The sequence below is a fragment of the Haemorhous mexicanus genome, chromosome 4 (genome assembly GCF_027477595.1).
Source record: "Haemorhous mexicanus isolate bHaeMex1 chromosome 4, bHaeMex1.pri, whole genome shotgun sequence".
Taxonomy (NCBI): Eukaryota; Metazoa; Chordata; class Aves; order Passeriformes; family Fringillidae; genus Haemorhous; species Haemorhous mexicanus.
The window spans coordinates 63401529-63545707 of record NC_082344.1 but is presented as its reverse complement, the minus strand read 5'-3'; the positions used below and the strand labels follow the sequence as shown (position 1 = coordinate 63545707).

Genomic DNA, 144179 nt, shown 5'->3' with positions numbered 1-144179 from the left:
GACACCCTGTGGATCAGTGTGTTGGTAGCAGTCCCATTAAATGGTGGCTGCAGTCCTCCTGGAGTCACAAGATGAGGCTCTGTTAAAACAGTGATCCTGTAGAAGGGTGTAGTCTTCCTCTGAAGGTCCAGGGGCGGTGTAGATGGGCCTGCTTTCCTCTGGGAATGCAGTGGGAAAAGGCTGCCTGTGGTGTTCCAAGGCTCAGATGATATCCAGGTAGGAATGTTTGGCTCCTCCCCCTGGGCGGAGCATCTCCCAATGGGGTGCTGTACTTTTACCAGTCATGCAGTGACACTCAGTGGCCCATTAACAGAAGATATCTCCCTGGAGGGAGGATGGGTCCTGGAAGAGATAAAGAAAACTGCCCCACCTGGTTTTAACAGCTGACCCATTAACAGAAGATAATGTCCCACCTGGTTCTAACAGATGGCAATAGAATACACACCCCTAGCCACATCTTGCATTGCAATCTAAGATAGATATTTAGTCCCATTATGTCCATCCTGTTCCCTTTTAAAAGCAACTTAAAAAGGAACAAAATGGTCCAAGTAGAAGAAATAGGTACAGGCATTTTTGTGACCATGTTTCTAATGTGTTTTTTTTTTTTAATTAAATTTTGAAACTGAATCATTCACACTCTAATTTCTTTTGGCAACTGGGAAAGAAAAGCTAAAGAAGATGAAAACCTGTGGTTTATACGCTGATACCAAATCTCATTCACAGATTTTCATACATATTTTTATTAGAAACAGCATACACCTTAAATGAAAGGAGCTGCCCCTGCCCATCAGCCACAGAACGGTATGGTTCAGCTCACAGCAGGGCTGACCTTTTGCCTTCACATGTGCTTCGTGTGGATCTCTATAACAACCCCATAGACACTGCAGAAGCAAAGCCTTTACTGATCATGAAGGAAATCTATAAACACACAAACAGGCTCTAATTATTAGATATGACCATTAAAACCTGGAATCACTTATCTGCTACTTCACATGAAATACACTATTGCCACACACATTTTCTTTATTTTTGTATTTTATTTTCTCCTTTCACCAACTCAACTGGATAAACAGAAACAACCCTAATGTCCCCAAAACAGAACTAAAAATAAAACTAAAAATTTAGGTGTGAACTAAAAGGTCAATCTGTATTTGCTACTTCTCCTTAAATATTTCAGTAATCAGGTATATGGATCTTTTATCTATAATCTGTAGGGGAAATGAAGTATTAAGTCCAGTTTCTGCACTAGTTTACACGGTTTTCAGCCCTGGAAGTACTCACCGTCCCTGTTTTTTAACTACACCATTACTTAATCAAAATATTTTAAACACAGTCATAGGAATAAACAGAGCTAAACTGAAATGTTATGGTGTCTAACTTTTCTGTAGCTCTCTTTGTCTTTTATTTTAAGAAAAGCTGCTATGGTACAATGCAGATAACAAAAATATGATGTCATTGGGGAAATATATGCTTATTTTTAAAGATTCTGCTGGGAGTCTCTGTATATGTAGAACTGCTCAAACTGAAACTCAGGTTCTGTCCAGTCGATTTCTTGCAAACCATAAACCAGATTTCACTCCTCTCTGGTGTTATTTGTAGAAATATGTATCAGTGAGATCAGAAAAATATTCTACATTCTGTTTTTTAAACATGTCCCAATAAGAAGTCTGTTATATTTCTAGTAGTGGAGCATATTAAGTTACCTTTTAAGTCCCTGCCATTTGGGAGCTCCTTCATTCAAAGTAGAACCCCAGTCTAGCTTCAGGCTAGAACTTAGCAATAATCATGTTATTTTAAGGATATAATTTAGACTTTCTATAAATTCAAAGTGTTCAGTTAACCGTGTTCTGTTTATTTGTGGAATATTTTCTGACACCTTGTTACACAATTAATCTACACCCTCAGCTTTGACCCTGGTCCTAAGAATAGAGGCCTGACATACATAACCCATGCCACCTGTAACATAATGTATCCTTTCACTCTTATCCCACTCATAGATAACAGCTTTCTGAAATGAAAATGGTCACACTGGAAATCAGCTGCTCAGCACTGCCAGTAGAAACAAAAATGTACAGAAGTGTAAACAAGAGAAAAGAACAGATGAAAGAAACCATTAACATCTAAAGCCACCGACTCCATTTAAGCAGGTAAGGATTTTGTCTTGGGCTTCATGTGGGCAGGAATTCATCAACATCCAAAGGCAAATCAGAATTTGCATCTCAACCTGACTGAATGATGCTATCAGTAGCTCCTGCAGTCAGGAGTTATGGACTCCTGCCATGTGCATGACCTCCACCGTTTTCTTTGACTCAAACATGAAACAAAATCAACCAATTGAAAATCCAGGTTATCCTCTCAATAACATAACAGCCACTTAATCAAATATTACAATGAATAAATGCAAAAAACAAAGTGAATAGTTGTGGAAATAGTTGGATAATTAATAAAAATATTGACGAGCTATTTTTTCTGAGTTATTGTCACTATAGCATCACACTTGTGCTTCTCTTTTTTTCTAATAGTATACCCCAGTCAAAACAGCATAGATTAATGGTCCTGTCTATCAAGTAAAATCCAGTCTCAGCTGGTGTTGTTGCAGTAAATGACAATACTAACAGATACAGAAACAGTACTTAGAGTCTGCCTTCCTTTGGCAGTCTTACCATTTTCACAAAACCATTTAGTACGCAGCATCCTGGTTGCTCTTTGTGATGGTATCAAAAAGGTACAAATAAGTTTCAAAAAAGGGTTTATTTTAATTTAAATAGTAGCTAAAAGTTAATGCTTAAAATACAGAAGTAATTTTCATACAATAGGTTAATGAGTAATTTAGATACTTAATCTGGGATCCTTTAAGATCATTCAGACAAATTAAGGAAACTCTCCAGTCAGTAGTAAATTAAACTCTTCATTCCTTTTAGCTATTTTGCTAAACACTTTTACTTTGTAGTAAACTTTCTAATATTTCATTTTTATTTCAGCTAGAGCTACTGAGAGATCTGTATGAATAAGAAAACTATTCAAACTAAGTAGCAATTCAATATTTGTCTGTCAGAAAAAGGAACTAATCAAAGTCATCCCCACTTAGGGCACTCTAGTGCAGAACAGCATGGGCATAATAATGTATAGCAGCTTTTGTACATACATGACAAATGAAGCAAGATCTGATTAATTGTCTAGCAGTTCTAAAATGGTCTGTAATTTCCTTCACATGTCACTCCATTAGTTCTTAGCTCCTGAACTTGCCACTTAGAAAAACTACTTGTGATTTGCTGAGTAATAAATGCGCATTTCTATTCAACAGAAAAGTTTTCATCTCCCAAATCTTGAAATATCTGCAGAGTTTCAGATCCTATTATTGCTTTTAGATTGGGATTCTGTTTACAAACATTAACATCAACTCAGAAATGCACAGAGAATACTCAGAGAAATTTCCCTGGAAGAAGAGTGAAGTAATAACTTGATCTCATTAAGGGCTCCTAGCTTCAAGTTCAGAGAAAGCCAAACAGAGAAAGCCCACTGTTCTGGGATTAAAGTCTCAGAGGTTCAGCCAAAATGAACCTTGGGCATCTTGAGAGGTATGTATTTCCAAATCTTAATGACCCAATTCAGCTGTCCCATCTGTGCTGTCTCTACACAGACAGCTCAAAAACTCACAGGTGCCCAGGCTCCTAACTTAGGTTCCTTGTTTAGGTGTTTAGAGCTGGAGTAGATAAACATGGGTCTTGGAGCTCAAGTGAGTTGCTTAGGGTGGTACAGGTTGGTCTGAACAAGATGAGAAATGGAAACAAGTTGGGAAATCCCAGCTGTCTTGTAGCACATCCCAGAATCACCGAATCATTAAGGTCAGAAGGGACGCAGTCCTGACACCTCAGCACCAAACTGGGCAGATGTTCTGAGAAATCTGCTGAACCTCTGAGAAATCTGCTGAAGAGGCTTTGCTTCTAATGGCTTTGTATTTTATATTGTGGCACCCAAAACACCAACCAGCACATCGGTATCTTCAACTGAAAATACAGCTCTCCTAAAAGAATAATGAATAAAATCTGCAATATAAAGAAAAACAAATAAATGAAAGTAAAATTCATACCTTTAACACAAAGTTTTCTTAAAAAAAAAAAAAAAAAAGGCAGCAAGGACTCCATGAAGTTCAATTCAGGTTTATTGATTACTGTTTATTTTACACAAAAGATGTTTAAGTGCAATTATGGTCAATAGCAACCTAAAACAGAAATGCTATAAGCTGTGCCCAAGAAGGGCAGTCCCACTCAGCCTCTTGAATGCTGGAGCCCAAGCAAGAGTATTTATTTGTGAAATGTTTTACGTGACCTGGGCAATCTGACATTTTAAAGATCTAGCAGGTAGATTTTTGCTTGACCTGTGAAAATAGGCTTTCTGGGGAGTGGTTGTAGGAGCCCAGGAACAGCTGCTCCTCAGGCCTATAGAAAGCTTTTATTCCACAGGCTGGCCTCCTTTCAGTGAGGCCCTCTCTTTAACCTGCAGGGATCATGCAGGAAACATAAAAGTTACTGAGGCCTCACTGACCTTGTCAAGGCCACGTGTGGGAATTTTTAATGTTTGAGTTGCTTCAAAATTATAGCAATTACTAGAAATATTCCAGGAAAAAAGGACTTTTATTTTCTTCTGCCAGTTCAGATTTCCCAACTGAAATTGTCATTTTCATCTGCTAGTCCTTTAAAAAAAAAAAAGAATTATAGACACTGTTTAGTCACTGGATAACAGATGTTATCAAACTTTGTGGCACTCAGTCATAATTAAGTCAGGCTTAATATGCATCTGTCAGAAACCATTGACCTTTTCTGATGATGGCAGGGAAAAGGCTTTGATACTCTAGCACACATTTAAAGTTTTTTGAAGGAAAAATGTCAAAGGTTTGGGTGTTCTGGCAGGAAATTACCTCTTGTGCTCTTAATGACAAATGTTTTTAGCTTAATCTAAGTAAACAATTAAATGGTGTTGCTTCAGTTGGGATTTCTAATCCAAAATAACATCTTTCCTATGCTTCCCTACCAAAGAATCAAGGAATTGTAGAATTTATGTAATTTTCAAGGTGACCATCTATCAGAACAAAGGACTAAAATGCAACTGATAGCTTTCACATACCAAATGTGGAGATAAAGGAAAATTTGGAAAAGAAATTAAAATAAAATTTGTTTTAGGTAGAGTTTAACCATCTGATTTACCTTTAATACTGTGGACAGCACAAGGACAAGATACTCACAAAGCTGTTTGAAAAAAGGACACGTAGCTCATCAACAACCAGCATTTGAAACTTTTCCCATAACTAATGCTCCATGTTGCTCTTGGTTGTCCTACCATAAATTTTGCCAAAAATTCGATGTCAGGTACCTGCTAGAGATCCTTGTTTGCAAAGTCAAGACACTGACTAGAACTACCCTGAATGTACAGGTAGCTAAAATGCCTCATCCTGCTGATACAAGCTCGCCAAGCAGGCATTCCATGAGCCGGTGAGGGCTGTGACATGGGCTGATGGAGAGAAGGCAGAGCACAGAAATGCTGACCAGTGGCTGCAGCACCAATCTGACATCTCTGCAATCCCAGCTGCAATCTCCTCCTTGGCCAGGTTAATGGTGTTTTCTGGGCCAAAAGAATTTCAGTGCAGGTTTCCAGGCATATAGTCATCCAAAGCTCCCTGGTATCAGCATTATTGGAGGATTTATGCCATGAAATTCCCTTAATATATGCCTGTGTCATAACTCTATATATAAAATATCAGTAATATTTCTTTCCTTCAGAGAAGTGTCACAAACACTAATGAGTTAAAGATGAAGAAGATATAAGGGAGAACATTAACTGCTTCCAACAGAGAAAGGTAACACTATTTTTCAAGCGCTATGGCTTTCAGAAAGCCAGATGTGTGTGCATTCATTACTGAATTTATTTAACAAAATTTCTAAAACCTGCATTGAGGAGTTGCAAAGAACATTTTAAAGGTCTTATTTCAGTATTTTACACTCATTTAATCTTTTATCAAGTTATTTTTATTATCTTTCAAAGGTGTGTGTCTATCCATTTAGATACCATGCTCCTAAATATCTCATGGATTTACCAGTGCACAAGGAAAAGGAGGTGTTTTTATAGCTTGATTCTTTTAAGCAGGTTACTGTATTCTTTAGCTTCAAGGAGAACAGAAATTTACCTAAGCCCACACAGAAATTCAGGCTTGAAAGCTGTACAAAAGCCATGGCAAACAAACAAAAAGTTTATTTGGGAGATGAAGGAACATAATCTTTTCCCAGTGCATCTGCAGTGTAGACTGCAAGACAAATGGCAGCGAGTAAAAGATCAAATAACATTCCTCATTGGCCAAAACAAATAAATAATCTAATACCAAGGATTATAGATCAGGTTGTTTAATATATATTTCTCCTTGGCCATTGGAAGAAATGTACATGGGTAGTGTTTTATGTTTAGCCTCATGAAAATTTGCCCCAAATACAGAGTACTCTGCATAATCGGATTTCAGCTTTGAAATAGCTTTTGCTTTTGTATTCCACAAAGGAAGCCAGTGCTGCCCAATGCTGCCCTGGGAATGCCATTACTGCACCTACCTAAACAACAAAAACAGAATGGAAAATAAACTCACATGGATGAGAGAGGAAGGGAGAGGCAGCAGCCCCAAGATAGGAAAATAAAAACACCCCTCACATTCAGATGGCAGGGCTTGAGTTAAAGGGACAGTGCCAGGTGTTTCAGCTATCCTTCACATTCTGTGATTTGATGGCACATAATATTGCTTGGTTTTTTTGTATTAGCAGGGCTTCAATAGGGTTTAAACATCACATTGTCACTCCGGCAACTTAAAACTTTGGAGCCTGTTTCTAGTTTTTAGGAAAGACAGTGAAATTCACTTCAATTGAGGAAGTGGTGTTCAGAAGGAAAGTGATGACTCTGCTTTTGATTTGGCTTTTATGCAATGACATGTAGATTTCTATTAATTTTGTGTATTTTATGACTATTAAGTCTTACTGTAAAATTTACACTATCTTTATTATGAAATACCAGGCCTTTCTTCTGAAAGCTGTTTTCCAACTGAAATAATTAGTATAGTAATTTCATCTGAAAGCAATTTCCTACAATGAGTTTTGAAAGGGTAACAGATAATATTTTATCCAATTAAACATTATTATATTGCATTTCTTGCTATTCTCCAATTTCTAATCTTAATTAACCATGACAATAATAATTATCAATATTTTACATTTGTATAACCAGTCCCATCACTGAAATATCATTTTCTTCCTATTAAACTTATTCTGATTTTCTGCAACCAGGCACACAAAAGGGCTCAAACTGGAAATTATGGGAGCAGTTCCAGAGCAGAGATTTGAGCTGTGCACATTGTCTTGGTTCAAGACCAGAGTCTTGGAACTACCACACTCCCATTTCCTATCTCTGTCTCTAGAACCTGCAGACAGAAGTTGCCAAAGAAGACATCAGTCATAACTTTTAACTCCAGGTGAGTAATCAAGACTTGGTCACTTTCACCTTCATTATTCCACTGAAAACTGACTTCATTTTACCCTTAGTATAGCAGTCCATTGTCCCATACCTGTCCTTTTTCTCTGTTTAGTGCTACTCCCTTCCTAATTTATGATGCCCAAGAACATGGATGGACACTTTTTGGGTTCATTCCATATTTTCCTTCTTTTAATTCCCCTTATTAAACATTACTTTCTTCTCCCTCTACTTTTATGGGAGGCTCAAACCTCCACACTGATCTACAAACACAGCAGATGGTGTGGAAATTTGGACCCAAGCCTCGTGAACAGTTTCTACTTCTCTTATGATCCAAACTAAATGCCCTGATCTGGCAGGAATTCAGAAATCCAAACAAGAGTGCTGATCCCGCCAGACTTCAGCACGTATCACACTGCAGGGAGGCAAAAGGGCCGTTTTGCTTCCATGTCCTGGCTTCCACCTTCAAAGTCAAGCATGTACCTTAGCTGCCAAAGGGAAATTGCAGTCAGAGCTCTCTTTCACTCATGCTAATCCCTTACTGCTGGAACAGCATCTCAGTTTCTGCCCAGAGATCAGGTCCACATGCAGGTGACACCTTCCCCCCGCCCATCCTCTGCCCAGGCTGGACCCTGAGCTATCCAGCTGCAGGGAGAAGGATGAGGACCTACATGTGCACAGTCAGGACAGAACTGTCACAGCTAACAAGGAAGCATTGGATGGAGTTGACCTTACCTCCAGAGGTTGTTTGGATTTTTTTCTCCATCTGGAGGGCAATGCTGGGGTCTAATATTTATCTGAACATTCAGTGAACACTCAATGCTTTGTCAGGGCTTGGTATGAATACTGAATTCTGAAAAACTTTGAGTGTACCATGAAACTGGAAAAATTCAGTTGCATGCTGAGAGGGGTGCCTGGGATGGAGGGTAAGGTTATAACCAGGAGCGATAGAAACTATAAATCTTGAAAATTTGTTGTTTGACCAACAAATATTCTTCCCTTGATGTCTATTAAATTCTGCAGTGCAGGCAGTGCTCAAAAACTCAGAGGTAAATGTGCTACATGCAGACCAGTCTTGATGGTAAGCACTTGAGGGAAAAGAAACCCTTCAAAGAAGATGATGAAAGGCTTAAATCTAAACTGAGATGTTTCTTACTCAAAATTAGGCAGATTCAGAAAGAACCAGCCACTGTTGAAGGGAAGGAAAATTTCTCTAGGGGAAAAATGCCAAAGCTTCTTTGTCTGAGTCTGGCTAACACTGGGAACACAAAACTGTCTGGAAGATTTCACTGGCCACACTGTGGTTTCTACCCCACTCTGATAGTGAAGAGGTAAAGAGGTATTTTAAAAGCTTTAAAATACCTCATTGAGGGAAGGAAGGCTTTTGATTTCCCATAAAGGCCCTATGCTTAAGAAATAATCACTCCACTCAGACAATCCAAACGTCCACTGTCCACAGAAGGAGCTGTGATGAGAACTCTCACAGGGCCTGATTGACCACATGGTATTGACCTGAATAGGGTAGGAGATTGATATGATATGTGATGATATGATGATATGACCTGTTGACATCTATCCTCTTTCATCTCTCCATGGCTGTGAGTGAAAGTCTAGTCCTGCATCAGGAATTTCTCCTGAGAGCTGCACTGCTGTTAGGCAGGTTACAAACACAGGGAAAATTGTGAAGGTCTGTTCCTTTTCCAAAGCCAGCCATAGGCAATTGTTGTGCTTACTGTTGAGGACCTCATGTCAGACAGGTTTTGTCTCAGGCTTCCCATCCACAGGTCCTCTGAAAGGGTCAGGGAGCAACTCTGCTTTGACACAACATCTCAGTGAGCAGATGGTACCACTTAATGTCCCTTCCTCCTTCCACTCTGCACTGACTGTGCTAGCAACACGGGTGGGAGATAACAAATTAGACTCAGTATTGTTTAGCCTGAGCCAGTTTTGGCTGGAGAGAAGAAAGCAGCTAGAACACAATTCAATTTAGTAATCTTTGACTACTAGCGTCTATGACAACAGTTAGCAACCTGTGGGGGTTTATATCCCCACCTGCTGCTCAAATCTATGTAGCACCAGCTACCTTTTCTGTTACTGTGCCTTAGCTGTGGTCCTTTCTTTCATAAATAAATGTAGACCCTTGACCAATTTATAGCCTACAAACATAACTGAGGGAAAGCAGGGGTTAAGTCACATTGAATAGATAAAGATGAACTTCAGTCTGACAACAGGAAGTCATTAATCAGCTAAAGAACGTAAGTTAATATGTAGCTTGTCAAAAGCATATGAGATTTCCATTTGTCTCTAAACAATAAAAGGCTCCACATGCTTCCCTATGCCATCTAGGTAAGTAGATTTCTACAAAGGTTTTCCTAAACCTTTCATAAACCTTTTCATAAACTCACCTACTCAATTATGTCAAGAAGCATACAGCAGATATAGGAAGCCCACTGTACTTGGAATACTACAGAAACACAGGGATAGAGCTGTCACTGAGATCCACCCAGAAACTGAGTAAGATGTGTTAGTTCTTAGAAACAGCACTTGAGCAGCAGTCCAGGAATTGTGCTGACTTCTTACCTGTTTGCAGAGGGAGCCAAGGTGTAAATGTTGAAGAGTGAAGCCCCGTGAGACTCGTATTTTGCCCTTTGTCATGTTACTGGAGATGTTGATGGCAGCAATAACTCAAAATGAAGTCTTGCTACATATAAAGAAAAGTTTATCTAGTCAGAGGGACATCCTTAATTTGCTTCTTGCCCTTGGACCAATATATCAGTCCATTCACTGGGAAGAGACTGTGATCTTACAGTGACTTTGTAACCACGTATAGCAGAGAAAGGTGCAGAAAAACTAGGACTCATGTCTCTTTCTTAGTGATATTCTGTCACAATTTTCCAAGTAGGACTCAGATTTCTAGGCTTCCCTAGGACTACATGTCCCTGAAAAAAAATCTCAGAAGCAAGAACAACCAGAAAATTGGCTGCAGTCTGAGAAGTAAAGGAGGGAGGAACTTTTATAGCCCTCTTCAGTTAAGGTGCAGACAGCAGTTAACCCTAAGTTTCTCTCCCCTTGCACATAAGGGGTCATGGGTAATCACTTATGACTAATTGCACACTTGTGTCAGAGAGATGCCTTTTCACATCTGGTTCAGATAATCCCTCAGTCCTGAAATGTTCCACCAAATGTTGCAAAAAAATACAACCTGTGCAGCGTAACAGCTGGCGGATGACCCGAGCCTGCAGACTGACACCTAATAACACATTTGTACCCTGCAAGAAGATCTTGTTACAGCATGGTCATTTTACATGATGAAGGATTATCATCTTCAGGATGAGAATTCCACCTTTAAAATGGAGGCATAAACATTGGAGGAAATGCTGACTACAAACTGACCAATGTGCTATAAAGCCAAATGCCAAACTTGGTGAGAGAGGTCAGGACAAGGAAAAAGATCCTCGTTATGAAGTTTGACTAGCAGCTTCCCAGTCAGGGGTCTGAACTTTCTGACACATCCTCAGCTTCAACCTGCCCCATGATTATTTTTTGTAAAGCACCCCTTACCCACCTCAAATGCCTCCTTTCTAATCTCTCTACAAAAAGGTTAAGAACAGTTCGATGTGACATTCCAGATACATGAAAATGGTGAAAATGGTTTTTTACTCCCAAGGAACTTGTGTTGCAGATTTTCAAATGGCTTCACCAAGATATCCCATACTTCATTCACAAGCACTATCCACACTTTACCAGTACACACTCTGTGTTTTTAATTATTCATTAATAGTTAACTAATTAGCTCTCTCTAAAGTTTATGAATTTAGTGTTTCAGAAGTTTGATCCATATATGACGTCTGTAGGTATAATACCAGCAGTATACAACAGGTTTGGTGCCCAATCACAGACTGCTGAGTGTCAGTTCATAGCACAGTCTTGCATGCATGACATTTAGGAAATGTGTCTCTCTGCACTGCAAGCACTCGTCCAGGACACTGGATTACTAATGCAGATGCACCTTCTGAGAAAAAGTAAAAAGATTTCCCTAATCTCCAAAGACATAAGTAAATAGCCTTCTCAGTTTTAGAATACCTGTCTTCCAAGATAAAATTGTGTTTCTACAAATAGTATATTCAAACCTATATAAAGATTTTGTGGTGTATCAGAAAGAAAAGTGACAAAACTTATGGAAGGTACGACTATTGTGGGTTTTTTAGCTCAAGGTCTCAAATGCTTGGTTTAATGATGCAGGATTTGCATAGTCAGTGAACAATAATCACAGCATATGTCTAGAGCTCCAGAAATTTTGGTGTATATCGTTCTGTATTGCAGACACATAGTGAGCCACACAGTTCAAAGCTGGTTCCCCTTTGTTTGTGGGTTCTAAGAGTAAATTCAAGCTGACTTACACAATTAATTGTTGACAATTCTGCAGCCAGGACTCCCCTCCTAGGCCTCAGTGTTTCAAATACTTTAAAAAGATAATATAACAGCAGATGTATAAAATTCTGTACTGGTCAATCAAGGATTTTGTGAAAGTGAGAGGAAATAATGTGCTAAGACTCTTGCACAGTAATAAGTTTATAATAAGGTAATAATAATAATAGCAATGAGTTTTAATAATGTTGAAAATAGGGAAATACAAAAACTACATCAAATTCCAGAGAAAATGTATAGCAAAACGAAAAGAAAAATTAAATAAATCACCAAAGAGCAGGTGTGAGAAGATGTAATACTGTAGCCTTCAGCTCCCTCTGCTCTTCCTTTCACAATACAGTCCTGCTGGTTATACAGAATTTGCTTGTGTTGCAGATTGGGAAGGCACTTATATAAAACTATACTAAATTCTGAAAGACAACCTTGTCTGACTTTAAGTACCCAAATTGTCCACCTGTTCTTCAGAGCACTGCATCCTCTATGCTATGAGGTCAGCCTTGACACATTAGCTAAATAACAAATTTACATCCCTGGTGCTCTTGTAGAAGCACCCCACACTGAATTTATCTGCCTGACATAGGAGAGTACCACACAGGAGAGCTCTGACTGCAGTGCACCTGGCAGGTCCTCCCTCCAGAGAGGGACAAACTCAGGTCTGCACTGACACCTGTCATAGTCCCAGGATGCCTCATCTGGCATGCATTGAGTCTGACTTCAGGCCACCCCAAGTCATGGGCTTACATTCACACAGTTTGGAAAAAAGGCATATTTGGGTTTGAGCCCAAAATAAAAAATAAATACAGTCAGCAAGAGTGAAGTGAGCACTGGAATAAGGTAAGATGTTCTACTCAAAGTTGGTTTAATTTCTTAAAGAAAAAGTTTTAAAAAAAACCCACACATAAAAAACCCACACACACCAAACAGAGGCAAGATTCAGTCTTTTCTATTAAAAGTATGGAATAAAGGCACAAATTTTTGGTGCAATTTTCTGTTTTCATGAGAGGCCAATTACATTTAAATGCAAAACGTTTCTGTTTGCTGTGCCAGATACTGTTTCATGGAAGTGGAAGGCCAGTCCTTCTAACCAGAGAAGAGGGATCAATATCTGGTGAATGATGCTTCTTTACAAGACCAATAATATGACTCTTGGAAAAAAAAAAAGTGCTTTTCTTTTATTAGTATAATCAAGAATAAATTCCACCATTTAAAAGACTTAATGCTAGAAAAGCCAAAAACCATTGCAAAAACATTGTACAACATGGACAAAAGTAGATCTCCAACACACAAATGGAAACCTACATTAATGAAACCAGCTGGGAGTTCCATACATCCTCCAGCACATGGGCTGTATGTTCCACAAATCGTGAACTGCAGATGTAGGATAAGTCCTAAAAAGTTTATGTTAGGTGAGAGTCCACTTTATGGGTAGCACTGGCAAGACTCCACAAACCAAGTCAGTTTTGCATAGTGAAATACACTCCTAGAAACAAAACCCAGCCCTAAAGCATAAACCATTTTGTCAGAACTACACACTGTAGACTAAGCTGGAGACCGACAACTCGTGCATTTAACTAAGTTAAAAATATAACGAAAAATAACTTTCAGAAAACAGCAAGGAAAATTAGGAAAAAACCCCTATGTAGTAGTTATATAATGTAACAAAAATTCCTGCAGTTGAGACCCTGTTCATAATCCCATCCCTTCAGCAGCTCTGCTAAGGCAGAACATGCTGGCAGCTCCAAAGAGCACATGTGTTTATTCACATCATATTGTGCACTCTACCTCTTATTAATGCTAGAATATTTTATGTCTCTGGAAAATAGAACCTAAAAGGCCATGAAGGGGGCAGCTCTTAAAGCTTTGTATAGCAAAAGGCTGCATGCAAACACATGAGACACATTATCAGCACCTAGCTAATTCAAAGAGCCCCTTCAGAAATTTCATATTGAAATATGTCAGAAGTGTAGATACATCTTTTGCTTACAAAGTCTAAAAACACAACATATCACAAGACATACTAAGATTTAAAACACTGTTTCTTTGGCTGTTGTAAAATAGGATTTTCCTTCTTTTTCTGATCCTGGGAAGGTAACGCGAGGGGGAAAAATTAGCATAAAATCACAGAAAGGTTTGTGTGGTGAAGGGACCTTAAAAATCACCCAGTTCCAACTTTCTGTTATATGCAGGAACATCTTTCACTAGATCAGGCTGATCAAAGCTCCATCCAGCCTGGCCTTGAACACTTCCAGGGATGCGGCATCCACAACGTTTATGCGTATCTTGTTCCAATATCTCAGCATCACAGTAAATAATTTCCTCCTAATATCCAATCTAAGTGTGTCCTCTACCAGTTTAAAGTCATTACTTCTTGTCCAATCACTATGTGCCCTTGTGAACAGCCCCTCTCCAGCCTTCTTACAAGCTCCCCTTAGATATTAGAAGGCGCTCTAAGGTCTTCCTTGGAGCCTTCTCTTCTCTAGGCTGATCAGCCTCAACTCTCTCAGCCTGTCATAGGAGAGGTGCTGCAGCCCTCTGATCATCAGCACTGCCTCCTCTACACTTACCTCAGCAGGTGCCTGTCCTTCCTGTGCTGAGGACTGCAGACCTCAGTGCAGCACTGAAGATGAGGTCTCACCAGAGCAGAGGGGAAAATCACTCCCCTTGCCCTGCTAGCTGCACATCTTTTAATGCAGCCTGGGATATGGTTGGCTTTGTGGCCTGAGTGCACATAGCTGGGTCATGTTGAGCTTCTCATCAGCCAGCACCCATGAATCAGTCTCCTCAGGGCTGCTTTCTATCTGTTCTCCACCCAGCCTGTATTTGTGCTTGGGATTGCCCTGACTCAGGCGCAGGACCTCACACTTGGCCTTATTGAATTTCATGAGGTTCACATGTGCCCAACTCTCAAGCCTGTCAAGCTCCCTCTGGATGGCATCCCTACAGTCCAGTGTGTCAATTCCACCACAAAGATTGGTGTCATTGGCAAACCTGCTAAGGGTGCACTCAATCCCACTGTTGACAGCAACAACAACAACAACAAAAAAATTAATGAAAAAGATAATGATGGCTTAATTCAAAATTGTTACAAAACTGGGTGTCATTTTATGGAACTATACAAGTTAATAATTACACCATACATCATTATGGTATTTTTATACTGTGCTAATTAAGCAAAGGCAGCAGAAATTTGCCTTGAGAAATTCCTAGATATCAGGCAGAGAAGCAGCACAGGCAGAGCCACAGTGCCCTGTTGCACTGGCAAGCTGGGAAGATGCTGGTGTAAGTTGTCATTTCCTCAAACTGCTCTAATTTATGCCCTGGACTGGTCCTGACTCCAGTTTTTTTTGGGTTTTTTTTTACCCAAGGTTTTTTTCCTTTTTTGACATGCTTGTCTCCCTAGAAGTGGAGATCTTGAACCCTCAACCAACATTACGGCATTTTTAGTTGGAACTAGGAACAACTTTTTGATCTCACCCATGTTTTTCCAATTTGGATTCACAAAAGAAATTTTAAAAACCTTTATGAAAATCAGAGACAGGCTGGAAAACTTTAAAAAATGTGTGTTAGTCCCAGGGTGTGTTCTCTTGTTTTGCCTACAACCACAATATATAACTACATAAATAGTAAACTCCAGATTGACAAACCTCTCATCCATAGGCTTCCTTGCTGAGGTAATCAGGTAAAATATGGATCCGGGTTCATGCTCATCCTTCAAGTTTTGTTTAGAGGTATTATTAAATAGGTTTAACATTGTTTCCCCACCCTTTGCCCTAAATTTTGGGTACTCTTGGCAGGTAGATTGGGTTTCTGTGGGAATACTTGCAGTGGAAGACAGAATTTTTTCCTATATATTCCTGTTGAGACCTTCAATAAATTAAATTGGTGGTTTTGAAGTTTTTCTGCCTACTTGCTACCATAAGTCTCTAAATAGAGCCTCTATAGTTTTTTCTGCATAACCCATCTTAGTGTTTATAAGGTGGTAGAAGTTGTGGAACTTACCTTCAGGCTTGCCAAGGTCAGTGTATGAGCATAGCTCTGCTTTATTAGACTTTGGAAACATTCCCATTTGGAGGTTCATTTTCAAATGTATAAATCTCAGTTGGTAAAATAGCCTGACCTTCTAGCAGCTTCTAAGCAAAAACCTACACTCACCTCATACATCAGCATAAATTTAACTCATATCACCTTTTATTCCTCCTCCTTCCACAGCTGGTCCAGGGCTCAGTGGGAAACTGCTGAGTTTCACATCCCGAGGGAGCACTTTGCTTTGCAGTGGTTGCCACTGTACCAGTGTGGCAAGAGCCATTTTTATCTCTGTGGGTTCTTGCCAGAAAATAAAAAATATCCTAAAATTACTCTGAACTCCCAAAAATAATTGCTCTAGCAAATAATTCCATGCTATGGAAAATGTGGAAAAGAATTGCTCTGCTTCTTCCCCTTACAACCAAAGGCAATGAGATTAATTTTTCTTATGTGATTTCTGCAGAGCTGCTACCCATCCATTCAAAGAATCTTTGGGTGAAAAAAATCTAAGACCAGTTTTATTCCAGGAGGTGAAGAAGAAACAATTTGCACCTTCATACATGATCAAGGACTACTGCCCTCTGTGATGGCTCTTCTCTCTACCCCAAGAAAATCACACCACACTGCCCTTCTCCCCAGACTTTAAAACTAGCTTGAACTCAGAATCATCTCCAGAGAAGCTCCAGAGCTACCCATAAATCTTCCTGGAGGATGTACAATACAAGCCTTGTCTAGTGGTACCAGCCAGCTTGGCTTAGGTGATCCTTATCTGAGCCAATTCCACTACCTCCTTGGATGGTGGCAGTCTCCAGAGGAGGAAAGACTGCAGGCATCTGCATACTTACTCAGAAATTCACATTATGTAGAGGTTGGTGGGTGTTCTTGTCAGGGTCATGCTAAGCCAATTCATATCAAGTGTGACTGAAAATGTGAAAATTCTACCATGTTGCTTCTTGGGCTTCGAATTCTTCCTCCTAAATCTTGCCTCCAATGATGAATAATTTTTTTTTCACTTCCAGAAACAAACCAAAATAGAAAGAAAGAACAAAAGAAAGGCTCAGAAAAATGGTATCTAAGAAATACAACTAAAATGTTGCATTTACAACCTCTTTATTGACACCTATAACCCAACATGTCCTCCAGTCCTTGGGACTGAACCTGTTCATGATATATCCAGGGCTATGTCCACTCATAGTATTGTTCAGTGCAAAATATATGCTTTTATGATCAATACAACTGTGAAAAAAGGGACAAAGGACAAATGCATCTATTAACTCACCAATGGAGAAACTATTTTATTAATTTTTCGACAGCATTCTTGTGGAATATCTGTTTATAGTAGAAATTTTAAAATGTTGGGAAATAAAAGAGAGAGACAGGAGTAGAAAAAAACTTTTAAAAGGAGGTAAAGTAAGACAAAATAAAAGTTGGAAGTGCAGAAACCAACAAAACACAGGAAACCAAGGAAAGCAAAGCAAAAGAGAAAGAATGCAAGCATTGCACAGGAACACTCACTGCCAGTGTAAAGACTGGTCAGTAAAAGTGTATGCAAAGATACTTCTAAACCTTTGCATGTGCAGGGAGAGTAGCACTAAAAGTGGTGATCAGCTGAGAGAAGGTGACTCCATCGGCAAGAGCTCCTGCTCCTCAGCCCACGAAGTTTGGAGCAGGGGCTCCTCCATCTCCTCACTGCAGCCTGGAGCCCACCACCAGCTCCCCCTGCCCGCCAGCCCCATGCAGCAGAGTCACTGCTGGGGACCAGAGGAGACCTGTGCACAGTCACTCACACACGAGCAGAGAGGGAAACTTGTAGTCAAGGCTGTTCAAAGCATTATTTTCTGAAAAGCTTTTCTTTTTTAAAAAGTCACAGAAATACAAGCCCCTTGCACTATTCTATTTCTTCTGCCTCCTATAAACACTAGCATACCCTCAGTGTTGGGGTGAGAAGTGCGCTCCTACTATCTTGAATGAAAAGATTAATTTAAAGCCTTCCAGAATTCCCTAAAATCAAAATACTCTCTGACTATTACCCTGTCGGAAACATTACAGTCAACTGCTCAACAGCAGTATTACAGATATAAAGTAAACAATAGCATACTTTATTAATTAGTTTACAAAATGCCATGTACATTTTAGATGTTCAAAAAAGATCGTTTCCTACCCAAAGAAACTACTTCATGGCATAATGACAGCACACTGGGTAGAAATGAAAGTAAACTGAGAAAGCAAACAGCAAGAGAGGCACCATTAAAACACAAGCGAGACATTCTGCTTTGGCTGGGGATAAAGTGGGAGACAGAATAATAGCCCTTCTAGCACTGAATCTACACAGCTATTAAAAGAGAGTTTTTAATTTAAAGCCAGTTCAATCCACCACAGTTAAATCTCACTGAATTACGGATTCCTACAAGCCAGATATTTGTGCGTGTGCTGCCGCTGGTGCCATTCACACTCCAGCCCTAAGTGATTACTGGATCGGCCAGCTGACACATGGGAAATATTTGTACAGAGCTGTGACACGGGGAAGTTTGTGGTTAAAAAAAAAAAAAAGGAGGGGGACACACACACACACACAAAAAAAAAAAAAAAAAAAAAGGTGCTGTTAGTACAGAGCCTGTGCCACTCCAGCTGAGAGAAGCCAAAGTTTCACTTGGAAGTTTTCCCACCAGAACTTCCATCCTCTCAACAGTGTTAGTTAGAAAAGTCGTTTGCATTCATAATGCTTTGCTTTCACAGGAAGAGAGACCTATTGCAGTAGAGTAGCAACTGCATCTCTCTCTAAAAACCTACCTATTCAAAGAAGTATTACCAACTGAAATATTACTTAAATGAAAATAAGAGCTGTCAGGAAAACTCAGATGTTGAGCTCTACTTATGTTTCGAGGTCTATCTAAGAGGAGAAATTTTAGCTGCTCTCGCTAGCAGCCCTGGCGACATATTCAAGTTTCTTTTCCCTTTCTGCTAACAGTGCTACTCTGCCACTCTGCAGCGCCAGGGAGTGCCAAAGAATAGCAATGCTGCCTCCTTAGCCAGGCTCAGGTTCCAGCTCATCCCAATCACTGATCTCTAACCATCCCAAGCAAGTTTTGGCACAAGTCACCTCGAGCTGCAGGTCATCTCTGAGTACGCGTTGTGCAATTTCATTTCTCCCTCCTGCTGCTCTCTGGGCATCTTCAGATGGAGATGTTAGCTGTGCTCAGTGCCTGCCATGCTGCAGTTTGCTGCCACATACTGTTGAGCTGATGCCACGTTTCAGGCCAAAGGTGGCTGGCTTCAGTGGTGGTAGAATTAACACATTGTATAAGCAAGCGAGGCTGTAAAGCCCTTTTAAATCCACCTGATGATAACTGCTCATGTAGCAAAGGAGAGACAGTTCACATTCAGGTTGTCTTTTCTGGTGCTGGGTTATGTTGCAGAAAAGGCACAATTTTGTACCATGGAATACCAGCTCATTTACATGCTTTGTTCCTCATCCTGTCTCATTTTTTTAGCTTACCTCAGGAGGACAGGCACAAAGAGAGGGGCTATGAGCTCTTCAGGCTACATCTTTGCCAAATAGGTTTTTGCCATTACTGAATTGCTTCTACTCATATAGCTAGCTTTTGGTAGGGAGAAAACTGCTCAAAATTCTTTCAATGTTCTTCATGCTTTAAAAAAAAAAAAAATTTGACACTTCATGCATGAGATGAACCAAACCAATTCATGGAAATGTACATCCCATAACTAGGGAAAGTATTTTGTTACCATTGGTGTTAGTAGCTTATGAGAACTGACAAGATCACAGCCCACAGTGGTGTGGCTAAATGCCTGCAGAAAGAAAAAGGCTTTTGTAAGTTTGCTGGAAAGAACCTACTTGCAGCCCTGACTTCAGACTGAAATGGAAGAAATATTCTACTTTCAAATGTGAATCAAAAAAATATTGCTAGCATATTTCTCTTCATCAGCCAAATGATTTGTCTTATAAATACGTTTTTTTGCTAATTCCTCAGAGGATGACAGCTGGGTGGTAGATTTATACAGCTAAGAAAAAAATTTGAGAGGAATCCAGGCATTTTGAGGCATCTGAACTTTTCCAAACTTCCAGACCTTTAGAGCTTCATTCCTCACTGTTAAACACACAGTAGATCCTCTAACCGTGTCATTACAACTTAGCATGAATAAAACCACCCAAACCCTACATATTTAGGAATGTAAATCAATGATATCTCGCCATTTTATCTGAGGTAAGAGTCTACAATGAATTACTTCTGAATATTCAATGGTTATTATCAAGGATATTCTTTCAAGATTCAGGGAAAATATGGGAGAGGGGGAAAAAGATGGCATAGTCTTTGGCACTCTCATCCCCTTAATTTTTTAAAAAATAAAAACATGGTAATTTTTTTTAACATTTTCCATTGGTTTCCTATGAGTAAGGGAGGAATAAATGGAGCATGCTGGTGTGAGACAAAGCTCAGTACTAGAAATCATGAAATACTCAAATTAAAATTTTTCATGCTGGATTCAGAACCTAGGAAAAGCTGTAAGTTAGTATTGGCAAGAGAGTTTTCAAAAAACAAACCAGGACATTTTCCTATAAACTGAACAATTGGGATAGAGAAGCCCATATTTACACACAAAAAAGAGAAATAAAAACTAAGGAAAATATCACCACACCTCTGGCATTACTGAAAGAAACATTAGAGATGTGGAAGAACCAACAGAGATCAGGATTTTCAAGAACCACTGGAGTTTAATGTGAACAAATGCAAGCAAATAAATTTGGATCACAGGCAGAGTGAATCAAGCCTTTTAACTTGTAGCTCCAAGTTTCTTGAGAAGGCCTGACAGCTTGCAGAAACATCTGTAGAGGAGTTCCAAACCACCTCAGGAGGGCTGTGTTGAACAGTGTGCTCGCAAGCACGATCACGTCAGAGAGGGGTGCTCAGGTGATTCCTTCCTTAGGTACCTAGAGCAGCTGAGCTCTGGAAGCACAGACTCCAGTGCAGGCTGTTCAAGCACAGCTGAAGATCAGGTTGTTCTCTGGGGTGTTTGATGTTCACTCTTTGTTGGCTACTGGTATCCAAACAGATTGACAAAATGAACGGATTTCACCAACAGTGCTACAATTGCTTCTTCGGTTTGCTCAAGTTCAACTGCTGGTATGGATTACAATGCAGGTATGCACAATGAAAGTAGTTCAGCATCAAAAATGAAAAATAAAAAAAAGAATAAGTCAACCAGGAAAAAGCAAGAGAAGTCTCTTGGCTAAGTGACTAAGGATTGATAACAGAACCATTTACTGCAAAATATTTTCCTGGCTCTGAAGTCAAACAGCAAGGACAGACACACATCGAAAAAGACATAACCCACATTCCAGAACGCTTATGTTTTGCATCCTTAAAAATATCCTGTCGTTTTCAGTGCAAATATTAATTCCTGTCCTAAACACTCTGTAATCTTGCTCTGAGCTTATAAACAGCAGCCATGTTTTGACACAGGATCGCTGTATTCCAAGGGTGAGAAAAATCAATGCACTACTGTTTGAGTGGTCTGTAGGCTGCTTTGAGAACCAACCAGCACAAGTGCCCTGCATTTATTTCATTATTTATTGTTATTGTGCAGAGGTGGCTATAAAGTCTGCTGGAATTCAGTCCCCATGTGTATTTGATTGCTGGGCTCTGTGCATGGACAGAGGGCACCTCTGTCCAATTAGGGGCTTTCCAAGGGAACATGGCAGAGGTATCCACTGCAGGGATTGTGTTTTATTTACTTTGCTTCTTAAACAGAAGTATCAACTGGTTTTCCACTGCAGGACCAGACCTGGCAATCCTCATTCATGTTGGAAGGCAAAAGAAGCCTTTTTTAAAAAAAATCTGACACACAAATAAGTAAAATACACAAAAGTTCTTCTTTGCCAATATCATTAATGCACATACTAAGAACTACATAAAGCATGTACATTTCATAAGAACAACTAATACTTGGTTTCCTTAACAAATACATCTCTTTCAAATAAATCTGGCCAGGGATACATGATGCTGAGAACATCTTGGATCTCATGGATTTATTCATAAATTATATATTCCAACTACTACATTCTACACAATGAGTTTTGAGTAATTGTTGAAAATTCCACTTACATCTGTACTAGAGCTAAAGCATTAGCTTGTTTGCCCAAATTAAAGACCCAGGATCTTGTTAACCTGATCAGCTCTCCATTACAGTGATAAGCATTTGGAAAATAGACTGGATTCCATGTCATTCCATTCAATTTCATTTCAGAAATCAAATCTGTAAATCTTTATTTTTCTATTTGCAAAGTGCAGCTGACAAAGAGCATTTCATACAACCACGTTTTTCATGGTCTAATACTCCAGAGAGTAGTGACAACTCTAGTGACAAACTGCTGTCATCTGACTGTCACCACCATCCTCTAGTATCTAAATATTAGCAAACTGCCTAGGAACTTGCCAAGAGATAGGCCACAAGTCACCAGTAAAACTACTTGAATGAAGGATTCTAAGATTGCCTACTTGCTATGTAGGGACTCTTTTAAAACACAGGATTTCTGGAAAGAACTCCTGGACTCCTGCCTTTAGGCTGGATAAACTTGTAAACCCTCTGACAGAAAGGGAGAAGCATCAAGAGATAAAAAAGGTGTATGAAATTTCAAGGCATTTTAAATTATTCCCTGTTATTTTTTCCTCAAGAAAGACTCTTATGTTCATGGATAGAGATCTTAAAAATATCTGAGTGACTTCCTGGCTGAGGCAAACAGGAAGATACAATTCAGGGTTATTGGCTGCCTAACAGAATTTACATTCTGGTTTTCTCTGTGCATTCGCTCAAGTAGTTGCCTGTATGGACACAGTCATAGAATCAGAGAATATGCTGGGTTGGAAGGGACCCATCAGGATTGTACAACTCCTGGCCCTGCACAGGATACCACCAAGAATCACACCATGTACTCAAGAGTATTGTCCAAACAGTTCTTGAATTCTGCCAGGCTTGGTGTTGTGGAACTTCCCTGAGGAGCCTGTTCCAGTGCTAAAGCACCCTCCATGTGAAAAGCTTTTTTCCTACCTACACCTCCCCCAACTCACCTTCATGCTGTTTCCAATAATCCTGTCATTGCTCATGAGCATGAAGAGATCAGTGTCTTCCCCTCTGCTTCAGTCTAAGTCCTGAAAGTTTTCTTCAAATTAAGACAGGCTTACTTCAGTTAATAATGACAGTTGTTTTTGTGCCCAGCCGTTTAAGGAAGCCACTGCTTATTTCATCAAATCCTGCCCAGCTCTTCTGACAAATCACTACTTTAAATATTCAGGTACTTTGCCACTCACAAGAGCAGAGGCTGAATCCACTGATTATTTCATCAAATCCTGCCCAGCTCTTCAGACAAATCACTACTTTAAATATTCAGGTACTTTGCCACTCACAAGAGCAGAGGCTGAATCCACTGATTTCTGTTTTGCTAGTATCCGTTTGTTGCTGCAGCATATACTACAGTTGTGACAAAAATAGTGGCTTTTCTTGTGTTTGGGGTTTTTTTTCTTTTTATTTCAGAATACCATTACCAGAGGACTTGGGAAACTGCTGAGTTCAATCCCATGCAATACTATGCAAAAGAAATTATTGTACCTTCCATGGGCATTGGAAGAACACAACTGTAGAAAAACCAGAAGAACAGACTGTTTTAAAAAGGCTGAAAAGGACAAACCTACCTGTCTTCATGTTGTGTTTAATGCTACATTTGCATGTCAAGATTGCTCTACTAGAAGTGGCCACTGCTGATATTTGAGACACGCTGCAGAATCCATGCAAAAACCCCCTGGGAAAGGGGACCAAATAGTTGTTTTCTCTTTTCTGTGCTGCTTAGGCATATTCACTTGCTTGAAATAATCAAGTAAATTAAACAGATTCTTCATCTCTGCCTCTGCCTTAGCTCTTCACTCCCAAAGCTAGTCCCAAAGCCAATTACATAGAATCCTATAAGGTAAATATCCCTCGTTGTACAAAAACAAACTCACTACATGTTGCTTATTTTTATGAACTGCTAAGAATCACAAGAAAAGTCATCTCAAAACACACTCAAGAACAAAAAATGGTCATATGAAGGTATTGGCAAAAAGCTGATACAAAAGAGTAGAATTTAAACCAGTCACAGTATTCATAAAGAAACAGATTTGACTAAAACATTACTTAGTCAATGCTTCCCAGACTTACATTCTCAAAGTAGCACTGTAATTAGTAGAATGTAATGCTAACAAGGAACATTCATCAAAAAAACCCACGGGAAACTGAAGTTCTTTTGGTCACTCACAGTTAAATATCCTATTTGAGCTCCTAATTCCTCAATTAGGACAAAAGCAAGGATATGCCTCACTCTCTGAACCAGTTCTGTCAGGGATTATTCAATAAATGTTTATGCAATGGACATTAATGGTTTTGAGGGAACTTTCACAACCTTTGTTTCCTTCTTTTACCTCTGGAGGGAGGCACCTCAAGTCAGGTCCCGTAGGCAGGGAATACCAGAACCTGGGTTACAAAGACTTCACTTTGCTGTAGTAAAGCTGTTATGTGAATTTCCTCAGAGCAGGGCTCACAGAGAAAGCATGTGTGGGGTCTCCCACTACCAAGGAAAAAAAAGAGAAAATCTCCACTTGGAAGGCTCTTGTGGGCTGCAGGATCTCACATCCCAGTGAACGTGTCCAAGTGACCAAACTCACAGCTAGAAACAGTAACTTAATCCCCTCTTCCAAACACATTTTAGCAACATATGGAAGCCACTAAGTGAGTTGCAACAGATAAGTGACCACACATAACAAAATGAGACTCCTCAAAATAGTTGTAACAGACTGAGAAAAACAACAAAAACTGGAGCAAATAAAAGAAATTAACATAATGAAAAGAAGGCATATTAGACCAGGCCTGGAAGTTCTGAGTGGAATCTAGTTCACCTTATTTATACAAAATTTTGTTTGAAAAAGGATGTCTGATTTCAGCAGACCCATCAGCTTTTACATGAGCATGAAAAGGGTTGATAGGAAACAAGAAGTATCACTGTCCAGAGGTGGTATCAGAAAGCCCAGTATCAGAGCAGAAAGCTTTCAGCTGGCAGGGAGACTGAAGGAAGTGAGTTCTTGAATGAGTAAATTCCTCAATGAGTAATCTACCTACTTAGTACTAATAGGAGTTAGTGCAAGAAAGGAGAGAATCAAATCCATGCCTTTCTGAATTCAAATGATTTTCAACAGAAGCACACTGCACAAACATTTATAGAAGTGAAAGGGTGACTCACTGCTTGTATGTAAGTTTGTTTTAATGAAATTATTGTCTTAATTGCAGAGTTATATTTTAAGTAGGTGGTCTCCCATTTTTTAATTAATATTTGCTTCTTTTTTTTAATGGCAGCTACACAGCCCATAAAACGTTAAGGCTAGTTTCAAAGTCTTGCCATTCTGTGCTGTTTAAATAGCACAGCTCTAGAAACCAGCACATTTTGAACACATTACCCACCCACATTACTAGTCATTAAAGGAGCAGCTGTGTCCCAAAGCCTCATGCAGACTGGAGGAGTTTGGAGATTCTGAAGTCAGTGTGGGACCAACTGACCCACATTGCTCCTCATCTGGTGGAGCTATACAGGAGATGGGGCCACTGTTCCAAACACACCTCATCACCTCCCTTTGCTTCATTCTTTGTGATTTTCACAGGGTGACCTTTTCAGTCACCTGCACATTTTAGTTTAGAGGTCTTTGTTTGTTTTCTGAATAGCTCATATTTGTGGCTCTCAAGCATGTGCCCTTTGACTCCATCTTCCCAAAGGACAGTCATTTTGGTCATACCTACTTGCTTTTCCTAAACTACAAAACAACACTCTGAGTCTTATCATAAGATGGCTCCTTCTGCTGCTAATCTCCAGACACACAGCTCTACACCTGTTGCCATTGTATCAGATATCTTTGGAGGTGTTTTATTTATCAATGCTCATTTTCTTTGATCATAATCAAGATAGATTTCTTCCAGATTTGATCAAATCAAAATTTTTGTTTTTTCCTCTCCTTAAAAATTGTTTTAACTGTTAGAAACTGCATAATTAATAAATGTCTGCTTGTATGATTTTGAAGTAAGAGGTGAGTGTCACCAGAGATACCTTTGGGTATCCTCTGGTCTACAATAGGAGGGCCATGTCTTCCCAGGGACACATGAGACCTTCAAAACTTCTGTATGGTGCCTGACAGCCCCACAGAGCTGTCACACCCACACCCTAGGGAATCCTTATAACATGGGTGCATGGGGCTGGGCAGCAGAACTGACCCCTATCACTTATATCAAGTTTTGAATATGCCCTGCAAACAAAACAGGCTCAGGAGCTCTCATCCCAAAGACTGTACAGCACAAGAATTTATAGCTGCAAGACTAAGGTGCAATATAATGTCTATTTATACCTTGAAGATTACTGAAGGTGTAAACTGGCCAGGAAACAGCAGCCAGTACAAACATTCAGAGAATAGGGACAGCAGGCTCTGAACCAGAGAGGAAGACAGCTCTTGACAGTGAGTGTGAATCTAAGGGAAATATAAAGGAAACTTCCAGAGGGGTTGGATGGACAGACTTTTTAATAATTTAGAGAAAATAGAACAATCCTCTCTGGTTAAATAAGAGTTTGCCACAACAACCTCCAGGTTTAGAAATCTCCCTGCAATTTGTGGATACTTCAGGCTGAAAGATTGATTAACAAAGATGAGGGGTCTCCATGGTTTTATGTTTTATGTGTTATGTGTAAACACACATATACAGAATGTCTTTTTTTCCTTTCCCTTCAGGTTCTTAAAATCTCAAGAGACAGAGAAATATAAACAAATAGCTGTTACAAGTCGGTTTTACATTGAATAAACCTCTAGTAGAACACAAAACCGAACCCACAAGCCTGAGTACAGGGTCAGTAGAATTCTTAAGCCCTAAGCTAGAATAACCCATCTCCCCAATACTGTTTTGTGCATAAGCACACACACATATGCCTAAGACACAGGATTGAAATATCAGGACTGTTCTTAGCTATGCCTAAGCTTTTCCACCTGACACTAAACATTAGTTCCAGATAGCTTAAATCATCACAGCTACATTGAAATCATTAATCCTTGTTAGCAATTATGTGTACAATCTTCAGACACCAAATTTATAGTAAGCATACTAAGCTGAACTAAAAATAATTAAAATTCATATTCTGTGTCCATGTTTGACATAAAAAGATGCAATATTTTTTTGCCTTAAAGAACACTCATAGGAAATTTTAAATTATTAAGTTAAAGACTGTTGCCTTGGTTTTTCAAACAAGCTGACCATCTTTTGCTTGCACTGATTTCAGACAGAGCTGCACTTCCTTAGTTTGTATGAAAACTTCACAGTTTTTATACTGTGTAAACACAGGAGTAACAGAGAAAATAAGGACAAAGCAAAACACCTAAAAGGACAGAGCTGGAATATTTATATATTACAGTAATCTAAATTCTGTCCTCTCCGTATTCAAATGGACATTGAGAGGGAAACCTTGTCATGTTTTTGAAAACATCTCTATTGGTAGCTGTAGAAAAGCTGTCAGAGGTACCTGGCCTTCTGCTGCTGGGTCACTCTTGCAGAAGATTTTTGAGCCAGTTCAGCCTCCCTCTAATAACAAACAGATGTACTTAATGCTACTGAATGTAAATATTATTCTAACGCACTTTTGCCTAGTTTTCCATGAGGCCTTGTTTTGAACTGCACATGCTTGTGAATCCCCCTGCCCAAGGCTTCTGCAGGTGGCCTATCTCACAGTGCCATTAGAAAGTTAATTACCTACAAGGGAAGTTTAAACAAGTTGTTCCAAAAGCAGTGGAACTAATAAAGCCTGGTTTCCTAGAGATTTGTGGTTTGCATCATTCCCTGCTCTGTAATGCTACAGTCCAAGCCCCTTTTCCATACTCCTTTGATAAATTCCCCTCTCTGTGATCCACAATGCTCTCCTCCACCCCTCCTGTATCCATCAGCTTCAGGTCAAGCAAGAGGCAGTGTGCTTGTTTCTGAACTCTGTGCGTGCCAGTGGCTTGATCAGGGTATGTCTGCTGAAAATTTTCCATCCAACCATGTATAAATGTCTTTCCAAGCTCTAGTTTTCTCATAATAAAGAGGAACTTCACAATTTTGAGAAAACATCAGCACCTAAATTCAGTAAAAATGGCCAACAAGTTCAAAAATTTCTTTAGAATAAAAATATCTCATCGTACTCAGTGAATACTTTTATTAGATATATTCCTTTAGAAATTTGAAACTGTTCCTTCCTCTCCTATCACCTGTGTATATTTTCACATTGGTTAAAAGGACATTTTATCTCTTAATCTTTTAAATAGTATCAAATATTTAAGACCATTCCAATCACCATCTTGTTCATCACAAAGATAATTAGGCCTACAGAAAGATAACTGCACACATTCCAAAACTTATCAAGTAACACGTACTATTAAAATTAAAATGAGAATTTTAATTTTTTACTGCTGCAGGGAATGAGATTACTGTCTGAACCACTCTCAGATACCTGAACTCTTCAAGGACCAAAGTGTTTTATTTCCTTTTGATAAGCCTGTCCCACAGCTCTCATAGCATCTTTTCTTCACTAAGCAATGGTCTAAAAGTTTAATTTTCTTGGACTTTCTACTCAGTCCTCCTTATGACTGTTGTGAATACCATGGGTCTGTAATCTATACAGTGCAGGTTTCCTAGCCCCTCACTCACAGAGAGATTAGACTTTTACAAGAGAGACCTTTCTTAATAGCAAAAATAATAAATGTACCTCCTAAAATAACATCTGTGAATCTGGCCCAACTCACCCAAAGATATTTTTCTATCGCCCAGTAACTCTGACATGCATGCATATTATTATCCCTCAGCTCTGTGGGCCCATTTTGATTAATCTTTCCCCAGGACACGGAGCCTTCCAAGCTATGAATCACTTCTGCTTGATTTTGTCTGCACTTTTCCATGTCAGCAGTTTTCCTGCCCCACCACAGGATGACAAGAGCAGCATGCAGTGTTTGTTGACTGCCAAGTGTTACACTCACTGTCACCCAAGTAGAAAAGGCAGAGGAAACAGATCAGCTTTGTTTAAGGATGTGCAATGACTTTGTAGGCATCTCTAGCTTCATCTGTCAAAATACCAAACACCTCTTCCCAAAACAATCCCCAAGATTCCCCACAGACTGTGTGAACATTTGAGGCAAAATTCCTTTCTCACAGGTTGGTATGACAGCCCTCAGGAGCTCAAGCAGTCACTACACACTCCCAACACCCTAGGTAACACCCGCTTCAGTAGGCTGATTCCATCTGGAGAGCCTGACCAGTAACACCAGAAATTCCCTGTGACACACCTGAGCTCCCAGCACACTTAACTCGCCCTCTTTAATGAGCACACAGCTGCCCAGCTTCTTTCTAATGCCCACCAGTTTCACATCAGCCTTCCCCTCTGAATCTTTCCTTGCCCCTGTTTTGATGTGTTGCTGACTCTGCAGCAAAGCTACACCCTTCTTTTGGTGGAGAATATGTTAAATACTTTTTCATGACAATAGTCATTAAAGATCTATCATGAGTCAAGCCTTTGGTCAGGACTTTGTTTATTCTGCATGAGAGTTTCAATGGAACGTGTTCCAACTGTGTGCATTCATCTTACAGCTGATGAGAGACATAGGGAGAATTTTGTTTTGACCTACCCAAAATAAACATTTTCAAGAAAAGAGATACAAAATAAATAGCTAAAAGACTGTGAAATATTGAGGAAACTTGGAATGTCTTCGAAGATTACATAGTGTCTTCCCATGTAAATAGATTAATTTCTTTTCAAAATCCTCTTTAAACTGTAAATTATCAAATAAACATCTATTTCAGTCATTATTTAAAACTTTAAAAACAGAAGGATAAAATTACTACAGAGAACTATTAAAGGAAGAGGAGGTTAAGGTTTAATTCATTTTAAAATTGGTCCAAGCTGAAATCTCTGTTGGGATATTGCACACAAGCACATGGGCAGCAGTGAAAGAATCTAACCCTCTGCTTGGGGTCTGGGAGCAGAAGAGTCCTGGGGTGGGCTGCCAGCCCCAGCCACAGACACATTCACCCTACATAGCACAGTGTCCTACTCCTCCCCGTGCTCAGGCAGCTCATCTGGATCTGCCCAGTGCCCTGTGATCCCACAAGGACAGGGAGTGAAGGTGTTTTCCCTTGCAGTTTTTCCCACTTCTTCAAGGAAAAAAGAGATGCGGAGGCGAGGAGGAGGTGGGAAGAGAAATGAACGCCTAGTTGTTCTCTGCAAGGGCGGCTATGAAGAAATAAACAACTCACATTACTCACAGGGGGGGGTGAAAGGAAACTGGAGCCAGTCTGCAGGAGCTGGATTTTCCTGGCTCCAGCAAACCCCTCCTGGAGCAATATATTGAGCCACCTCACACCCCTCACTCCCTTATCTGAAATAAACTGTCCGCTTGGAAGAAGTGCTTTGCCTTCCCTCACAGACCTGTCCCCAGCTGCTTCACACAGGTAAGGGAACAGAGGAACCAAGAAGTCCAAGGCACAGCCAGAGACTCCTGGGAAGAAGAAAACAGCCACAGGAGCCACAAGGAGTTGGAAATTCCAGTATCATCCAGGAAAGAGATGGGAATAGGCTACACTGTTTGCAGAGAGGTGTCCTAGCTGTAAAGTTGCCAACTTTCCTTTTGACCTGCAACAGAGTTAGTGGTGTGGCTAACACACAGCAGGGAAGCTGCACAGGGACTGAGGAAAGTAAAAACATCACTGCTGTTTACTGCACCAGGTTTGAGATTTGAAGGGCAGCATGGCAAACTGGAACACACAGAGCATCTGCTGTAGTTTCTGCAGACACAAATTGTTTGAAAGTGCTTAATCCAAAACATTTTACCAATTTTGAGAGGAAACTAAGAGAGGCAAAATACACATCTTCTTAGAGGCTTACATTTTAAATATACAATTTCAAGCACACGGAATGTTCAGAACTCTACATACTTGCTTTGAAACTCATAGGTTGGATGATGCTCATGCTAGGGCTCTTGTCTTTCAAAAAAAAAAAAAACTTCCAACTTATTTTACATTCCTCTGCACTCAGTACAATTTAAAATTTCCTTTTCGACGCTCCCATTTTTTTTCAGAAAGATTGCCTTCTACCATCCATTTCTTTATGCTTGCAGTAACTAACAAAATGGGATTGCAACCAAACTCACAAATTGACATAACCCCCCAAAATTATGAAACATACTGTGAGCAGTAGAAACTTCTAAGAAACAGTGCTCTAATATGCAACAACCAGATGACTGCACAATGCATTTATAACTGTATTAGGAGAGTAACTTAAAATCTGAATAAGATCATTTTAATGAATGATGGTATTTGAATTGTCTTAGAATACAGATCTCTCTTCCACTGAAGATACATGTAGGGGAAGTATTTATGGAATTCACTTTTCATTCAACCCCACTTTTCTTAACGCAACACAGAGGAACACACAAACTCCAGGTCAGCCCTGAAAAGACTGCAGCCCAATGGAAAGCTGTGGCAATGCAGACTGAACAGAGGACCTGCTGGGAGCAATGTTGGGAGCATTTTGCAAGGGCAGGACTCTGTGTGACCCACCTGCTCTCAGGTCCCCTTGGCCTCGCGAATACCTCTAACACCAGCCTCCCACCCATAACTCCTTGCAGACTGCCAAACTAGGAATCCCACATCCAGCTCTCTGGCAGGAACCAAATTACAGCCTGGTAGGCAAATGGACAAACTCATCTCTCAGTCACTTTCTTCAAACCCATTGTTTGGCACCGTTATTCAGTGTCTGGGGTGGCTTCTGGCCCCTACCTTGAATTTGAGAATTTCTCTTCCAAAGAGTAGAGTCCAGAAGTCAGGCACAGAAATGCACAGGTGTGGCATTCACATTCTGTGAAAAAATCCCTTCGGCCAAGATTTTTCTCCTGGGAAGCTGAGAAGCCTCAGAGAAAAAGGAAAACAATGATTATCTCATTTGCTTCTCCTCTGTTTTGCTCACGTGGAATGGGTTTGGAGATTGTTTACCCACAGGTAATTGTGTCATTGGTTTCTGGTGTGGGTTGTTTTCACTCATTGGCCAATCAGTGCCAAGCTGTGTCGAGACTCTGGAGAGAGTCACAAGTTTTCATTATTATCTTATTAGCATCCTGTAAGTATCTTTTCTGTATTCTTTAATTAGTTTTGTATAGCATTCTTTAATACAATATAGTATCATAAAACAATAAATTAGACTTCTGAGAACATGGAGTCAGATTCATCATTCCTCCCTGCCATGAGGGTCCCCACAAATACAATACCCAGGAACACTGAATCACCTCTTTACATTTGCTTATCAGTAGATAGATGACTTTGGTGTCCAACTCTATTTTTTCAGACATAAATTAAGCATCAAGAACCTCAAGATTCACTGGTCTGCAATAAAGTCAGGTCTAACTACCACTGAGACTTTGAAAAATGTGTCAAGTTCCTTATCTCTGAGTTGACTTTTGTAATTTTTTTCCTTCAAGCCATTTTGGAGACAGGCAAATGTCAGAGGACCAAGCTGACTGAATTTGCATCAGCTGTGTATCTGTCTGCAGGGCAGCATAAAGCAAACTCTCATTCTATTAGAGATCCAGAGATTCCAGGTCTCCTCTCCTGCATGATCCATTCTCTCTGCTAGTTACATTACAGCATTGTCAGATATCCCAGTTCTGACCAAGGCTCTTTGTCTAACATTAGGATCCCATGCAGGAGCTTCCCACTTGTTGGCCAAAATTTGCAAGAGCGGGCTTTGACCCAACTCAGTCTAACATCATCCAGTGCCTAGCAAAAGTACAGACTTTATTAGTGGGCTCCCAGTCTTTAATTACAATATTGTTGTGCTTCAGCTAACCAGAGTCCATGCTATGATCATCAACACTGTGCTTTCCAGAAATAAAATTTCCTGGGAGTCATTTTGCAGTCTAGGGCCAGGAATGAGGCAACTTGCAGTAGTAAAAAAGAAAAAGCTGAAATGTAGCTTCACTGGAGCTGGCCAGTGACTGAAAACCTGAACATTCAGATACAAAATCCTGGCCCTGTTAAGGGCAATGAGCAATTCTCACTGATTTCAGCAAGATCTGGATTTCTCACAGATGCACTCAGAAAAAAGTTTAAAAAAATCAGCCTCGACGCTGAGTCAAATATTCACATTCCTGCTTCTGTAAAGAACAAAAATTCTCTCAACCCCCAGAGCATGAAAGCCACCCCCATACCTTATGTAATTGTTTTTATCTTCAAAAGCATGGGACTAGTCCAGAAAATGGATCAAGAGGCTTGTTAAATGTTAAACAAGTTACACTCTACTGTCTCTCCCCTATGTTTCCTCCTGTTTATTTTAAAAGGGAACTTTATAATCCAAGAACTTAATTCCCATCCTGCAATGTTTCCAGCAAATGAGTTATGGGCATTACTAGGCCGATAAAATACTTACAGGATTTCAGAATTAGTTCTACCTTTTCTAAAATCATCAATTCTTAAAATAAAGTAAGAGGATTATCCGGTGGAAATGTGTTTTATCAAAAGGAAAAAGACTGCACCTATATTTAGTCCCATTCAATACAGACAGTTTCAAAGGTGTACTGTAAGTAAAACTCTTAGACAACACTATATAAACACATTATTTAAGCTACATTCTGGATCTGATTAATTATAACAGGAGATCAAATGTTAACAACTTAAGAATCTTCACTCCCATTGACACATATGGACTACTTTAAAAAGTACTATAATTTCAGAGTAATAAATAAGAGCTCTCACCTAAATTATATGGGCATTATCTTTTGATTGCTTTAAGGTGAATGCACAATACAGAGTTTTTATTGCAGGCTCATTTGGTAAAAGTTGCCCATATATGGCTGCTGAGAGAACCAAAGAGGAAAATTATGTCCTTTGTAAGAACATTTAATTCACAATCCTGTTCTGTTTTCTGTACAACTGTTATGCTTATGACAGGTATGCATTCCTGCAGCGCTTACAATGTGTTTTTATATGAAAAAGACATTCATATTCATCCTTAGCTGAGAACATGTCTTGCATTGCTCTGAGTGTTACAGTAATCCTGTTTCTTAAGAGACTAAACCAGGCCAACTTTCTCAGTATTTAAAGTCCAAATTCAATTTGTATTCTTACCATTTTGCTTCCAGCTATTTTCTCAAATACTGGAAAACTTCCACTAAGCTCCACTTCTTACAAAAATATATTGAAAGTTTATTGCCTGATAACAATTATAGCAATTTTCAGTATGATTAGAACTGCCACATCCTGTAGTCACCAATTTAAGTGAAAGGGAAAAACCATCTCCAATCCAAACCATAACACAGATAGTCCACTCTCACTCCAGATGAGAGAGAGCAGAAACACAAGCATGTGATCCCAAGCTCCCAATACAGGCTTTTATATGCCACATATCACCTTATAAAATTCGGTAATGGAAGTGAATCCTTTACTTGAGGTTTCAGCTATTTTCTTTTTTCTTTCCCTTTTTCAGAAGCAGACACACTGGCCCAGAGTTTCATTTTGAATTAACAGTCAAAGTAGTCAGCCTTAAGATGGAAGACTTACAAGGAAAGCAAGGCCAGTATCTTGGAAAAATTGCAGCTATAAACCACGGCTGAAATCTACTTCCCTGAGTTTTCATGGTGCACAATCAGACTTATTAGGAGAAACACCTTTTGCTTAACATATATGAGTCTGGCATCAACCAGCAACCTAACCCTGTTGCAGGAGTTCAGCAGTTCCCAGACCCTGAATTTGGGTGACTTCAGCCTATGAAATATGGAAGGAGCAGAGGAACAGACACACAGCATTGCTTTGCTTCTTTAAAATTGCACTATTCAAAGTAGTGCAATTCTTAGATATTCTTTAGATAAGCTCATTTGTTTTCCTTTATATGCTGTTGTTTCCCAACAATAAATGGATGCACAGCATATATCTAAAGAGATGTAATTGTTATTTCCAGAACTGACAAGGGAAGAACTTAGATATTTGATTGGTGTCTGAGCTCAAATGAGCTGTGACTCAACCAACTTCTACCTCCTGAAATGAGCCTCAAGACATCAGCCCTCCTCTGCTGTCCCACCCTCTCCTCTGCCCTCCCCAAAACCATGCCATTGCACAGTGGCATCACCAGGAAATCTCCTCTGAGACATGACCTTTCATTTCAGCCCCTCCGTTACCTTCTTTGCTTCCTGAAGTTTCCATTCCTCACCATTTCCCTTTTGGTCCATGGGCATGCACCATGTTTTCTTTAGACATTAACCTCATGTTTCCTCATAAAAATGCAATTAAGAGAAGCCTTTAGAAAGAGAGGCAGATGATATGATAAAACTCAGAATTTGGAGTATTTTGTATTCTTTGTCTTACTGCTGGGGAAGGCAATTTGCTGTAGGTCTGAAGAGGCACTGTATTAGTCATTGGTCTTGACCAGCTAGGTGCACATAAATATTTCTGCATAGTACCATTTCAGTCTAGATTGTGCTTAATATTTAAAATGTATATAACACAGTTAGGATGGTTTGTGTTGAAAACACATATGAAATGCTACAATGATGATGGCAGCATTAGCTTCATGGAAAAACTACCAGTTAATTTTTCTTCATTAATTTCAATATTTTTCAGTGCTGTGTCAGAATTGTTTACCACTTTTGTATTTACCAGCAGTGGTAAATACAAAAACATAACTCCTGTGAATAAGCCCTTTTTAGATTTCAACTGCATGAACTTCAAAAGAAAAAGGCAGTAAACCTTCCAAAATGTTAGGTGATGTTTTTAAAAACGTCTTTGTTGTTAAGGAGCTTAAGCATATATTTTTTGAACTTGCACTTAAACAATTATGAAAAATATCATAAAGCAAATATGAAGAAATGTAAAGTGCTGGAGTCTAACACCTGAAGTAAGTTCAAGCCCTGTGGAATATGTTCATTCTTTTAAACTTAGCTCAGGATTAACAAGTAACACAAGTCAGAGCCAGGGTGAAATATGGAAACTGTCATATTGAGAGATGAATGCATAGTACAAGCTTGCAGAAACAGGTCTGGACTTTTTGCTTATATAATGGGTCAACCAGACAAAAGCTGTAGCTCCAGGTTAAAGGTACATATTTATGAAACAGGTGCCACCTTCCTCCTTTTCTTCTACTCCCAGAGCATTTCTAGCATGGTGAAGTTTTGTCTGCTGCTGGTTTTCACCGCTGTGATGCTGTAGTGACTTGAAGGATGGAGCTCTAATTCTTTAGCCTCTGGGAGAGAACCAGCCCTCCAACATTTTTACTTATTTACTCCACATGTGACTCATAGCTAATAGCAGTCCCCTATTTTATTCTCCCTCTTCAATACTCCTCAGGAAACAAGAGAGCATCTTTCCTGTCCAGCTAAGCCCCAAAATAATTATGATCTCTTTGACCTTCTTGAAACTCGGACAAGGCAAGAAGTCTTTTGACTTTGAGGGTTTGTGAGACCTGTCACAAAGCCAACAAATCAGCTCAGAAGGCGTGAGCAGTGCTGCTCTGTGTGCTGTGCAGTTTATCCAGGTCTGGCATGCCTGGCCCTGAGACACTGGAACACGTGGCTGGCCCGTGGTCCAGGACAGCCTCAGATTGCTGGGCTCACAGGCTGGAAGCTCTTTTTCTGTCAGCTGCTGCACAGCCTCACCCCAGGAGGCAGGATCCCAGGAAAAGCAGGATCCCAGCCATGGTGAGCAGAAACAGGCTCACCCTGCTCATTTCAGCTACAGCACATGGTCACAAATCCCACTCACTGTGTGCAGGTGGCCAAGTGCCTCTGAATGCAGGACCTGCTGCAGCAAAAGGCAGAGCCCTGTCTGTAACTGGAAATGGTTCTCCACGTGTCACAGCTCAGCAACACTCAGTACCAGAATGCTTGGATTAGGGGAGACAACGAGTGTCCACCTTGGAGCACTTGCTGCTGTCAGTGTCCAAGAAGTGGTTGGGTGATGCTCTTAGACAAATAGTTTCAGGTCAAGATTGCTCTGTGTGAAGACTGGATTTGGACTCACTCATCCTAAGGGGTCCCTTCAAACTCAGGTTATTATTAATCCAAGGAGCTGGATCTGGCATGATTTTGTGGTGGTGGAAGATATCTTATTCAGTGCTCTACTCCAGAAAATGAGCTTCATATGATCCTTTCATGACAGAGATGATTGACATAAACACTGCAAGGGCTATAATTTTTAAAGGCTGCTTTTAAAGGGAACAAACTGCTGAGAAGTAGAATCAGCTGGGACAGTTGTGTCCCAGTATAAATATTTTGCTGTTATATGTGGACTGTCATTAACTTCTATATGAATGAAAGTTTCACAAACAGAGGTTCCACCTCCTTCAAAAAAAAAAAAAAATAAACAACTCTGGGTGAGCCAGGGTAAAATTCATATTGTAAGCAACAGAGTTCAATGTGCTAAAAACCATTAATCATGCTGAGGTCAGCCAGTGCTTTACATATTTCCTCCCCAAACTCTGTCTTGTGGGTGTCTGTCTCCTAACAGATTTTGTATTGCTGAGTTGTAAAGCATTCCTGATGAATTGTTTTTGGCACTCAGTCCAAAGTCTTGAAAGCCCAAGTCCTTGAAAATAAAAAGCAGAACCTTACTTTAACATCCCTGTTGGACACAGCACTGGAACACACTCTACATTGTGTGCATAACAGGAGGGGAGTCTATTGCCTGTGCATTGGTTTGTCTGTGATGTCAGGGAGGCACGAGGCTATCAGCAGTGTTATAATGCAAAGCCACTAGAGAAATGAGAGCACATTTGAAGTAAAGGCTATTGGTATTAAATTTATTCCTCCTTTACCCTAGTAACTCTGGAACTTGTTACTGCCTCTCTAACTCCCACCATCAGACAGTGATCCAGTACATTCTTCCTGCTGCCCTGTTACTCTCCCTGCCTTTCCTTAACCTCTCTCTCTCATTAGTTTCCTCCACTTCTGACAGAAATGTGCCTTACTCTCCTTCACTGTTTGAAGAAGAAATGCACAAAACCCATTCTGGCTTCCATCCTTTTACCCTGCCTTTTCAAAAGTTGCCATGAACAGTCATTCTGAATTCTTCCCCACTGACCTCATTCTTTACCCAGTTCAGTCTGACTTCTCCCTTGAAATTTCATCCTTTCAGATACAGTGAAGCACACCTCCTGTCTGAATCCATATGTTCTTATTCCACCTTTAGAGTCCCTCAATTTTCACTTCTATCTCATGCTTCTCCTTACATCCAGCCTTCCTTTGTTATTTGTGTTTTTATTTGGCATTCAACACATCTTCCTTTTCCTTCCAACTTTCAACAAAGAATCCCAACACTCCATCTTCTGCTTATGCCCTTTCTCTTTCAGTATCCATACCTTCCACACCACCTTAAAATTGCAACCCACACAAATTTTTTTGAGTAGAATAATTTTATCAGCTGTGTATTCAAGAGTCAAATTCATTACATTCAAAATAATTAGTACTGAATTCTGTTATTCTGTAGACAGCAACGTTCCTAGACTGCAAGGAAAGCAGAGTCCCTCTTTTTCCTTTTTTTCTCTCTCTATCATATAAAATTATTGTCTGAGAACTGCTATGGTATTTTTAAGCAGTAAGTATCAAAGCAATATATAATTCACTGTTATATGGCACTGTTATGATATGTTATACAGTTATACCTCAAAAGGAAGGACAAAATTTATTTGAAATTTATTTTGTCCTTCAGAAGACCACTCAGAACTTCATAAGTTATCCAAAATCAATAACATAAAAGGACAACTCTTCAAAAGGAAGGACAAAATTTATTTGAAATTTATTTTGTCCTTCAGAAGACCACTCAGAACTTCCTAAGTTATCCAAAATCAATTACATAAAAGGACAACTCTTCTATTCTCAGAAAAATGAAACTTCAATTTACATTCCCTTTCAGGTGTAAAAATTATAGTACTAATGGGCCTCGTGGCTGGGGGTTTCAGTCTGTTTAATTGCCCAGGCTAATTTTTCATAAAGCTTGCAACTGGATTTGAAAGATCATTTCTCTTTTTGTTTTTACAAAGGTCAATAGGAATCTATTCCTGGATTTCAGCAGAAGCTTGATCAGACACCTGTTTTCTGTGATACTCAGCTTCATTCATCACTGTTATCTACTATTTATTCTTCACCACTTGACTAGGGTTGTGATTAAAACACAACTAAACTAAACAAGTCAAAGAAAGTTAAGAGGCTTTTAAAATCATGGCAGCTTTAATTAAATAATAAATGCAAATAACTATTTAAAACATAACAAAAATATAGTCTGCATAAGAATTAATAAACTGTAATGAAGAAAAATTTAATGAAATTCTGCAGTCTTCATTCCAGCAGGAATTTGTTTAAATACAGCATACAATAATTTTTAAAAAAACAGTTATGGATTATTCAATGGGTTTAAAATTTCAGCTATGACTGAAAAAGCATATTATTGTGAGGATCATCTCTTGATGTAAGTGATTACATTCACTTAATTATTCTATTTTTTATTGGATTATTTCTCCATGTCATCTCTTATCCTTTTTTATCATTAAATGCTCAGAAATGAATATTCTACTCTATGTTTATAAATAACATAGCACAACAGGACCTCCATCCTGGTTATGAGATTCAGAAACAATTCAACTTCTAATTATAGTGTCTTCATCATTACTCATGGCACAAGAACAGTCCCATTTAACTCTAGTGAAATCGGTCTGTAAACAGCACTGCTGTCAGCTCCTTGTTTTTTGGGATAAAAACCATAGAATAAATGAATGAGCATTATCATTTTATCTCTCAGGTACAAGACAGTATGTTTTTATACAGCTTCTTCTGTCAATAAACTGAAAGTACCATTTAATTCTTCGTGGAAATCCCTGATGGATGTTCCACCTGGACATTGCTAAGAAGGGCTGTGTTGGCCTCTAACCTTGGCTGCCCCAGTATCTGCTGGGGGTAAGAGGATGCAGCAAAAAAATTTCTTGGTCCTTGGAGCTTGCCCGTGGTCTGATTTAAAGCAACCCACGCCACATCTGAGTAGCTGTGACCCCAGAGGGCTGCCTGCCAGCTGGGATCTGCCAGAACATCATGTGCTTTGGACATTCCCCTGTTCCCACAGTAACGGCTTTGCCGGGGGCTGCAGGGAATGTGCTAAGCAATGAGAATACCCAGCTGAGGAGACACAGCAGTTTTCCAGACATCTACAATAGAGAATAAAGGAAATCAGACTGACACACTCCAAAGCTGTTTGCAAAAGCAAACTCTCTTATTCCAGGACTGAAAGATCTCACCACACTACACCAGCTGTGGCTCTGAAGGAGAGAAGGTGCAATGCTGCCTATGAAGGCATTTCTATTTTAATTTATAGGATAGCTAAGATAAACAATGCCAAACTGCAATTGTATTCAGACAGAGAGCACTAAAATAAATCCAGATAACAGGGCTCTGTGGTTTCAGGGCACCATGCTGCCTTGAAGCAGTACTATCTTGTCCACAATTTTACGTGTGCACTTAAAACAATTAAAACGTGTCCATTGATGGAAAAAAATCTTTTTTATAAAATCAATGTATATAAATAAGTGAGATATATTAATGAAATATTTTTGCACCCCAACTATCTGTGCAAGGTAAAATACATACTTGTGATGGGCCTAAACCAATACACATCAGCATGTTAGATTACATGTTTCTTAAAAATAACTTTTTTTTAATAAGGTTTAAAAGTGAGGCTCTAACTGCCAAGAGCACTTAAAAGTCCCAACCCATTTCTAGTCAACCATTGCTAATCAGCTGCCTTGGCTCATCACCTCCTGCTCCTTCACTTCCTCTCCCAGTCACTACCCAAGATTGCTCAACAGCATTGGGTGGTCATTGAATTCTTCTCCCATTGATCATGGTGCCCCAGTGCTGGGTTTCTGAAGCTGTGAATAGTTTTGCAAATCCCTGATGAAATGCAAAAAGCACTTTGGGGGAAAGTTGATAAATGAAAGCTCCATAGAACTTTTTTGTTTAGCACAAGAGCTTAATGGAGCATGATCATGGTGGGTGGTGTGCACCTTCCATGGGGGGCGAGGAGCAAGCCAGAAAACAATCTTGCTGAGAAGGAGAAGGCAGAGACAGTAAACATGCAGCCACGGGCTTTGTAAGAGATTATTTTTGAAATAAGCATATTCCAGTAGGCAACACATATTTTCTATTGCTTTGAAATTGCATCTGCTTTTTGTAAGATTATTATGTAAGAAAAGCCTATTTGCCAGAGTATATGGTTACACATTTTCTACTGACTTTACAAATTGTTCAGATTTCAGTATTTGTTGGCTTCATTATAGACCAGTGTTATTACTGGCAGCTACTATAAGGTATTATAAAAACTTTTTTTATTGTTACCATAGTGTGGCATTAAGAATCAGAAACTCATCAGAAATAAGTGAAAGCTGAAAGGGCAGGAGTCAATTTACATTGAATTACATTTTAAAATCTTGCTAAAATAAATTATATTTTCCCAAAAGGTCAAGGTACTAACAGATCTCCCAGATGTGTGATGGCTTCTGAAGTATCCTCAATAAGAGCCTTCTGTTTCAAACCAAATCCTGCCTGAATATTCTGCTCTGTTGAAGAGGCTCCCTTTGACTGGCCTTTGTGCTTCAGCTCACTTCCTATCCAAGGCACTTGCTGGACCCATTTACAGTTGATCTTCCCCCATACTTTCACATTTTCTATTGGTTTTGATCTCATACCAGCTGAACACAGATTTTCCACCCCAATCACCCATAAACATAGGCAGTAAGGAGGAAGGCACAGTGTGATGAACCATGCACACAGAGGCTCAAGGGCTGGCCTAGATCAAATCAACAGCCAGCCCTATTCTAGACAAATTGCCCACTGCTGGGGGAGGTGTTTCAGTGTCACATTTCTGCCAGTGTGGCACACTCTGACAGGCAGAGGAACCAAAAGATTTCAACCAATTGCTCATCTAAGTGGCTGCTAATCTAATTTAATTGCTCAACTAATTGCGCATCTGAGTGGCACCAAGCACCAGGCAATCCTGTGTCAGAAATGTAGCATCACAAAGGGAGCACATACAGCATTTTGAGGAAACTAGAAAATCAGAAAAAACTCGATTCCCAAATGAAATGGGTTAAATCTGTTCATTGCTTATGTTTTTTCTTTGTTTCATCAGTAAACTGAAACACAAAAAACTGGTTTATAAAATCTCCAATTATACACTCAGGGAAGCGTTTTCCTTCAAAATACTAAACTAGAATTGTAGAAGCATGTGGAGTTTTAGGGCAGCAAACCTGTGCTTACATTCATCCTGATAAACTGAGGCCACAGAACACTCCTGTATTAATTAACAAGCCAGAAAATTTCAGGCTGAAAAGAATAAACACATATGAGAATGTTACACAAGCTGTTGATTTGGAAAACTCCACAAAAACATCAATTATTTTTCTGTCTTTGAAAGCAAAGTGGTCAAAGAACACGAGAGTTGTTTATAATCCAAATGTCCTGGGTATGTGCAGGGCTTCCCTAACTTTTCAGTGACACCAAATGCAGGGGCTGAACTATCTCACTGCACTGAGCTGCGTTGAGTGCTAATGTCAGCAGAAGCCACCGCGCACCCCTGAGGGCAAAACTCATCAGGTCTGCTCTCAGGTCAAGACATTCAGAAAAATCAGGTTTAAGGTCAAATGTGGTGGGACAAAAGGACAGAAAACAAAGCCGAGAAGCCAGCAAAATGAAACTTTCATCTCAATTTATGGCAGCGCTATATGCAGACTACTAGAAAGTATACATCCAGCTTGCTAAGTTTTACTGGGGGAGAGGGAAGGTCAGCCAGAGGAGTGCAGGGCTTTCTGCAGCATTACTAGCCTGAGTAAATGTCCAGCATCTGCTGGTTTCACTAGATTTGACACAGCATCTGTAATACAAGCACTTACAGCACTGCCCCTCTTGATAAATTGCCACAGCATCAGCTCCATTCTTGCGTAGGGACACAAGAGCCTCGCTGAGCCCACCCTTCATAAACACTGCACAAGAGAAAAGAGGATCGCTCACCCATCGGTGTCACACTGCAGTGGTACAAATGACAGGTTATTTTGACACCTACTGGCCAACTCCACGTACAGCATTGTTAAATTCCCAAATTCCCAGGCTTCAACAGTGCCAAGAGAAGGCAAATGTTTAAGCCAGACTCAGTACAGTAAAAACTATTTTTCTTTCCTTTTAGGTTTTTTTTTCTACTGGAAGTCAATGTATGATTGGAAAATGTAAAGGCAGGACTGCTAAATATCCCAGGCTAGTCTGAATCACAGGTTTACTTTAAAATCATTTGAGAAGATAAGGACAAGGAGAGGATAGGAAGGAAGAAGAACACATGGACTGGGAAGCAGGATGCTGCTTGGAGAATGTAACATTTACTTTGTAAGCACTGGCGTGGTTAATGGCTCTAAAATAGCTCTTATGCATTGAGGCATGAAATCCATTGCCAGGTCCAGGTGTTGAAAAAGGACTTGACTGATAAGAAAAGGCTGGCCAGAATTGAGAGCACCACCAATGATATAAACAGCTGTCATTTGGAGGAGAAAAGGATTAATCACCACTGGAAGCTAATCAGAACACCATTGCCCCTAAATACAGTTAGAGGATTATAGTATCAGGATCCATGCCGAGAGAGGGTGCTGGTATATTACAAGTCAGTTAAAATGCATCATGAAAGTAAAACCTGTGGGTCCAGGGTGAAAAGATTAATGAACCTTACAAGATTTTGACACTGGGAGTCAAAAAGCCTGGTTACTGTCAATCTGTCCTGACAGGCTGACACAGGTAGAGAAGCAGTAGATGCAGACACAAAGTGGTGATTCTGCTTAGTTAGTTGGATCTACAAAATGGAGAAATTATTAATTCCTAATATTCTTTGAGAGAGGAACTGAGTGCATTCATTTAAGCACCAATCCCTGGATTCTCCAATCTTCTCTCCAATCTTTGCAAGAGCTTCCACACTCCCCATTTCTCTGGATGTGCAGCTGAACAGAAAAGGGATCCCACAGAGCAAAGCAAAGCAAAGTTCAGAGAAATGCTCAGTTGAAATAGAACAAATTTTCCATCTTTCTGCTCTTCCCACCCAGTCCTTTGGATTTAGCTATCCTGTAGAAAGCTCAAGCAACAAGTAATACCATATTTTTTTCGCAAATAAGGAGTACAAGCAACATATTGCAAGAAAACAAGACAAACATACTTTCCATTTGGTTTTTAACCTATGAAATTTAACAATTAGCACCATATATCACATTATGCACAAAGGAGAGGTGAGAATTGGCAAAATAATAGATTTTAAATTGTTGAGATCTAGTACTAGCTCACCTTAGTCAGCCAGACTTGGACATGCAGCAGCTGTTCAGTTGGAACACTGAAGAAGTACACTCATGATAAGAGATGGAAAAAATTTTCCAAGCTGAAAAGTTTATGAAAAATCTTCATGCTGAACACTGGAAGGGATCAAAGTCTTAAAAATTTTTCTTTCTTCCCCCTCTTATTATGCTAAGGGCAATTTATTTTCACTCTGCCATTAAATGGAAACTTGTCCTCCATGGATAAGGAAACTGGTTTGGGCCCAGCATGGTGATTGCTCATATAATACAGAGAGTACAGACATTTTCATACAAATTTTTGCCCGTCCTAGTTCTTTATCACTCTCAACCTCCATATTAATTTATTTTTTAGAGAGAAGCACTCCATTACCTTTTTTTGCTTTTTTTTTCACTGATTTTTCTCTGTCCTTTTACCATACTCTTGAAATGAAACATGAACCTTGTAATGTTCAAGATTGAGCTGGACCTTGAAAGTGATGATATCTGAACAGGTTTCAAATTAGACAAAATGAATTCTTCATTCAGTTGCTTAGGAAAAGATATAAACCTGTTTAGAGAGATGTGGGGACTGACTTATGTTTTCAAACAGCACAGAATGTCTTTACAAGAATTCTGTGCAATATTTGGGATACTGAGTCGTTGCAGAAGGATTTTGTACCCCACAACACAGAGGGTTCCAGTGTTGAGAGCACTCATACAGAGTTCATATTTTACTTGGGACATTTTTTAGGCAATCAGTTTGTCAGTTAATATCACCCCTGCATGGTTGCAATTAAAAAATCAAAGCAAAGCCAAAAATGAAATACTATGAGAACCTCTTTTGAAGTTTGTCCTTATCTGGCAAAATGTGTCTCTTCAGGCTGTTTATCCCAATGATGGGGAACATTTTTTTGCTCTCCTCTGAAAATTACAGTCCCAGTAATGTAAAGCATTGTGGTGAGAGTGGTATGAGCATAAATATGGATACAAGAGGAATTCCAGTGTGAGGATTTAGCCTGTGCCTGTAAGCAAGGGCAGTCGTTGGCATCTGCAGAGTAAGAGGTGCTGACTGCAGTTCCTCAAGAGTTGTTAAACACATTTTTCTTTGTATTTGACTTCACTGGATGTGGACATCCGTGTATCAGGATGGAAACATTGCAATTCCACTGTCAGACAAGGAGGCACAGAAACTGCAGATGCACAGGGAAAGCATAAAGAAAACTGAACAAGTCATCTTGAAGGGCAGCAGTCTCAGAGGCCAGGTGCCAGTACTCTTTTTGTAGGCCTCTTGGGAAAACAGAATTTTAAGAACTGATACTTAAAATTCATCTGCATGTAAAGCCAGTGTCACTGTCTCCTACCCAATAAAACAATAGGAAAAATTCTTGAGTTTATGCCCTCCAGCTAATTCAGCTAAAGAGCTAGAAGGAGCATCCATTGCATCTCAATTTTAGCAGTGCAGAATCAAGGTTCTTGAAACTTTATACCAACAAATGGTGAAGCTAAAAGTCCCTGGTAGCCATTGAGCCTGAGGTCAGATATTCCACAGCTGCACTCCAAACACAAAAAGAACTTTTATCTTAAGCCTCCCATGATACTTCAGATGCCTTAAGCAAAATTCTCCCCTTTCACATGCACACTGGGTTTCATCTCTTCTGGTTTTTGCTCTCCTCCTGTGGCCAGTTAGTGGGATTCCACTTGAGCAGAGCAGGCAGACATGATCTCTTGATTCCTCGGGGAAAGAAATTTTATTTTAACAAGGCTGCCCAGGAAGATCAGAACGGATATTAATAATATTGTCATTGTCGTTATTATTATTATTATTATTATTATTGACACATTTGGCTCCTTCCAGCATCAAGAATGTGTGTACCCATTCCTGTTGGAAGAACAGGAAGATTGTGAAAAAATTTTGTGGCTTCATTCCTCTTCCTCACCAAGATTTTATTTCCTCATTGTATCATTAACATACTACACTTTTGCTGGATAAGGAAAGATACTGTCCCATTTGTTAACACATACCTGAGTGTAATAGCCCAGGGATGGGTTGAGAATTACACCCAAAAGCACTTAATAAAGCCTTCACTTCCAGTGAAGAAGGCTACATGCAGGTACTGAAGAGAATGAGTGCAGGGATGACAAGGCTAGTATAACAAAGGATTAGTGCTGTGTGCTGCTTGCTGTGCAGCTGTAGTTTGTACAAGCAGAAAGAAGCCATGTGTCAGAAGTGGGGACAGAAGAAGGAGTCAATAGTTGGCCAAACTAAGGCAACTTTGCATCTGTAGGGATTGCAGATATGTATATGGGTAAAACAAAGGAAACCCCAGAGCCCACTTTTCCTTCCACTAACTATCTGGCCTCTGAACTCTGAGCATCTCTCCCCCGACAGCTATAGTTCTCTTGGCTTGTTTGAGGATTTAATTTCAAATTATACATGTGCAAAACCAGACTGAAATCCCATTTTACCATTGGTTTGATCACTACTGCCTGAACTATAATTCTAAAATATAGTGACTGTAATGTAGTTATGCTTCTTGTTTGCTCTTTGTAGTATAATAAGATACAGAAGCCAGGAACCCACTGTGTCAAGCAATGTGCAAACATATCCCTGTACGATTCTTCCTCCATGAGTTTACAATTTAAATACACAAGGGTTGAACTATGTTAACAGTACTGCTACTTCCCTTTTTTTTTACTAGGCTCTGAAAGACCTAAACACCAAGTTGACTATATGTGTTATAAACATTTTCTAAACATTATTTACCCAAAAGGCAGGATAGCAGCTCTGAAAGTATAAGTACAATGTAGAGTCACTCAAAATACACATAACTTTCCCATGCCTCTCCCTTGCAATCCATTTAACACAAACACCCACTACTGTTTCCTCCTAACACCTTTATGTTAAGTATTTCCACCAAAACCAGAGCTTCCCTTTACCTTCAAGACACCATTTGACAATGACCTCATCCTTTTGCCCAGACAGCAATATCTTCTAACTGCCCCATTTCTGACTGTGGCTTTTCCCACACTATCATAAGTTTAGCAGAGCTTCCAGCTAGACATGGCAGAATCCACTTAAAAATATTTCTGTTGCAAACTAATTTCTCCTTGCTACACTTATTAGAGAGCAGTTGCTGTACTGTGCTAGATTATCTTTTTTGTCTTAGATGATGCCCAAAGACAGCAGGTTCTGTAGGACCTACAACTGTAATGGCTCCAATGGACAGCTTGACATGGAAACAAAGCTGAAGTTTATGATAAATATAATGCCACCTTCACTTCTGAATTAATTCCATCTTCTTCTTCCCAAATATGTAACTTGAAAATTAATCCTTCCAGCATGTTTCCCAGTGCATATTTTCTTTCCACATTTAAGCACTAAACTGAATGAGCAAGGGACTGGGTCTGTTTTGTATCTCACATGAACTGAGCAGCTCTGTAATTTGTGATGGATATGTGAAAGTGAACAAGGGAAAATACCACCTGAAGTTTCCATTGCAGACCACTGACTAAATTCATACCCAGACATTAAATATTGATTTCCAGAACAGACTGGAATAGCTTCTCCTTTGTGACCCACTAACAGACCTCTTGTAATTTAGCTTTTTTTCTTTCAGGAATCATGTACTTAAGGTTTAACTGGTTGAAGTTGCGTAAATTTAGGATCTTGATGGAGATTCTCACTTATTGTAAAAATATATGTTTCTTGCCCTGTCAAAATTATTTAGAAGTCATTATAATGAAAGAATACCTCAGAAGCATCTTTCTGTCACACGTGCATTGCTCAGGAAAACTTTCCACATTTTAAGTAGTTTACCCGTATTGCCATCAGTGGCTTCATCTTCGTATATTGAATATTAAATAACTGATTCTGGTGATTAAAAATATTCAGACATTTACTTAATGGACATTTATTTGCTGAAGAGGCTACCATTTTAAAGCTATTCATCTTGTGTTAAGTAGTTTATTACATGTAACTAGCCCATTCAGAATTCAAGGAGCTTTGATTTCACTAATATTAATATTTGTCCTAAGTTACCAGTAATGATGGATACCAGTTTGAAACAATCTCTTTTCCTTTATATATATGACCTGCAACCACCCAAGCTGCGAGCCCGCTGCAGATGCACCAAAGTATTCATCTTCTAGTTACAGTCATGTCTAGGTTTTCCTCTTTGCTCTATACCTTATCAAAACAGCTGCAGGAGTTTGGTGAGAAACTGATTTTATTGTGTATTCTAAATAGTTGACTACTCAGCCAAAATAAACTTTGGCCTTCTAGTAGCTTAAAGGCAGTATTGGCATATGTAAAACAAAACACACAACAATACATACCATGATGAGTGCCAGATGTTCATGGCCGAAAACACACAGCTGTTGGGCTTAGATCACCTGAACTCATTTTAAAGCCAAAGACAGCAGTCACCTTTGTTGAGCTGTCAGATTAACAGCAGGACTGCAAAGACTGGAAGCAAGGGTGGGTCGTCTCAGTTACACTCAAGAATGCCAATTTATGCCTCATCAGCCAGCTGTCATGTAAAATTCCTTATGATAGACAGAACTAAAAATAACCCATTTGTCTTAAATGCAGTTATGTACTTTGGAATAATCTAGTTGTAGTTGCTCTTCTATCAGAAGCTGAATGTTTCTCAAGCTAACTGCAGAACCCAATAGACCACAATTCTTCTCAATTCTCTCTGAACTGCTCAATATATCATTGAGCAGTTCAGAGAGAACTTATTCAGGAAGACTAAATATCACCATGCCATGAATCATGAGCAAATGGACTGCCAAACCCTGAATTCTATATAACAATAAAATAATAGCTAAGAATTACTATTATCCTTCATACTCATGCACAAGATAAATATTGGATGATACATATCCCTGATATAGAGCTCCAATAAAGATAAATAGATTATAGCAAACAATTAAACGATTAAAGGTGGAGTTACCCTATCGCTGAAACTCTGGCAAAACAAGTCCCCAGAAGAGCACTTCCCTTAAAGGGATATAGCTACAGGATTTTAAGTCATTTTGATGAAAACCAGTTGTGAGACTAAACACAATATTCTATTCCCAGTGCTAAATTACAGTAAAAGTAATAAATATTTTCCTCAGTTTTCTGAGCACTCAAACAGCAGGATCATGTATTTTATAAGGATTCAGAAGTTACAGTGTTTGGATCAGTGGTCTAAAATTCTGCTAGTTGGCACAGACATAAACATAAGCAAACTATTTGCAAATGACAATAACCAAGTGAATAGTTTATTTTTAAAACTATTTTTGTTGATATTTATCCTACGAATGTATCCTGTGGAAGGCACCTAAAAATCTGTTGTGTTTACACTTGTTTTGGTTCTTTCTCTAAAATTCAGTTGGGGCCAATTCCACAAGTATGTTTATCTGTGTGTTTTATTTTCTCATCTTCTTACTATTTGACAAAATCATCTTTTGCCCTTCTTAGTAACATTAATACATAAAACAAAACTCCTTTAGGCAAGATATTCTTGCCCACAGTAAGTAAATTTAAAGATGTACTTCTGATTACATAAAGAAGCAAAGCTTGAACAAAAACTTTCTTAACTGGCAGCCATCATTCTACTTAAGACACATGAGCACATCTGGGATGTTTTCTCCTACTGAAGACAAATGTAAAATTCACATGGTGCTCGTTCACAAAAGATTTGGCTCTCAGAGTCCACACCTTAAATTCCTTCTTCTCAGTGTCCACGTGCACATCCATGCTGAATTTCCCCAGGACAACTCTGTAAACGGTAAAATTATACACTTAAGTTTTTTAGTCTTGTGTCTCTTACTTAAGAGAACTTACTCTGGCCTCACTTAGAACCAATATGCTCTAATATTTGTCTGATATGCAAAGCAGGTCATGATAGAAAGTTCAGGATGCATTAAACATTTTCTGAAAAAATTAAATCAGCCTTGATGGAAAGACTTTATGCAAAGAATCTATGAGGTCCATCTGCTTTACATAGGGTATGAGAGCCCATGAGATTCTTATAGTTTCATATTCTGCTATTAGTTAAGGACTTTATTGCTTCCTAAATAAATACAGCAATTCAATCCATAAACTTACCACTGTATAACATATTTGGTACGACAGGCCTGACATTACCCATCTGAACATGTGATTACCAGAGACAGGTGAACAATTCTTCCTTCAAAGCACTCTATTTCTACATGTGCTGAAAGAAACAACAAGAAAAAAATGAAACATAACAAATATCTTAAATATTTTCATTGCTGTAAAAATCTCACAGGTGGTCTCATGGAAATACCCACTTTTTATTAAGTCTAATAAATTCAATGCTTCCTAAAGTTGTAGCCTCAAATGAAGAATTTAATTGCTAAAATAGCACAAAACATTTATTCACACATCTGGTTGGAATTCCTTTTCTCTGACAAATTTAATCAGTTTAATTATCTATTTGACAGACACATAGACAAAGAAAAACCTCAACAAGATACGTGCTTCAATTAATCTTTACAAAAATTTGTATAATCTAACAGATGGATCAAACTTTATGCAAGTATTTGACCAAAGGCTATAAATCAACAGTGACATGTTTTCTTTCAGGCAAAGAAATTAATGTTGTTTCACAAAGTTAGACAAAGGATTTGTTAATCTTACAATAGTTCCCTTCCTCATAAAACTATCTACTACATAGAGAATATTAATGATACAGCATTCTTAACCATGGCAAAGAAAGGATAGGTTTATTATGTGTTATTCTTGTTAAGTAATTTTCTTTTATTAATGTAAAGAACTTCATAGCTTTGCACTACAGCAAACTAATTCACAGTAACACTGAGGAACAAACAGTAAAACTCCCCAAGAGGCAGACCCCCCAGTTACCATCTAATCTCACAGCACTCTGCCAAAGCAGAGGCACTGCTCTGGTTTCAAATTTTTCATTGCATTTTTAAAAATGCAGAAAACTGTGATATGAAAATAAAATTTGACCAAGGAAGGTGGCAATATTCTAGGAATAGCTCCAAAAGATGATTTGTGCTGTACAGGAGAGAGGTCTATGTCACTGCTGACCCTCACTGTGACAGATGTCCCCACAGTCCTGCCTGTCCCTGGCCAGGGAGTTTCTGCTGCTCCAGTGTCCGGAGCACGGGCACCACTGGGGCTGGGCACACCTGCAGTCGGCTCTCGGAGAGCTGCTCTGGGTGCATGGGCTGAAAGCCTCAGTTCAGATCAGTCTGGACCTCCCAAGCTGCCCTCAGAAGGAAAAGTAAACTCACAGCTTCTCCCCCACTAACCAAAACACACAGCAGCTGAGGAGCCGTGGTCTGCAGCAGGTCACTGTGTCACCCCCTCTCGCTCTCCGTGCCCCCACACACATACCTGGCCACGCTGACAGCACCACTTGAAGCCTCAGCAGCCACAGGAGCTCCTGCCACCCCTCTGAGGAGTGACACACCAAACACACAGCAAATCTCATCAGGGAAGGGGGTCTCCTAGCAGCTGAGTGCCTGCAGGCCCTATAGAGATGGTCAGAACTGCTGCTGCCCTGTGCACAGCTGTTGCTGATCAGCTGGGTGCTGGCATCTTCCTACACACCAGCTCAAGCAGCTTCAAACAAAGGGAAGAATTAAACTTGCAACTCCCTCCTGCTATGAGAGTGAGCACCATAGCTAAGAGGAATGCCAAATCCATTCATTATTTAGGCAACCTTCAAAAAGAAGCCTTGTCCCTCAGCAGAGGAACATACACCATGCTGCTGTCACAGTGTGCCTTACTATTGGCACCTTGGAGTGGCAATACCTCTTACTCTTTTAAGCACAAGTGAGAAGCCACAGGAAGAAATTTTATCTGGCATAAAAATACAGTCTCTTGGTTATGACCTTCAGCATTCTGCTCTGTGAGAAGTAAAAGGAGCTTTGACAGCAATTAAGGAGCTGGCAATATGCAGAGCAATCCAGACAGTGTAATGTAGAATGGGGTGGGAGCAAGAATTTCATTTAAATCTTCCACTTGTTAAATACATCTTTCCATCTGTCTCTGAGTCAGCAGCATCCCCCTCAAGGTTGACACAAAGCTCAAGAGGAAACGAAACTGCTCCAAAATATTTTTGAACTTAACCTATCAAGCCAAAATTTAAAACCATCTGAGGTTCACTCACTCAGAAAGAGAAGGTGGGGGTATTCCTTTCTGAACCATGAGTGGACTTCAAAGGTATACTCTTTTCACTTCAATGTGAAAAGCAGACCCAGACCTCTAAAGCTACAAAGCCCTAACGCCCTTGATGTCTTAAAGATTATTTCAAATAAAATCAAAATTAATACCAGATGGGGAGGGGCAAGAAGGCCAGAAGAAGTGAAAAAAAAATTAACTTTCTGTTTTATCTGCAGTTATTTTTGGCATTTCATAGAGGTACTTTAATTTCTTTACCCTTTAGTCTGCTATGACTAACTAATTCCACGCTTAACTGGTAGTGACTATTGGCAATTTTGCTCGCTTGTCAGATAATCACAGCAGTTAATTTATCCATATTTTTTATTTAATAGTGCTGGGCAAATACATTAAAATTTATTTGCGAATACTATTCCCTTGTCGATTATGTCTTCTGCTTTTTCACTGCACTTTGCAACCTGCTTCTTTACTTGGGCCCTGGATCCTGCTGGAGCTTGTGGACAGAACTTGCTGCTCACATGGAGCCAGGCAGTGGGACTGGGCAGGACTCAAAAACTATCTCATGCAGACCATGAATACATGTGGTCAAACTGCATTTAGAGGATAAAAAAAGAAAAAAAACAACCCTTACTTCACAGAAATAGCTATTACAAATTCAACTTGGAAACAGGGAGCAAGATAGCACATTTTTCAGTCTTATGCTTTCCATAAGGAAACAAAAAGAATAATGTGCAAAACCAACAAATGATCCTATGGCATGAAAACCTTGCAGTAACCAGCATAAGCAAAAAACCCCACAGACTACAATTAATTTGCACGAACTACTGATGGAGCTTTAAGAATATGAACTCATTCCCAACACAACCTGTTTGTGGTAACTTGGAATAATCTTGAGGGATATATTTTAAGAAGATGAAAAGGCCCCTTTTTACAATGTTGCTCGATCAATCTAACTGAAAACCAACAAAAATATAGGATAATTTGGTTTAAAGTCTACTAAACTTCTCTTGGCAGCCTTGGCTTCACCATAGCTTATTTATTTATGCATGTATATTATATCCAACATATATATTATATTATACTATATTACATTTATAATGTAATGTAATGTAATGTAATGTAATGTATAATTAATATAATAATCAAGGAAGCCATATGGAAAAACATTAAGGCTCCAAAACCAGAAACAGGAAAGTTAGCAAAAAAGGCAAAGTTGCCTGTTCCACCATAGTGCTGTCTGCTCATGCCTATACATTTTGACACCATCTCCCATTACACAGCCACTTACTCTTTCCCTTAATGAAACTCTCACCCAGATACTGGATGAGATATTTTCTTCCTCCCTCACCCAGAAAGGTGTGGCATATTCTGTTACTTACTGCCTGAAAGCCTGGCTGGGAGGGCAGGATTCATTTCCTCAGTGGTGGATGTGGTGTTGCACATCCCCATAGTAACTGACTGCTTCAACCACGTGTGCATTTTCACAACACCCCTGTCTCCATCCTCCATCACTCTGCTTACTCCCAATCCCTTTGGCAGCCTGTCCCCTTCCACAGTTCCATGCCCCAGTCACCCAATTTCTCATGCAGTCTTGGTCTCAGCCACACCTAGAGAATAAGGTTTCCATCCAAGTCATGACTCCAGCAAAAACAAAATTTAGAAAAGGTGGGGTTTAACCCAGACTTCCTTGAATTCCTTCTGATGAGCTCCTCTCCAAAGCCTGAAGACCCTCTTGAGAGGTGAAACAACCCCAGCAGCCAAAATTCAGCAAAATTTTTAAAAAACCTGTGCAGAGAATTGGAAGGGATAATTTAATGTGGTGAATCATTACAGAGGAAGTTGCAGCAGCTCTGCCAATAATTTTTATACAAGACATCAGTTTCTAGTAAAAACAAATTTGAACTGAAAAAAAAAAGAGCACATAGGGTTAAAAACACCCCCGGGGGGGGGGGGGGGGGGGATGTTTTTAACACCCCCTAATAGAGGGAAGCACTCACAGAAGCCACTTTCAAGATACTTCATTCTGCACCACTTTAAGGACCAGTTCTCAGCAAAACATGCCAAGGAGAGAAAAGTAATTTTAGAAAAGTAATTTTACAGAAAGCAGGCAACATTACCAGTTGTAGCGAGAAGTGTTGTTTATATGTATTTTCTAGTTCAAAAAGCAAAATATATTACATATTCTGAAGTGACTCTTGCTATCTTTTCAGATTTGAGGTTTTTTGAAAAAAAATCCAGTAATATGAAATGACACTTCATTACTGGATTTGTTGAGGGCAGGAGTAATGTTTAGACACAGTGTTAAAACTTCTTCTCTCTACAGTAACTGAAAAAATATTCTTGGAAACTTTCTCCCATTAAGATCATTTTAGCAGTTAAATCAACACACTCACACATGTTGAGGAACAGCCTCTGTTGATGAGTTGGTCAGTCACAAACACAAATCCAGATTCTCATTACTAAGGCTGTGCTCCTCTGCATCTCTGCCTGCAGGCTCTCCTGGAACTGACAAATTATGTGATCTGGATAATTCAGGGAGACCAGATGTGGGTTCACATCTGGGACCAAATGCATCTCTTCTGCATATTCCAAGGTTGAGCTCCATGATCTTGGAGGTCTTTTCCAACCTGCATGATTCAATGATTCTATGATCACTGAGCGCCAGCTCCTAAGAGGAGACCATAGATCCACATGGGAACACTACACTAATTTTAAACTTTGCTGTCCTAAAACCTAATGGTCTGTCCTCTGTCAGCCTCTGGACAGACTCCTCTCCAGCCCTCAGAGTGTGGCACTGTCTCTGCATCTCAGAGTTCACAGTCTGAGTGCAGATGCCAGGGGCCAAGACTGGTGGCCTTGGATCCAAGTGCTGGAGGCTTGTGTGCACTCCCTGGGTCACTGCTGTCCCCTGGAGCTGCCCTGCTAAGGACAGCACTGCAGCTGAGCTCCTCCCAAGGCCAACAAAACATTTTCATTCATGTAGACTGAAAAATGCCACAGCAGCATAGACATACTGGCCTTTCACTCTGCAGTTTCACCTCTGATAGCAAATCTCTGCTACAGGCATGAAAAAAACTAACCTTTTCTTTTATCAAATAATTTATGCAAGAAAATATACCTGCAATATCAGCTTCCAGAGAACTCCCAGCAATCAGGAGCATTCAGACTCTACAGGAAGCCTCCCCACCTTCAAACATCATAGAACAAGGCAGATAAATCTTTTCTACTTGCGGCTTTAAGAGCAAGAACAATATATCAAGTAAAAAAATAAAATATTAGCAGCACACTGAAAAAAAAAATGGACTGGGGTTTATTTCAGTTTTATCAAATCCCAGTAAATTTCTGGAACATTTAGTCAGCTGTTATGGATAAAAAGTAATATCTTAAATATTTTGAAGTATCATCAGATATAAGATTCTCTCATAAATTACGAATTGAAAGGTCAGTGACTCTGTGAGTGTAAATGGTAGCCAATTAGAAATCAAAGGCAGCAGTCCAACTATTATGAAATTCATGTCCTGACTCTACTAAGAGCAGATTAAGTAATGTGTAGCTCCATGGATAAACTCTTAGTCCTTCATGAAGCTATTATTTATTAAAATTAAACAAATGTTTTGAAGGCCACATCACCTTAGTATAGGAACAACCTTGGATCAAGGAGCCTCTGCTTTTAGTCCGTAATTACTTTATAATTAATACCTTATAATTGCTCATAGTTTTAACACTTTCTAAAAGAGGCATTCTGCAGGTAAGGGACATAAACCCTCCTTAGGGTGGTGCCAGCCATCTCCTTGGGTAGTGATGTATTGATCTGAAGGAATGGGAAACTTGAAATCTCACAACACAACAGGTGTGGATTTCCTGAGCTGCTGCTGCGTGTCTGCCACAGAACCAGGGGGAAGTCCAGATCTCCAGGCCCCGATCCAAGAGCTCTGTCCATGGCCCTCTCTTTAAATGCCTGATGATCAGGGTTTAACCAGAATTCCTTTCTGATGGGGATCTGCCGAGGTGTCACCATTTAGCACTCAAGAAGGGATTTTTCAGACAATAACACAGAAGTGCCTGTACAGGCAAGGCATCCTCTGATCCTAGCAGTGATGGCTCAGGCAATGCCACCCAACATGACAGTCATGTCCAGCTCTTGCCTCCTACGCAGACAGTGTTGCAATGCCACCATGTAACTTCTTCACAATGAACATGTGTTGTGGGCATTACTATCCACACTGCACATGAATGTAGCATTTTGAAGAGCAGGAATTTATGGACAGACTCCCTTTGCTTTCCCTGGGAATCCAGGAAGCCTTGTTTGGCCTCCACCTTGAGAGGTGGAAACAGAAGGGCTACTCATTCTTTACCACCTGAATAAGTCATTTTAATTAGCAAATCCAATGTCAACAAGCATCACAGATCACAGGACAGTGTGCTGCCTTTAGCCAAATCCAACCTACAGAGCTTTTTATTTCCACCTCTAAGGGTGCATCTGAACCTCTCTTCACCCTTATCTCTCTACATCCATACTTGGCTCCTGAGTCCTACTTACAAAGTGAACTCTTTGTGACAAGACCATCATTTGTTTCTGCATTTGAACAGCGTCAAGTTTTGCTAATTCCAGAACAACACTGGTGCTTTAGCACTTTTTGATAAAGATAACAAATACATATTTTTCTGTTTCCTCTAGCAAAGAAACAAAACCCTCCAAATCACAAAGAGAAATGTCTAGATTTGATTGATTTGACCAAATGTCTACCATTTACATGTCATCTTCACTTATGTGGCATAAACATTTACGTACATGACATACTCACAGAGCAAATTCAAATTAACAGGCTATACCTAAGGATTGTAGCTTGCATACAAGTGGGCAACTTCAGTGTTGCTGCATGTGGACATAATGACATTAGTCAGTGACAGCCATGTTCTAAACACATGCTTCTCCCACATGGTTGCTCTTGATCCGGGAGCAAAACTACACAAGAAAGCTTCTAACCAATATGGAGTCATACATACCATCAAGTTACAGTCCCTTCCTCAAGTCAACTTATTCACCTTCAGATGGAAGAGAAGAGAAAGGTACACTGGAAACTACAACTGTTCCTTTTGTGAAAAAAAGTGACAGAAAACACAGGGAGGAATGTAAAGCGCTTCTTTGCAATGAATTTCAGATAGGCTGAAAGGGGACTCTGTACCTATCCTCTCTCTGTCTTCTCTGCTGTTTCAAGAAACCTCTAAAGAGGAACAGAAAAAGGGCAGGTCATTTTGTGCTTAAGGTAATCATCTTTCTTCATTGAAATTTATATTTTAAAAGAAAACACAAATTATTTTATATAAAAAGAAGTTAAAGATATCAATTTTTAAAACCTGAGGTAACTCTAGCCCTGCAATCAGATGCTCAAGTACTCATCTCCTTTAAGGTATCTGAAATATCTCCTATATGGAACACAGTCAGAACTGTCTTTTGGTGACAGATATTCTTCGATCAGGCAGCTGATTTAAAAAAATTCTTGAAAATCAATATCTGTTGTGTTTATGCCATTAACAGCAACATGAAAGGGAAAACAAATGATGGTTTGAATATCTAGGAGCTCAGGAAAGGATGTGTTTGCAGACTGGCTTTCTGCAGGTGGAACTGATGTCAAGAGGAGGTCATATAGTGGTGAGCAGGATGAGAAAAAGGTCGCTTGTCATTACAGCTTTTGGATGGTCATAAAAAGGTGTACAGTTTGCCAGGTCTGTGATTCCATGAGTTGTTTTCACCTAAACACTGACCAGTGGTGCCTCTGTGCTCCAGCTCACTGTCACTCCAGCCATGCTTAAAGAATCCTTGCCAAGCCACATTGATCCTGTCTTCTAATGCTCCACTTCCACATTTTTTTAAGCTGGATCATTTTCCCAGCTTATATTATAACATAAATAATTGTGCTGCCTTAATGACAGTGAAGTGGAGGGAGAATTTGAAATACTGCAGTCTGATACTGCTGTGAACATCCAAGTGCTTTGGTGAAATGACACTGAAAGTTGGTTTGCATTCCTATTCTCCAACCATATTCCAATTGTCCTACATCCCACTGCAGCTCTTACTGCACCACATAAATAAAAGAAGAAGGTGAGTTCTGGTCAGGAATGCCATTTTTGCTCCACAGCAAGTAACAACATTCCAGTGCTCTGCAAGGCTTCTTGGACCTGCTTTATTTACTGTATCGATGTAGTCAACATAGCTTAGAGTCAGATATATCTAATATCTACCACTAGATACTGCAGGTATTTCCAAATTTTAGCCATGTAGTCTAATATATGCTTCTAGCAGTACTGAAACACTTGGCTTAAAGCAGTTAATAGAGATAGATGGAGAGAGAACCCAGCGCCTAAAACTTTGCTAGCACCAACTACCAAGACACTCATTATTGCCAAAGTGTTTGGAGGTTCCCATATATTTATATGCACACAGATGTACGTGTGTGTGTGAGCACAATGCCCTGTTAAAGTACCCAGGGATAGAAAAAACAGCTCAGAATGATTGCTGCTGAGGGTGGCTGCAGGTGTGAAGGGCAACAGAACAACAGAAACCACTGCTCCAATGAGTGGAACAGTAAAAGAAAACAATATTTTTTAAAAGTGGTTTTGGTAACTTTTTGGTTTTTACAAAAATAATTAGGGAAAGGAACAGACCAGAAAAAAAACTAATTTTTTTCATTAATTTAAAGGAATCCCAAAACTGACTAAAATGATTAAGGCACACTTAGGCAAAGCATCCATCTATCCCCAGGCCTTGCCAGAATGCCTCAGTGATCACTTGTATTAGCCTTCAGCTGCCAGTTGTGTGTCTTCGGAGCAGAAATAGACATCTTTTAATGTTTATGAATTGCATGATGTAAACAGTCAACTAACCTTGCTGGGATAACTTTCATAAACTTGGGCCTATTTGTTACCTGAAATACACCTTGTCCAGGTCCATCCCAAATATTTGGCTACATGAGGGATACCATCAGACTGTACACTTGCACAATGGAAGCATTGACAAGAATCCTAGAAAATATTGCTTGGTGCCTCCCATGTCTAAACAAGGAACCAGTCAAAGCTACCACTCCACCACAGTACACAAGCACAGGACATTCCCACAAACGCCCACGGCAGCCCACTGGATGGAGTGCTGTGGTCAGCCTGCAAAGAGTTCCAAGACAGCTTAAGTGGTTTGTACAAATGCACACAGGGAGCGTTAGGAGCTCCTCCAATTCAGAGCCAAAGATTCTGCCAATTTCCATTGAAAATGCTGGTCTGCAATGCCCAGTTCCAAATAAATTCAAAGACATTGTCATCTGAATTTCTTGTTGAATAGGAGCCAATTAGACTAATAAGATTCTATAAATAGGCAAAAAAACCCAATTCACCAGTCACCAATTTTCATTTCCTAGCACTTGTACCACACTAGGTGAGTTAGGAGTAGAGAAACAATCACAAAGACCAGAATTATCATGAGCTGCTTCCAGCACTCCCTCTGAATGGATACTACAGCACCATACTGAATGCTCCTCAGAGAGTCAGCTAATGAAGTGCCTGCACAAGGATCTGGATTCAGACTTTCTCAAAAGCTGCATCAGAAACAGTGTCCAACCTGAATCAGTATGGTTCTCAGCCAAAGTGGAAAAGACTGCCCACAGCAGGAGGATGCAGAAACATCCAACCTGTTGTCACAACTAGAACTACAGTAGGTTTACATCCACCTGAAAACTAATAATAATAATAATAATAATAATAATAATAATAATAATAATAATAATAATAATAATAATAATTTTTTTAAAAGTCAGTTGGTGTCTTATCCAAAAGACAGGGGAAGACATTCAATTGCCTCTGACGTGCAAATCAAACTAATTATGTATCAGTCAATTAACTTACACTTCCCCAACTGCAGTATCTGGCTGAAGCTTCTACAAGCCTGCTCAGCTGCACTTCAGTGTCACTACTACCTGTCACCTCAGTCTCTGCTGCTGGGGACTTGGCTGGCAACAGGTGCCCTTGACAGAGGAGATTGGGAAGCCACCTCATCAGTTCAGCAGCTGACCATATGGAAACAGAGTTAGACTCTGAACTTTCAAAGGTTGGTTGTTTAGTCAGGAACATTAGCAGAAACTGAGTGAAAATAAAAAAGATAGAGAGCATCCTCTTTAAGACTCCTGATTATATTCAAGCTTTCTGGCACAAACACAAGCTGCACTTTTGTATAACCTGTTGAATACAGGCTTATTTGCATCCCTGAATTTCTGCATGATAAAACCAGTGAAGAGGTTCAACTGAAAAACTTCTATTTCCTTTCTTACATCAGTGTGTGATTCCTGGGGGATACGATTCGTTTTCTTGTCGCTTATGCTAGGTTGTGAGCTCACTCCCTGTTATAAATGGGTTGTCTGTGTAATTGTTACCAATTACATGCAAATTGCTCCTAAATGGCACAGACAGCCCATTTGTGCCAAATGTTGGTTTACACTTTGCTCTCTTTCCAAGACAGTGGAGAGATAAAAAAGCAATTGGATTGATGAGTGGGATGTCAACATTTCTCTCCAGTTTCCATTATGCAGTTAAACATTGCCTCACCATTCTTTGACAAATACTGGATTATTTCCAGAAATCACACTTCATTTTTTCCAAGATGGTGATCAAATACCTCCCCAAATCTGAGTAAGAAGTACCAGCTCTTGTTTATCCTCCGTGTCAGATCTGCAATTCAGACACTACAAATGGGAACTTGATATGTTTTCCTGCACAATCAGTTGGAATTCAGTTTGCAAGGAGACTTGTCAAGTGCCTCCAGATTGTTTTGTTTCTGATTCATTATGGATCTGAGAAACATTTGTTCCAAAAACAGCAACTTGCCCAATGTCAAGTAAATGTTCTGATCACAAAACTGAACCACATTTCAACTTCTATTTTTTTCAATTTCCATATCATTCATGCTAGAGAAAATATCAGAAAAACAATTGATCACATGAGAAACATATTTTTTCTTTTTTTTTTCTTTTTAACTTGCGAGTGGCTTTAGTTTTAGTTCCTTTAGTGACTTTATACCCTTCACAATGGGTAGAAAATTTAAGAAACACTGAAATTCCTGAAAGAATTTTATCCGCAAAGGCATTTATTTCAATGGAGCCAGAATTTCTGTGTCAGCAAAGTATGACAGAATGTATTTAGCTTCAAGTGTGTACTTAAACAGCACAGACTTCAAGGGAACTTAAATACATGCTTAATTTTCAGCATATGCTTAAGTGTTTTTGGTGAATAGTATTGAACCACAGCAAGAACCTCTTTTTTAAAGGAGAGAATGCCTTCCAAAGCAACATTTACCTTTCGGGGCACAGTGTGTGTTTTTTAAATCCCCCTTTGATGTTTCTTGGTCTACTTTGTTTTTAAAAGCTCACCAGAAATCAAAAAGGATTAGTAGGTCATGATCCTCCAAGCTACCTGGTATAGATCAGCCCAGGAAAGGACAGAAATGGAGTTTAGCTAGCAAAGAAAAAATGCTTGCCTGAAGCAGTTTGAAGGACTTTTTCTGAGTAGTAAATTAATTAAAACTGCTTTGGTATTTGTTTTCTATTTATAGTCATTATCATTTAAAGAATACTTTAAATAAGAAAAGTAGGAAGCAGAATATAGGATATTTAACAGATCATAACAACAAAATATGAATATGAATGTGCATTAAATATCTTCAACTATGCCAGTGATATTTCATACAACAAGCAGTTTTTATCACTCATCCTTAAAAGAAAAACTTTCCTGAACCAAAGTATACATACCACTTTTTTTTAAAATGGGGACTTGAATCAATATTTTCTTAAAAGCATTGATTGCTAGTATGACATTACAGAGTAGAAGTAGAGGAAGTCTTGAAAGTGATATTAAAAAAAGATCTGGATTCCTACTTCCTCCAGAATTCAGTGCTCTAAATGTGGTATCTGAGCAAACACCAGCTCTCGACCTCAAAACTATATTCTTCACTGAGGTTCGTCCACTAGGATAAGGACTGCTGTGTAGCAGTTAAATACAAAACAAACCTGAAATTTGTACCTTCTGAGGTTTGGTTCTGATCAGCCTTTGAAACAAGATTGCTTTCAGTCAATCGGTTATTTCAGCACTTGACATCACCCCCACATAAAACAAGGCAAATGGCCAATTAGCTAACTGGAAGTTTTCCAGTTCAAAATGGTGCCAAAATGAATGAAGATGAAGTGGAGTAGAAAAAAAAAAGAGTTTAAATTGGCTGAACAGTCAGCTCTCTATGGGAAGCTGAAAATAGAAATCAGTTCATGGAACTCAGGAGCTTCACTATCTTCTATTTGGGGAAGATCAAACTTCGGCATTTGCAAGTTAAACAGGGATCCCCAAGGCTTCTAGAGAGTACTTTATAAAAAGAGGTTTTATACAGGACCTGTGTATTTTGCAAATAAAACTGCAGCACATTAAATTCTAATCACATTCTATTCATAGCATCTGAAATCAGAGTATAAATTTGCTTCCTACAGATAATTATCTGGACTGGAGTTTTAATCTTATACGTATGCCATTACCCCTATGCAAACATGGATAACTTTTGCCTTTTTCTTTTCAGCAACATTCAACACTATTTTGACATTTTAAGTGGTTATGAGTTGGTTTTAAATAAAGACAGCCTAAAGAAATCAGATTATATGTTAAGCAGTAGTATTTGAATTGAGAAAGAAAAGAATACAGCCTTGTAGAATGACACCTTTGCTTGGGAAATAATGTGCAAATTCCAGAAAGAAAAGTAGTTAATCATGCCAGCTTTGTAAATATAACTTCTATAAAAGTCAATGCTGCTTTAAATACATCTATCAGGTCCCTTATACAAACTGTTAAGCTACATCAGAAATGCATGTAAGTATTCTAAATAGGAAAAATTCCCCTGCAGAAAATTTCCCATTATTATAAACATGCTAGTTATGTTACAGAACAGCACTTCAATCTTCTGTCAAAACATTAGCAGCACAGTACAGTCCAAGTTAGATATACCAGTGTTTACCTACTAAACAGTACTCTCTACTACAATTTTGTAAAAATGTCAAGAACATCATGAAGCAAAGATTATAAATCTTTGTGAAAAAGCAACCATATTCCTGATATGAAATAAATTTTAAAAGGCAAAATACAACTGCAATTTATCTAAATTTCCATCCTCAAAAAAAAGCAGAATAACTGACTTCAAATATTACTATGATATTTTTCTTTACAAAATGATTATAAAACTTTGCATATCAGGCTATCAGGTGCACCTGCTGACAAGCAAATTATCTTTGCATTTAAAAGACACTGCCTGATGCAAAGGTCCTTTTCTTCCAGTGAAAATCAAGCAGTGATTTAAAGAAATGGGAGTTTCAGATGCCTAACAATGCAGATAGATAGAACTGAAAATTATCAAATTCCTCAAATGAGCACATTTCACATAATTTGGTGACCTTGCATGTGTCTAAACTTTAAAAAAAGTTAGTCCAGTTAAAAAGCAGCTTCATGTGTTTTTATGACTTTTATGAACTGTCAAAAGAATAATGTATTCAGAGAGATTGTGAACTCCTCACAGGTTCTGGCACTCACAGCATCTGGTTGCAAGGGAAAATAACTTCAGGCTGTTGTTTGTGAAACAGATTCAATCTGACTCACCAAACTTTAGAACCACAGAAGACAAGAAGTTGCATGAGTCTAATAATGCTTCAGATCCATGTTTTAAAAGCACTGATACTCAACAGAGAGACACAATGAACCTACCGGTATCCACCACATCACAGAGACTGACCTTAGCAAGGAGCTGAACTTAGCAACAACCTTTAACTGCAGAGCTGTTACTGAAATGATTAGTTACAACAGCTCTGAGCAGGCAGATCACTTCACCAGTGTGCATCTGTGTAAGATCAGGCCCTGAACATGTTTCTTCCCTTCATCTGGCCTCAGCTTCAGGAAAAAACACCTTTCACTTGTTCCAGCCCACTCCCCATGTCCGTGGACATTAAGCACATGTCGCCTCACTTTTGGATAGCAGTGCATTTTTTTACCTTGTAACTGTTTGCTGAATTGCCTTCCACCAGTTCTCACCTTGGAGAAAACTTAAGTGCACTATTATGGCACAATTCAGCTCTACTATACATGAATCAGTAGTGGCGGGACATTACTTAGAGAAGGCAACTAGACTCAGTCCTTACACAGCCCTTCTCTAAGTAGATTTGTGTCTATCCATCCAGTAACCAGAGCCCTTGCCTTCCCTACAGAACACTGTCTATTCCCTCCCTCCATACTGCTTAATACTCCAGAATCATCTCTAACCTTGCTGCTCTGCCTGGAGGAACTTGTGCCATAGCACCAGCAACAGCAGAGCTGAATCTTCAACCAAAGCTGCTGCAGCACTTCAAAGGCAGCTACCACAGCCAAGGATTTAGACTGCAGCTGGAAATCGAAGGCTCAAGGTGGGGTCCCCAGGGCTGAGCAAAAAGAGCAAAGCTCATTTGTAAGGATTAAAAGGTGGACAGGTAATGGATCTCTGTGGGGCAGGAAGGAGAGGGAAAAGCAGAGAGTGGAAGTCAGTATACAATACAAAAAGCTGAGGAGGTTAAGAGGGGCAGCAAAAGGAGGGGCTGAGGGCACAGAAGAGAGGAGATTCCTGGTTAGTGTAAATAATATACATGTATGTTAGGGAGAAAGAATGAGGGCAGTCTGGAAACATAAACAAAAATATCTTCAGAGAAGGTAAGCCTTTAACATAGCAGTTGGTGAAAAGATCAAGAGGAATAGAGTACAAAAGGATGTACAAGTCAAAGACAGCTAGAAAAATAGGCACTGAGAATAAAAAACTGTGATGAGACAAAGACATAAAATCCATCTGTAAAACAGCTTGTACTGGGACACATATAACATTTTTCATACTGCAGGATACCCAAAATGTAAAAGCAAAAGTTTTTTATTATTCAAGGTGATAATGGACTCTGCATATGAAGTTATAAAAAAGCATTTTCTTTTGAAAAGTATTATTACAGAAACTTTTAAAAGAAAAAAACTTAAACAACCCAAGAAGTTGGGTGTTTAAGACCATGCTACACACATTACTTGGGAAGCAGGACCATGAAGATAATACACATGGACTAGCGAAAAAAACCAGCCACCTGCCTGAGCTACGCTGCGCTCAGCTTCCCAGAGGGGGGCAGTTCTTGTCAGTATTTGAACACAGGAGCAGAGCTGAGGCCACAAACACACCAAGAAACGTAAGGATTTAAAAAACTTTCCACCTGCCTTGGAGGCCATAAACTTGTGAAGTGAGTAACTATGAAGAAAAACTATTTGAAGAGAAGTTCTCATCTGGTGGTAGTGGAAGCGAGTTCTCCTCCATAGTTGCAGTTAACTCTACAGTAAAGCTATGCAGTGGGACACAAACCCTATGGGAAGGAGCAAGAATTCAGACTAGAATGAATAATTTACTGCAAATCACACCTACCTTAGTGTGGCATAATTTCTCAATATCTCAGCTTCTTAGAATTTCCCACATCTGAATGCTAAACAATACACACTAAGTCATATCACATTATATAATTATGTGTTAAGCTAATAAATAGGGGGTTTGCCATCTGCAATTTTTTCACATAGTTAAAATAGTTCAGCTATTTTGTTAAACTACTAATAGTTTAATTGTTCCAACTAATAAGCACTTGCTTGAACAGCTTAACATTCACTTGAATTTTCACTTGTGATATACAAGCCTCCTACATAGCCTCATTACTTTCTGAATCTCCAGATGTTTCCTTGCAGTTGTTAGAAAGCACATTCTCGAGTTTAAACAGGAAAAGATTTCTAGTTTGGGCATTGAGATGGCCTAATTTTTTTTCTCTCCTTAGCTTTCTGTTCAGATGTGCCAGCAGAGAACTGTGTGCACTGCTAGAAAAGCAACAGGGGACAAGTGTGAAGATTACAGAGCACACAGCTTTTTATTTGTCATTCATTCTAAATTAGAAAGAAAAGAGTACCAGGCCAAAATTCATTCTGTTAGTTATTTAAAGTGACTGATGCTAATTGATTTATCAACAGTTTCTAAGAGTACCAGGCCAAAATTCATTCTGTTAGTTATTTAAAGTGACTGATGCTAATTGATTTATCAACAGTTTCTAATGCATGTTGAATATACCACTCATCATTTACAGACCAAACTGCTGACTGAGATTCATCCCTAATCATAATGACATTTAAGCCTATCTATTAGTGCAAGGAGTAATGCTGATGTGGTAATAAAAATACACAAAAACACTAGCATTTTTCAGAGCATCCATGGAGACAATTTGAGACTTCAGAGAAGTAACTATTTTTATAATAACAGCTTTATTTCAAGCACTGTTTCTCACTGGATACAACTTACACATTTTGTGCTAAGTGTATATATATTAATTGAACAATTTCAAAATTATCCCTAGATAAAATATATATTATGTGTTTAAAATTATTCCAACAACAGCTTTTCCAAGCAACATTTTGTTGAGTGTTACTTCAAATAACTGGGGAAAAAAAAATTTAAAATGCTTTGGCAAAATACCCTTCCAGGCTGATGTCTTTAAAAGCATTTTGAGTGCAGGGCTTCCTCATCTATTTTTATTCTGGTATCAGTCAAATAGAGAGGAGGAAACATAAAACACAGTTATACAGTTTCATTTAAATATAATTTTAAAGAACATAGACTGAAATTTTTCAAGTGTGTGGTCTCATGTTTGAATTTGAGCCAGTCAAAAAACTGCCTGCTGCTTTGTAATGGACAATGGTGAAGATGTTTCTGAAACCTCTAACGGCATTGTTGTGCTGGTCCCTGTCAAAACAAAGTTCCTGGTATCCCAGAGCCTGCATGAAGGCAGGAGCACTGCAAAGGTATCGAGCCACAGAAGAACAGGGTGGTCACTGAACTGCACACATTGAGCTTCTGGAAGGATTGACGGTTCTTGTCACAGGCTCCTGACTGTAGTTGACAATATCTGCCTTCACCACTCTCTGGCATAAAAGAAAACACAGTAACAATCAGAAAATAGAAACTTCATGCTGGCAAAGCATTCAACAGATTTTTATGAAATACAAAGGGAAAAATAACAAATAAACCAGTATTTTTTTTCACTACCTTACAGGAAACCTTATCAGGTGCTAATGCTCATTTATAATTCTAGGTTTATTCGTGCTAAGCAGAAACAAGTGCCTTGGTAGGTTATCAAAACACTACAAAAGGAGTAGAATTTTCTTGCTAAAGCAGTGAATGCAGTTTTACTTCCATGAAAATTTTTCTGTGTCAGAGTAATAAAACAGAATTTATTTGCAAAAGTTGTGCCATTCATCCTTTAATAATAACTGCCTAAATTGTAACTGGAAATTGTACCTAAGTCTTTTTGTCTTTACTCCAAGCATTTCATCAGAAAATATGGACAGAATTCAAAGCAAATTTTAAATACAGCAATATTTTTAAAAAGCTTTGATAGGCATACTGGCAAAAGATATTAGCATAAAAAGGAGCTCTGCATACTATATTCTCTAATACAGATCTAGCAGATATAATGCATTCTATTTACAAAGCATATAATAAGACTGATGCTCTCCTACATGAGGAGACAGAAATGTATTATTTTGCATCCATTTCCATCTGAGACAGCTATGTAATATTTTGAATGTACAGCACTGAATACAGAAACACAAAGAGTTTCAAAGTTTCTACAAACTATCTGATTATTAGAAACACTATGTAATTAATTGTACTCAAAGTTCCAAAATAATATGAGTATTACAAGTACTTACACGTACAAAACACAATCTTCCAAAAGAACTTACTTTAACAGTTGTTACTTCATGTAAAAGCAATGCAGTTTATAAAAAAGAAACAAACCAAGTTTTCCATCAATACCTGAACTACTGCATTGAGCAGACTTTGCTCTGGCAGTTGGAAGTGTGATGTTGGTTATCTTCTTCAGGATATTTCACTAGTTCTGCCCTGACAACATTCTGTTAACCATGTATCAACATGATGGATAGAGGGCAAGGAGAAGAATGTAAAAAGAAAAGAGAAGGAAAACAATGGAGAGATTAATCAGTAGTTGAAAAGAATGAATGGATAACACAAGATTATGCAGAAGCAAAAGGAAAGTGCATTTTCAGGCCTTAGGCAGACATAAGAGCAACAGGTCTGGCTGAAAGTGGCACTCAGCACCAGGGCTGCCTGTGGAGCTTTTTCCAGAACATGCCCTCTCAAAGCACCAAAGTGAAAGGCTCATACATGCAATGAGCAAAAGTGTATTAAAGCTAGAGAAGGGACAGAATAAAAAGGCAGGGAATTCAGTGGAAGAAAAGATGACAGTGGCCTATTCCTCCTTTAAGTCAAAGATACTTAAATATTACATTATCAGCTCATAACAAGTGCATTAGCTGTGCACATGCATCTTTTCCATCACATAACTATCACATTACACCTAAATATATAATCCAAAAGCAGTGACCAAATTAACAACCTCATATCAAAATGCTCTAAGTTTTGATTTTTCTTTGCTTCATTTAAAAATAAAAGGTTCCCATTTTTCCCCTTAAAGACAAATCAAAAAAACTGTTTTCTTATTACCAATACAGGTAATGGATACGGAGTTCTCATTATTAATACTGAGTCAATACAGGGTTCATGCAAAGGGAAGTAAAATTCATAGAACAATTTCAGCAAAGAAAGAGCAGAGGAGGTAAGTCCCTACAAAAAATACCCTAAACCAGTTTAATATTTTTTCTTAAATACATCACCTTTCCTACAATATATTTTCAAGGTTAAAATTAATTAGTAAATAATTAAATTCTATTATTTTAAAGGAAGCAATATATAAACTGGATTAGGAATATATAAACAGTATACATTCAAGATTACCTCTGTAAATAAAACCTGTATGTCAAACAAGCAACAATAATTGCACAGGCTGGCAAAGGACGTGGATTTATTAGCTGCTGAAGTACTCTTCTTGAGCTTAATTCATCACATTCATATTATCTTATCTAGTGGACAACACTCATGATTTACTGGACTCCTGGCCTGATGTTATCAAGAGAAAGGTTGCCAAATCCCATGTAGGGCGGTAGTAGGAGTTTTAGCATTAAACAGCATTATCTGACCTCACAGGACCTAGTTTCTTCATACCAATCTTTTGACTAGAGCTGAGGAGCAAAAAAAAACCCTAAAGTCCTGCAATCAGCCGGTAATTAATTGTTCCTCAAACATTGGTCTAAATCCCATCCTGTAAACACAGGCAGGTTAGTGACCTATGCTTAGCTACACTGTAGCAAAAAACTGATGATCATAAATGACTTGGATTTTCTAATGGAATTTCATCCAAATAAGAGTTTAAAAATATCATTGCAACATTTCTTTCATTAACTTTTTGGTAATTAAAAACTTGGGCCTCTTTGCAACATCAAGTGTATAACTGCCATGGTTCAAATCACTGTCAATAATGAGAAACAACCTTTCTTGGTCCAGGTGCTCTGTATTCCAGATCTGACTTATCTGCCAAACACTTTATTGTACAAAGCTGGCACACACACACTGGTCTGCTGAACCAGTATTTAGTTAGAGAGAAAACCACACATCACTTACAAAAATGCTAGCTCTTGCCAATGCCAAGGAACAAAGCTGTACCCCATGCAGTTTTTACACTACGGTTGAAAGTAAAAAATACAGAAAGAAAAACATTTGATTAATAAAGGAGCTATTTCCTCACATTTCATCAGACCCTTGCAATTTAAGAGGGAGAGTATTTTGAGGACTGAAAATAAGTCAGAATCTGCAATTTTCTTATTTTGGAACTGTTCTATTTCAAAAAACATGCTCTGCTTTCCAGTCACGCATGAAGAGTAATCTAGTTCTTTGTTTCAGCACAGTTTTGTCCAAATAAAGGTTTGATTAACAGTCATCTCAGCATGTTAACAGACAAGGTTTAATAGCTCTAGCTGAGATAGTTTAAAAACTTACCACCCCCAAATGTCTGTCCTATTCCTCTGCTGGAGATCACTGCTGCCAAAGGAGAGCTGCTGGAATGTAACGTGTACTTGCACCTCATCCACTTCAGCACAGTCTGGCAGCTTCTCTTTAAAAAACTTTCAGCAGCAGTTTAAGCTAAGCTGCTCAACTTCACCCTGATGTGGCCAAAGCACATGATCACCTTCCATGTTCTGATTCTGATGTGGGAGCAATACATTCCAACAAAAGGGCAGCAGCAAATAGCTCGGGCTGCATTAATACCTTAAACTGCTGCAGCTGTTTTCTGAAACAATGCAGAGTAAATATAATTCAATCTCTAAGGCTTGTTCTTGCAGTCAATTAACAGAAGTTGTGCTGCTAATTTGAAGGCAACCAAGAACCTCACATACTTTTCACAAGAGCATCTGCAGTTCTACTAGTCATCAAAGCTTTAAAGTCATGAGCCAAATACCACAAATTCATACTAGTTAAAATACTGTGTTTGGGATTCCTCTTACTTATTTGTATCCACCTATGAGTCACATCTAAGATATTCCTAGACTGTAACAATCATAACTGACTCTAAACACAAGAAATAAGATCTTCAGGCACAAAATTGAGCACTAGAAATAATTTTAAAGCGTGTTCTCAATACTAGACAATAAAAAATACACGTATAGCATTTGACTGTTGGCATTTTACACAAATTCAGTATTTAATCATATTTTGCTACTGTCTAGATTGAATGAACATATCTGATGTTCTCTGACAAACAGATTCAAGCCAGAACCATCTCAGTTTTCAAAATAAGGAAATCTCACATTATACAAAATATGGAAAACTCAAATATATAATCCAGTGTGTAAATAGTGCATATTTGTAAAAACCAAAATCCTTATTTAAAGATTGAATCCAAGTCAACACCTTTATACTTTACGGATGAGTCACATTTACTATTGTCTTGTATTTATTAGATTCTTTATAGCTTTTATCTAGCATCTGTTTATCCACTGATCTAATTTTATAGCCCAGTAGCTAGAGTATTCAATGCCTAAAAACTTTAAGGAACACACCTCATATAATTGTCCCACAAATTAAGGAAGACACGTGCCCATTTTAGAGATGGAAGAAGGAAAAACTCCCACCACCACCACACTGAAGGGACCTGCATGGGTCATACCAGAGTCTATGGTAAAACAGAACCCTGATTATGGCATTGTCCTCTAACAGCACCTCCTTCCAGCCACGAGACCAGCTCCGTGCTTCTGGCAAACAGCACCTGCACATCACTTCAATTAGGCTTTTCTACTGCAGACAAATGAATTTCTCTCAAGAGAATTTATCTTCCTGAGGATATGAAGGTTCAAGTTTTCACTCTCCAGATTATGAAGAGCCTTTCCTTTTTCTGTTCTTATGAAGTAATGGGGGCATTTGGTTCCATACAACAATGAGCCTTAAGATACAGCTAACACACGTTCCAATACAATTCTCATTGGGGAAACTCTTAGAATCCCTTCAAAATAACCCTCTCAAAAGGAGCAAAGGTTTTACTGATAACAAAGAGTTATTGCTTGTTTGGAGTAGATTAAAATTATGCCCCATTAACAGAACTTTGCAAATTATGCATCTCACACTCTTTAGCTACACACACACTTTTGCACCACACAGTGACTTCTGCTGTACCTGAAACAGTGAAGTTTATTTTCTGTCCAAATTCATTTACGGGCTTTGTTTCTTCTTTTGTTGTTTTTTTGTCGGTGGTGGTGGTTTTTCAGAGATTTTTTTTTTTTTACCTTTTTTTCATAATTAGAGCCTGGATTCATATCAACAGTAATATATGCCACAGTATTTAATTTATGCAAATTAACTATTTATAGGCTATTGCTAATGCAACTTGTGTAATATCAACTGACCGATATATTGCCTATTCCATTGATCTACTCAACAAAATCAAAAGGTAATTACAATATTAAAGTAGAAGGAAGCCTACTTAAATCTGATACCAGTTTGACATAATTATGTACTCTTGAATGGGGGCTATATGGAGCTTCCTACTTTAAAAAAAATCTATAACCAGACCCTTTCTTTAGAATGATACAGTTTTCCATATAACCCTATCATCAGTCTCTTTTAAATTTATACACACATTTCTACAATCTTGCACCTGAGTTACAGAACACCACTCACAGCACAGAGAGGTCTAGGACTGATAGTCCAGTGCTAGGTAGACAACCAAGGAAAAGTTAAAGAATTCTATGTGCTCAATTATTTAGCACAAATAATCACAGAGCTCAAAATAATAGATGAATGGCACCTTAGTAGTAAAAGAACATTTAAAAGACACACTTAGTATTTCCTTGCCTATAAATTACAGCTTTTTAAAACTAAATTGCTTGTTGAGTATGCTCTGTAGGTTTATTTTACAATTTTACTGTTTGCACTACAGTTTTCTAGTTAACCACTTCAACACAGATTGCAAACATGGCTGTGGCAAAGCACTTTCAGAAATTACGTATTTATTGTATATTTCAAAAAGAAGGAGACCAAGCTGCACATAAGAAATGCTTTGCCATTTATTTTAAATAAACTTATCGACTTATTTTGTGGTACATGTTTAACACTGGTATTGAAAAGCAGATCTAGGTTATTACACCATTAGAATAGCAACATTTGGGTTCACTAAATAAATTTAAATAATTGTAATCTTAAATGTCATGACAGAGGGTTGCCTCAGTAGTATAATCTTTCTTTTTGAGGTTTCTGAAATTGGATTGTAGAAAAACTTTTCAGTTTAAACCCATGTATATAATACCATTAATATCTTCCATGCTACCTGTATATGCACACATATTTAATTTCCAAACTAATCTTAAGCATATTTTTAAACAAACATTCTTAGAACTAAAGTTTTTTCTTCATTTTTGAACATTTTTTTTTTATTTCAGAGAGTTGATCATGATGGATAAGTAAGGAATTATCATATTTCAAAAAAACTTTTGTGAATTCAAATATTTATTTTCAGAACAACAGATGAAGATTTATTTAAAGAACAGTTGTAAATCCATAAGTTCACTTTTAATACTAAATAAAATACTAAAAAATCCATGTATTTGTGGAAAATCACCTGTGATTGTTCCAATTCTGCTTTGTTTAATTTGATGCCGAGTATGTCAGCAGCAATTCTCTGAAAACACAGGAAGACCTATGGAAAGAAAATAAATTGCATTTCAATGATTAAAAACAGACATCCTTGAGGTTCTTTCAAATATATCAAACCATTCCTGAACAGTAAACAATGATATACAAAATTATGACCTGTGCAAAACAGATCTGAAAAAAACCTCATCTGGTACTTTCAATTTTGTTTAAAAATTTGAGAAAAAAACTCAACAATGGTACAAGGAATGAACAGTATGCTGGATTGTTAAGCAACACTTTACTTTGCCTCCAGAGACCTAAGTTTAAACAAGCTTTTACACAACCCACCTCCCAAATACTACTCTCAGTGCTATAAAATATGAATAAGGGTATTCACTAATGTTGAGCACAAAAATGTATTAATAGTGTATTGTGAAATAGGAGATGTAGGTTTCTGAAACTGACAATAACAGAACTGTTCATCAGCATCACCAAAATCTCTCTACGTATGTCCAAAAAACAGCAGTATGAAAGAGTTCTGAAGACTCTTACAAAACATACACTGAATTGAAGTATCTAGGAACAAGCAGGATGTTGTAGAGCCTGCTGCAGCAGCAGCCTGGCAGAGCTAGACTTTAGACATGGTTTAACATATAATACTGGGTGGCAATGCTGTTTTAAATAAGTGCTTTAATTCATCTCAAGATAGTCCACCTATCTCACTGTTTAGGTAAAACTGCATTTTAAATGTGATTAAAGAATATGACATGTTCAAGAGGAGCAGCTTAAGTGTGCAGTGCTGCTAAACACTGTATTGCCAAGCTACAAGTTATATTTTATCTGCAGGGCTGTTAACAACATCTGAGCTCAGCACCTAAATACCTAAAAAACATTGGTTTGCATCATGCAGCTGCCACCCACAAAAAAAAAAAAAAAAATAGATCTATGTACATGCTCACCGTCATTTTCAGTGAAAATTAAGAAAAATACTATTTACACAATCTCTTCTAACACCAACACCCGAGATGGAAACCAGAAAAAAATTAGTGGCACAACCAATGAAGTGGGGTTGCTTCCAAAACAACTGCTCTTTCTCTCAACTCCCTGGTGTAGTACTGGTCTGTTTTACCAACATCTACACAACAAGAAAGGGCATACTAAACAGAGATTCTGAGATTCAGAGATCTAGTTTAACCCACACCAAGCTCTCAGGTGCTCTGAGCTACATCACCTGCCCCGAGGACACTGTGCAAAAAACATCAAGCACAAGTGCAATGCTTCAGCTATGTGATTTGGTGGACAGTAACACAGTTAGCAATAATAAATTTTCCATTAATTTCTTCTGCCCCTGAGATGACTTTCAGAATTTTCTATAGACATAAAATCATCTTTTGCAAACAAGTCTGTTGAAAAGATCTGAAATAAACAAAACAAATCATTTAACTGAGTAAGACTCCTCTAGTCTATATTCACAGTAGCAACAGATGCCTCTTCTTAAATCAGTGTCTAGGATAAACACTCCATCTTCTGAATGACCAGTGTGTAGCAGCAGTGAAAGTGATAATTCAAATTTATATTGAAACTAAAAATGAACTATTGAAACTACTTCTTTTGTTAGCAGGCAGAGATTTCCTGTTAATGTTTTCTAGTCATGTTCAGATTTACTTTTGTTTTTAAACAGTAAGCTATGAAAAGTACAATCAATATATATAGTGGAATGCTGATGTAATTAATGACTTAATTAAAAAACTGAAATAAAGATTCTGTCATAATTAGCAATGATAAATGTATCAATTATAAAATGAAATTATTTTGGTGGTCTCCTTGTGAAAAGAATACATTTTATCAGACACACATTTTACTAAGTGTAGTATGATGATTTTTTCTTCTGTTTCTAGCATTAAAAGCCTGTATTTTCACACTTAAAACAAAAAAATATGCCAAGGATTTAACACAAACTATAAAGAGAATCAGGACTCATGGCATTTGTAACAGCAGCATTATTAGACTTTACAGAAAAACTATTATCTTACAAAATTAAGCAATTCACTGCACAAGATTCATCAAAGACCTTAACAAGTGATTCCATTTGTGGACTATACTTCCATGTACTTGACCATGGTCTTACTATTCAATGACATTAAATAAAGTAAACTTTCTTGTCAACAGTAATATTAAGGAGACAGATACAAGATTGTTTTATGGGAATGACAAACTCATTAGGCATGAGACAGAAATCAAGCAAAACAATACAATATGATTTAATTTGACTGATAGTGTCAACTGAAAAAAAACCTTTTCTTTCATATGCTTCCAACTAAAACAAATAACCCAGTTAGCTCAGAGTCTAAAGATTGTTCAAAAATGTACTCTGCAAAGCATCTGGTACAAATGTCAGAATGTTCAAATTTCAATGGAGCTGCAAAGGCAATGTCTCTCATGGCTCAGGACTCATATTAAAATCTTTTATTGCAACAGGGTCTTGTCACATTATTTACCAATTGTTGGAAAATTCTATATTGATGGTCTATAGATGGTACTCCACCTGGAATGAAGAAATATACTACTTAACTACAGGCTGACAGCAAACAGAGATTTAGCTGGTCTCAGCTTTCACACTGATGTATAAGCCAGATCATTTCCATTAAAATCTGTACCTCAAACTGAAAATCAGATGAGAAACCACTGTAATTTAATAAGAATAATACACATTCATACAAAAATCTACTTTTCAAGCAACAAAGGGAATCAAAAAAGGGCCTGCAGCACTCTGAGTTCTCAACAGTTCATTACGTGAAGTATAATATAACTGCTGCATCTCAAAAAAAAACCTACAGACATCTACAAGTTTGGGGTTTTTCCTTACTTACAGAATCTCCTGTCTTGGCTGACACAAAATGGCTACTGAAGTTGTTTTCCTGACAAAATCGCTGGTGCTTGTCAGCTTTCACTGTGCGAATATGCTCCAAGTCAACTAAAAATAAGGTGAAGAAATGAAAAATTATTACACTGGAGCCTGTTTAGTTACTGACCTTAGAAATTATTCACTGGAAACACATCAGATATAATACTTTCCTTTACAACTACATGCAAATGCAAGTTTCTTTCTCTCTATAATCATTTGCTAAAATAAAAGCAATTAATTATATCAGACTAATTTTGTTTGCAAAACTGAAATGAAACCACAACTAAAATTTTATGGCCAATGCAACAAATTCATATCTCAAAGTACAAATTTATTTCTGGATACACTCAAATACTTTGTAATAACTCTGCTGCTAGCTACATAGTAAAACAAGACAGAACTAATATTCCATATTCTGTTTGCAAGCAAGATGCATATTGGGGATTCCAGTGTAACCTGAAGACTTTTACAAAATAAATTCACCAGGCACATCTGAATCGACATATTTTTCCAAAGTAAAAATGTAAATAAGTTATAAAGAGTTTTATTGCAGAACATGGCAAAGCAAAAACATTCACTATAATAAAATATTGACTGAGTAAAAGCAGCAATGCTTAGTTACTTACATATGAGATTTTCAATTCCACAAAGGTGTGGTTCAGAAAATTTTAAAAAGTAAAATGCACATTTCAAGACACACACATATTTTAATTTTTATCACTTTACAACCATTAGAAGCAGAGTAAAGCTTTCAAATGGGTATTTTATGCTGAAAGGCACTGGTTGCTTCCAAAATCTCACAGAACTCAAGTCTTGTGCAGGTTTTATTGTGCACATTCCAGTTTCTCCAATCTGATCCTAAGGTAATTGGAAACTATATTGAACAGTTTCTCTTTTTTTTATTGCATTACAGTTCCTATAAGGGTGTTGACTCAATGTAGTCAAATAATAAGGCAAATATATTCAGAAGGATTTAAGGACAAGCAAGCTCTTTGAGTTAATACAGGAAAAAAAAACTTCAACTGATTTCCTGAGGAAGGGACCCAACTGACTTGTAAAAACTTGTAAATTTGCAAATCTAGTAAGCCTGTATAATAGTGTTATTTGATTATCAGCTGAAAAAATGCTCTCCTACTACATAAAAGGCTTTATTTTTAAATGATATTGGAGGTCTTTAATTTGTAGGCTCTGGAGATTTTCTCTTGGAGATTTTTAGCCTAACAGGGGATTCCTACACCCCATTTATACTGCTTACCTTGGTTAATGTGGAGTTTTTGACACGTATTACTGTTCCTTGCACATCAGTAAGGCCTTGTTTGTATGAACAGGCCTAAAATCATCCAGTTACCACAGACATTAATTTGTGAAGGACTAAAATACTAGGCTATTAACACTAATGCTTCTAGTATAGTTCTTCCATAATGCTAAATGTCCATTTTATATAATAAAGTTTCATTTTAAAAGGGAAGAACAAATACATACTAAAATAAAGCCTGAAGTCATTAACAATTTTGTTAAAAACTCATGTATATAATTTTTTTCTCTGAAAAATAACTACCAAGATAAAAGATAGACTCTTTTGAAATGCCTTTATGAATAAAATACAGCATACTGCCTAAAACATTTCATTATTACCATTATTTTTATGCTTCATATATTAGTTTTAAGTGCAGCTTGGAAAAAAACAACAGTCAGATGACTCTTTTGGGAAAAATAAAAATGTATTTTCTTTATTTTCATTTCATGAACTTTTAAAGGAACTTTAACCCCACCTCCAGATTTCACTCATTATATTTCTCTGATTATACCTGAACTCCAAAAACCTACACACAATTACAATACAACTAAATAAATAGATAGACAGCATTTACACTATATTCCTTTAAAATACTACAATATGCTTACATAAATACATAAAAACAAGTTCACTAGTTACAATCTCTCTCAAACTCTCTTTCCCAGGAAGGAAAGAATAGAGAATGTACAAAGAAAACGAGAGGCTAAAAGGTTGATGGACTTCCAGGCAAAAAATGCCACAGGCATATTGGAAATCATCCTCAAATGCCTCTTATTTCCTATGAAGAAACATCAATAATAATATAAAGCCAGTGGAGTATATCATTTACTACAGAAGAGAAATTAAAGAGATCACAGAAACAAACAGAGATCATAGAAACAAACAGACTGAAAGTCAAAAATCAAGGTGTAAGTATGTTTTTGAACTTTGTGTACTTCTCAGTCCTTCTCCCCAGTCAAAAGTACTTCACTTTCTGCCTCCTGAATTTTGGGCTGTGTGCTCTGAACTGTAGAGGCACTGTCATGCCATGGAACTGGCAGGTGACTGTCCATGTGTGCATTCAGAGCCCACAGGAAATGCCAGGTGATTCATGTTACATTAGCTCTCAGGGCACAATTTAAGTACAAGAAGAGTTTCAAGAGTTAGTAAATATTTAACTACCCAAAACTGCAGTTTGAAGTCAATGAAGGATAATGACCCTAAGTCCAATTCCTTTGCATTGCCCATGGTCCAAGGGCATAATCACAGTTACTGAAGATCAGCTAAAGACAGTGAACAGTTACCCTCCAGCCCTTTTTTTTTAACATCTGACATTGGTCAGCTCTACAGGCAGAATTCTTAGCACACCAGGAGATAAGTCGTGTCCAGCTTTTATTTAGACATCACAGCAAAAAGACTTTAGGGAGAGATCTGGAGGAGAAAAATGATTTTCTAAAAAAGATGTTTATAAGGAAAGCAGGGACTTTATAGACAGAAAACTAACAGCTGGCCAATGTGGGCTCATATGATGAGCCAATTAACAGCAGGAATAGGTATCTTGGGATGAAGAATGATACGAGAATGCACTTAAGCCATTAAAAGTTTAACAGCAAAGACAAATAAGTTTTGGATAGAAAGAAAGTGAATAAGATACATAAATACCATTTGATTTTATAAACCTGGAAAATGATCTTGCAGAATATTCTAAATTACTAGATAACACAGCAATGGCCAAGAAAAAGGAATTATTGAAATTTAGATACAAAATGAGAACATTTTAACTATGGTAATGGCTGTGCTAGGCCATATCTAACAAAGGTCTCAAAGAAGGAATCTGCAAGATTTGGCCACACATCAAACACAAACATTTAGAGAAAGGCCCAAAGTGAAGTTTACGTGCCAGATGGTACAGTCATCCTCTTCATCTCGAGGGAATGAGAAAAGGGATAACAGCAGGGCAAAATTAATAGCTTCATTTTTACCAAGTAGAATACAAACTGATGGCTAGAGATTCACAATGAGGTGAATATAAAGGAGACAAAAGTACACAAGACACAAGTTTGAGAAGTAGAAAGAGATTTAACTATTTGCAAACAGTGACACTCTACAGCACACAAATGTTACAAACCAGTATTTTTGATTGAGTGCTTGAATACAAACTCTCTTATCTGCATTAAAGTATGTTTTCTGATCATGAAAAGCTAAGGCAAGCTCAAGATGTGTAAATGTTGGAGAATGTAGTGAGCGTATTTTTTTGATCTATTATTTCAAAAATACTACATGTCTTAAAAATGGGATCAACAGGCAGAAAGGGCAGTTAAAAGTACACATTATGAAAGCAATTGTTAAAATGTCAAAGGAGTACATTGCTAATTCCCTGGCTAAAATGGAACCACTTAATTTATTCACACTTAATGGAATACTTACATGAAAACTTGTATCAAGAGAAGCAGAGGGACATCATGAGCAATGGGGGAAAGAGAGGGAGATAGTATTGTTCCCCTGACTAACCTGATGAGGACAGGAAAAGTGGGCTCATCAGCCTCCAAAGTATATTCAAAGTCCCTTTCAAAGAAAAGGCATCCACAATATAGGCGGTTGCAGTTTTGCTCATTTTTATGCCTGAAATACACACTAAAAGCCTAAAGTGACAACTACAAAAAATACATGGCTGTCAGATATTCTCCAAAATTTATTCTCCAAAATTTATATCTGCCTTGCTTATCCTCTAAAGAGCCCATCTTGTTGATTCTCCAAAATAAGACCAAGCATTCATCTTTAAGCTTTTCTAGTATGAAGAGTCATTTCAATTACACTAGCAAGATAAAGTGCTGCTCCATAAGAGGTTGATGCACATCTGTATGTACAGGTATCTCATAAAGATACCAGAACAACAAAAACAGATTAGAAACTTTGGGAATTTAGATGCAGCTCTCAGCAAGGCAAACAAATCTCTGAGCAAGCATGGATCAACATCTGCTGTTGCAAAAGTAGGTAAGACTTACTAAAATGCTTGCTTCTCATGAATTCCAAGGAGTTCCATTTTGATTTATAGGTGAGATTAAACAGAGATCTAGTGAGGTGAAAAGAGAAAACAGAATCTAGGAGGAAAGTACTGAACTCCCACAGAAATCCCAAGGATTTCTTCCAAGAAGTCTTCTTCCTGAAGACTTCTTGGAAGAAAACCAACTCTATGTCAGCCAAAACCAGCAGAGAAGGCAAAAAAAGAAAAAAAAAAAAAAAAACCACCAAAAAAAAAAAAAAACACCACACCTGTAAGAACAACACTGCAAGTGAAATTTCAAAGAAGGACAAAAAAGTAAGATTAAGTTAAAACCAGAGAGACTTGATTAAGTTATATCTTCAGGTGATCTATAAAAGGCTTTTCAATAACTACTCTTGAAATTGCTATTATACATCAATTATTTGCAGTGAAAATCTCACGGACAATGCTAAATCAAAATGAAAAGGAAACCATACTTTAAAATACTGCAAGGCAAGATATCTATCCCTATGATTAAAAAATTCTGAGGAAACACTTGAGACAGCATAAATTCTTCTTCAAAATCAAAAGTCTATATGAATTCACTTGAGAAATTAAGTCACTGAAATTTTAGTTTATTGGGCTGTGGCAAGGGAATGGAAAAACCTTTAAAAGTACTAGATAAAACACAAATGAGTGCTTTACAATCTACCCACACCCAGCCATTCAACAGCAATTCCATCTTGATTGAATAGTTCTGCTGCTTTTGGCTCTGAAACCACTAATGGTAAATAAATTAATGTCAAAATTGTCTCTCTTCCACTATTTAGATGCTTGTGTGATTCCATAAGTTAAAAAATGGCCTGCAATGAACCACACAGCACCACCATGCACAGACTATGATTTCCATTCCACTACACCATTTCTGATGTAGCAGCATAAAAACTACTTGAACTCAACTGCCCCTCTAAAATCCAGGAGCTAGGACCAATATAATTAGCTCACCAGTTTGCTGTGAGGAGTAGAGTGTGATATCTAATCCCAGAACTGTATTGTCTTAAAATTAAGGCAATAATAAAATACATGTAACAATTTATCTAATACTGGTACAAAGACAAAGCCAGGAAGTACTTTAAAATATGTATAATAGGTCAGAAGAATGATGAAGGTTCTGGTTTTATAATCTTTCAAAACTGTAAGTAAATAATTGCACATACTCTAAAAAGACAACAGAGCATCATGTGTGCAGAATGTAAAGGCTGCTATTCATTTTATTTATCACTCTTTCCCCCAGGACTGCCAGTCTTCTTTCATGGGAGAAGAGCTCCATGTAAAATTACAGGGGCTTTTTTTAAGTAGGAAAACTTCCATTTTGCATGCATCTTCCTTGTAATTTTGGAAGAAACACAAAAACTGTCTGTAACTTGTACAGGTACTTCCAAGCAGCTGAGAAACTGGTGACAGTACTTGCTGAGGACAGCATGGACAACTGAGTAAAACGCATGTGAAGCAAGTCTGAGTGTTTAATACTTTGTTGGGACTTCCCCTGGATTGTGAGATTACACTTGCAAACATAAAGCTGTTTTCAATGATTATACCAGTGATAACTAACCCATTTACTTTCTAAACCATATGTATGGAAAGAAACAAGAAACAGATTAGAGTTTCAGTAAAGGGATGCCTCTCCAGCCAAATCTGACAATCTCCTGCTTTCAGACCTTGAATTGTAAAAACTGCAAAGGATTCAGTTGCAAAGGGGCAGTTCTCTTTAAGATGAACTTTTTTTTAATTGATAACAGTATTTTCCATTAAAACTGGTAGCAACATATAAATGAAGTTACAACTCTCTGGTTTTTTACTTATCTTACATATTATAGCTATTTCATATTTCAATATAACTAAGAGTACTTTTTAAGTTATGAGTAAACATCTTTATTAATCTATGGTACCACACAAAAATATGTTCTTTTATAGTATGCTGTGAAAAATGAAATATAAATCTTTCTGCAAAGTATTTGCAGCTGTGCACACAAGGTATACAATTACATAATGTTTAAATAATGAGCTATCACGATTAGCCCACACAGACATGACAAGTAAAATGCTTTAATAATTTATTAATTTGATTTACATGTGCTTAAAATTATGTACACATTTTCTCTTCTGAAAATACTCCAGGGTCATTAAAAAAGGAGTCTGTATATGACAATGTCTTTTTCATCCTATTTTTTGGTATAGTTTCTGACTGATTTCTTAAGAACAAAGCTGGCTTGGGCACCTGAAAACCTAGCAGACTGAGGACAACACCACTGTTATACAGCACAGTCCTCATGCAGGGCACGCCGCTCAACAAGCACAGTCGGTTTATTCCAGAACGTGACGGTTCTGCTTCCTCCGTGCGTAAGCAAATGTGTATGAAAGAGGGAATTAAAAGAGGGATTTCTCCATGAGGTGCCAAATATCCACTATTCTAAAAAATAAACCAGAAATCAAGCTGAACACTGACTACAACCTTCTAGGCAAAAGGATTTACTTTCCAGTTTATCAGACCTCTGTCTCATAGCATGTCAACAAAGAATAGCTTAGCATGGCCCATTGCTCTGGCCAGAAGGAATCCCCCTCCAAGCCTCTTCTGCCATAAGCAATATTAGCTGGTTTTAATCCTAATTCTACCATCAATCCAAAGAAAAAAGTGAAATGAAAAAAAGAGCAACAAAAAAAACCCCTCCCCAGTCTTTTACTGCATAGCTTACCAGCAACCTCCTGCTCTCCCACTAAAACATGGAGCTATTTCATTGTGTCTCAGATTTTAAAGAGTATTTCAATAGGTTACTTAGAACTTCAAGCAACTGCACTTTCATTTTCTATTTGGACACAAAGGTTCTTTCTGTGTAAATAAAAAAAGCATCTAATATCTAATTATTATTATCCAATATAATCAGATTTATACAGAAATAACTTAACTTGCCAATGAACTGGTCTGAAGCACTACCAGACTATGTGTATCAGCTAGCTTTTTGAAAATCTGTTTTGATTTGGTACTTCTAAATTACTACAGCACACATTTTCGAATATTCAATCCCAAATGTTAGAGTGAAAACTGCAGCTTTTCATAGTTAATTTTCTGTTAATACTTTCAATCTTTTTCTCACACTAAAATTGTGTAACTGCCAAGAAAAGAAAACTCTTTCATGGAAGTCCTGAAAACTATGCCCCTACTCTGATTTAAGGAAGCTCAAAAGGAAATATAAATATAGTTCCAGTACAGATTTTCTCAGTAATTTTTTTAGGTTATCAAGAAAACATCTAGAGTGTTGATCTGGTTATACTCATGTCAGACAAACTACATGTCACATTAACTACCTCCAGGAAGTTATTCCAAACACAAAATAAACTGTTTATGCCACTTCTCAGATAGATAGCATGACAGATTGTTATTAATTGAAGACAGATGAAATACATTAATTTGATTGCAAGCATGTGTTTACTTTCTCACTGTCATGTACACTCTACTGCTGATGCTTTCCTATGAGGACATAGTAACAAATCAAATGTTGTATTAGAAGACTTGCTAACGCAGAATAATAGGTGGTGCTGCACTTTAATACTTTAAAAACTACACTTAACATTTCCAGCTACAACAGGAAATCACTGGTTTCAAAAAGCAAAAAACCAATCGCTTAAAAACTCTTGTAATTTACACAAAGCACTGTAACACTTCCTCCTCCAAAAAAATTAGAACTATCAGCAAATATGCTTCTCAATTACAATAAAGAAAAACACAGCTTTTTAAATGACAAATCTATGACTTGAGTGCCTTCCAAATGACAAATTCCAACAGACACAAAACATGAAAATGTATGCCTAATACGGGAAAGGAAAGGTGAACAATTCCTAGGTCTCTGTTTAAAAACAGAAAGAGTCATGCCTGTGAATGAGGTTTGCCTGGTTTTATGCACACCCCTTATATAAATCTCCACTTATTTGTACAAAGCTTATGTGGAATTATCCTTCCTGTCCAAAAAATGTCATAGAAAGACACAAAATCTGAGCTTCTTGGAATAAGAACATTTCACACATTAAAATAAAACTGATGAGGCTGACAGTGTGTTCTAACATGGGAAATAATAAAAAGAATATATTTAGCATGACAAGTTCTCTGATTGGCATTTATGAAAGTAGCTGCAGTTATTACATTAACTTCTCTTTACAAAAAATATCCAATATTAAACGAGACTTTCAAATACTTTTAAACAACAAACAATTACAGCACTTCTGCTAAAGCTCTAAAATACTGTGGTTCTTGAGCATCTTAGGTTAATTAGGTTAACACTTGCAAGATTTAAAATAGGTTTCAACAGAAAAGAAGAACAGCAGCCAGAAGTAAATGCCTCCATCTCAGCACACCAAGTGCAGCTAACTAAAGAGGACACAGTGTGACAGGATTCTTGCCTAATAACAAGCATGTTTAATGTCTGGTAGATGGCAGGTCATTTTTAAAATGATGTTAACCTTTGCAAATACAAACAGCAGGCATATTTTCATACAAAAGTAAAATTTCTTACGAAGGAAAAAACAATACACCCAAGTTTCTTTTCAAAACTAGGATGACAGATGACTGGCTTACACAGCTTAAAGAGACAGTTAAAGAAAAAAATAAGATTTTTTTTTTTTTCCCAGCTAGACATTTCCCATTTTCATTTTTAATAAATTCTTGGCAGAATTTCCTGAAACCATTTGTCATTTGGCTGAATGGACTAAGACTACACTGACAGCTGGAATCTGATCTCTTCTGTTAGGTACCTGTACCACTTACCCCTACTCCTAATGCTGACATTTTTGGAAACAAGTATTCAGAAAAGATTATATTATTAAACTAATACAAATTTGAGCTACCTTGAATATTATTTTAGGATTAAAACATAACTGCAAGTACTCTACTTTTTTTTATTTTTGAAAGGGTAAGGCCACAGAAAGCAAGAGAGGTGGATGAAAGGCACTGTTGAGTGTCTTCTCCCCACCCTGCAACTCAAGTGGCCAAGTACACTGAAGATCAATTGAGGCAGCAGACAGTGAACTCAGAATGCATTAATCGAGGCACAAGGAGCTAGATGCGGTGCACACACCTCTGTGCAGATGATTTTATGATGTATCTCTGTTTACTGCAGTGTACAGACCTAAACAAACACATCCTTAGGGTAAGCATAACAAATCAAGTGGGGCTGTGAATGAAAAAGAACATGAAACTTTCGTGCATTCTGGTATGGAGAATGAACAGCCTGCCTTCAGCAAACTAATGCTACCCTCTCTAAAGTATCATGTCACAAGACGTTGATGTTCCCTAATTTCACACCTATGGTTAATGAGTTTTTACTTTCCATACAGAAACACGTCCTAAGATGACAAGTTCATCCTGGAGGGAAGACAGTTTGTTCACTGTTGATTTTTATCCTGTCAGCCAGATTCTTATATGGCCCTAGTGCCAATTTATAAACCCTTTACAATTAGTAACAGATCATTTGCTGACTAATTTGCTTCCCAGTCAATTAGGCAAATACCATTCTTGTTTTTAGAAAGGGAAAATGAAACACGTATGAAAACATAAATTTAATGCCTTGCTAAGATCACAGGAAATTTCACTGAGCCATCAATTTACTGCTTCGTCCACTAAGTCATCTTTCAACTTCTTTAACACTTGTGTTCACTTCCTAATTTTTTGTGCCAATGAGAAATATAAGTTATAAAGTTAAGTTAAATGTGTTAATCTAGACTCAAACATCTTGATGAGTGCGTATTTCCTAAAGACGAGGAGAAATGAGAAAAAGCCTAGGATAGGGGAACACAACCCAGCTGAATTTTTCTTGCTATATTAGTTCAATTATAAAAATCACAGGGCAGGCACAGTTACCAGCACAGGACAGGAACACAGTTGAAAATGTTTATTGAATGATGCTGAGAAAGCAAAGCAAAGAAAAATAAGCTGTGTTCACACAAACCATAATCCCCAATGCCTAATACCATGTAGATTAATTCCAGTCCCCACAGGAACACTAAAACACCGACATTAGACAAGGACATGTTTAATGAAATTATAAATTATACAGCAATAGCATTAGTGTAACCATCTCTGAGAAAAAGAAATTCTGTTAATGAAGAACCATAACTTAAATACAGTAGAGCATGAAAATATGTCATAATTCTTTTGTATCTCTGAAACTCTAGTTGCTGCATTTCTTCTCACATTCTTAAAATTTTCTGTAAGTAATACATATGATATTTCACTTTTTTGATCCAGCATCCTTCATAAACACAGTAATAAGGCATAAACATTGAAAGAAAATCAAGTTTCAAGTGAGGCATCATGTTCTAATTGCTAACATTTTAGCAATACCAACAAGAAAAAAGTTATACCACTTAAAATGAAGATTTTCCCTCACCAGTCTAAGACTACCCTTTAAGGAGAACATGTAAGAAACACAGAAACATTTGATTCATAATATTTTGAGAGTATTTTCAATGCTGCAATGGCTGCACTGTATTTTTTAAATGCTCATATGCACTACTAGGGACAAGTTCATTTCTATGTGCCTAACTTCAAAAACCACATTTCTCTTTAGATTAGACATTACTGGGTTTGATAAGTAGTTTCCAAAGTTCCCTGTAATGAACTTCAATGACTGCCCCAGCACTTTAAAATGAGGCTTGCTGAAAGAAAAAAAAAAAAAGAAACTCTTCTCTGATTCAACTTGAAACTATTTTTATCAGGATCACTGAAAGTCAAAAAAAAATGCTTAAATTGATTTAGGTGAGCTACTACTGACAAACTGCTGGGCTCAATAGCTTTTTTCAAAAATAAATTTCCCCCTTATATTATTAAAGGTATGTTTTAGGACAGAGGTTAAAAAAGGGTAAAGAAAAAAAAGCCTATTTTCCTACTAATCCAAATAGAGATGTCCATTGTTTTGGTTGAATTTAACAATTCCAAAAGGTCAACAGAATGTAAAAAAAAGATATTATATTAATGCAATTTCTGAAATTCTAAGTTTAATGAATATCATTTTAAGTGTTCTTTAGTGCATTATTGAAGACATGAAGTTGCAGTGTACTAAATATTCAGAAGATGGTGCTAGTCCAATATATCCACAAGCCATGTGTGGATCAGCTTTTCTTCATCTCTTTCAAATATCTTCTCTAGTTTTCATGTATCTACTACATCATCACAGAATTTATCAATACCAGGACAAAGTATAGTCATCATCATATAAGTACTACGAGGACTACTAAATGATAACATTCTAAAATTCATGAAGATTTACACGATTGACAGGCATAAAATATAAAGCTCACTATAATTTCATAAATTCAGGGTCTTGCAATCTTTATGAAAACTTATACAACATTTCTTACATCCTGCCTTCACTCACATCTGTTTCCCTCTGCAGTCACAGTTTCAAGACCTACTGATGCCAGCACCAAAGTTTGGAAAGTCTCACCTGTCCCACTCCTGGCTCTTCATGCCCACCTTCATGCCAGAGGGTAACTATTCCCTCCTCACCTACTTAGGAGGCGATGCAGCTCCTGTGAGCTTATGAAGCTCAGGGAGCTGATCCATGTTAAAAATAGCCATTTCTTTTTGGCTGCTCTGTTTAACCCTGATCAAGTCTCAGATCCGATTTCCCATGGAGCAGCGGTGGTAACTTCAAGCTGCAAACATGCTTCACCACAAGGCCAACCAATTGTGGAACTGCAGCCTCCTTGAGCTTGCAAGGGCTGAATTCCTTCTCAGCACTGAAAAGGGCTGGCAAGTTAACAAAGTCAGTCTCATTACTGCATATGAAAAACTAATTTTTTCATATTATTAAAGGCAGATATCTATTTATTAAGATATGAGATGCAGTCTGTAGCTCTAGACAGAAATCAAAACTAACTCCATCTGTCCTCCCCCCACCAAACCCCTACAAAATCTTGGAACCAATTTCCAGTCCTGTCTATTATTTAAACATTATACAGCCCCTTCCATACTAAGTAGAGTTGGACAAATACTTTATTCCAAAAAAAATAGTAAATCTCTACATATTAAAACATCAAAAAACAGTCTTATCCTTACCTAGCAGTTCCTAAAACAGTGTTTTCCAAATAATGCATAGGAACATATCTCAGAGTAATCTATTTCATGTAGTCATAGAAATGAACTATTAATATCAAACTTACTTCTATAAAAAGAATTCACCTAAAAAAAACCCCAATTCCTCAGAGGGCCCATGCCAGCATTCTGGATGGCTACTGCTGCATCCATCTACACAGACTGTTTTCACAGGTATGCTTCTGTTGACATTAGGCCAACTGCTATGTTTGGCTATCCTCTCCAGTGTGATGCTTTTATCCAAAACTCTGAGTTACTTGCTCCTACCAGAGCCAACCCAGGTTAACTCCAGGGCTCTTCCATGCCTGATTCCTTTGTGGTTCCAGCAGATGTAATAAGGAGTTGGAGACACTTAGTGCTTCTCCTACATACCCCTCTGGGAACTCTCCCACAACAAAAATTATAAATGAACATGAAATCATTCACTGGGATATAAAAGCAAGCCTTAAATGTTCAAAGATCAGGCCAAGTCAGTATTACTGTTATTACAATAAACCTCCAGCATTAGGCAATTTCAAACATCAGTTCTTCTTCCAAAATTTTTCAATGTAGAGACAAGATTGGCACATATCTGAGAGAAATTACACAGTTACTAGGCAATTTATTACTGCTTAACTGTTCCATGTGTATCAAATCCTGTTTAACAGCAGCCCAGTTTTTCTTCCATTTGGAAGCTTTTGTAACTAATTATTACTAAGCCAAACTGATTTCCACTGGCAGTTAAAAAATTAATAGTCCAACTGAACTTTATATTAAATGACTTTTTATAAGCAAAAAAAAATGAGGCTGCTTAGTAAATAAATATAACATAGTTCAATTAACTGCAGGAGAAATTAAACCCAAGCACATTCAAATCAATGATTGTAAATTTATCAGCTAATCCTTAAACTGAGCCACAGCATTTCAAAGACTACAAAGAACTGAATTCAAGCTACTTATACTTAACAATATGACAATTTCAGAGCAGACAGTAGAAATCCTACACGTTTGCCAACTCACATACTTCATTATCACAATCTAGTCATGCAGGCAAAAAAAATCTACCTGAATTTTAATCAATACATTAGTTGGTTCGTCACTGTCTTGAAGAACTGTTCTTACCTCTGAGCAGAGTGAGCATATAGCTCATGTCTCCCTGACATAAATTTCTATCATAATGTGAACATGATCCAGAACTTCATTAGCTTAACAGAAAGCTATTATTGACTCAGATATTGAGGAAAAGCTACAAAAGCCTTTTCCCATAAAAATTTAAAACATCAATAGTGGACACACGAAGATGGATTATACTAATATTGTAACTTTACTGTTTTAACCAGTCTCAGATGAGCAGAGGGAACCAAGTCATCAGGCTAGCTACAAGGGACTGAATAAAAATCATTAACAACCTTGTCCAAGACTTTAAAAGCTATATAATGGATAGAGGGACCAAGGGAATAAGAAAAGTACTTTATACACAATTTGTTACAAATGAGGGCCCATACTCTTATCAAAGCTAACCCAGCCATCTGCCTTTGCAAAGCAATCCAATTCCCTCTTATTTCTCTCTCACACACAAACAGAAAAAAAAAATATAAAATTAACCAAACCAACCTCACATCAAAAAGACTTTCATCAAGAAAGTAGATGGTTCAGCAGAAGAGGCAGGCCTGAAATCAGTTAGAAAAGTGATAGTTTCTTTAGTAGTTTAAGCTACCATAATTGCAAATCAAAGGGATGATCCTGGTTTTTCCTGGGCTACTGGCTGAGCACTTCCAAAGCTTCTCAAGTGATAGCACCACTGCAGAAGAAAAGGAATCCACATGTTCACTCAAAGAAGAACTCCTCTTTGCTCTGCTCATTTGATGCTGGATTGGTGAAGAAAACCATACAGTGCTACCATGACTGCAGAGGACAAAAGTGAAAGTGGGTGAAGTCAATCACAAAACCACTTCAGACCAGGCTGTGTTGTGGGAAACACATCACCAAGAACAGCTAAATTTGAACACAGTGTATGCACTCCCATAAGTTTTTGTCAGGATTCATTTTGATTTGAAAATATTAAGTTACGGTTCAGCTGGAACTTCTTTTTGTAAACTTTTTAAAATTTCTTTTCTTAAACTTCCTAAAACCAAAGGTGATTTTAAGAGTTTCTGCTTCATTCCATTTTTAACTTAGAGAAATCAGCTACATCTGACTTAAAGCAGAACTTAGTTGCTGAAAGTGTATTTTCCCAGACTATTTGGTCAGTCATGACTTCAAACAGTGAAACAAACCCAATCCATTTTTTATAGTTTGGAGTCCTCAAGGATCAGTAGTACCTCCTTTGCTAGGTTTGGAAAAGTAAAGGAGAATTTGTGTCAAGAAGCTAACAAGTCCCTTGCAAATAACCCCAAGATATTATCTAAAATTTTAGCCCAGCCTTGCTGATGATCTAATTTCTTTGTGATTGAGAATACTCCTCCTATTCTAATGTACATTAAGAGTTTCCACAGGCACAATTTCCATGGGTGAAGTGTTCTAAATTACAATAGTAAATAAACTTTTTTAGCTAATGGTTTAACATTTGTTTAGGCCATCACTGACCACTCTTTGACAAATTTATGTCAACATCAAAATTCCATTTAAAACATATTAATAAAAAATATATTAAACAACACATTAGATTCTTAGAACTTTTCAGAATCACAATTTCTTTGACATAGTCTAGGCAAGAAACAGGGTTTTCAGAACAGTCTTGAGATTCACACAGCTGAACTAGTTAAGAGTAGATACTTTAAAGAAAGACTTTGAAGTCCTAAAATTAATCACCGGGGACTACTGAGTATTCAGTACTTCTCTTTGTTCCCGAGACTTCTTAATTACTTTATCCAAATACAATTGTTTTGAAAAATAAAGACTGTAGAGCAACCACCAGAATCCAGACCACATTCTCTCACCTGCAGTGTTCTAACCAACCAGCTACAAAGTAATGCACACAAACATAGCTACAGAACCTAAGGCACTGAGGCCAAAATTGCAAGGATGTGTGGAGGTGTTTTGTTCACTGTCCCAGAATATTTTTTGGTGCTTAGAGTTGGGGAGAGGAGTTGCAACAACTCCAGAGAGTCAGTTTGGGGTTTTTTAAAATCCAGTACTTGAAGGTCTAGCACAGTCCACTCCAGCAATTTCCTTAAAGAGCATTCAGCAACAGGTACTGAGGCAGGAAAATAAGAAACAGTACAACTTCAGTGATCACTCCTTGATACACACCCCACTTTGAGGCAGCCTGAGTTCCTCAGCCTGACACTCCATCTCCAGGTTGCGAGGAATACAGCTGAAATGTTTTATAGCCACTGGAGGGCCAGCCCTTCACAAGTCATGGCTCCTTTCTGAAGCCATGTCCACTTCTGGCTTCTACAATGAATAGGACTTCAACAACTTAGTTGTTCACAATGTGAAAAAGTAATTTAATCTGTTTAAGTTTGCTGCTTAAACAAAAGGCATGAGATTTCCTTGGGTTTGTCTTGAAAAGATGTCATGTAGTTGTTCTCTACCCACTTTTCATGGTTTTATACACCTGTTTCTTTTCCTGACTTCTAGGAAACTCAATCTATTTTGCCCTTCCTCATATAAAAGTTTTTTCTTTCCTCTGTGGTCATCACTGCTCTTCTTTGTAAACTGGGATCATCAAAATTTTTCTCAATTCTTGAGGATAATTCTGAGATTCATACCCAAAATTCTAATCCCAGTCTTATCAGAGCTTTGCAGTTTGACACCAGGGATACACATTGTGTTAGAAGGAAATTACTCACTTGGGATTTTGCTTTTCCTACTTGTTTCTTCTTGTCATTTAAATGATGACAGTAGGAAATTTGTGGGGAATTCAAGCTAAACATACAAATGAGATGTCCAACAAACTGGAAGTGATAAAAAAGCTTTTTGGGTTCTTACTTTCTAATAATATGAAGTCAAAACGTACTCAGACATATAAGGAGAAAACAATGACCAAGTAATTTAAAAAGAATTTACATTCTTGCTACCCAACTCATCTTCAACAGCTACCCATGCAAAGCAAACAAGGGCATATTCCAAAGACAGATGTGTTAAATGAATGCCACACCAAGCCTTTGAACATGAAATGTTTGGCTGCACACCACAGGCCACACAGCTGGGAGCAAAAGTGATACTGAATGTATTTCCACAAGTGTAGAAACCCCAACACAGCAAAGCAACAAGTACCAAGACCAGTGACAGCACCAGTTATGACAGGCTATAATCGCTAAGGTTAAAAGCCAACAGACACCCCAACAACCTCAATTTAAAAAAAAAAAAAAAAAAAAAAAGAAAATTGCAGCTTTGAAGAAACTTCAGTAGCATCTCTGCTGCCACACAAAACATTCAATGACTACACCTGAGATGCTCCCCAACTGTCTGAAGACAATTCCACATCCAGATGCATTCTCTGAATGAGCACTACTGACACAGTAAGCTCAAGCTAAGTGAACTCAGTATGGCCCTGCCATGGGGTAACCTGGTGGGACAAGTCACACCTGCTCCAAGTGCCACCAGACCTCTGGGATGGCTTTGCAGCAGCCATGTATCACTTATGGAATGGACCAGCCAGGACAGGATCAAAAAAAGTTGCTCAAACAAATCCCAGAGGTATGTACACATGGATATAAGGTCATAGAGCGTTTTACACTCTAGCCCCAAGACCCCCAATATCAGTAAAGACAAAATGTTCTTGAAGGAATGACTCTTTGCTTTTTCTCTTTCAGAAGGCGGATTGAACAAGGAAAAGTCTAAATCTTACCTCTTTCTTTTAAATATTCAGATAAACTCTCTGCCTGTTTCTGTCCAACTGATTTTAATCAGATTTAGTAACCTGGACTAAAGAAGAGAAATCCCACAATGACCTCAAACTACTTAAACCATGAGCAGGACTATAATGCCTGCAAAATATGGCACAAGGGAAGTATTATGCTTAGTCTTGGAACTTGGGAATTTCAATGAACAAGATCCCTCATTAGAATCAAATGGGGACAGATGTACTTTACATGTGGGTGGGCATGGGCGGACATCAGCCCCTCCAACCTCTCTAATGAGCAATTTCCTCAGATTCAAAGAAAAATTTCATAAAAAGTTAAAGAGAAATGGCAACTTGCCTCCTATTACCACTGGCCTAACTGCTTGGGCTGCTGGTTCTATAAAAAAGGTTTTTTTCAAAGAAAATTATTGTTAAAACCATTTGGCTGAAAGTGAAGAGCTATTGAAAAGTACATTCAAACTGGCAGCTTGCTCTTAAAATTCCCCCCACCACTTTTATAAGTATCGTTTTGCTTGTGGCTTTTAACAGCTGTTCACACACGTCTAAGCTAGATGTGAACTTTTATTTTCCCAAAACTAAATGGGAAGCTTTAAACAGATTTAATTTTTTTTTAATTAAAAGCGGAGGTTAAAAGGACTGTGGAAGTGGATGATGCAGCTGTGCTGATGCTAGGGAAAACAATTCCAGAGCAAGAAGTGAGGTAGAGTAAACACACAAAATCAGTTTCCCTACACTAAGTGCACACCACACTCAAGTGATTTTATTAGCTAAAGAGAAGTTAACTCTCTGTTTCTTCATAAACATTTTGCAAAATTAAGCTAAATTGTGTTTTGCAAATATAATAGACTTGTGATGTGTACTGTGCTTTTCCCTCGGACCAATCCTAAAATTATTTCCAGAATGAAGTGGCTTCACAGGTTCCAATGTTATTCACAAATTTGTTTAGAAACTCAAAAAACTCACTCAGGTCATAACTAGCTCATTAATATTGCCAGATATTTACTGGTTTGGTTATCAAAATAATGAACTTCCCCTACATTTAGACATCCTCTTGGAAGAATTAAACATTTGGAGTCACACTTGCAATGGTACTGAGAGATTGAAAGATGAAAGCAGGCATTCCTAGGGGCACTTTTTAAAGTACCAAAGCAACTGGGCAGCTAGGCAATGGTTCAAGCCCATTTGAAAACCCCACCAGACAGCAGTCTACATTTTTAAGCACCAGAATACTCACAAAAGTTCTACCTTCTTGGCCTAATTACTTAATACACAGCACTAAATACAAAATTCTAACAAAAACCCCACAGGAAGAATAAAAATGGCACAGCTTATTTCTACTTGCATATGTTAAGTAGAAAAGCACACTATGACAATATAAGAATTCTGGATATCAACACATATTTAAAGGTCCATTTTACTAAAGTTCTTACAAAAAACATAAAAGCAGCTCTAAGGCAGAAAATGCATAGGATTATGAAGGAAATGCCATATTAATTCATGAGGATTATGTACCCTGTAGACTGTAACAGCTCCAAAAGAAAACTTCTTCAATACACTAGTAGAGCTACTATTTAAACCAAAAGAATTTAGTAGTTCATCCATCAAGTTTATTCAAAGAAGCTGTTAGAACTTATGTAAGACATCTAAAAGAGTAAAAAAGTATGCAAAGTAAGCCACACATGAAGAGAAGGGAAAGAGAAGGAGGAGAAGGAGGAGATGGAGGAGAAGGAGAAAAGAAAAAATAAAAGAAAGCCTGGTATACTGGGCTGATGATGCAACAGTTCCTAGATGACTCCTGGTCATCTATGGATGAAAAGAAAACCAACAACATTGAGAGCATTGGCTTTGCACCAATCACAAGGGACAAGGTGTAAAGAGTATGAAGAAGATGAAAAAGTGGAAGAAGAGAGACTAGTAATCCAGCCTGGACAGCAAAGCCTAACAGAGAGAGGTATATGGAAAATTAAAGTGATGCAGTCATTTGCTTGCCTCCCTTGTTCACCCACATACAAGAGGCTCACTGTAAATATGAAAATCTGAGCTAATCAAAACCAGAAATCCAGAACATTCTAGTCAGGTCCAATAAAAAATATTGCAACCTGGATCCCTTCCTTGGTTTCCTCTGGGACAATAGCCTCTGGGATATTGTCTTGGATGATACAAAGCCTTAATTTCTCTTGGGTTAGTTCCTTGCTAAATCCAGGGCACAAATCAAGTCAAACAAATGAAACCCCAGTCACAGGTGAAATATTTTATGCTGTTGGATACAAGTTACACTTGTACATTTTAACAAATCAAAAGCCGAAAATAAAAATTTACCACAGGTAAACACAAGGATATAGCAGATACAGCATTAACGTTTCTGACCCTTCTATTAAAAAAAAAACCAAAAAAAAGTGCTTTAAGAACTGACGTTAATATCCTGAACACCATTTGCAGATAAAATGATTCAGAGTGCACCAATTCATGTTTTATATTAGAGCAAAATGAAAACTTAAGTTCCAGAACTGTTAAAATACTATGTCTCTTTATGTTTTATTTCCTAATAGTACTGTCTTCAGCACTACAAATAAACTAATCATAAGAGTATCACTCAATGGAAAGACAGAAGGGACTATTAATGACAATATACATTTTGCTGAAATATAGTTTCTTAATATTCCACAAGTGAGCTGGAGAAAAAATTGGCCAAGCAACTTCAGAAATGGATGCACACTATCAACATGACAGAGATTCACCCATACTGTAAAATGTTCCAAAATGGATGGCATAGAAACAGAAAACACCTTGCTGCTAAAAGATATTTCTTTGTCCAAAGGATTATAAGATAGTCCTTCTTTTCCCTACTATCAGTTAGTGTGAGCCTAAATGTATGAGAAAGTAGCTCCCAAAAGGTACACAGAAATTTTCCTGTCCTGAGAATTCTCAGCTGAAAGCATTCCACTCAGATTAAACAACTACAAAAGCATGTGGTTTTGCAACCTAATAAATAAGGCATAACACAGTGAAAGTAATCAAATTCAAATGAAAAGAAAGCATTCAAATAAAAAGTAACCATTTCCATCAATAAAGCAATATAATCTGTTTAGGACAAGGAAAGTGGTTTTATTGCACATTTGCTCAGTATTCCTTCTACACATTGGTTTTCTAACCACAGACTTTGTCAAGAACCTGACTTTGTTTACTAATGCAGGATGTTAGCAGTCTGTACTGCTTTAGAGAAAAACTGATGGCCTTTCAAAATGATCTGCTCTAGTTCAGTCTGAATTACGGGACATGAAGCAAAAGATAGAGAACAAAAGATGTTCTGTGCTGTGCAGACCAAGCCTGATTTATAAAACAAGGCTTGTGGCTAAAAACTCTAAAACAAATCTTAGTCACACTGATATCAAAAGCCAAAAAGTACCACTGACAATGGAACTAGACACTCAGTTTTAAACTTTTGATTTTTCAGTTCCCTCTCAAAGCAGATCAGATCTTAAAGCTGACCCTCACATATATGTCAATATGACCAAAAAAGTTGAGTACTATGCCATGTAAACCTCACAATTAAAATAATCTTTCTGTGATCATTTATTTCAAAATTAAGAGATAAGGGGAGTTAACAGTTGTTTTGGTGACTATGAAAGACTGTAAGTATGCTTCAATTTTAGAGAAACAATGTACAAGATATTTTTCTGTCCAGTTTGCTCTCTAGCATCCTGCTTCCATTATTAGTTCATTGCCATGCCCTAAGCTGAAAAATATGAAGGAAACTGAAGTCTTATTTCAGTGCTTTTGAAGGCAATGAGACTGCTTGGAACAAGTGAGGGTAAGTGTATACGGTGGGATTGTGATGTTGCTATAGTACTCTTTCATGAACAGTAATTACTCTGCAAGTGTGTAAAGCAGACAGGCCCAGTTGCATAAGGCTCAATGCAAGTTTTATGAACTGCAGAAAAGCATGATTAGTATGGGGGGGAAAAACATGTTTCACACTTTTATTGTAAAGAACATGAGAATCTCACAGAAACTGCCAGAACAGATGTTCATAAATTGGGCCCTTAATCTGCAGCACTTTCCAGGTTTTAAGCCATATCCACTGGTCTGTAGAACATATTCCTCTCTTTTTAATATAATTCTCCTGTTTAGTTTTTTTAATAAATAAGTTTATGACTTTAGTAGTGTTGCCAGCTGTTCAATTTTGATTTACTGTCAGAGTCTGCTTTAATATATAGTGGCTTTTGTGGCTTACCCATATAGATTACATTTTAAGCTTCAAGATATCACTATAAAGCAGCTGGAAAAAGTGCTGGCTGTGCTCAGAAACCAGCGTTATTGCCCTAGTGATCAACCACTGAAACAAGCAACTAGACCAGTAACCATTCTCTAATAAACTTTTGTATACACCATTCCCAAAACAAAACTGCAAAACTTACAGTGTAAAAGCAGGTCATCTTAACACATGTACTTTAAGAAGTCAGCCCAATAAAATTGCTCAGTTATTAATTAGGCAGCATATTAACTAGCACTAGAGATCTCTACAATGACTGCTCTTTAATCTTTCCTTATATTGTTTCCTTTACTTCTTCTGTACAGCTTGAGACAACTTAAGAAATAAAAGGTTTTAGAGACGCTTTATGGAGTGCTATCTAAAAATTTACTGTAAAGCAGTACTGAATATTACTGGGAAAGAACTGTCAGTACTCTTCACACCGAACCATTCTCAGCCTTGCAGAATTACACTACAACCAGCCTAGGCTTCTTTTCTCCAGCATCTGCAAGTACATGGGGTAGTGTTATTAAAATAAACTACCACAAAAGTATACTTAAACAATGAATTAAACTCAAAAACTCTGGAAATTCTCTACAGCTGAACTAGTTCAGAACTATCAGTCATAACTACTAGGGCTCATATATTACATTGAAAATTACTTTTTCTGCTCAAAAAGATTCCTTTTTCCATACAAAACTAACTCCCTAACAAAAAAATCCAATCAAGAGAACCAAACAGTTTGATTCAGAAAGATCAGTATGGTGCCTTATGAGAGGGATTTTTTTGCTTGTCTTACACTGTTATTTTCTCCCAAGTCTAGATTTGCCAGTTGGACAGTATCCCTGGTGCACTACTCTCAAAGTCCTATCATACCTAAGGGGAAGGCCTACCTACATCATAGAAAATATAATGGGAAAAATAAAAAAAAAACCTAAACCAGCCTTTCTACCCATAGTACCAGCAGCAAAGCCTGTAGGAGAATGAAGAATGAAGAGAAGCATAAAGATACACATCCCATGAGACATCACACTGGCATCTCCAAAACAAAATACATCAAGCTTTTCCATAATGCTCTTGAAGGGAGATTTAGAAGTAGACTCCAAAATGCCACCATTTTCTATGTTATGAGCAGAACATAAAATATTTTTGAAACAGTTCAACTTAACAGCATGACCAATAACAGCTATACACTGCTTTCTTCTGCGTGCCTACACCAAATTACTTTCCAAAGTCTCCTGTAAATGTATGAAGTAAGGTTTTAGGAACTGAGGGTCTCTCTCTCTGTCCACAGCATCAAAGGTATGCTATCTGTACAAATCTTGGTTTCTCCAGCATTCATGTTAAATTATATACCACAAAAAATGCTTGGTTACAAAATCCAACAATTTAAAGCTGTCCTCAACACACATCATGATTATATCCCTGGATTTTTCCAAAGCAAGCCTTTCCCAAGGCATTTTACTGTTCTGTGTGTTCCATTCAACTATTTAGGCCATAGCTTTTTTTAAATTACTTTTTGTTTAGAATATGAAACCAAAAGCAATAGTCCTGATGGCAGTTTTTAAGTGGCATGACCTAGGTATGATCGAGTTCTCCAGACAAAGTCAGAAAGAGTTAATGTTATTCCTTTTTCTGAACACAATTTCAAAACTTTAATGAATTCGACCATCTGTAAAATTCTACATACTAGTATTATACCAGTAAAATATATTCCTGTTATCACACATAATTAGGTAAAAATATTGGACAATATTAACAACCAAAGAAAACCCTCATAGTATGCAGATTAAAAAAGATTATCCAGAAGAATATTATAAACTAGGGATGAGCATGAAAACACCAGAGTACTTGGAGTAGCTCACTAATTGTGCTCTAAATTTACATCCATGTAAAAAACAAAAATTTTTATCTTAAGCACTACTTCTGAAAAAAACCTAGAGTTAAAAAACCAAAAATATGTCATGAAAATTTCATAGCAATTTCATAGAGAACTCAGCATTTTTGAAATAGAAACTATGTGCAACGTACATAAAGGCCTCCTCTTTTACAACCTTATTTTAAATAAATAAAATAGATTACTAATTTACTATTCATCATCACTATACTCTATCCTCCTTAACCAACATATCTGAGTAAATCTTAATTGATTTTTAACTGAATTTAATGTGAAGTCTTACACCTCTCCTTCGAAAACAAGCATTTTGAAGCTATCCTCCAAACCACAATGGATGGAAGCACAGAGAGTAAATAACAACAACAATACTCTCTGCATTTAACCAACAGACTTATCTCAGTGATCTGTTTGATACTGGCTTAGTAGTTACTCCCGTGGTAACATCTTCACAGTCTCATATTACACATATATAAGTAATGACATATCTTTTTTATTTTTTTCAAATACCATTTTTCCCCTCAAAAAACCATGATCTATAAAATACACCAAAGCAGAATGCAGAAAGAAACTGCAGCACAATTGGTGCTTCATCAAGACATACCTTCTCAAATACTGGAACAGTAAGGAACTCATAACCATAAGTGCTTGATATGCTTAAAGCGGTATGAAAAAAGCCACACATTTAGCAGAGCACACATGTTCCTGTACTGAAATGGGTATCATAAACCCACAGTGTCTCAGGAATGGAGCTGTAACTGTGGGCTAAACTCAAAATGGTACCATTAATTTCCACTTCTCTAGCAAAACCCCAATAAACATGACAATGTCCTGACAATTACACAATTTAAAAATACACATACAATGCATTCCCTGTAATTTTTCTTCTTTGTTCTTCAATCTGCATGCACATCAGTCATACTATACCACAAAGAAGTGAAGGTTATCCATTATGATTACTCCCTATATTAGCATAGACTATCCCTCATTCTCTAAATTGAACTGGAATAATAACTGCTTGCTTCCAATCAAAGTCTTAATTTTCTTTTTTTGGTTCATTGAAATCAGTAGAAAAAGCTGAAGTTTTCCCTTCTGGTTAGGAATAAATTTCTCTTCCACACTTTCTGCCCATACAGAGTACTAAATGTATTCAACTACTACATGCATTTCAGTTGAAACACTGTACAACTGCTACTACATTTATCAGTCTGACTCTAAAGTTCTGAAGCTTCAAGAAAAATATTAGTTTACTGACTTACCTAGCTTTTAAATAGAAAATAATGCTACAACAGCATTTGTCTTTTTCTCCATTTTGTCCAAAATCCTAATAGTAATGCCCTATTCACACTCAAAATTTGGTTATCCTCTCTCATCAACTTCCTTCAATGATAATATATGAGAATATATTTCCACAGTAGCTAATGGAGACATTCCTACAAATCAATGCACTGCAGTGATACAGAAATAAAAGCTTACTTCACTGTAATGATGCTTCCAGACTTCCCTCAAGTCAGGTGGTTACTTGCAGTTAATGATCTGTGACATACCACACAAGTAGTCCTAAAAAGACTTATTATCCACTGCATGTGCAACAATATTTGCTTTATGGATGGCTAAATGAATGAAGACATTCAATGTAACTGTAAAAGTAAAATCAAAAGAAAACTTACAAGTAACATGTTTTCTTTGAGTAAAAGAGCTGTGAACATTTTCCATTAATACTTAACCTTTTGCTGGAGCAGTGCAACCACATATAATGCTTGAATCCATAAAGCCCAAGAGCTGCTCAGGGTTAACACTGATTAACTACCCCCAATCAAATGTTATAACATTAAAAATTTCAGAGAGTTTCCCTCCACTAATGAAATCGAAATTGCATTTACGTCATGTGGCAAAGGTAGGAACAGGACAACCAGCAAAGAAAAGAAATTCTGCCCTGTTTTAAAAGCAGGTATTTTTTTTTCAATCCAATAAAACAGACGTGAATTTGACTGGGTTTTAAAACTATGTATATTATGCTCCACTGACTTCTATTAATATACTAATAGAAAAGAATAGCAAATTAACCTAAAATAAGCTCCAATCCAACAGCACAATATCTCCCATGACTCTCAGACTGTGCAGACATTCACACATTTTCTGTTTATAATTTTTTTCATTTACTAGACTCAGCTTTTGTCCACCATATGTCCACCGTAGATTAACTATTCCCTTAGGTACAATTAAGGGCTTTCCATTTGTTGTAAGAAGACCTAAGTATGAAGGACGCAGCCAGAAAAAACATTTCTACCTAAACCAAAAACAGAAGCACATTCAGCCTGAACTATAGTTTATGCAGCATCTTTTTTTATTGGGCATATGTCTACATTGCTAAATAAACCACAGACAAAATCCATGGAAACAGTAAGAGATCTCTCAGCATTTCACTTGTGTATTATTATAAAAACATGATCCATATACTGTTCTAACCTTTGTATTTAAACTGTTTACTTCTATTTGCATTTTTCAATGACATCTCTACAGATTTTTCTCAATTTAAGCATAACTGTTACAGAATGAGAATATATTATTTACTGGTACTTCTGTAGCACTGGTGTTTGAGTTCCAACTACACTAACAACTGTCTACCAGGTCCTTGAACTTGGTTGTGGTTCTTGGTTAGTCATAGCAGGCAAAACTCAAATGCAGCCTCAAGATTTTACATGTAGGAAGAAGAAACCAGTTTATTCATTGTCACTAAAATAAAAAAAAGTCTAGCACAAGAACAGTTTATTAGTTGGAATAGTTCATGACTATTCTCACTTTCTTGTAAAAACACTGTATGACCCAAATGAGAAAACATTTTTTCTGCAAATAGTTTGCAGAGATCTGAGCTGCCCTGGTTCAACTGAATGCAAATTCATTGATTTTCATAGAACTACACCTGTTTATGCAGGACTCTGTCTAGCTGTACAAATCTCAAACTCAGACAAGCAGTACAACAGTAACATATCTCCTGTGTGCAAGCTGCGTATTTTGTTCAGCTTCAACTCTGTCATGAACCCCAGACTGCAGCAGAACACAAATGAAAAAACAAGCTCACTACTAACTAAAGCTATCTGGGCTGAATACAGGCATTTGACAAGGATTATTAATTATCTTTTGAGCAGCATGAAAAAAAGGATTTGCCATCAAAAACTGTACTGTATACACGCTTCCATAATGGCTGCAGCACTCTAAGAAAGTCCAGAAGTCTAAAAATTTGCCTTTAACCAGGTTACTAATCAGCTTTTGTGTCCACTGCCTTCTCATCCAAGAGATCATTTAGTGAAGGATTCTGAAAGAAGGCTTGAAGTAAAACATAGGCTGATTTGCAGCCCTTTGCAACAGATATATTTATCACAGCAAGTCACATGAAGACTGGAGCCAGAATGGAACACATATGCACAGATCCTTGCAATCTTTCCTGCCAGGTGTTTTCCCTTCACAGACAATACAATATGGCAAAGTAAACACTACACAAGAGCAATAAACCTCCTTTCTTTTTTTCTGTATAAAGTTCTGTAAGCTCAGATTCTTTCCAAAGAACAGCACTTGAGGCTCAAGCTCTGTCTACTAATCACAGTTTAGCTGCCTTGTTCACATGGCAATTTAACAGACATAATTTAATAGAGCTCTTCAGCATGGATGGTACTCAGCCCTATTAATGTAAAGCTAAGCATGATTTAGGATCAAAATCTTGCAAGACAAATGCTTTCTCACGCAAGCAAGGTAATTTTTTTCACTCAAAAATGTGTGTGCTCCTAGGTTGCTCCCACTGCTAAAGTAACGCAGAGCATATTGAGATACTGGGTTGGAAATATAATATTATGGTGAATAAAAGATCATTTTTACCTGTGGTTTTCTCTTCCATTAATTTAAGTTTCTTGTTAAAAGTAATTTTTAATAAAGTTACCTGACCTTTGAAACAAATCCACAGGACTGCAATTTTCTATTAATCTTACAAGCTGGTTGAGACAAATATTTTAGATATATTTTAAAACAGGGTATCATTCTACATTTATTCAAATGAGTTGGTAAAATGATTGTAGCACAGGACAAGGTTTTCTCTTTAAGGGAGTCTCTACATATAAGTAGTTCACCCTCCAATCCCAAGAGCATGTGTAAGGCTCAGGCGACCAGACCTGCTGTTGGGCATACAGGAACTTTAGTTTATTCAGGCATAAGACTCTAAAGAACAAGGGTCTTTGCATTAGCTGCTCAACACTTGTCTTTAATTACAGGTGAAGGACCTTAAAAGGGCAAGCCCATGAGAAGCAAGAACAAAAAACTGGGGGAGGTTGGGAGGGACAAGAGAATGAATGCACAGCTCTGAATTTAAATAAAACAGATTATCAAAGTGAATATTAATGAAGAAATTTTATGAGTACAACGAGGGAGACTAAGCATATAATGCAGAAACAGAGTCAAAAAGAAGACTGGGCAAGTCCCATGACTAGCCAGATTCACATTAGTACACAAAGCACCAAATGTTAATTTGTATCTGGGCTGGAAAATGTTTCTTTCTGTGCTCAGATAAGACAGGTAAAAACATTTTATGTTGTATGTAAGGGCAAGTTAAAGGGTACACTAAAATGTAACCTTTAAACTTCACAATGTAACAGCATCCCACTTCCTGTTCAGAGATAGCACTCCAAGATCAATTAATCACGGCTAAGACGAACAAACGGTCAACATTCTTAATTAGTGTTGATGCATTCTCCTCTGTGCCCTCATCTGTCATGAAGATTGTTTAAAAATCTGAGTTATTAGTCTCTATTGAGGAGTGGATCTGGTTAATATCTCTAAGAACAGAAATCATTCATCTAGCCACTATACACCAGTACCTGATAATCCCCACCCCCTATCTAAGCTACAGATAACCACCGCCCTAAGACCATCTTGGTAACTATAAATCAAAATGAGTATAGCTCCTATGCAACCTGGGTTAATTTTTGTTTACAATATATCCACTGAAAATGCTGGTATGACACTTGAGGAGACTGCTTAGAGATTAGTGCAGAAGAAAATACATAAAGCCATCAAGGCAGAAAGGAAGCAAACACATCAATCATATGAAACATGGTAAACCCTCTCTAATTCACACTTAATGACTAGAAGATCCATTGTGATCACTGAACTTTATCAATACCTAATTTAAGAAAAGATCCTAAGTGCACAAAACACAATTCACCTGATAACTATAGTCTCATTTACACCATACAAATCAAAGTATTTGACAGCAACATATATACAAAAGTTTTGAGTTTTTGCATAGAAACTCTAAAACAAAAAGTTAAAATTAACAGTAAAGTTTACTCCCCAAAGCACCCAGAGGGAACCAAGACAGCCTAAATAAAGTACTGGTTTTACAACAGAGATCTGCATTTCTCTGAAGCTCTTGTTCTCCCAATTTTTCTGAATAAATTAGTGGACAATGACAGACCTTCATTTAAAAAAAAAAAACCAAACCAAACAAACAAACAAACAAAATGAGAAGGAAAAAAAAAAAAAAAGGAAAATAAAAAAAGAGAGGTGGGAAGGTCCAGAATTCCAGAATTTAGGTATCAATTCATACTGCTCTACTATTTTGAAATAAATCTCTGATGGATGAGATACCAGCAACTGATAGGAGCTTTTTAAGTAGAAATTACCTTTCCAATGTTTCATGAGTAAATCCTAACCTTTTACAATCACAACAGGGCATTTTAATAGCTTGACACCACTCTGAAGCTAATTATCATGCTTTAAACAGACACAGCAGCTTACGGTGTTCATGCTGCTAATCTATTGCAATGCAAAATAAACCAGAACAGTGAAACAAGCACTGATTCATTTCAATCAGCACTGAACAATTTCTTCAAGTTTTATGGAATACTAGAGAAATCCCCACAAACTTAACATTTAACAAAATGACTACAAACTGATACTAGAAAGCACTAATAAATTACCTATAAAACTGCATGACTTAACAGTAGTAAACAATTATGCACCATATACTGCTACGTACCAAATAATTTGCTTTCAATGACAAAATTACCCAGGGAAATTATTTTCATTTAATAGAATTCAAGTGCACAGTTTTCTGTATCATATTGCATAGAGAAATATTTTTGTTTTCTTGCAAGCTATAGCTTTTTCCCTAGAGAAAATCCAGGTATCTGTCCCCCAAAATGGAAAAAATACACATGTATTTCAGACAATGATACGAAGAGAAAACAGACAAAGGACAGCCCAAGTTAAGTAACTAAGTTTAAGCCAAAGTTTCAAAACAGAGGCTGAGCTTCCAAATTCTTATCAAGGTATCTAAAGACTGGCCCAAAGCTTTCCAAATGTTATGAATGAAAATAACTGCATTCTTGGCAAATTTTAAAAGCTTTTATCAGAAAGAAAGTTAAGTGTTAGAATAACTTGCCTGTGGATATTGACATTTCTAATCTTTCAGTGAGCTTACCTGGATATTTTCCTAAAATGTACAGCTCAAAAAAACCAAGTACAATCCTGAGACAAAAACCACTCACTGGAGTATTTCTTCTGAATGATGCATGAGGTCAAGTAAGTTCATCAACTCATCAAATGGCTTTTCCTGGCTCTTGACCTCTTCTTATTGCTCTTGCATTGCATATGAGTGTTTTGCTTCTTACTAAGCAAAGAAGTTCAACAGAGTGATTCCTCCTTAATAATTTGTTAGTACCAATAGTATTATCTCTTCATAATATGCAAGAGTCAACACCATGCTTCTATATAAACACTTTGTTTTCCATTTATGTAACAACAGGAGCCTACTATTAATTTTTCAGTATTAGGGTGGAAGCCCTCCTAGATATTCTTATCCTACTACAGAATCCAGAAAAGCAATATACTTTCAAAGTCTAATTTTTATCATGCTGAAATAAAAATGAAGCAAAAACATCCCTCTGTAAACAGAATCCCCTGCATGCTCAACATGTGCAGCAGCAACAAACATCCTTAGCATCACATGTAATCAATATTTTGCTGCTTTTCTTTATACACAGCTTCAGAAGAAAAACAAGGCAGCAAGTAATTCCTTCAGCTGATATTTCCATAAAATGAAAGCCTTTTCACTAGTCAGTGTCAGCATTTGTCTGAAAACTCACCTAGGAAACCAGATTCTACTTCCAGATGCTCCCAAGGAAACATCAAATATTAAAGATTTGTGGGCATGTATATGTGAAAAAAACAGAAATAAAACGCCTCCAAATCAAAACCAATGTATCATTTTCTACATATATTGTGCCAGTTCAACAAAGGAACTTTTTTTTATGCTATGTTACAGTGTATCTTACTGCAAATAGTTAGTAAGATTTGCTGAACTCCAGCTAGAAAGTCCAAATTTAGGGCAAAATAGAAGCCAGTGAAAAATATTTTTCATTTGAATTTCAACCGAATCTGTATTGTTGACTCTGGTCAGCTAGAGTACAACACAGTCAGTGTTATGCTTTCAGAAGTGCTATTTACATATTGTAACTCTAAGATCTTCTCTGTTTTCTTCACAGGAAATTAGTTTTTCATAATTAATGTCATAAAATGTTACAGCATCACTGTAGCAATACTACAATTAATGGTTCTGAATTGTAGAGACAATGTGTTGTCTCTACATTGTTTTCAAATTATTTTAAACAATTCTAACTCGCTGGATTAAGTCCTTTTCTCAGGTTTGTTCATGACATGGTCACTGTAACAGAGAAACAAATTATTTGGAAAGTGAAAAGGAAATCAAATATTTTTCTGTTGTTCAAATAATGTATTTATACTGTTTAAAAATTAGGTATCCACTTCTACCATTTTGTTTCTAAAATTTTTATATGCTTTTATCATCTTCAAAAGGGGTAAGAAAGCCAGGATCAAAACATCAGATTTGCTAATAAAGATGTTTGTGTAAGATTTTTCTGTTGGAAATGGGGAAATTTGGAATCCATAAAATTAGGAAACCATCTAAGTGATGATTATATAAAGTGACATATTTTGGTGGTCAGAAGAAAACCGTTATATTATGCTTATGTGATCAAAAAAAAAGGAGGTTAAAATATCCCAGAGCAACACAAATCACCTGATGTGCACAACTACAGATAATACTGAAGAAAAAAGTCTGATAGCAATTCCTAAGTATTATGTCTAACTACTGGTATATAACATATACCAGTAGTTAATCCAGCAGTCTCTTAACATACAGAACCATAAAATATACCTTTTACTACATCCAGAAATGCTCCCCAGTTCTCCATTGCCATGGCTATATCCTGGGGTCTATCAAATTCAAATACGGGCGAGTGATCTCCCTCTTCCTCTGTGCTGCTCTCCAAGCAAAGAGGACACAGAGAGAGAGGCTGCAGGCTGGGCAAAGCATGATACAGCAAGTCTCATAACATAACCTATCTGGCCAGAGCCATAATCCTGAAGTATACCCAAATATATCATGTGTACACAGCAAAAATACGCAAAATAGTATTTAGTTGCATTTTGCTAAATATATATACCTTATGTCATTTCTTTAATAGCAACCATTTCTTTAATAGCAACCACATCCAGAGTATTTCAAATAATATTTAAATATGAGTAACTTACTTTTATTTCCAACCAAGGCCACAAGTGGCTGTGTTTCTGATCCTTCATTCACTTTTTTTACCACATTATACCAGTCTTCCAAATTTTCAAAACTCTGGCCATTGGTAATATCATAAACCAAGAGAATGCCCTAAATAAAAAGACACATTTAAAATGTTACAGATTGTAAAAGAATTTAACATGGTAAGATTTGCATCAGTCTAAATTATTATTGTCATAGAATAGAGCATTAAAAAATAATGGCATCATATCTTTCAAGGGTCAGTTAAAGGAATTATAAATTTCTACACTATATACTTTATTACAGTATTTCTCCTGCATTTCATGTGTTCCAAATACACATTTCAGGAAAAAAAAGGCAACACAGTCAAGAGCACAATTAGTTATATCAGAAATATTACAAACTGCATATGCTTCATGATAAACCCAAAATAGCATTTCACACTAACAGGATGATAAAAATTTCCCTGGAGAAGGTCTTTTATTTTAACAAATATTAGTTGTAGTTTCAATGTTCCCTTTTTTGAAAGAAAAAAAAAAAAGGCAGTTCAATTATGCATTTTTGCTCATTGTCTGTCATGTTTCTGCTGCCTTTTGGGGATAAAGGCCAGAATTCCATTCCTTCGGTGTTGTAGAAGTAAGAAGTATTGGCAAGCTTTAAACTTTCAAAAGAGAACCTAAAGACATAATTAGAACTCAAAAAGGAGTCCCATATATTTCCAAGGTTTTGGGCCAAGCTACAGGTGACAAATACTTAAAGCAGACACTGCTGATTATTTCCTCAGCACAAATATCCAATATCATAAAGCACAGCCTATTAAGTCCAAATGTCATCCCTGTCCCCTTCACAATTCTAAGACAAGCTCTCAGATCTTATTGAGTCTTCTGCCCCTGCTTTCCACTACATCCTAATAAAGTCACTATCTTGTAAATGAGGAATAAAGTCAGAATTGGTTTCAGGCACGCTTGTTCTCATGGAGTTCACAACTGGCAAAAAACCCCTATATCTGCACACTGTTTCTCACATGAAATTTTCACAAATATTCTGAAAAAGCAGTATGATCCATACAAAAACAGTTAGGTCAATGACCTACTGTCAACAGAAAAGATTTTTCAAGTTTTTTCAGGCATTTGTCTGGGCCCAGTTTTAACTAATAGTTAAAAGGAGTGCCTTAGATCATAAGGAGTGCCTTAGATCACAAAACAGAGTGTATACTTACTTAATAATTTCACATTTGATAACAAATTAGTAGCAACTGCAAGACTATTTGAGGAGAGTTCAGATTTTATGATGACAAACAGTGTAAAAATAATAAGATGCAATTCAATAAATACCATGACAAGTTCAAAGGAAGCAATAATCAAGTGCACAATAGGAAGCATCTGGCTCTGTAGCAGGTTCCATATAATAGGATCAAGGAGTTACAGCTCACAGCTGAATATGTTGAGCTTGTTTTGCAAATATCACACTGGTAAAACACTCCAGGTGAACTAATGCATCCATCTTTGGACTTGAATGTCAAAAAACGGTACAATAGAAGAAACCAGGAACAGTATCATAGGTTTGGAAACCATGACTGACATGAAAAAAGTGGGGAAAAAACCCTTACTGCTTCAACAAACGCATGACTTATGGTAGGCATGATGATGCTGGTACAAGTTTCAAGAGAAGATAACAGGAATTCTCTTTGTATATGCTTTTATACATAGTTTGCAGAAGCCACTAAATTGGGAAGACCAGCCAGTGTGCCCAAAGGCACAGTTACCACAAAGGGGTATGTAGACATGCTCAAGGAATGGGTGAACAGGAACCTTTCAACATTCTACAAGGACAATTGCAAAGTCCTGCAGCTGGGAAGGAATGAGCAATACAGGCTGAGGGGAGCAACACATGACTGGCAGGAGAGCAACTGAAAATGACCTGCAGGTCTTGTCAGACAGCAGGCCAAATCCAAGCCAGCAACATCCACTGGCAGCGAGGATGGCCAACTTGATCCTGGGCTGCATTAGCAGAAGTACAGCCAACTTTTCTACTCAGCACTTGTTGGATCATATCTAAAAGAACACATTTTTAGGCCCCTCAAGATATCAGAAAAATGGAGCAACTTCAGCAGAGGGCTAGCAAGACGATCAGAGGCTGGAGCACTTGTTTTATGAGGCAGAGATGAACAAACCCAAATTCTTCAGCATGGAGAGGAAACAGCCCTGGGGAGACCTAAAAGCAGCCCTCCCATACCCATGAGAAAGAAATGAAGGGGATGGAGCCAGGCTCTTCACAGCAGTGCACAGCAGGATAAAACTCAGTGGGCAAAAGCTGAAATAAGAGAAATTCAAACCATAACTAATGAAAAGCTTTTTCACCATGAGGAAAATAAATCAGGTTGACCAAAAGTTGCTCAGTCTCCATCCTTAGAAGTTTACAAGAAGGACTCAATAGATCCTTGAGCAGCCTAGCTCCACCTCTCAATTGACCCGACTTTGAGAGCGTTTTGTTCCAATTTCCTGACATCCTTCCACCCTGAACTTTCTTACAAATCCATGATCAATACAACATGTAGCGATAGGTTTAACTCACAGCAAGAAGATTATAGCAAGAGTACTAAAAACAAGCAAACAAACCAAACAAAAAACCCTACGGAGACTGTAAGAGTAGCAAAGCTCTGAAATACACCACCTATAACAGTCACCAACACTGAAAAAATTTTTGAAGGTTGATAAAAGTCATTACACATGGATAGCTTTGAAGGAGGGCAACAGATCCTATTGAGATCCCTCCAACTCCTACTTTCTTATGACAGTAGTACCAATCTATCTTGTTTTCTCCAATGTTACCAACTCCTTGGCAATCTTGATTTTTTGTTCCTTATATTTAGATAGTTGCTATTAATTTCTGAGGAACAGCTTTCATCAGTTCCTTCAAGGAAATTAAGAATTATGACACCCAACTTTCCCCTTGCTATCCTTCCTTCTTTACTAATCAAATATAATATTAATCATCCACTTCCCTCTTCCAATTTTAGTGCAATTTATTACTTAATATCTTGCATCTCTAAGTTAATCTCATTTAATTTCTCCTGAGTATTTTTATAACTACCCAAATGCCTGGGCACTTGGCATTAAATTGTCCAATTAAATTGTCTCACAATCTAAATTTTGCTCTAGGAAGGACATACTTATGTTATTAAATGCTCAGTGGAAAAGAAACTCAATCTAAAGGATAGGTATGGTAAAGGTTAAAAAAAAATGCCAGCCATAATGCTGGAAGTTGAAAATGAGGAAAGAGCACATGGCAATGCTTCTTTCACCAGCTGTCAAGTTCTCTCACCAGCTTGCAGAAGAGCAGATTATCTAAACCATCTTCAACACTAATCAGAGTTTGATGGAGAAAAAATAAGAAGGTGTGAGCATTTAAGGTTAGCCAACTCTTTCTGACCAATTCTTCATCAAAATCCTACTCTGCTTCATGTCCTCTAGACAACTGTAGCCTACCTACCCCTTTGGATGAAAGGGTATTCACAGTGGATTTACCATCAAAGAAACCATTTAACAAAGTTTGCAACTAAAGCTGACTTCACTTCCTTTTGGTCTCTTTCTCTGTGATCTAAAACCCTGCTTTTAAAGCACATTCTGTTCTTAAACATTTTTTTTAGTCTTGCCAATATTTGCTGCACTTTCAAAAAACAAAGATAGCAGGTATAACATCATATAGATGAAAAAAAAGGCAGCATGGCATCCAGGTCATAAAGAATACTTTCTGCTTAGATTTCTACCATATCAGCACTCTATAAGCAACTTAGTATGATATAGACAATTAATGAAGGACTAGTCACAACTCCATGGCTAAAATTTATTTCATCTTTTTCTTTTATTTAATAGAGAAATCCCATAATTGCTTTCAAAAAAATGCCTCATATTTTCCACAAACTTACAGTATAGACCACGTAGACAGCATAAAAAACTGTTGTTTCCCTATTATGTGTGAGGAAGTAAGGAGGAAAATTAACACTGGCACTTTTACACAAAAGTACTGTATTACCCTGCCATTAAAAAGGTTTGAAACACATGGTAGACGATATGCCAAGAACAGCACATTGATTCTCTAGTCTCCAGCAACATGGTGAATAGTCCCTGCTTGCATAATTACACTCTAGTAAGATACATTTTGTCCAAGTTAGTGCACATGTGAGTGCTTTTTGTTTAGGAATTATAAAGTATTTTCAAAAATAAGTCACTGGAAACTGAAAATATTGCAGAAATTATTTGCTGCTCCCTGGAGAAAGTAGAGTCTGCAGTACTCCTATTAACAAGCCAATTTATGATGTAGCATATGCCAGATCTTAAAGATAATTTAAACTAGATATGTGGGTAGGGGCAGCAATTACAGGTAAGTATGGGAGTGCTTCTGAAAGATTTACCATGCAAACAGCAGCAGCCTTATTTCAAAACTGAAGTGTTAGTATGGACATTTTGTAACCAGGCAATATATTTGTACTGATATTCAAAATTTAAGACATGCCAAGTTTATGTCAAGATCTGTCACAATAAAAGGAAGCTAGAGAAAACAATAATTAAAAACATATATGTTTTCTTCTTCATTTATCCTCAGCTACCCCTCATCCTATGACTGACTTTTGCAACAAGGAACTAAACTTTCAAATTTTCATTAATATTACAAAATAAGTCTGGCCAAAATTCTTGAGTATTTTTTCTAGTCACAGAATATTAATTTAGTAAAGAGCAACTTAATTGTTGCAGAAATGTGCAGATGAAAATAGAGTTTTTTGCAAATGAAAGCAGCTTACAGTCCACACATACTTAACCATTCTTGTCTTTGCTGATACTGAGGACGTGGTCACTCAAATACATGTGATTAAATTATTAAGTTGCCATAATTGAATTATTTACTCTCTATCAGTACAGCTTTGTGTGTAACTGACTACACAGTTACTCTCAGCATCTCTCAATTCTGAGATAAATGTGGTAGTTTTAAATAGCTTTCAGTCAGTGTTGATTATTATCACCCTTTTTTCATGAAGAACAAAGGGCTCTTCTTTTCTCCACAGCTTGCAGAGTTCTTCTGCCCCACCACTGAAATTCAGCTACCAAGATAGGATGCAGTAACTACACTGGTCTAAACTGCTTAAAGATAGAAGTGAATTGCAATTTCTCCCACTGCAACCAATGCAAGTTCTCATGCTCAAATCTGCCATTCTTTTTTTAAAACATGGCACAAGAAATAGGGGATCTCAATCAAAATATGGCATCTTAGCAGTAACCTAGCCAAAAGATCTATCCTAGAGAATTGATTCATCTCTCATTAGAGGGAAAGAAACCTCTAATGGCAAGTTTTTGCAGTGAAGATTAGACAGATGCTCCATTTACTCTTGTTGATATCCTGATCAAATTCCAGCTAAGATCAGGTGAACTGTAGACCATAATCTTTTCAGTTGCTGGAGATTCTCTAAACTTCCATCTCCAGCTGGCCACAGGATTTTAGAAGTAGGCCTACCATACACATATAATTCTGAGCACAAAAATAAGAATTTAGCAGCCTATGATTTCCAAATCTCACAAAGATCAAATAGACGGAAACCTACACAAGGCTATGGGCATCTGCAAAAGGCACAGCACATGCCATAGATATGCTACAAACAATTCCACACATGTACTTAAAATCTGAATTATTTAGATTTGAAGAATACACAAACACAATTTCTGCAGCAGATCCAAATCATCTGCTTTATCTGTATCTGTACAGCTTGTGTATTTTATAAAGAAGATGTTTAAAATCCCAGCTGTACCACACACACTGACCAAGTGCACATACACTTTTTTTGTAGCAACCTTCACTCAAGTTACTTCAATATTTTAAAGGCTCTCTTGCACTTGGGAACCCCAAACTGAACACAGTACTTCAAATGTTGCCTCAAAAATGTCAGAGAGCGTGACATTCACTTTCCTTTATTTGACTACTTCCTTCTTACTAACACAGATCAGTACTCAATTAGCTTTTACTGTTGCAAGGATGCATTGCAAAGTCCCATTCAACTGTTTTTTTACCTCAATAAGACATCCATCCAAGAGCTTTTTCCTCCAGACTGCTTTTGGCTACCTCTGAGGATGGAGACTCTACAGCCTCTCTGGTCAACTTGTGCCAGTTCTCAGTCATCCCCACAGCAGAGAATGTATTTCCTGATGTTCAGAAGGAATCCCCTGTGTGTCAGTTTGTGCCTATTGCTCTGGTTCTGTCAATAGACACTACACAAAAAAGTCTGCTTCTCTCTTCTTTGCATCCTTCTTGCATGGTGGATATATACTGATTAGCTTCCTATTCTCCAGGCTGAACAGTCACAGCTCTCTCAGCCTTCCCTCAGAGGAGAGATGCTCCAGATCATTAATCATGTTTGTAGCCCTTCACTGCACACTGTCCAGTTGATTCCAGCTGCATAAGATTATTCTGCACAAGGTGCAGGACTTGGCATCTGTCATCAGCTGAACCTCACAGGGTTTCTGTTGGTCCACTCCTTCAGTTGGTCATGGTCTCTCTCAGTAGCAGCCCTACACTACAGCACAGTGACTATTCCTCCCCAAATTGGTGCTATTCACAAACTTACAAACAATGTTTTGTTCCACTGATAAAAGAATTAGTAAAAGACACAACGCCAGAACTTATAATCAGGCATCAGTAAGACACTGAGCTTGATTTAAAGGCCTAGAGGCCTTTAAATCCAGCTGTCCATTCAGATTTTCAGTAAATTTATGGTCCACCCATTGCACCTGTATTTCTACATAGTGTAATAATATTACGGGAGACTATGTCCAAGGCCCTGCTAAAGTGAAGATAAATTACATCCACTGCTCTCCTCTCCACATAGCTAACCACCTAACCACAGATAACAATGAAGTTGGCTGTGCACATTTTACCTTTACAAACTCAATGCTACCTCTTCCCAGTTACTTTCTTGCTGTTGTGTTGTCTATTCACAGGAATTTTTATCCATATTTAAAAGTATTTACCTTTATAAATACTTGTTCTACTTTGTTTTTCCTCTTTTTCTTATAAAAAGGTACAGATGATCAACATGAAATAAGCTTATGCCTAGAAATAAGCTGAAAGCAATGCCTTTTCAAACTATTCATGTCATTTCATGAATAGATGAAAATAGAAACAATTTTATGCATCTTTAACAGGCACTGTTACAAAGCTAATAGGAAAGTGTGTTAGAACTCAACTGTGATGATACAAAGGTTCTTACAGACACTGGCAATACATGCCAACACTGGGAGAGAAAAATCACTAGTCCATTCAGAAAAATAGGGTTAAAATGAGGACTGGAGGAAGATTAAAGACAAAGATATTGAATGTAGGATTTTTTTGTTAATGTGCTCTGAATGACAAAAAAATCAAACTTTAGTCTTATTGATATCAACTGCATAAGCACTTTTGGGCACTGGTATTAACTCTTTGACCTGCTATTTTTGGTAAGAAACTCCTAAGTTTATCATTAAATTCAATACAGACAAAGCTAATAGCCTTTTATTTCCTTCATTAAATTTACTTTGGACATATGGCAACAATTTGTGATTAATCAAATTCCCTCTGTCATGGAAGCCACTTTCTCCTATTGCTTGCTAGATCTGTAACAGGTTAGCAAATCGGGTTTTATTAAAAAAATAACATTCTATAAACAGACGCAACAGCTAAAAACATTGACATTTTTTTGAAAGTGACAAAATGTTACATTGACAAGTTTCTCTTTATTCAATTAACTAATAAATCCCAATCTCTTTCATTAGCCATTCCTGTGTTGTATAACACTATTGAATAGCACATGATATGCCTTTTGGTCTCATTACAAACTCCAAATTAAGGAAAAGTGCACATTTTAGGACCACTCATGCTAAGAACTTTGGCATTTATAATATATCCTTCTAAATCAGCTCATGACTCAAGATGCAGTTATAATATGTAGCTCTTTATCCTACCATCCACTTTAAGTTGCTTAATTAACCAAAACTTAATTTTCATTGGACAAGAGTTCTGCAAAAATATTTAGCTACCTGGTTGTCTCCTTTTGTCTGCCCTCTTATAACCCCAGTTGCATGTATGAGTTTAATGGTGTAGGATTGCTCTTAATTTCCTCCTTCTACCTTTTCCCCCCCAGGAGGCAGCTGTTCTGAAAGCAGCCACTCTATCTACCATGTGGATATCCAAATAGCCTTTACTATTTATTGTGATTGCTTTTCCTAACTCAAGACACAAAGCCTGCAAACAACCATCTGTTCTTGGGAGTTACTCAGTTCTATAAATGCACACACTTGCTTTGCTTTTTATGTCAGCTTTAAAAAATTAGCTACACCAAAATTAAAGTAGCATATTAATATCAATTAAGTTTAGATTGTACATTCAACATTTTTGAGATTCATGAATCAGTCAACTAAAAGCTATATATAATGTATGTATGTATAATTTTAAGAACAAAGTTTCAACTAATTTTATATCATTGCTATAATATATAATTATCAGCATTTATACTGTACCTGAGCTCCATAAATATATTTATCCAGCATCTTGCCTCCTATTGTTTGTCCTCCTACATCCCACACTTGAAGAGTAACATTGAGATTTCCTGGAAAAAAAATTATAAAGATATTGTGTAACCTGGAAAATTTAGATACAAATAAATTCAACAACAATAGCTTTTAACAAGTATACAAGAAACAGGAACTAAATTTTGAAACAAAAAATGATTGTATCATCTGGGAAAAGAGTCATTTGTGTCCAGCTAAGTCATTAAGATACAGTAAAACTACAGCTAGCTATTAACATATCTAATATGAACAGAAAATAATTGGAATTGCATAAAGCATAACACTCCTGAATAGAAATTATATAACATATTCCACTGACAAAACATGTAAAACCTCACAAAGAATGTTCTATAGCGTGGTACTTGGAACTGAAAGGTAACACAATTAATGCCAATTTATCCACATTATTTCATACTGTGTGTTCCTTCCTCACCTCCTCTCCAAATCTTCCTTACAGATCAAGAAGCAAGGAAAATCTTCATGATGACTTCATTTTGGCAGTGTTGCTAATAGTAGTATACAGTTACAGAATTGTATAGCTGACAGAGTAAAAAGATGGAAATGGTGACACCCATCTAAGTTAAGAATGCAAACTATGATTACTTCCTCCACTCTTCACCTTAAGGCATGAAGCTAAATTGGACATGATTTACACAGTCTCATCTTCAAAGAATCTACACCAAGAATAGACCCTCTTTTCTACTCTAAACCATTTTTAAGCTATGTTGAAATTGTTAACAGGTTTTTTAAAACAAAACTAACAAAAAATCCATGTAAATGCAGAATATTTAAAATCCTACTAATCATACATATTCTGCAAGACAACTCAGCAACACACATATCAAAAATATACATAGAAAGGTACATATACGTACAAACATATTAAAGTATACTTTCTCACTTTTTGCATGGTAAGAACTATTTTCAGAACTGTACTGATTACCTGCAGCACCAAACTCTGTTAGAGTAAGGACTTACAAATTTTTTTCTAATCCACGTACAACTCACATGACACTTACATGTTAATATAAATTCTACATACTCACAAATAATCACAACTGCCTATTAATTTCACTCCTGGATTTTAAGAAAATGTAACAAATTTCAGATCACAATAACTGCAAATCAAGTGAAAATGATCACATTATTTTGGCTTGCTAAGAAAGATATATTCTTAATTCAACTATTTTATGTAGTTGACAATCTGATTTTATCCCACATGATCCATTCAGCTGTAAATTTGTAACTGACATGCTCACATTGGTTTCACAATGGAATGTGCTCCATGGAAATATATCACTGTACTAGGAGAAAATAACAGCAAATTATAATTATATAGCTGAATATATGCTACCAGTGATATTACATGCACCACATTATAGTTTTATAATGCACCTTGTTTTAATCTGGTTAAAAGAGCAGATTCCCAAAACTACTACCTTGGTCTCAAAACACAGAGATGAATGTGAAACAGTACTATTAAGCTACTCTGAGTTTTATGTAATACCAAGAAAAAATCATGGAGCTTAGAAAACACATCATAAACACCCCAATTCAACCAAGGCAACCTTTCATAACCAATAAAAAGCTTTTTTTTTTTTTTTTGATAGTTCATATACCATCTATTAATTAATTAATTATTTTAAAAGCTTAGAACATAAATGATCACAAACAATGCAGGAAAGTCTTCCATAAAGCATCTGGCATGGATAAACCAGACCATCCTCAGTCTGAAAAGACTATACATCCTCAGTGGGTAAACAAACTATGCCGGCTCAAACTATGCATGCTGCAGTATTCTACCCCTGTGTATTCTGCTGGAAAGTCACTGCATCATTCATGACAGCTTATTTTGGGAAAAAAACCCAAACCTTTATACATACCTTTATACATTCATGACTTCCAAAATCATTAATTTTCAGAAGCCTAATTTTGTGTTCAAGTACTCTAAAAAGTTTCAACTTGATTTTTCCTCATAAGAAGATAATTATGCATGGCATTCTGGCCTTAGTATCTGGATAACTGCATGGAACAACCTTAAAAATTTTAGTGCAGTAAGGTAAATTAAATGGTCTGTGACTATCCAATTAAAAAAATCTCCTATTACAAATTATTTACTCTGCTTCATTAACAACAGGAAAAAAAAATGGGAAAGAAAAAAGAAACGGGGAAAAAAAATGGGGAAAAAAAAGATTGGGATGTTCATTTAAGGTAAACTCCTTCTTAATTAGGACCTCACTAGCTATGAAATTCACACTGATCATCTCCTGTGCAAAATGCTTCCTTTTCCCTTTTTTTGGCAGTTAGGTTCTGCAATATTTGCTTTGTGCCCAGATTGATGCTGAGGAAGAAAGAAGGATGTTAGGATTATTCTGACAAAAGGAAAAACTGCAGGCAATTTACCTAGCATGTATTTAATTAACAACTGAGATAGTAGCACAAGAAGTTTTCTGCAAAAAGTTTGAAATCTTTTATTTTTTTAATTTAACAAGAACATAAAAACTAGAGACTTACAACAAAACAAAAAGAAACCATGAATAATAAGATAGTTCTTAGAAACAGTCTTAACACCCCAATAAAAATAAGGGCAGAATCCTATCAAAATAACATGTAATACACTATTAAGGAACAAAAAACCCCAGCACTTCTTTACTCTGTAGAAAATGCACACAATGCAAAGTTGAAACACGTGAGGCAGCACAGTGCAGGTGTGCAGATTGCTTCTGGCATGGACTGAAGCCACTGGGCTGCTGCAGCAGCAACCCTGCAGGAGGACCCTTGGTGTACTGGTTAACCTTACCTGCAGTGCTGCACAGCCAAGAGGGAACTAAAAACACAAGTCTGAGCACTTTTTACACCAATGACTTTAAAAAAAATCCTTTTAACAGGAGAATCCTGTAAACTGAGCTGCACCCACAACCTCCCAAAAAGTATACAACTATGGCTCTTAAGAGTGTCTATCAGCAGACCCTCTGACTAACAGATTCACTATTTAAGCACTAAAATCTACACCACAGTTGCATCCAGACTATACAAGATTCTGCATCAAAAATATAATGGAACTGATTAGCACTTAAAAAAAAATATTTTGAACAAACTGCATGAAGTGAATTTGCCATGTTGAACACTAGACACCTGTTGAACAACACTGAACACATTCAAAATTTATCAAACTATTTCTGATATGTATTAAACTGTACTGTTTTACCATGCAGAATATTTACTATTTTCACTGCAAAACTGCATTATTTACTAAGACAATTGGAGACAAATGCCACTTTTATCTTAAAAAATAATTTAAAAGAAAACAAAAAATAAAACTAGAAAAAGAGTACTTTATTTTGTAAGTTATAATATATTTCAATGAAGTCCAATGCAAACTTCTGTGCAATTCTAGAAATCTGTAATTTTAATTTCTGGAATCTTTGCTTACATTGAAAAAGAAAAAAAACCAACTACTGAACCATAGCTGTTCATCAATTCTCCTAATGAATAGGAGAAATCGAGTCCTTTTTCCTACTGATACACATGTAATTGCTGTGCAGTGGTATCAATTAACCTGTCAAGTAAACATAGCAGCTCTGCAAATCCAGAACTAATCAAGAAATTAGAAAAATCTACTTACTAAGTAATGCTTCCCATTAGAAATGTAACATTTAGAAATGTTACCTCCCTCTCACTCCCCACAACTAGTCCAGTTTACCTATGAAACAGAGAGCCATATATACCTAAACACATATATAGGTATAGGCAAAACCAGAGTGACAACCTACAGAAAAATGTTTCTTCCTGAATATGAATACAAAAGCTACTGTTTTGAGGAAAACAGATGTACAGACTTTTTGGTGCTATTTTTACCTACATTATGATTTTATAACAAAATAAACTATGAATGAATGAAATTCACACACAATATAAACCATGAACAAAAATGAATGAAGCAACAGTTGATAATTTTCCAAATTTTCTATTCAACAAGGATATTTAGAATCCCAGTAATGTACTAATAGTTTCTGTATGCTTAACAGCTGGAAAAAAAACTGGCAAAATACAAGTTCTCAGCATGCACACTGCATGATTTGTGTACACATTCCACTTGCAAGTACTGCTGTTAAATATTATACACACTGGTATTTTTAGAGACATGAGCAGGACAATAAAAAAAATTATTCTGTTGATTTTATGGAGAAATAAGCACTGGCATTTGGTACTTTATCATTCACCAGATACTAAAAAGGTACAGCAAAATGGCCAAACAAAAATAGTAAACAGAGGGACGGTCTGAAAAGATTATTCTATTTCACTTAAGAAAATATATAAACATAATAAAGAAATTATTTGCAATATAATTTTTAAAAAAAGAAGTTCAAGAACTGTATACATTTTCTTATAACTTCAGGTTTCAGATAAAAATGCTTACTTTCTGGGTTTGCCTCCGTCCTCACCCTTCACAAGGAGAAGACAGAACTACAGAACTTGCATCAACTTTATCAAATCTCACTATAGCTTTTAATAATTACACTGACTTTTTCTAACTTCTGATTTCTGAATCCAGAAGTAAATGTTTTTCATTAAATACTTGCATACTTAGAATATGAGCACACACAAATCAGTGAAAAGACTTATTTTAAACCCCAATTGTTCAGAGACAAACTTAACCAGCAATTATTCTTTTTTAATTATTTCTTTGCATTTCCATGCAGTGTGCTGCAACTGCCATCTAAATAGTTTCTTTGCCATCGCGAAGCGAAACATCTTGAATGCTCAAACTGTATTTTTATGAGTGCCGAGGGACCCTAAATTTTAGTGGTCTATTAAATGCCAGCAATTTCATGCTGCCTTGCATAAAACAGCATTCACATATTAGAGCACTGCGAGTCCATAGCTGCATTATGCATCTCCCACACTACTCAAATATGAGTTGTGTATTTCATTTAAAAATACATACATTTCTTTCAAAACACATATACTTTTTCAATTAATACGTTTAAAGTTCCATTTCATTGTTGTGTGTTACACTATCCACATGGAAAGTGAGTGCATTCAAGCAGGGATTATAAAATTCCTCAATATAGATAGCATTCCTTTTATTTGAACTCAGTGTTTTACTTAGAGATGTAAGTTGCAAATGCATAACTCTATGACACCTGGCAAGAAAGTATGAAGAAAATATTCTCCAAGCAACCTAATTTACTTTGCCATAAAAATCACTGCACTGAGCTTATTTAGTACACATTACTCTGAAGAATCTGTTTCTGCAAGTCCTGCTGCCACCCAGCCTTTCAGTGTTAGTTTTTATTCTCTTACCTGGCAATAATATCCTTTTCAAGAAGAAGTCCAGTCCTAAGGTTTGTTTGTACTGTTTTCCAAATGTTTCTTGAGCAAAACGGGTAGCTAAGGATGTCTAAAACAGAACAGTATCAAATTAAGTTGTCATTTTTAACAGCAACAAACTTTATGTTAACCCAGAAGTATGAAATACAGTTAAGCACTTTTTAAATCAATGAATGCTAACAGTGTTCATGGATTTGGACTGACAAGCACTCCAGTCAGTTTCAACATAATAACAGGAGGTGGCAAAGGCTACTAATTTATGCAAAAAGAAGCAAGGTGCATATTTGCATTGATTTCAAAAATGCCCTAACAGTCCCATTACAAAATACTGTGCAGATTTGAAGGAGGTATCATCAGTAAGCTCAAACCGACACAAATCTAGGTGACACCATCTGCACCTGAAGATCTCATTATTTTTAAAAAGCATTCATTTCAAAAACAAGGGTCCTCCCCTGGTAAGGAACACCATGATCCCGGACCAATTTTCTGGGAGAGAATAGAGATCTGCACAGTGCAGAATCCTACAGAGGGCTTCTAATTTTGAGAAGATTTCTGCCACTGTACATCAGTTTCAGGATCAGGAATTACCGGAACTCTAAAATGGGAAGAGTCCTTTCTTGCACACAGAAAAAGAAGTTAAACTCATATTAAGAATACACATTTATAGAATCATTCCTTTCAGCAGAAATTTGAAAATTTATTTCTTCAATTGGTATTCTGTGGATTTATGAAAGCAAACCAATACACTGGTGACCTAATAATAAGTTTTTTAGAATATACGGCTGAAAAGAAACACAACTAACCTGGGCAAACTACTGAAGCAAGGCACTTACATTCTGTCAGTTGCAATTTAGTGTCTCCATTCAAGACAAAAAAAGAGAGGTGGGGGTAGAAAGGGAAGGAAATAAAGAAAGAAGAACACAAAAAAAGTAAAGGAGAAAATAGTGGTACAATCATAAATAATTCAGAAGTTTGTATTGTGAAAAAAAAATACAAAATATTTAAAATTATAAAATGCAACTAACATCAACTTAGTGTACACTTAAAAAATCTCTTGTTGACATGACTTGTGTAAATAAAAATACAAATTAACTACAGAAAAAAATAGTCTAAATATTTATTTACCTATATAGAGAAGGAACAATACTAGGAAGCTCACAAAATCCTTACACTGTCTGAGAAAACTCAAAACAAGACAGAAGGGGTTTTTTTTGCCAGTTTTCCATTTATCAAGCCGTAAAGAGATAAGTCACACCAATTGTTATCAGAAATTGCTGTTAAGAGCACTTTTAGTCAAAAATGCAATAGCAAAACAATGCCAACAGTTCTGAAATATGAGAATAGGCAATGTCCACGAATAGAAGGCTATAATAAAGATCTAAATTAGGCTAATGCCAAATGTACACAGAAAAAAAACTACACCTTATTTTTGCATTAGAACATGATCACCAGAGTTCCAGCATTAACACTCTAGTATGAATAGGCAAACATTTATTCAACTATTAGATTTCCTATTAAGCAAATAAAACAAGATTTACTGTTTTCATGTTTCTGCATCATATTTATATTCCTATCACTGGCATATATATAATGAATGATATTTTCATTTCAGAAGATATGTTTAGGAAACAATTCAATAAGTCAGTGTTAGCCTAATGCAACATTTTCATTTACTTCACTGAACTCAAGTCCCAAGAGGCTTAAAAATAAAAAAAACAAGTGGGGAAAAAAGCAAGTAAACTAGAAATAGCATGAGAACACTTATATATTTATATCCCTGTGGAATGGGGGGGAAGACCACAGAGAATCAGTTGTGAGAAGATTCCTTTGCCTTCAGCTATGTGACAGTAATACTGACAACACACACAAAATGAAATTCACTACAGATTCAGACTACAGTATTGAAACAGTCAGTAGAACTGATTCATTTAATACCAACAGTTAGCATGTCAAGATGACAACGACATCTTTAATTTGTCATGACCTTAAAGATGTAGATGAGAATAAGACAACTGCAGGAATACACCACTTAGTCTTCTAGAAATTTTCCTTTTTGGAAAAGTAACTAGTGCCTAGAGTACAGATTCAAGTATCATCTGACTATATCATAGTATTCTATATTCTCCAACACACTAATTTAGATCCTCATTAAATAAGCAACCTCTGCCTTCTTGTTTTAAAGGCCCAGTAAATATTAGCTTATCATTCTGTGACACTCAATATTTCCAGAGGACTTCTAGGGCTGTTAGTAAAAAGAAACAACACACATTCAATTAACAGCCAACCTATAAGAGCAGCAAGTAACCAACAGCATGGCAAAGTTCTCTTAAACAATTTTTCTCCACTGTGCTCTTGAATGCAAAGGAATTTATAGCACAAAATCATCGACTAACTCCTTCTTAAATTTTTTCCTAATAAATGTTAGAGCTCAAGGAAAGTGTTGGATTACCGGTCTAGGGTCCTCTATTTATTCACAAAACAAGCATTTATCCACAAAATGCTAAGAGCAACAGTTCAAACTTCTTTACAACAATAAACAAAGAAGTTATGTCAATGCATATTCAAGTGCCTCTACAATGCAAATACTCCCTTCAAATCCCAGAAGTGTTCGCTGCCATGCTTGCCAGAAAAGATTTTGCTCAACTATTTAACCTGAGGATATGCTGAATACAATCTATATAAGAATTAATTAAAGTTAAACAACGGTTCAGTAGAACTGTAGCTGTAAAAATAAAAAAGTAATCAGTGACCACTTTTTAGAAAGGTTGCATTCCATACAATTCCACTCCTTAATGTCAGGGTCAGAAAACCATACGATAGTATGAAGGCCTTTGTTCCTTTGCAGCTCTATTAAGACAAACAGGCCACCAGCTTGCAGAGCAGAATTTCCAGAAAAAATTCCATCAGTTTGGAAGATTCACACATCTGCCTTAAATACTTCAAAGTGAATGTCAACATTCTATTCTAAATATCAATACTCTGTTAAAGGCTGGGGTTAAAAAAACCCTGTTAAAAACAAGAAAATGTCTTTGGGCTCTAATATACAGCAACCAAGACAGCAGTAAAAGAAAAAAAAGTACAGTATTCCAAGTTCAAAATACAATAGGATATTTGGGAAGGGTTTTTTTGAAAGAAGCAAAGATGGAATTTTACCGTACATACAAGGCATGACAGTTTTTTGCTTCTATTTTTCAATGTCAACAATTCAGTACAAACTGAATTTGACATGCTGTTCCTGAAGACCTACATAATGAGTAAAGAGGAAAAAAGCAAACAATATCTATGAAATAAACTAAAAAGTAATTAAATTGAAAGTCAAAGGGAACAAGCAATGATAGCCAGCTCTGACAATGACTACTCATCAGGGCAACTAGAAACTTGTAGGGAAAACCCCACCAATGACAACTCTTTGAGTAAAGTCCTATAGAATTAAGTTTTGAGAAAGCAGTGCCAAAGTGTAGTATCATACCTGTAAGAAAGAAAACTAAACCCAAAATTCAATTAGATGCAAGCACGTAGTTCTGAAGCTATGAATCTCCATTCACACAAACTTTACCCACAAATTGAAAATCTATTTTCCAAAAACCACATGTATCTATCCTTTCTCTCACTCCCTTCTAGAACATCAATGCCATTATCCAAGCACAGCTACACTAATGCCTCAGTCACGTCCTATCTTATTTGGCAAGAATTTTAGGACAAACAAAACTAAAACAAACACTAGGCTAAATAATGAAATGCTTTAACTACCATAAAAACACATAACTGTCCAAGCAAATGTTGTTCCATCCCATTGCCAACTACTGATGCAACTTTCTTCACTGAAAAAGAGAAAATTATCATAACTTCTTGACATTTTGTGGATAAATGTAGATCTATTTGATGCAGCTGGGCCAATCTGCACAGCACACTTCATTCAGTTCTCCATTTGCAAGACTCAACAGTGACAAAAATATTTTTGTCACCATCTATGAAGTTTTTGAGCCCAAGTGTAACAAGACAATTCAAAATGCTTTAAAATCTGCTATCCTAACAAATCCTAAAGAAAGCAGGAAACTACTTTTTATGCCAGCCTATGTTTTAGCTCCTGCAACTCCCATACCAGCTTGAGCATTCATTATTTCATTTTCATCATCCATTGTTACCAGAAGGAAAAGGTAGGATGTTTCTGCTACCATACTCTAATTCCAGCTACAACAGATAGCAAATAAACAGAACCTCAGCACACCTATTTTTCAGGACCTCCCTTCCCATTACCAGTTCTGAGATTTACTTCCAGAGGCCCAAAACCTTCTTCAACATTAGCAAATCATAATATTCTATCTCAAATCAGCATCCTTGTATATTTCAGTATTAAGCCAATCTATGCACAAAAAGAGTAGAAATATCTGGATCATAATATAATTTTTTTTTCAATCCATTCTAGTAATATTGGTTTATTTTAATGGAAAATCATTTTGGACCAGGAAGAGTAGGTTGATCTAACACCTAAACACATAAGGCTGCTGTGTGTATATATGTCCTTCCTATATTCAAAATCAAAGAGCCAACTGCTATTAATAATTGCTGGATTTTTTTCATCTCACATTGCCCCAACTTCTGATTGCTCTTTAGATTGTTTTCCTAGCTTGTCTAGTTCATTAAAATCATCCTCTATTATCTTTTGACTAACCAGTCTTGCTTCCCTCAATTTTGCTTTTCCACAGTTCACCATTACCTTACCATCTTTATTTTACCCTGAGTTTTACAGATTCTACTCTGTCTCACTTCTCTTATGCCTTCTTCCACTTTTACTCTTCTCTACTTGTGTTTGCTCCAGCAGCCCTTATTGCTATCCTTAAAATTCTAAGTATCCAGTGATAAATTCAACTACTTCAAACAAATTAATAGAAGCACAGCATGCCTCCCCCCTTGCCTCATAGACAGAGCAATTCCTAGCTAGTGTAAGTACAAAAATTACCTTTAGCTTGAACTGACACTGATTTGTTTTTAATCTGCTACCAATCCCTGAACATAATTTTTTTGTTGGTTTTTTTTTGGAAAAGAGGGTGCAAAAGAAGCCAAATGTGAACACCTCATACTAAATACAAGATACAGCATTTCAGATCTATCCCATCCTTTTCTACACACCTCCTGTCTCATGATCCCAGAGTGACAGGAAGAGAAAAACCACCACCTTGCACAGTAAAAGAGAGATAAGTATGCATGTGTGTAAAGACCAGCTGTGAACCAAATGTGAGAGCCAGGCAATTCAGAGTTGAAAACACATAGACACAGACAGGTTTCAACAAGTAAGCGGAACGAGTAGACAACAAAAGAGAGGAACCTCAACAATTTAGTCTTCTGAGGTTAAAAATAATAGTAGGTACATTTTATCGTTCCATTCCATGACCCAATTGCTTCTTTATTTTTACAAGACCTTACAATAAATCTATGAGTGCTGCCAGGCCATTGGGATGGTGGGAAGGAGCCTCTATTACAGCATCATCTAGGGGGGACGGGAGGAAAAGCAGTCCACCAGAGTACTGCCGCTGCTCATGCCCAAGAACCTGCCATGGAAGCATGAGATTCCTAGAGTTAGCAGGAGATGCAGTGAGTGGCAGCTCCTGTGAGAGACGTAGGAACCAACAGGAATATACATCAAAACTCAAGAATGCTTGAAAATCCTTGCTTGGCTGGAGTTCTTGCCACAAGCTACTCAACAGCAGTAGTAAAAGGATTGTTCAGTTTGAATGGAAACCTCCTGGGAAATGCTACCCGTAAAGCAGCACTTCAACTGTCAATGCTGTGCATTTATTATGCTCTCATCACACAGCTGGTTGGAATTGCCCATCTACTGACTCAGATGAACACAATACCACTTCAGACTGGGTTTAGAATCACTGGAGACAAAAAAAAATGGTTTGTTTCTTTACAGAGTTCTGAATAAGTAAGTGAGCAAAACCACATGTACTTTCACTTAGAGCTTATTCCTATTACTGTAAGGCAGTGCATTTAACCCAGCTCTACGTACATTCCCACTTTTCACATGAACTGTGAAGCATGCAGAATTTCTTCTCCTTGTAGTTGCAAAAGTTAAGGACAGAGGAAAAAACTGAATACTTCAATCATACAATAAATTTACTATTTTCAGGTGTACCTCACAAAATTATTCAGGCTACATATGACAATAGATACCTATTCAAGTGCATAGTTAAGATCAGTAACTATTTTAAACGGTTAAGAAAGCAGCCTTTCTTTTGCCTTCTTTAGTCTCTCCTTGTCAAAATTTCTTTTTTACAAAGAGAAATTTTTTTTATTACTATTTGATTGTTTTGGTTATTGTTGATGAATAAACTTTTATAAACAGGATTTCATTATGGTGATTACTGATAGGAAAAAAAAAACCCAAAAAACATAAAAAGTTACAAACGAAAACTAAATAGACCCAGCAGTGCCTTTCCAAACTCTGGAACAATAACTCCACTAGGTGCAAACTGTTCTATCCAGCTCGGGACGTTGGTAGCTCTGTAGCCGAAACGAAGGGTCCCTGCAGACCCAGCTAAGCGACCTTCCCTGCTCGTCCCTTTGGAGGGGAGCCGCGAACCCTCGTGCCCGGCCCCGACCCCAGCCCTGCATGTCCGGGACACTGCAGCCACCGAGAAGAGCTCCGGGCTGCTCCAGCCGAGCAACTCCTGCCTCCAGCGCGGGATGGGCAGCGCACGGGGACCACGGGAAACTCCGTCAGCACAACACGAACTACGTTATTCGCCGCTCCTTTGCTCACGACTCAAGAAAATTTGATTACAGTCGTGTACGTCTTTTAGTTGACGATACCTCCCCGGCTGCGGAAGGCCCGTCAGAGGGTTCGGCCGCCGGGCACGGCGCGGATATCGGCGGGAAGAGCCCGCGTCTCCCGTGCCTGGAGGGCCTGGAGCCGAGGTGGAGCAGCCAGCCAGCTATCGCGACAGCGGCTGCGCGACAGACTGGAAGCCGCGGCGGGCTGCTCCCTCCTCTGCAGCAGAGCCAGGGGCAGCGTGAGGGGGAAGGCCGCGAAGGGGCTCGGGGCACCGCGGCGAGGGAGAGGAGCTGCCGGCGGGGCCGGCACTGACCTTGCCAGTGGTGCCGTCCCCCAGCACCACCAGCTTGAGCTGGCGGTCCGGACTCTCCTCCTCCTCCGAGTCCGACATGATCTCTACGGCCCCGGCGAGAAAGAAGAGGCTGAGAGCAGCCGGGAGGAGCCGGGTGCAGGAGCGAGGACGGGACAGAGAGAAGAGCGAGCGCCGCGCTCACGAAACCGGCAGTAACGGTGGAGCCGCCACCGCCATCTTCCTTCGGCGCGCCCTCCGTCGCTATGGTCCGCGCGGGGCGAAACCAACGGCAGCGCTGAGGAAAGGGGGGGAAGCGGAAAATTGAGGGCGGGAACTACACAGCAAGTCCAGCTGCTGCTTCGGGACACACCCACTTTTCCCCCACAGGGTCAGGGAATGGTTCAGCCCGGCTGTCGGCCGCACGCCGCGGTGGCTCGGGCCCCTTAGTGACGCCCTGCGCAGTAACCTAGCAACGGGGGGCGGGGCGGGGCGACTCCCCGGCCGCCCCCGCTGAGGGACGGGCCCACCCCGTGTGGGACGGACCGGGCAGGCGGCGGGGGTTTGCTATGGCAACTAAATAAATAGCTATGGCAGCCAAATCATAGTCACTGAATGGTCTGCGTTGTAAGGGACCTTAAACATCATCTCATTCCAACACCCCTGCCATGGTCAGGGACACCTTTCTCTAGACCGGGTTGCTCAGAGCCCCGTCCAGCCTGGCCTGGAACACTGCCGGGGATGGGGCAGCCGCAGCTTCTCTAGGCAACTTATGCCAGTGCCTCACCGCCCTCACAGCAAAGAATTTCTTCTTGAAATCTAATCTAACCCTGCACTCTTTCAGTTTAAAGCTGTCCCCCCCGTTCTATTCCTGCATACACGTGTATGAAGTCCCTTTCTGGCTCTCATACCCCCTTTAGAGGGGTACGTAAAGGCCTGTACAGTAAGGTCACTCTGGAGCCTTCTTTTCTGCAGACTGAACAATCCCAGTTCTAGGGACTGCACCACTTTCTTACACAGTCTCAGAACTTTTCTATCCATATAAGCAATCAGTAAGAAAACTTGTCAAGGTAGCCCTAGCTGAATTTTAGGCCACTACTTTATTACATATAAAATACATTATAAAGCCAGGGAGAACAGGCTATAACCTCGTCTTTTGCATCAGCCTTCCCTGAGTTTGAAAACTACCAGTGTCCCTTCAGCCTGTCATCCTTCCCATAGACTAAACAACTCCTCTTCAGTCAGTCTTTCCCTCGGTTGTCTTTTCTAGACTTCTGATTATTCTTGTTGCTTTCCTTTGGCCCCTCTCCACTTTCTTGTAGTACTGTGCCAAAACCTGGATACAGTACTTCTGTTGAGGCCCTGGGAATACTGAGCAAAGTGGAAGTATTACTTCATGTGTCTTGCACAGGAGACTTCTGTTTACATATCCCAGTATGATGTTTGTTTTCTTGACGGTATGACATTGCTGACTCATATGAATCCTGATTTACTAAAAGAGACTCTGGATGCTCTCCTGTTATTGGCATTTCATACATGTTGAAGCTTTATTTCTGTTTGACTGTAGTGCTTTCTGCTTTTCCCCATTGGATTTAATCCTGTTTCAGGCTGCTTGCAACATTTGTCTATAAAATTGTATGTATAATGTTGTCCTCCAAAATGCATGCCAACCATCCCAACTTGCTTCTATCTGGAAGACTAAGAACCATACTCTCTATTCAAAAGTCATTAATAATGATATCCAGTAGTACCAAATCTCTTCAAGCCTCTATTTGACATATTTTTCCAGTATGAGTGACAACAATTCTTTAGACATTGTCTGTATGGCAATTTGAGCAGAAACATCTGGAATTCTTAGAGGTGTAGATATATTTTAATGGATTCAATAACAAGCTAAGAATTTTTAGAACAACTTTGTATAATGTCTGAATAGCAATCATACCTGTTTCAGTCTCTTTCAGGTTTTCTTTATGAAATGTATGTCCGAAATTTCTAATATTACAAGTACACTGTTTTACTCAATCCTCAGCCGGATCAAGAAGGTTCCTTATTGATCATGTATTCTTGTGCTTGCATAATTGAGGCTAAATGCTTTTCCAATGATATTCTAGGGAAAAAAAAAAAAAAAGGAGGGGGGACAGATACACCATAAAGGACATTAAATTCTGATGGAAAACAAGACACACTCATTTGTAACTCCATACTTGGAATCAAATTAAATGTGTTTGTCATTATTTTGCACTTCAGAGTGCCTTTTAGCCTAATTGTACTCCTAGTTCTCTTACTTGGCACTTCAGGAAGATCAGCATCAGAGATCACCTTAGCAGCGTCTGTTGGAAGGAAGAGCAATAGGGACAAACATGGAATTTTCCTTTATGATTTCTGACACACTGGGTAGTTGTATAATTGGCATTAGACATTTAAAAGCTCCACATCTCACTCCAGGGCAGACACATGCTTGATAAACAATTGTTAGTGGAACCACTCATATTTCTGAAAGGCCACCTCAGTCACATAAAGAAAAAAATAGAAAATATTAATTTAAAGCTTTCTGATGCTTTTGAGGAGGTTCTCCTCAAGCAGGTTCTATTCAACCCACGAGATGAGAAGCTGCATGTGCAAAAGCAGGATGATAAGAGAGCAAGGTGCTCCGAGTGTCCACACTATGTATATTTTCATTTGAAATACCACAAAGAAATGTGTTATAATAAACATCCCAAAATTTAATTTACTTCTTCCTTTTCATCTTCAATGTTGTATTCATGGGATTAAGTTTGTGTTGAGCCTGTGTATCTGATCTGTTTCAATAAGCAGTTATATATTAAAGCATAATTTTGGAAATACAATAATACTTGGTATGGATAAACATGGATGCTTGCTATTGACTACTAAGAAAAATGAATGGAAACTACCCCAGGAGATGGCACAGTAATGCAACTGGGCAACTCAGCTCCCAAAAACCTCCTTGCTTTAATCTATGAATGACAAGGATGAACTAAAATCATTTTTTACTATATAAAAGATTAGTGTACAAGAAAAAACTGTCTGGTGGAGTTAATACTTCAACAATAATACTACCAAAGAGTGTTGTTTACCATTATTTAACTTTAGTAGCATAACAGAGCAAACAATCTGACTAGAAATCTTTACACATCTCGCTTGCAATGTTCAGCAAGCTCATTAACAGCATGGTGTGGTCATTTTACACAGAGTGGTACAAATTTTTGCTACAAACACATCCCCTCTGGGAGGCTTCTTTCAAATTGAACTATTTTTGTCATTGCCATCTTTACTAAATATGGATAGCATTTTATAGATGAAAGGAAGCTAGTCCCAAAGTGTTTGGTACTTCACAGTTAAAGGAAATATATGAAGTCTGTTGAAAAGCACTGGAATTAACAAACAGATCACTGCAGTAAAAAAAAAAAAAAATTGATGGCAGTATAGAAATAATTTGAAACTCTTATGCGTTTTTAAAACCCTAATAAATCCTTGAGCAGTTACTTTGAATAGAGTTTTCACTAAAAAGTGCCTGGTCACCAAGTGACACAGAAAATAAATATATATTATTTGACATTCTATCTGTATTTTGTAACTCTGCCTAAGTAGAATCACTGCAACTTCTGAATGAGTTTTTGGGAGGCAGTGGTAGTTGAGTGTGACAGGACAGGCCAGAGATGTTTAAGAGAGAAGACAGGCAGCAGTGGAGGAGTTAGAGCTTATATGTAGGTAGGAAAAGAAGGCTGGAAAGGGAAATTTGTGGGTATTTCTGAGAGTCAGAGACAAGAGTGGGAGATTTTAGTATTCACTGTTCACAATCCACATTTTTATGCAACATTTTGTCCATCTCAAGAGACGGAGCCAGGTACCCAGTTCACCTCATTTGGGTTTAAAAGAATTTTCCTTTCTGGCCCCTGTGAATTTTTGTGTTGTTCTTGTTCCCTTCTTCACATTTTCCCCTACAAACCTGGTTAAATTTTTTAGTCCAAGCCATTGATTTTCATTTCTGCTCATGTTTTGATCTGGCAGTCAGAAATACTCTTTTTTCCTCCGGTCATTTTGTTACAGTTAAATTAGAAAACTATTTTTGATAATCAGTTTCTGTTTGAAGAAATAGCACAGTTCCAGTTTTGATTCCTTTGCCTCCTTGTTCTTAATTTACCCTAAGTAGTTGTGGCATACACAGTCCACCATGCTTGCAAATGCAAACTGTACAAATGCAAGCTAGACCTCTGAATGTGGAAGGGTTTTTTTAAGAATATACTATAAGGTTGTACTCCCTTATGCAAGTATCTATGAAAGCACCAAAAATCATTGCCTACATAGGAAATAGATGTATGCTTCTCCCAAACTCTGAGAAAAGGTGTGAATCAAGCTGAATGAGGTGGAATCTGCACTGGGAAAAAAAGGAATAGCATGTGTGAGAGCCTTCAACCTTTTTGCCATCCTCTTTAAGAATGCAGGGTCATTAGCTACCAAGTCATCTGTGCTGTCCTTACAGCACTTGATGGAAACAACACATTTCTCAGAGTGATTGACATGAACTGTGTCCTCTGTTACCAATACAAGACATTCTTTTAACATTTGTTCTGCTTTTTCTGCCCATGCTTGCACAACAGTACTCATTCTCTTTTGAGTTTCATTCATACCAATTTTTCTATTTCAAGTCTCGGTAGCTGGGATCTGCACACACTTCTCTTCTTCAATGTGGAAATTGACATTCCATTTGTCTGAATGGGGAAAGTGTCCTTGAAAAGAAAAGCAAAATTGTTGTCACAAAAGTGGAGAGTGCATTTAAAAAGAAAAAATATTTACTTCCATTATAATGCTGGGTTTGCCACTCATCTCTGGAGCAGAGAGAAGCTGTTGATTTTAATTGCACTACAGATTTGCAAATAAAAACCAAATTGTTTCTACATCACCAGTATCATCTCTAATGTCTTTACCAGACACTGTTTTCTTCTGCACTGCTTGATGACTGTGCCTTGAGTGAAACTCAGTGATTAATGTGCCTGACTAGACAGACAACTGAGTGGAAATGGTAAATAATGACTTGTTTTTATACATGCAAAAAACAGTTCCTACTCAAGTTGGAAATCCTTGCTTTTGGAAGGGCATTCTTCCATCTTGCTTCCTGCTAACCTAAGGTCACGTAAGGAGTAACTGTTTTTAATGCTGTTTACTGCAGTGATGTAAAGGTCTCTGGCCCAGACACTGCAGTGAACAAGACTTTCCACTCAGGAATATGGTTAAGCTGAAGGCCGCAGCTTTTATGGACTACATTGCCTAATAAAACAGAGAAGAACCACTAGCCAGCTGTTCCCAACAAACTACCCCATAAAACAGGGCCAGTGAGGTTCACCAAGCACAGGACTGTGGAGGCCAAGCTAAATGTTTAAGAGAAAGCTGACCGCATCCTCCCTCTGGCAATAGTGACCATGGTATGTGGTCCCACTGAAACGATCTCCTCCTACATTGACTCTGCTGGGGAGGGGAGAGAAATGTCAGCAGTAACTTCTTAATTTGTGTAAGGCACTACATTTTTCCCTGTATTGTGGAAGGGGAAATAACTCACTGACACCTGGCTAGTATTTAAGACATGAGCAGTAATTCTAGCCATAGTTAACATGAAAAACCCACATTGGAAACCTGCTCTCCAGTTGTGTGATTGGACAAACAAGTTCTCTTGTCTTTCCACTAGCTGAATTTACTAATAAAGCCACACCACATTTTCAGTGTTGTAAACACTTTTTCTCATTAAAGTACACTACGTAACTCAGAGTAAAAAGTCCAGCAACAGCGAGGCTAACAACAAGAGTTACGGAAAGAGAAGGGGTCAAAAAGACCTACAGAAAGAGAACTAATTTATAAATTAGGTTCTTCTAACTTCTACTGAGACAGTCATGCAAATTTGGAATTTCTCACATGAACACAGAGGATCACTGGGAACTTCTGTTTCTTGACCCCAAACCACAATGCTTGTTGCAAAAATGGAGAAAGCTGTCTTTCTCACAGTCTTGACCTGTTACCAGTCCAAAAAAAAAAAAAAAGCTTTTTCTGGAAAATCTAGAATTATTTTCCAACCTGTACTCCAGCTTTGGAAGGACCTACCTGAATCACTGGTGTCCTGTTGTTGAATTGGAAAGCCGTGTGCTCTCACCACTCTTCTTGGAAGTTTGTTCTAAGGCCTGGTGGTTTCATTCTGTGTTATGTGTTTACCCTTTCAGTTCTTTTCCCAGTCCTGCTGATGGTGGAGTGTACAAGCAGCTGCATGGGGCTTGGTTGCCAGCTGGAGTAAACCACAACATCCCACCTGACAGAGAAGCTTCCCCCCAATCACTTGGTCCCTCTCCCTCAGCAGAAGCAGGGAGGGAATCAGGACAAAAGAAAGAGATGAAGGTTGAGATAATTCCATTTTTATGAGTGAAACAAAGCTACACACACAAGCAAAATTTTTTTAAAGGAAATTAATTCTCTACTTCCCATCAGCAGGCAGATGTTTAGATGCTTCCTGGAGGGCAGAGCCTCAGCATGCCTATTTGGGAAGACAAGTACAATAATCTCAAATGTCCACTTTCCTCCCCCTTTCCCCCAGCTTTTTTTACTGTGCACAATAACTGTGTTTGCTTTTTTCATACAGAAATCACATTTCCATTAGGTCTAGTAGCCATCTCATTCTTCTCTTGAGCTATTAGCTATTAAATCTCATCTCCTCCTGAATATTTAGTTACTACTTTCCAAGTGTGTGACTTTGCCGTCTATATGGTTGACTCTTACCCCACAAGGGTTTTGAGCCACAGTTACCCAGTTCTCTTGGTCCAGTATCTTGAGCCTCTGCTGTAGCTTCCCAAAATCCTCTTACCAGTTAATCAGCCTGATCCTGCTTTTTGTGGGCAGCTCTTTAAGAAATGCATTACACAGTGTTGCACCTGAAACTTATTGCTCAGGTAGCCCATCCCCTGCAACCTGATACTTCTTTCAGTAACATCCATCATAATTTTCTCTTTATCTAGTCCTCCCATCTTCACCTTATCTACTGATTTCCATTTTTCTGCCTTAATGTGTAGCTACTATCTGTGAAAATCCATACAGAGAATAAACCCAAAACTTAAAATACCTTTCTGTCACCCCTACCTTTTTCCCAGGCTCATCTTCACTCCCTAATTCTCCAACTCCTTCCCCCGAGGGGTGCAGGAGGATATGGAATGGGGAATGTTGGCAGTTCATAACACATAGTCTCTCCCTCTCCTCCTCTGCAGGGGAGGACTCCTCACACTCTTTCCCTGCTTCACCATGGGTTTCCCAAGGGTTCTCACAGCCTCCTTCAGGGATCTGCTTGTTCCAGCATGGGGTCCTCTAGGGGCTGATGATGGATCTCTGCTCCATCATGGAGCTCAACAAAGCACCTGCCTCTCCAAGGTCTGCACTACAGGCTGCAGGGGGATAGATCTCTGCTTCGGTGCCTGAAGCACCTCTTTCACCTCCTTCTCCACTGACCTTGGTGTCTGCACGTTTGTTCTTCTCACATTTTCTCACTTCTCTCTTCAGGTGCACTCGTGCAGGTTTTCCCCCCTCTCCTTAACTCCTAGAGGTGCTGCCACTGTTGCTGTTGACTTGACCTTGGCTGGTGGCAGGTCCATCTTGGAGCCAGCTGGTATTGGCTCACATTGGACATGATGGAAGCTTCTGGCAGCTTCTCACAGAAGCCACCCCCACCCCCTGCTACCAAAACCTGGACATGCAAACCCAATATAGACATGTTATCATGTCTATATTGCCTGTGTCTAAAAAATCTTTGAGCAAATCAACTGTCACATTAATATGACACATGAAGTAAACCTGTGTTGCAATATATCCTATTTTTCCTTATGTTAATAAGGACCTTGCCTACAGGTCCTTATTAACATTCTTTTCCGTTCTGAACTACATGTCAAAAGAAATCCCTTGGAAATACATCAATTAAAGCTTTTATATAATCTATCAGTCTGTGAAGACTGTGTGAACAATTCAGAAGACAAACTAGATTTTCTGAATAAATTATTAATTGCAAACAATATTTAATATAATTTGATATTAATATGATAATGAATATACCCCTTGAAGCATTTTTATGATCAGCTATCGCAGCAATAATTATTAACTATTGATCTTCATCCAAGGAACTACACATACATGAGTTGACTGAATCTTGACATTGGAAACCCTCTGCAATCCGCTTTCTGCCAAGTCTAGACAATCTGCTCACAGTCATATATGTTGCTAGCCTCAAAGGAAAGAAAAGAGCTCCAGATTTCCTACTTTGACCTCTCCAAATATACATTTATCTCCAGCATTAAATTACAGATGTCATAGTCATGACAGTGCAGCTCTGTGTTCACTGCAGCACATGCCAACCACGCTTTCAGGGTGCTCAAATCTAATTAGTTGCCCAGACTCCTAGACTTTATTATACTGGTCGCTGTAGAGCCTCTACTCCTCTGCTCCTTCACTGTGCAACCTCATCTATAAGTACTTGGCAGCTGGAAGGTACTGATGATCCAGTACAGTTGTCTGTCACATTGTGTAAAATTGTCTCATTGTTCTTTGATTGTCCCCCATGACTGTGGAAACTTTTTTTTTCTTTTTCCCTAGATTGCAATTTGCAGTTTTTAGGGAACAAATATTATCTATTGGCTGTACCTGTGTACATCACCTAATGAACTGATATCCTCATGTCTGACTACAGATTTTAGCTGCTGTGAATATTCAAGCAATGCAATCAGGTGTATAGCTCAGTCTGGAGTTATTGGATGCACACTTTCCTGTGAAACTTTCATGGGAGAGGTAAGTTTGTACTGACTGCAGACACCCAAGACTGATTTTCTTGAGCAAACAACTATTTCAGTTCAAAATTAATTTGAAATATCTATGGAGTGTCATTTAGTATCCTCCAACTCAGCTATGTCCTGTTATTATAGTCTATATAAGATAAGTACTCTGGAGGATGAAGCCTAGCATTTCCTCCACAGACCTACCAGCCAGCCATCAGCTGTGCCATCTCATTGCCATGTCAGCAAATGAAGACAAAGCACTAACTACCCCAGTGGGCTTTGCCAGAAAATGGTCCCCATCTGAATAGCTTAATGTAATATCTTAATCAGCTTTGAAATGTCTTCTCTGCCCAATAGGCTTGTGTGCCCCTACTCACCATGGCAGAGGGTTCTGACTGTGTTCAGGAGCCAGCAGCTGCAGCAGTTCAGGATGTCACATCCACACATTTCCATGGTTTGCTAGCACCACTGGCAGCAATGAATGTGCACCCACACCTCACCCACACAACAGCCTCACCTGAGCTGATCTTCATCAGCAACCTAAGCCATGGTGTGAGCAATCAGGCTGGGCACAAGTCCCTCCAGCTGCTGCAGCTGCTGTCACATCCAGCAAGCTGGAGAGCTGACATCCTGGCTGGGAGCTGGCCTGTCATAGGTCTAATAAACATGCTTTCTTAGACATTATTTGTATAATTTAGACAGTAAAGTTCACAGCTCAGTGTCAATGTGTCTCAGCTGGAAAGACAAAGAGCTCGTATTTCTGAGAGTTTTTCTGTTTGTCTTTCTTATTGCACATGACAAACTAAAATCAGAACTATCCCCCAATTTTCCATAAGGGACTATGACCAGCAGAATTACATCTCTTGGATAACTGGTTTTCAAACCCTACTTTGTATCAATTTTCTTCTGATGTGGTATCAAAAGTTGTGACTCACTCAAAGTGTTTTTCCTCAATGCTAGCTTATGTGCTTCCAAACTAATTTCTTCCCAGGAAATTCTACATCTTGAGGGCAATTCTATTACTGCTGCCAAAACTGTAGGTGTTTCTGATGGAGATGAAGTGCTTTATGGCATGATTATCTCAGATCTAAGTCGAGCCAAACCATAGAGGTGTATTAGCAACATGGTAAATATAGAAAATACTAAGGAAGAGAAAGTTAGGAGAAGCACACCAGCAAAAGCTGGAAGAAAACTGTGCCAGAATTTGCAGATCTAGTACTCTACTCAAGTACACCAAGAAGAAATGTTGCAATTAAAGTTTTGAGAACATGCAATTATTACTAATGAAAGATTAGGTATTATTTTCTATTCCACCACCTACACTTTTAGCATCTTATAATGGATCAATTGTTTTTACCTCACTTTACTTTGGTAAAATTCTCACCAGTTAATAACACACTCAAATTCATATTCAATTTGACAATATATTCAATTAATTGAGAGCTTACTCAGCTTATTGCATAGACTTAACAGAATACTATTAAAATATCTAGACTACTATGAGAGTTGAGATTCTGACTTAAAATGAGATGTGGTGAGTCTTTAATCCTTCTCATCATTTGACACAATTTGAAATGTTTTGGAGTGATTTTCTATTCTTACTTGTAAGTAGAATACCTGTTTTTTTAAAGGAAATATGATATTTGAGTTGCTAGTGTTCATTTTAAATGGATAAATGTACACCCACAGACACAGACAGTATGTATCTGTGACTGCTGGAGCACATCAAGTGAAGTGGCTGGATTTTAGATCCCTGCTGGCAAACACAAACATGTTGGATGCTGTGCAATTCTGTCACTTCACTTTGGTTCTTCGATGGCAGTTGTAATCTTCTGAAAAAAAAATTGGTCTCATAAATTTCTGAGCTGTTTGGCCATGTTCCTGCAATCCTTTGCCTATGCAAAACTGCCTTCTACTCAAGCTTTGTTATCCAGTAAAATATTACGAAAGTTCTCCACTGATCTCACTCTGTCATGCAAGAACTTTTCCAAGACATTGCCTGCTAGATTTCAGCTTTAACTGGTAGGCGTTAGTATGTTTTCATTTTCCTCAATCAGGCAATGTCTGTCTCAAGAGCAAAACAAGGATCCTTGAGCCAGGTTCTTGCACTGCACATGCAAAGAAATTTTTTTGAGATCAAAGGGGAAAATCTGGCTGGTCTGAAGGCTGTTATCACTGCTAATCCTGTTTTATTTTCTGCCTAGTGAGAATGAAGAGCAGAAAACTTTATACAATATACACTGTAAACATAACAGAGGGCATGAGCCTGTCAGCCTGTCATTGACACGAGACATGCAGACCTGGATCCTGACAAGGATATTTTGTGAGCAAAGGCAATAATGAGGTTTTGAAAAGCACACATTTAAGAGTAATGGATGCTTTAGAGCTGTGCTCCTACAAGTTGTGATTTAAAAGGCTGGGGGCTTCAATTTGAACCACTAAAATTCAAAATGACAGAAACTTACAAAATTTTATTGCTCTGCATTTAATAAAATTTACATTTACAAGCTGTCAATTTGAAATGCTGAATAACTCATAGTTTGGAACACTGAAAACCAGTTTGAATTACTCTTGTAGTCCATTGCTTCCTACTGACAGTCTTTCTCAGAGACCTAGAATAATCCATCCATCACGTGCTTTTCCTATCTCTCTTAATTAATCTTTGGCCCCAAAAATATATTGGCTTTGAAGGAAGGTCAGGGAAAGAAATGCATCTTGCTGCCATTTAAAAAAAAAGCCTAAAAAACACCACCAAACCAAAGCACATAAGCATAATGAATGAAAAGCTCCCTTTCTGCTTGCCTAATGTGCTAATAGAAGACCATTAAGGCCAATGTACCATCTACAGCTCTCTCTGGCTGTCTGGATTTTTTGTTAATTTACAGACTCAATTATGTAGACTCTTAAATTCACAGCATTAGTGGGTGGGAAGGTAGATGGTTAATGAAAAAACACAGAGTAGGAAACTTCTGTTTTATATGTATCTTGGGTAACATTTTAAGAAGAACAAGGATCAAAGATTGTAATTTAAAGAAACTCTCAAGACTGGAATAAATGTACGTGACTTTCAGGTTCCCCTAAAAATTATGGGACGGCTAATATCCCCATGCTTCTGTGGTCTGTTCTAAAACAAAAATATTAAGCCAAATGTTTGGCTCTATATAATAAAAACAGATTATCTAATGGTTTCCAGTGGGAAATATGAGAAAGAGCATTCATAAAGACTCTGTAGTAGTTATGAATTATAAAGACTTCCTCATTTTCAGTATGAACTGAGACCCCAATAGAAACTGTTAGATATTTATTCACATGCCCTCAAAGGGACTGCGCATGGACATTTTTAATTAACATTATTTGCAGCACCCTACTCAAGTTGTTCATTATGAATTTGACATGTTTTGAAGTCCTGACCAGAAAGTTTTCATCACTTACTCTAATAACACCATTCTTACATGATTTTAATACATTTAAAGAGTTACAGTGATTTGCAATCTATACTTATGTTAATGAAGAAAGAAAACAATGTTTAAGTAATCAAGATCATAACATTATAAAAGAAGTCAGGAAACATAAAATAAACTTTGGCATGCCATTAGAACTTCTCTGTAAGAAAAAACAAGTAAAAAATAAAGGTACCATTTGACAGCACTTTTGTGTTTCCAGAGACACCCATTTTGTTGCCATTTCACTCTTCTCTTTTCAGCTGCCCAAAATGTTTTGACATTTATTGCTAGGTATAAAACCTGTATATCAACTTCACTTCACCTCCATCTGTCCTCACTGGCCTGATGCTTGTGCCTATCAGTTCAAATTATTAAAATGGGGTAAAATGTCTTTGTCTTGCCTCATTTGAATGATTTTCCTTATCTTTTCTCTTTCATGCAGTTTTAGCTACTGAAGCCAAAGCTGCATGGTGAGTCTGCATAGACTTGTCTTAGGTTACAGCTCTGGTGGCAAAGGCAGAAAATCTGCAGTAAAATGTTGACATGACCTTCATGTTTGTGTCTGCGCAGGATAAATAAATTCTACTACTTTCTTCCTAGAGAATGGTAAACATAACTAGTAGAAAAGTGACACTGGAGAGAGCTGAGAGTACCTGAGAGCAGTACCATGACAGAGACAGAGATGCCTGCTCATCTTCACGAAGGTCTCACAGGCTCAAATATGTTTAAAACTTGCTCTTTAGCTAGGAGCTAAATTGTTGAAATTTAGCCTTTTAAATAAAACGGGCACTGGGCACCTCCCTTTGAGAGCATGTGTTTAACTGTCTTGCCTACACCTTTTATGTTCTCAACTACACGTTTTCATTGAAATTGGTTTCGTAAATAACAGCTGGAACTGTAGAACACAAGATGGCAGTGTCAGACGCCACGTACCAACAGGGGACTGTGGGACGGTCCAGCGGGATCTCCTGAGATAGGAGACAAGCAAGAAGCTCTGAGGTCTTCGTCCTTTCTTTAATACCACTGTGAAGCAATTGATAGGACGCCGGGAGACCTTTCTGTTCCAGTAATACCTAGGAAAAAATCTGCAGAAGGAATGAAGATACACTATGCTCTGTAGAACAGATTTTGCTCCACACAATTCACTGAGATCTCCAGGTCTTAGCTGGTGTGTTGAGACAGAAAGTAATATGTATCTTACAAAGTTATCAAGGAAAAGGGACCTTCTGTCTCTGGAACATTGCTTTTCTTTCCTTATCCTAGCAGAGAATGAACATATAAGTCCTTTTTTTCCCCTCTCTCTCCCCCCCACCCCCTCCCCCTAAATTTATATATCACCAGTCTTTATATCGATACATATAGTAAGAGGATAATCTTTGTCAAAAACATATAGGAAATTTTATTTACTAGTTCTTGTATGCCATGGTGTTTTTCCTGGTTTTAGGAACCTCTCTGTAAGCAATGAGGGTGTGCATGTGAAGGTCAGGGTGGAGAAGGTGCAAACGTGATCTCAGCCGTGGCAAAAGCCCCAGACCGAGCCTGTCCAAATTGAGCTATCTGAGTTCAGACGCCTGGCAGAAACTTTGGGGGAAATAATTTTAAGGGCCCTTTAATCAAACCTGTATGTCCAAAGCGAGGAAAGGTCATTAGCAATTACTGTTCTGCTAAATTTGAGGGATTCTTACTGGGATGTCCTTCATTACTTCCTTAGTACTACCGAGCACCTGAGCCCGAGTCCCGCTGCCACAGAGGAACGTGGGTCTATTCCTTTGCATGCTGCAGTTCGAACCCCCAGTCTCGGAACTCCGGGATCCCCCGGCGGTGTGTTTGTAAGGACAGTTTCAGCCCAGCCTGCCTTGCCCGGGAGAGAAGACCCGCTCCCGGCAGTCAGGCAGTTCCTGATGACACGCAGTTGCTCGAGTTTTTTAGTGTATACTGGGCTGGTGATTTTTTCCATCATCTTTACCTCAAATTCGAGAGCTGAGAAAGTATTTTGTTTAATTCTTGGGGAAAGAGCAATAACATTTCAGACATGCCTTGGAAGTTTAACTAGAAATAAACTTCCTCATCAAAATACCTCCTCGGGAGCCGAGAAACCTCAGACAGGCGATCCCTCTAGTCTTTATTTTAAAGTGTATGGACGGCTAAATCCTTGCACTTGATCGCTTAAACAGGCTGTGAGACTCCATTTCCTGCACCTCAGCTGCCCAAAGCGAGGGTCGGTGTGTTTGCCCTTTGCGGGGAAGTTCTGCTGCGGTGGAAGGTGCAGCAGGGCCGGGGTGGTGCCGGGCTGCGGCCAGGCCGGGTTCAGCACTTTCCCGACGATGACAGTTCCCTCTCGCCTCACCAAGCCGGACTCCGGCGGCCGTGGCCATGGCGTGCCCCCCGTCCGCATCCCGGTGTCGCCCGTCGGTCCTCT

General features: G+C 37.9%; 1 protein-coding gene across 1 annotated transcript; it reads right to left on the bottom strand.

Annotated features, from left to right (window-relative positions):
- Positions 1-66480: 66480 nt before the first annotated feature.
- Positions 66481-129798, bottom strand: RAB28 (RAB28, member RAS oncogene family). Its single transcript, XM_059845156.1, has 7 exons — positions 129532-129798; positions 122414-122510; positions 117056-117144; positions 108515-108644; positions 76539-76642; positions 73655-73732; positions 66481-67550 (listed from the first exon to the last, which is right to left on the bottom strand). Exons 1-7 carry the CDS (start codon positions 129607-129609, stop codon positions 67458-67460), a joined length of 669 nt encoding a protein of 222 aa, XP_059701139.1. The 5' UTR covers positions 129610-129798; the 3' UTR covers positions 66481-67457.
- Positions 129799-144179: the final 14381 nt, after the last annotated feature.

Bases quoted from the DNA above. Each gene is read 5' to 3' on its own strand.
- RAB28 (XM_059845156.1), bottom strand. From the start codon at position 129,609: ATGTCGGACTCGGAGGAGGAGGAGAGTCCGGACCGCCAGCTCAAGCTG. The intron at 108,645-117,055 runs GTACAGTATAAA...CTTTTTATTTAG, and splicing joins AATATATTTATGGAGCTCAG to GGCATTCTCTTGGTTTATGA. The intron at 73,733-76,538 runs GTAAGTAAGGAA...TTCTTTCCATAG, and splicing joins CAGCCAAGACAGGAGATTCT to GTCTTCCTGTGTTTTCAGAG.